We start from the raw sequence: 142,723 nt of genomic DNA, 5'->3' as shown, positions 1-142,723 counted from the left end.
AAGAATTTGTCCATTTCTTCCAGGTTGTCCAAATTTTTGGCATAGAGTTGCTTGTAGTAGTCTCTTAGGATGCTTTGTATTTCTGTGGTGTGTGTTGTAACTTCTCCTTTTTCATTTCTAATTTTATCGATTTGAGTCCTCTCCCTCTTTTTTGTGATGAGCCTGGCTAATGGTTTATCAATTTTTTGTTTATCTTCTCAAAGAACCAGCTTTTCGTTTTATTGATCTTTGCTACTGTTTTCTTTGTTTCTATTTCATTTATTTCTGCTCTGGTCTTTATGGTTTCTTTCCTTCTGCTAACTTTGGGTTTTGTTTGTTCTTCTTTCTCTACTTCCTTTAGGTGTAAGGTTAGATTGTTTATTTGAGATTTTTCTTGTTTCTTGAGGTAGGCTTGTATAGCTATAAACTTCCCTCTTAGAACTGCTTTTGCTGCATCTCACAGGGTTTGGATTGTCATGTTTTCATTGTCATTTGTCTCTAGGTATTTTTTGATTTCCTCTTTGATTTCTTTAGTGAGCTCTTGGTTATTTAGTAACGTATGCTTTAGCCTCCATGTGTGTGTGCTTTTTATGTTTTTTTCCCTGTAATTCATTTCTAATCTCATAGCGTTGTGATCAGACAAGATGCTTTATATGATTTCAATTTTATTAAATTTACTGAGGCTTGACTTGTGACCCAAGATGTGATCTATCGTGGAGAATGTTCCGTGCGCACTGGAGAAGAAAGTGTAATCTGCTGTTTTTGGATGGAATGTCCTATAAATATCAATTAAATCTATCTGGTCTATTGTGTCATTTAAGGCTTCTGTTTCCTTATTTATTTTCATTTTGGATGATCTGTCCATTGGTGTAAGTGAGGTGTTGACATCCCCCACTATTATTGTGTTACTGTCGATTTCCTCTTTTATAGCTGTTAGCAGTTGCCTTATGTATTGAGGTGCCCCTACATTGGGTGCATATATATTTATAATTGTTATATCTTCTTCTTGGATTGATCCCTTGATCATTAGGTAGTGTCCTTCCTTGTCTCTTGTAACATTCTTTATTTTAAAGTCTATTTTACCTGATATGTGTATTGCTATTCCAGCTTTCTTTTGATTTCCATTTCCATGGAATACCTTTTCCCATCCCCTCACCTTCAGTCTGTATGTGTTCCTAGATCTGAAGTGGGTCTCTTGTAGACAGCATATATATGGATCTTGTTTCTGTATCCATTCAGCAAGCCTGTGTCTTTTGGTTGGAGCATTTAATCCATTCATGTTTAAGGCAATTATCGATATGTATGTTCCTATGATCATTTTCTCAATTGTTTTGGGTTTGTTTTTGCAGGTCTTTTTCTTCTCTTGTGTTTCCCACTTAGAAACATTCCTTTAGCCTTTGTTGTAGAGCTGGTTTGGTGGTGCTGAATTCTCTTAGGTTTTGCTTGTCTGTTAAGCTTTTGATTTCTCCAACTACTCTGAATGAGATCCTTGCCAGGTAGAGTAATCTTGGTTGTAGGTTCTTCCCTTTCATCACTTTAAGTACATCATGCCACTCCCTTCTGGCTTGTAGAGTTTCTGCTGAGAAATCAGCTGTTAACCTTATGGGAGTTCCCTTGTATGTTATTTGTCATTTTTCCCTTGCTGCTTTCAATAAGTTTTCTTTGTCTTTAATTTTTGCCAATTTGATTACTATGTGTCTCAGCGTGTTTCTCCTTGGGTTTATCCTGTATGGGACTATCTGTGCTTCCTGAACTTGGGTGGCTATTTCCTTTCCCATGTTAGGGAAGTTTTCGACTATAATCTCTTCAAATATTTTCTCGGGTCCTTTCTCTCTCTCTCTTCTCCTCTGGGACCCCTATAATGCGAATGTTGTTGCCTTTAATGTTGTTCCAGATGTCTCTTAGGCTGTCTTCATTTCTCTTCATTCTTTTTTCTCCATTCTGTTCTGCAGCAGTGAATTCCACCATTCTGTCTTCCAGGTCACTTATCCGTTCTTCTGCCTCAGTTATTGTGCTATTGATTCCTTCTAGTGTAGTTTTCATTTCAGTTATTGTACTGTTCATCTCTGTTTGTTCGTTAATTCTTCTGGGTCTTTGTTAAACATTTCTTACATGTTCTCGATCTTTGCCTCCATTCTTTTTCCGAGGTCCTGGATCATATTCACTATCATTATTCTGAAATCTTTTTCTGGAAGGTTGCCTCTCTCCAGTTCGTTTAGTTGTTTCTCTGGGGTTTTATCTTGTTCCTTCATCTGATACATAGCCCTCTGCCTTTTCATCCTGTCTCTCTTTCTGTGAATGTGGTTTTTGTTCCACAGGCTGCAGGATTGTAGTTCTTCTTGCTTCTGCTGTCTGCCCTCTGGTGGATGAGGCTATCTAAGAGGCTGTGCAAATTTCCTGATGAGAGGGACTGGTGGTGGGTAGAGCTGACTGTTGCTCTGATGGGCAGAGCTCAGTAAAACTTTAATCTACTTGACTGCTGCTGGGTAGGCTGTGTTCCCTCCCAGGGTTGTTCCCTCCCAGGGTTGTTGGTTGTTTGGCCAGAGGCAACCCAACACTGGAGCCTATCTGGGCTCCTTGGTGGGACTAAGGGCAGACTCTGGGAAGCCTCATGCCAAGGTGTACTTCCCAGAACTTCTGCTGACAGTGTCCTTGTCCCCACAGTGAGCCACAGCCACCCCCTGCCTCTGCAGGAGACCCTCCAACACTAGAGGGTAGGTCTGGTTCAGTCTCCCCTGGGGTCACTGCTCCTTCCCCTGGGTCCCAGTGTGCACACTACTTTTTGTGTGCCCTCCAAGTGCAGAGTCTCTGTTTCCCCCTGTCCTGTCAAAGTCCTGCAATCAAATCCCACTAGTCTTCAAATTCTGATTATCTAGGAATTCCTCCTCCCATTGCCAGACCCCCCAGGTTGAGAAGCCTGACATGGGGCTCAGAACCTACACTCCAGTGGGTGGACCTCTGTGGTACAAGTGTTCTCCAGTTCTCCATAATTCACCCAGCAGTTATGGATTTGATTTTACTGTGATTGCACCTCTCCTACCATCTCATTATGGCTTCTCCTTTGTCTTTGGATGTGGGGTATCTTTTTTGATGAGTTCCAGTGTTTTCCTATTGATGATTGTCCAGCAGCTAGTTGTGATTCTGGTGTTCTTACAAGAGGGAGTGAGAGCACGTCCTTCTACTCCGCCATCTTGGTTCAGGGCCACCGCCATTTGTTTATTTTTGTTTGTGTTTCCATTACTCTACGAGAGAATTGGAAAAAGATATTCCTTCAATTTTTGTCAAAGAGTGTCTGCCTATGTTTTCCTCTAAGAATTTTATAGTAGCTTGTCTTACTTTTAGGTTTTTTTATGCATTGTATAGTCTTGCCTCCTTGTCATAGATTACCTGACCACAGATGAGTGGGTTTATTTCTGGCACTCTCTATCCAGTTCCATTGATCTATATTTCTGTTTCTGTGCTAGTACTATACTGTTTTGATGACTGTAGCTTTGTAGTATAGTCTGAAGTCAGGGAGTCTGATTCCTCCAGGTCTGTTTTTTTTTTTTTTTTTTTTTTTTGGCAGTATGTGGGCCTCTCAGTGTTGTGGCCTCTCCCGTTGTGGAGCACAGGCTCTGGACGCGCAGGCTCAGTGGCCATGGCTCACGGGCCCAGCTGCTCCGTGGCATGTGGGATCTTCCCAGACCAGGGCACGAACCCATGTCCCCTGCATTGGCAGGCGGACTCTCAACCACTGTGCCACCAGGGAAGCCCGAGCTCTGTTTTTCTTTCTCAAGATTGCTTTGGCTCTTTGGGGTCTTTTGTGTCTCCATACAAATTTTAAGATTTTTTTTTGTTCTAGTTCAGTGAAAAATGCCACTGGTAATTTGATAGGGATTGCATTGAATCTGTAGATTGCCTTTGGTAGTATAGTCATTTTGACAATATTGATTCTTCCAATCCAAGAACATGGTATATCTTTCCATCTGTTTGTGTCTTCTTCAATTTCTTTCACGAGCGTCTTATAGTTTTTGGAGTACAGGTCTTTTGTTTTCTTCGGTAGGTTTATTCCTAGGTATTTTATTCTTTTTGATGCAATGGTAAATGGGATTGTTTCTTTAATTTCTCTTCTGATGTTTTGTTGTTAGTGTATAGAAATATGACAGATTTCTGTGTATTAATTTTGTATCCTGCAACTTTACTGAATTCATTGATGAGCCCTAGTAGTTTTCTGATAGCATCTTCAGGATTTTCTTTGTATAGTATGTACTCTGCAAACAGTGACAGTTTTACTTCTTCTTTTCCAACTTGGATTCCTTTTATTTCTTTTTCTTCTCTGATTGCCATGGCTAGAACTTCCACAACTATGTTGAATAAAAGTGGTGAGAGTGGACAACCTTGTCTTGTTCCTTATCTTACAGGAAATGCTTTCAGCTTTTCACCATTGAGTATGATGTTAGCTGTAGGTTTGTCATATATGGCCTTTATTATTTTGAGGTAGGTTCCCTCTAAGCCCACCTTCTAGAGAGTTTTTATCATAAATATGTATTGAACTTTGTCAAAGGGTTTTTCTGCATCTATTGAGATGATCATATTGTTTTTATTCTTCAGTTTGTTGATATGGTGAATCACACTGATTGATTTGTGGATATTGAAGAATCCTTGCATCCATGGGATAAATCCCACTTGATCATGGTGTATGATCCTTTTAATGTATTGTTGAATTCTGTTTGCTAGTATTTTGTTGAGGATTTTTGCATCTATGTTCATCAGTGATATTGGTCTGTAATTTTCTTCTTTTGTAATGCCTTTGTCCGGTTTTGGTATCAGGGTGATGGTGGCCTCATAGAATGAGTTTGGGAGTATTCCTTCCTCTGCAATTTTTTGGAATAGTTTCAGAAGGATAGGTGTTAACTCCTCTCTAAATGTTTGATAGAATTCACCTGTGAAGACATCTGGTCCTGGACTTTTGTTTGTTGGGAGTTTTGAAATCACAGTTTCAATTTCAGTGCTTGTGATTGGTCTGTTCATGTTTTCTATTTCTTCTTGGTTCAATCTTGGGAGATTGTACCTTTCTAAGAATTTGTTGATTTCTTCCATGTTGTCCATTTTACTGGCATAGTGTTGCTTGTAGTAGTCTCTTATGATCCTTTGTATTTCTGTGGTGTCCATTGAAATGTCTCCTTTTACATTTGTAATTTTATTGATTTGAGCCCTTCTCCCTTTTTATCTTGATGAGTCTGGTTAAAGGTTTATCAATTTTGTTTATCTTTTCAAAGAAACAGCTTTCAGTTTCATTGATTTCTTTCTTTTTTTTTTTACACACTGTGCAGATTGTGGGATTTTAGTTCCCTGACCAGGGATTGAACCCAGGCCCTCGAAAGTGCAAGCTAACCACTGGACTTCCAGTAAATTCCCTGATCTTTTCTATTGTTTTCTTCATTTCTATTTCATTTATTTCTGTTTTGAACTTTATGATTTCTTTCCTTCTTCTAACTTTGGGTTTTGTTTTGTTCTTCTTTCTCTAGTTGCTTTAGGTGCAATGTTAGGTTGTTTATTTGTGATTTTTTTTGTTTGTTTCCTGAGTTAAGATTGTATTGCTATAAACTTCTCTCTTAGAACTGCTTTTGCTGTTTCCAATAGGTTTTGGATAGTTGTGCTTTTGTTTTCATTTGTCTCTAGATATTTTTTGATTTCCTCTTTGATTTCTTCAGTGATCCATTGGTTGTTTAGTAGCATATTGTTTAACCTCCACATGTTTGTGTTTTTTACAGTTTTTTCTTGTAGTTTATTTCTAATCTTAGAGTGTTGTGGTCAGAAAAGATGCTTGATATGATCTAAATTTTCTTAAATTTACTGAGGCTTGCTTTGTGGCTCAGCATGTGATCAATCCTGGAGAATGTTCCATGTGCACTTGAGAAGAATGTATATTCCACTGCTTTTGGATGGAATGCTCTATAAATATTAATTAAGTCCGTCTGGTCTAATGTGTCATTGAAGGCCTGTGTTTCCTTATTGATTTTCTGTCTGGATGATCTCTCCATTGATGAAAGTGTGGTGTTAAAGTCCCCCACTATTATTGTGCTACTGTCAGTTTCTCCTCTTATGGTTGTTAGCATTTGACTTATCTATTGAGGTACTCCTGTGTTTCGTGCATATATATTTACAATTGTTATATCTTCTTCTTGAATTGATTTCTGATCATTGTGTAGTGTCCTTCCTTGTCTCTTGTAATGGTCTTTATTTTAAAGTCTATTTTGTCTGATATGAGTATTGCTACTCCTTTTTTCTCTTGATTCCACTTGTATGGAATATTTTTTTCCACCCCCTCACTTTCAGTCTATATGTGTCCCTAGATCTGAAGTGGGTCTCTCATAAACAGCATATATACAGGTCTTGTTTTTGCATCCATTCAGCCAGTCTATATGTTTTGATTGGAGCATTTAATACATTTATGTACGTTCTTATTGCCATCTTGTTAATTGTTTTGTATTTGTTTTTGTAGGTCTTTTTTCTTCCCTTCCTCTTTTGTTCTCTTGGTGACTAACTTTAGTGTTGTGTTTGGATTCCTTTTTATTTTTTTGTGTTTATATCTATTGTAGATTTTAGGTTTGTGGTTACCATGAGGGTTTTTTTTTTTAAGGAATTTTGTTTTTTAAAAAAATATTTATTTGTTTATTTGGCTGCACTGGGTCTTAGTTGCAGCACATGAGATCTTCTTTGCCATGTGAGGGATCTTCATTGTGGCATGTGGGATTTTTTATTTGCGGCATGTGGGATCTTTTAGTTGTGGCATGCAGGCTCTTAGTTGTGGCATGTGGGATCTATTTCCCTGACCAGGGATTGAACCAAGGCCCCCTGCATTGGGACCATGGAGTCTTAACCACTGAACCACCAGGGAAGTCCTACCATGAGGCTTTGATATAGCAGTCTATATATTAAAAAGATTGTTTTAAGTTACTGGTCTTTTAATTTCAAATGCATTTCCAATATCCTGCATCTGTGCTCACCTCTTCTCACAATTGCTTGTTTTGATATCATATTTGTGTGTGAATGACTTCCTACCTTTACTGTATGTTTACCTTTACCAGTGAGCTTTTCCATTTGCAATTTTCTTGTTTCTAGCTGTGGACTTTTCTTTTCCACTTAGAGAAGTTCTTTTAGCATTGTTATGAAGCTGGTCTGGTTGTGCTGAATTCTCTTCGCTTTTGCTTGTCTGGAAATCTTTTGATTTCTCCATTGAATCTGAATGAGATCTTTGATGGGTAGAGTATTCTTGGTTGTAGGTTCTTTCCTTTCATCCCTTCTGGCCTGCAGAGTCTCTGCTGAGAAATCTGCTGATAACCTTATGGGAGTTCCCTTGCATATTATTTGTTGGGTTTCCCTTGTTGCTTTTAATATTTTTTCTTTGTCTTCTTTGTCATTTATTTTTGTCAGTTTGATTACTATGTGTCTTGGCATGTTCCTCCTTGGGTTTATCCTGCCTAGGACTCTGTGTGCTTCCTGGACTTTGATGATTGTTTCCTTTCCCATGTTAGGGAACTTTTCAGCTATTATCTCTTCAAATATTTTCCCAGGTGTTTTCTCTCTTTCTGCAACCCCTATAATGCAAATATTGATGTGTTTATGTTGTCCCAGATGTCTCTTAGACTCTTCATTTCTTTTCATTCTTTTTTCTTTGTTCTGTTCTGTGGCAGTGATTTCCACCATTCTGTCTTCCAGGTCACTTAACCATTCTTCTGCCTCTGTTATTCTGCTACTGATCCCTTCTAGTGTATTTTTCATTTCAGTTATTGAATTGTTCATCTCTGTTTGTTTCTTTAGTTCTTTGTTAAACATTTCTTGTATCTTCTTGATCTGTTCCTCCATTCTTTTTCCGACATCTTGGATCATCTTCACTATCATTATTCTAAATTCTTTTTCTGGTAGGTTGTCTATCTCCACTTCACTTAATTTTTCTTCTGGGGTTTTATCTTGCTCCTTCACCTCGGACATATTCCTCTGCTGTCTCATTTTGTCTAACTTTCTGTGTTTGTGGTTTCTGTTCTGCAGACTGCAAGATTGTAGTTCTTCTTGATTCTGCTATCTTCCCTCTGGTGGATGAGGCTGTCTAAGAGGCTTGTGCAGGCTTCCTGATAGGAGGAACTGGCTTCTGCCCACTGGTGGGTGGAGCTGGGTCTTGTCCCTCTGGCAGGCAAGGCCATGCTCAGGAAGACGTTAAGCAGTCTGTCTGCTGATGGGTGGGGTTTTGTCCCCCCTGCACTGTTGGTTGTTTGGCCTGAGACATCAGAGTCCTGGAGCCTACAGGCTGTTGGGTGGGGATAATGGCGGCCTCTAAGAGGGCTCACACCAATGAGTACTCCCCAGAACTGCTACTGCCAGTGTCCTTGTCCCCGCAGTTAGCCACAGCCATCCCCATGTCTGCAGGAGACCCTCCAATACTAGCAGGTAGATCTGAGGTCACTGCTTTTTTTCTCTGGGTCCTGGTGCACATGAGAGCTTGTGTGTGCCCTCCAAGAATGGAGTTTCTGTTTCCCCCAGTCCTGTGGAATTCTTGCAATCAAAGACCATTGGCCTTCAAAGTCAGATTTTCTGGAGGTTCTCCTCCCATTGCTGGACCCCTACACTGGGAAGCCTGACATTGGGCCCAGGACTTCCACTCCTGTGGGAGAACTTCTGCCGTATAATTATTTTCCAGTTTGTGGGTTGCCCACCCAGGGGTATGGGATTTGATTTTATTGCAGTTGCATCCCTCCTACCATCTCATTGTGGCTTCTTCTTTGTCTTTGGACATAGGGCATCTTTTTTCATAGGTTCCAACATTTTATCATCAATGATTGTTCAGCAGTTAGTTGTGATTTTGGTGTTTTCATGAGAAGGGATTAGCTTATGTCCTTCTACTCAGCCACCTTGAGCTAATCTCCATATCTTTAAAGCTTAATGTGCTCAGAGTATTTGTAGGTCAATTTATCTGCTGGCTACTTTTAGTGTGCTTGTACAGTGTATGATGAGGATTTCTTCTCTCTCTTTAGCATTAGGTAAAATCCTCAAAGGGAGCAGAACCTCAATTTTTTGATGTGTGATAATGGCTGGGTTATTACTTTTTTTTTTTCAAGTACTCATCAAAGGAAATTTAAGTGGGAAACAATGTGCTCTAAAATGTGGTACCAGCCAGGCAGTCCATTCCACATCATGGCTTCCTCATGGACCACTCGTGTCCTGCTCACTTGCTGGTTCCTCCTTGTATGTGTTGTCTTAATTTGCAATTACCTAAGGAAATAGGATGTGAACATCTTTGTATGTGCTTATTTGCCATGTATATGTCTTCTTTTGTAAAGTGTCTGTTCAGATCTTTTGCCCATTTTTAATTGGGTTGTTTGTTTTCTTACTGTTGAGTTTTAGGGTTCTGTGTATATTTTGGATACTAAACACATATCAAATATGCAAATCACATCAGATGTGCAAATATTTTCTCCCAGTCTGTGGCTTGTATTTTCATTCTGTTAACAGTGTCACAGAGAAGTTTTTGATTTTAATAGAGTCCAACTTAGCAATTTTTTTCTTTCATGCATTGTGCTTTTGGCATTTGTCTAAAAACTTGTCAGCAAACTCGAGGTCACCTAGATTTTCTCCTATGCTACTTTCTAAATCTTTTACAGTTTTGTGTTTTGCATTTAGATATATGATCCATATTTAGTTAATTTTATGAAAGGTGTTAGGTTTGTGTCTGGATTCATTTTATTTTATTCGTTTGCATATGGATGTCTCTTCAGCAAAGGTTTAACTCAGCAGCCTTGGGGTGTTCAAACCCTGCACATTCTAAAGAAAGGACTGGCTCCTGAACTGCTTCTTGGAAATAACCTTTAAGTTCATGAAATATCCTGCCTGTCTTTTCATACTTGGAGTCTTGGATCATGCCAGATAGTTTATTCTAACAATGTGATTTATTTTGGGGGTCTTATGTGATGCTATATTAATTTGACCTCTGGAGGGGCTGGAAAAGGAGCAACTAAGGTTAATCACCCTAATGTTCCATGCCTATGTGACTGACACCAAATCTCAGGTGAGCTCCCCTGGTTAGCAATACTTTGTACATGTTGTCACATATTGTTGCTGGGAGAATTAAGCACTGTCTGTACAGCTCTACTGAGAGAAAACAACTAGAAACTTGCTCCTGGTCTTTCCAGTGTGTGTTTTTCCTTTTCTGATTTTAATCTGTGTTCTTTCACGTAGTAGACCATAACCATGAGCATAACATGTTTTCAGGGTTCTTTGAGACCTAGTGAATCATTAAATCTGAGGGTGATTTGGGGAACACCAGACATGGTATCCAATTGCTTCAGTACCATTTGCTGGAAAAACTATTTTTCTCCATTGACCCCTTTGTCAAAGATCAGTTGACTCTATTTGGGTGGATTTATTTCTGTGCTCTCTATTCTGTTAAATTAATGTATTTACCTATTCTTTCACTAATACCAATGCTGTCTTGTTTACTGTAGCTTCACAGTAAGTGTTGAATTCATATAAAGTCAGCCTTCTGACTTGGTTCTTTTTCTTCAGTATTGGCCTTTTTTTTTCCACTTAAATCTTGGAATCAACTTGTCAATATTCACAAAATAACTTGCTGGGATTTTTATTGGGATTATGTGAATTGATAGTCAAGTTGGTAAGAATTGGCATCTTAACAATATTGAATCTTCCTATTTATTAACATGGACTATCTCTCCATTTATTTAGATCTTTTAAATTTTCTTTCGTTGGAGTTTTGTAGTTTTCCTCATGAGCACCCTGTACATATTTTGTTAGATTTAAAGCTAAGTATTTATCTGTGTGTGTGTGTGTGTGTGCGTGCACTAATGTAATATGGTATTGTGTTTGAAATTTCAGATTCCAATTGTTCATTGCTTGTGTATGTGAAAGGAATAGACTTTGCATATTAACATATCCTGATACCTTTCTACAATTCCTCATTAGTTCCAAGATAGCTTTTGTTGTTGTTGATTCTGTGAGATTTTCTACGTAGGCAATCATACCACCTGTGAACAAAGACAATTTTAGTTATTCCTTCTAAAGCTTTTTGCCTTTAATTTCCTTTTTTTCTTGTGTTAATGCATTAGCTAGGAAATCCAATACAATGTGGAAAAGGAGTAGTGAGAGGGGACATCCTTGCCTTGTTCCCAATTTATTTCCCTTTGTAACAGGAAAAACATCTAGTTTCTCACAACTAATAATGATGTTAGCTATAGGTTCTTTGTAGATGTTCTTTATAAAGTTGAAGAAGTTTCCCTCCATTCCTGGTTTGCTAAGATTATTTTGTCATAAATGAGTGATGGATTTTGTCAAATGCTTTTTCTACATCTATCTGATAATGTAATTTTTCTTCTTAAGCCTATTGATGTGATGAATAACATTAATTGATTTTCAAATGTTGAACCAGGCTTGCAGGCCTGGAATAAACATCATTTGGTCATGTTGTATAATTCTTTTTTTATAATTTTTTACATTGTTGGATTTGATTTGCTAATATTTTGTTGAGGATTTTTCCATCTATGTTCATGAGAGATATTGGCCTGTAGCTTTCCTGCTGTAATATCTTTATCTGGTTTCAGTATCAGGGTAACACTAACCTCATGGAATGAGTTAGGAAGTATTACTCTGCTTCTATTTTATGAAAGAGATTGTAGAGAATTGGTATCATTGCTTCCTTAAATGTTTAGTAGAATTCACTAGTGAACCCATCTGGGCCTGGTGCTTTCTTTTTTGGAAGGCTATTATTATTGATTCAATTTCTTTAATCATTTAAAGGCCTATTCAGATTATCTATTTTTCCTTATGTGAGTTTTGATAGTTTATGTCTCTCAAGGAACTGATCCACTTAGTCTAAGTCATCAAATTTGTGGGCATAACATTGTTCATAATATTCCTCTATTATCCTTTTTTTAAAAAAAATTTTTTGCTGCATCACACAGCATGTGGGATCTTAGTTCCCAGGCCAGGGATCGAACCTGCACCCCCTGTGTTGGAAGCATGCAGTGTTAACCACTGGACTGTCAACTAAGTCCCCCTCTATTATCCTTTTAATGTCCATGGGATTAGTAATGATGAGCCCCCTTTCACATATTTCTGATATTAGTAATTATTGTCTTCTCTTTTTCTTTTCTTGGTTGGCCTGGCTAAAGGTTTATCAATTTTATTGATCTTTTCAAAGAACCAGCTTTTGGTTTTTATTGACTTCCTTTATTGATTTCTTGTTTTCAGTTGTTTTGATTTCTGCCCTAATTTTTCAATTTATTTTCTTCTACTTGCTTTAGGTTTATATTACCATTATTTACCTAGTCTCCTAAGGTGAACACTTAAAGTAGTGATTTTAGAGTTTTCTTTTTTTCTAATAAATACATTCAATGTTATAAAATTTCCTCTTAATCACTGCTTTCATGGCATCACACAAATTTTGATGTATTTTCATTTTCATATAGGTCAAACTATTTTCTCATCTCTCTTGAGACTTCTTTGACCTATGTATTATTTATAAGTTTAATCTCCAAATGTTTTTTTTTATTTTCCAGCTATCTTTCTGTTATTGATTTCTAGTTTAAGTGCATTGTGGTCTAAGAGCATAGTTTGCATGATAAATATTCTTTCAAATATGTTAAGATGTGTTTTATGGCCTAGAATATGCTCTATCTTGGTGAATGTTCCATGTAAGCTTGAGGAGAACGTGGATTATATTGCTGTTGGATGAAGTAATCTATAAATGTCAATTAGATCCAGTTGGTTAGTGGTGCTGTTCAATTCAATTGTATTCTTACTGATTTTATGCCTGATTTTGACAGACTGGGTGTGCCAAATACTGATAGGGGTGTTGAATTCTCCAACTATAATAGTGGATTTGTCTATTTCTCCTTGATGTTCTCAGTTTTTGCCTCACTGTTTTGATGCTCTGTTGTTAGGTGTATACACATTAAGAATTGCTATGTATTCTTGGAGAATTGATTATTTTATCATTATGCAGTGCCCCTCTTTATCTCTGATAATTTTCCTTGGTCTGAAGTCTGCTTTGTCTGAAATTGATATGTCTACTCCAGCTTTCTTTGATTAGTATTGGCATGGTATATCTTTCTCCATCATTTTACTTTTAATATATTTGTGTCTTTATATTTAAAGTGGATTTCTTATAAACGAGTTGTGTTTTTTAATCAATTATGACAGTTTCTGTCTTTTCATTTGTATATTTAGACCATTCACATTTAAAATGATTATTGATACAGTTGGGTTAATTTCTACCATGTTTGTAAATGTGCTCTATTGGTCACACTTGTTCCTTTTTTATCTTCCCCTCTTTTTCTGCCTTCTCTAGTTATAACTGAACGTTTTACAGGATTGCCTTTTCCCTTTTCTTTTAGTATATCAGTTGTACTTCTTTTAAAATATTTTTAGTGGTTGTCTTAGAGTTTGCAACATACATTTACAACTAACATAAATCCAGATTCAAAGGACATTATACAATTTCATGAGTGGTACAGGTGCTTTATAACAGATTATTCCCAATTCCTCCCTTATGTCTCTTATAGCCTTGCTGTCATTTATTTCACTCATCCATATGCTATAATCACCCAATACATTGTTGCTATTATTATTTTGAACAGTTATCTATTAGATTCATTAAGAATAAGAAAAATAAAGGACTTTAATTAAAGATACTCTTCCTTTTGTTAGGTAGATCTGAGTTTTTGACCTATATCATTTTTCATCCCTCTAAAAAACTTCTTTAAATTTTCTTACAAGCAATAGATTTCCTCAATTTTTCTTTGTCTGAAAAAGTGTTTATTGTTGCTTTATTTTTGAAGGGTAATTTTTTGCTAGATCCAGAACTCTAAGTTGATTTTTTTCTTTTAACATATTAATATTTCACTCCATTCTCTTCTTCCTTATGTGGATTCTGATAATAAGCCTCATGTATTTCTTATCCTTGCTCTTTTAAAGGTAAGGCATATTTTCCTTCTGACTTCTTTCAAGATTTGCTCTTTGTCTTTGGTGTCCTGTAGTTTGAATATGACATGCCTAAGCATAGTTTTGTGGGTTTTTTTTTCATATTTCTACTGCTTGGTGTTCGCTGAGTTTGCTGGATCAGTGATTTTGATGTCTGCCATTAATTTTGGAATTTTTACAACATTTTATTTATTTTATTTTTGGCCTCAAGTATTTCTTCTGCTTCTTTCTTTCTTCTCATTCTTATATTCCCATTACATGTATGTTACATCTTTTGCAATTGTTCCACATTTCTTGGGTGTTCTTTTATTTTTAATTCTATTTTTCTTTTAAAATTTCAGTTTGGGTAGTTTCTTATTTTTTTAAATTTATTTATTTTATTTATTTATTTTTGGCTGTGTTGGGTCTTCATTGTTGCACGCGGGCATTCTCTCATGGCAAGCAGGGGCTACTCTTCGTTGCGGTGTGCGGGCTTCTCATTGCGGTGTCCTTTCTTGTTGCAAAGTGCAGGGTCTAGGCATGTGGGCTTCAGTAGTTGTGGTGCACAGGCTCATTAGTTGTGGCTCGCAGGCTTAGTTGCTCTGCAGCATGTGGGATCCTCCTGGACCAAGGCTTGAAGCTGTATCCCCTGCATTGGCAGGTGAATCTTCTTTTTAAAAAAATTAATTAATTAATTTATTTTTATTTTTGGCTGTGTTGGGTCTTCATTGCTGCACACGGGCTTTCTCTAGTTGCAGCCAGTGGGGGCTACTCTTCATTGCAGTACATGGGCTTCTCATTGCAGTGGCTTCTCTTGTTGCAGAGCACGGGCTCTAGATACATGGTCTTCAGTAGTTGTGGCACGCAGGCTCAGTAGTTGTGGCGTGCGGGCTCTAGAGCACAGGCTCAGTAGTTGTGGTGCATGGGCTTAGTTGCTCCACGGCATGTGGGATCTTCCCAGACTAGGACTTGAACCCGTGTCCCTTGCATTAGCAGGCAGATTCTTAACCACTGCACCACTAGGGAAGCCCTGGGTAGTTTCTATTGACATCTTCAAGACCACTGATTCTTTCCTTGGCTGATTCCAGTCTACTGATGAGACTACCAAAGACATTCTTCTTATCTTTTACAATGCTCTTGATTTCTGGCATTTTCTTTTGATTCTTTCTTAGAATTTCCACCTCTCTGCTTACATTACCTACCTGTTCTTGCATGTTGTCTACTCTTTAATTAGAGCCCTTAACATATTAATCATAGTAATTTTAACTTCCATATCTGCTCATTCAAAAATGTGTGTCTTATCTGAGTTTGGTTCTTTTCAAACTGTGTTTTTACTTGCCTTTTATCATGGCTTGTAATTTTTTGTTGAAAGCTGGACATGATGTATCAAGAAATAGAAACTGAAATAATTAAGCTTTTAATATGAGATTTTATATTAATGGGGCAAGGAATGGGACTGAGTTTCATGTTTAATGTAGCTGTAAGTGTCAGAGGCTTCAGTGTCCCCTACTTTCCTTGTTTGTTTGTTTGTTTCCTCTCTTGTTGTCCTTGGGTTTCCCTTAGAATTCCTTCTTAAATAGAGTCTGTGTCTTGCAGCTCTCTCATTTGTAATTCACTGTTATAGGTAATCCACTAGAACTTTGTTGATTTGCGGGCAAATTGTTGGGGAGGGGATGCATTCTATAATCTTATATAAATCTCAGCTTTTTAGTTGGACCCAGTCTCTGGGCTGTGCCCTTCAAAGAATATCTTAGCCTTTGTGTTTACTTCTTTTACATGAAACAGGAAGGCTAAAGGGGGCCAGAGTTGGCTAACTGATTTTCCGCAGCTCAGATAAAACTCTGGTAAAGTAGTTTCCCTTAGAGGACAAGTCTTTGTTATGGACAATGCTCCAGGCCTATTTCCAAATAATTGCTTTTCCTCTCCCTTTGCAAGGAACATGAGATTTTCCCCCAATCTTTAATGTGAGAACTGGGTGGAGCTTCTGGAGGTAAAACACACAAAGTGTACCCTAACTTAGACTGAGCCCTGAGGAGTTTTTAACTCTCAAGCTAGTTCATGCTGAGTCTCCAATAATCATCACAATCACTAAAGTGTTCCTACCATTTTATTAAGAAACATAGAATCAGTTAGGAAACATATGAGTTTATTTCCTTTAAAAAATGAGCTAGAGATAGCCTCATCCACCAGAGGGCAGACAGCAGAAGCAAGAAGAACTACAATCCTGCAGCCTGTGGAACAAAAGCCACATTCACAGAGAGACAGGAAGAAAAGGCAGAGGGCTATGTGCCAGATGAAGGAACAAGATAAAACCCCAGAGAAACAACTAAATGAAGTGGAGATAGGCAACCTTCCAGAAAAAGATTTCAGAATAATGATAGTGAATATGATCCAGGACCTCGGAAAAAGAATGGAGGCAAAGATCGAGAAGATGCAAGAAATGTTTAACAAAGACCCAGAAGAATTAACAAACAAACAGAGATGAACAGTACAATTACTGAAATGAAAACTACACTAGAAGGAATCAATAGCACAATAACTGAGGCAGAAGAACGGATAAGTGACCTGGAAGACAGAATGGTGGAATTCACTGCTGCAGAACAGAATGGAGAAAAAAGAATGAAGAGAAATGAAGACAGCCTAAGAGACATCTGGAACAACATTAAAGGCAACAACATTCGCATTATAGGGGTCCCAGAGGAGAAGAGAGAGAGAGAAAGGACCCGAGAAAATATTTGAAGAGATTATAGTCGAAAACTTCCCTAACATGGGAAAGGAAATAGCCACCCAAGTTCAGGAAGCACAGATAGTCCCATACAGGATAAACCCAAGGAGAAACACGCTGAGACACATAGTAATCAAATTGGCAAAAATTAAAGACAAAGAAAACTTATTGAAAGCAGCAAGGGAAAAATGACAAATAACATACAAGGGAACTCCCATAAGGTTAACAGCTGATTTCTCAGCAGAAACTCTACAAGCCAGAAGGGAGTGGCATGATGTACTTAAAGTGATGAAAGGGAAGAACCTACAACCAAGATTACTCTACCTGGCAAGGATCTCATTCAGAGTAGATGGAGAAATCAAAAGCTTAACAGACAAGCAAAACCTAAGAGAATTCAGCACCACCAAACCAGCTCTACAACAAAGGCTAAAGGAATGTTTCTAAGTGGGAAACACAAGAGAAGAAAAAGACCTGCAAAAACAAACCCAAAACAATTGAGAAAATGATCATAGGAACATACATATCGATAATTGCCTTAAACGTGAATGGATTAAATGCTCCAACCAAAAGACACAGGCTTGCTGAATGGATACAGAAACAAGACCCATATATATGCTGTCTACAAGAGAACCACTTCAGACCTAGTGACACATACAGACTGAAGGTGAGGGGATGGGAAAATGTATTCCATGCAAATGGAAATCAAAAGAAAGCTGGAATAGCAATACACATATCAGGTAAAATAGACTTAAATAAAGAATGTTACAAGAGACAAGGAAGGACACTACCTAATGATCAAGGGATCAATCCAAGAAGAAGATATAACAATTATAAATATATATGCACCCAATGTAGGGGCACCTCAATACATAAGGCAACTGCTAACAGCTATAAAAGAGGAAATCGACAGTAACACAATAATAGTGGGGGATGTTAACACCTCACTTACACCAATGGACAGATCATCCAAAATGAAAATAAATAAGGAAACACAAGCTTTAAATGACACAATAGACCAGATAGATTTAATTGATATTTATAGGACATTCCATCCAAAAACAGCAGATTACACTTTCTTCTCCAGTGCGCACGGAACATTCTCCAGGATAGATCACATCTTGGGTCACAAGTCAAGCCTCAGTAAATTTAATAAAATTGAAATCATATAAAGCATCTTGTCTGATCACAACGCTATGAGATTAGAAATGAATTACAGGGAAAAAACCATAAAAAGCACAAACAAATGGAGGCTAAACAATACGTCACTAAATAACCAAGAGCTCACTGAAGAAATCAAAGAGGAAATCAAAAAATACCTAGAGACAAATGACAATGAAAACACGACAATCCAAAATGTGTGGGATGCAGCAAAAGCAGTTCTAAAAGGGAAGTTTATAGCTATACAAGCCTACCTCAAGAAACAAGACAAATCTCAAATAAACCATCTAACCTTACACCTAAAGGGAATAGAGATAGAAGAACAAAACCCAAAGTTAGCAGAAGGAAAGAAACCATAAAGACCAGAGCAGAAATAAATGAAATAAAAACAAAGAAAACAGTAGCAAAGATCAATAAAACTAAAAGCTGGTTCTTTGGGCTTCCCTGGTGGCGCAGTGGTTGAGAGTCCGCCTGCCGATGCAGGGGACATGGGTGCATGCCCCGGTCCGGTAAGGTCCCACATGCCGCGGAGTGGCTGGGCCCGTGAGCCATGGCCGCTGAGCCTGCGCGTCCGGAGCCTGTGCTGCGCAACGGGAGAGGCCACAAGAGTGAGAGGCCCGCGTACCGCAAAAAAAAAAAAAAAAAAAAAAAAAAAAAAGCTGGTTCTTTGAGAAGATAAACAAAAAATTGATAAACCATTAGCCAGGCTCATCACAAAAAAGAGGGAGAGGACTCAAATCAATAAAATTAGAAATGTAAAAGGAGAAGTTACAACACACACCCCAGAAATACAAAGCATCCTAAGAGACTACTACAAGCAACTCTATGCCAATAAAATGGACAACATGGAAGAAATGGACAAATGCTTAGAAAGGTATAACCTGCCAAGACTGAACCAGGAAGAAATAGAAAATATGAACAGACCAATCACACATAATGAAATTGAAACTGTGATTAAAAATCCTCCAACAAACAAAAATCCAGGACCAGGTGGCTTCACAGGTGAATTCTATCAAACATTTAGAGAAGAACTAACACCCATCCTTCTCAAACTCTTCCAAAAAATTACAGAGGGAGGAAGACTCCCAAACTCATTCTATGAGGCCACCATCACCCTGATACCAAAACCGGACAAAGATACTACAAAAAAAGAAAATTACAGACCTTCACTGATGAATATAGATGCAAAATTACAGACCTTCACTGAGGAATATAGATGCAAAAATCCTCAACAAAATGCTAGCCAACAGAATCCAACAACACATTAAAAGGATCATACACCATGATCAAGCAGGATTTATCCCAGAGATGCAAGGATTCTTCAATATAAACAAATCAGTCAATGTGATACATCATACTAACAATCTGAAGAATAAAAACCATATGATCATCTCAATGGATGCAGAAAAAGGTTTTGACAAAATTCAACACCCATTTATGATAAAAACTCTCCAGAAAGTTGGCATGGAGGGAACCTACCACAACATAATAAAGGCCATATATGACATCATTCTCAATGGTGAAAAACTGAAAGCATTTCCTCTAAGATCAGGAACGAGATAAGGATGTCCACTCTCACCACTATTATTCAACACAGTTTTGGAAGCCCTAGCCATGGCAATCAGTGAAGAAAAAGAAATAAAAGGAATACAAATTGGCAGTGAAGAAGTAAAACTGTCACTGTTTGCAGATGACATGATACTATACATAGAGAATCCTAAAGATGCCAACAGAAAACTCCTAGAGCTAATCAATGAATTTGGTAAAGTTGCAGGATACATATTTAATGCACAGAAATCTCTTGCATTCCTATACACTAATGATAAAAAATCTGAAAGAGAAATTAAGGAAACACTCCCATTTACCATTGCAACAAAAAGAATAAAATACCTAGGAAGAAACCTACCTAGGGAGACAAAAGACCTTTATGCAGAAAACTATAAGACACTGATGAAAGAAATTAAAGATGATACCAACAGATGGAGAGATATACCATGTTCTTTGATTGGAAGAATCAATATTGTGAAAATGACTATACTACCCAAAGCAATCTACAGATTCAATGCAATCCCTATCAAATTACCAATGGCATTTTTTACGGAACTAGAACAAAAAATCTTAAAATTTGTATGGAGACACAAAAGACCCTGAATAGCCAAAGCAGTCTTGAGGGAAAAAATCGGAGCTGGAGGAATCAGACTCCCTGACTTCAGACTATACTACAAAGCTACAGTAATCAAGACAATATTGTACTGGCACAAAACAGAAACATAGATCAATGGAACAAGATAGAAAGCCCAGAGATCAACCCACGTACCTATGGTCAACTAATCTATGACAAAGAAGGCAAGGATATACAATGGAGAAAAGACAGTCTCTTCAATAAGTGGTGCTGGGAAAACTCGACAGCTACATGTGAAAGAAGGAAATTAGAACATTTCCTAACACCATACACAATAATAAACTCAAAATGGGTTCGAGACCTAAATGTAAGACCGGACACTATAAAACTCTTAGAGGAAAACATAGGAAGGACACTCTTTGACATCAATCACAGCAAGGTATTTTTTTTTTTTTTTTTTTTTGCGGTACACGGGCATCTCCCTGTTGTGGCCTCTCCCGTTGTGGAGCACAGGCTCTGGACACGCAGGCTCAGCAGCCATGGCTCACGGGCCTAGCCGCTCCGTAGCATGTGGGATCTTCCCTGACCGGGGCATGAACCCGTGTCCCCTGCATCGGCAGATGGACTCTCAACCACTGCGCCACCAGGGAAGCCCAGCAAGATCTTTTTTGATCCACCTCCTAGAGTAAAGGAAATAAAAACAAAAATAAACAAATGGGACCTAATGAAACAAAAACTTCCTTTGCACAGCAAAGGAAACCATAAACAAGATGAAAAGACAACCCTCTGAATGGCAGAAAATATTTGCAAATGAATCAATGGACAAAGGATTAATCTCCAAAATATATAAATAGCTCATGCAGCTCAATATTAAAAAAACAAACAACCCAGACCAAAAATGGGTAAAAGACCTAAAGAGACATTTCTCCAAAGAAGACATACAGATGGCCAAGAAGCACATGAATAGCTGCTCAACATCACTACTTATTAGAGAAATGCAAATCAAAACTACAATGAGGTATCACCTCACACCAGTTAGAATTGGCAGCATCAGAAAATCTACAAACGACAAATGCTGGAGAGCATGTGGAAAAAAGGGAACCCTCTTGCATTGTTGGTGGGAATGTAAATTGATACCGTCACTATGGAGAACAGTACGGAGGTTCCTTAAAAAACTAAAAATAGAATTACCATATGATCCAGCAATCACACTACTGGGCATATACCCAGAGAAAACCATAATTCAAAAAGACACACACACACCTGAATGTTCATTGCAGCACTATTTGCAATAGCCAGGTCATGGAAGCAACCTAAATGTCCATCGACAGACGAAGGGATAAAGAAGATGTGGTACATATATACAATGGAATATTACTCAGCCATAAAAAGGAACGAAATTGGGTCATTTGTTGAGACGTGGATGGATCTAGAGACTGTCATACAGAGTGAAGTAAGTCAGAAAGAGAAAAACAAATATTATATATTAACGCATATATGTGGAACCTAGGAAAATGGTACAGATGAACCGGTTTGCAGGTCAGAAATTGAGACACAGATGTAGAGAACAAACGTATGGACACCAAGAGGGGCCAGCGGCGGGGTGGGGTGGGCGGTGGTGTGATGAATTGGGCGTTTGGGATTGACATGTATACACTCATGTGTATAAAATTGATGACTAATAAGAACCTGCTGTATAAAAAAATAAATAAAATAAAATTCAAAAATTCAAAAAAATGAGCTATATACACAAAGCTTTGGCAATGCTAATTAAAAAAAAAGGAAAACTCAAATGCCTAGAAATGGGAGGGAGAATTATAGACAGGTATACATGGGTACAATGTACAATGAGTCCTGCCAGGCCAAGCCCAGCTCAGTTCGGAGCCTGTGATAGCACATCCCATGATGATATGGGGAGCTCGCGGGAGAGGAAGCTGATACTTATAGAGTTCCTCAGTCAGCAGGCAGTGAGTGGGTGGAAGCACTCGAAACAGAAGGCTGTGCACCCCCCTGATTGGGAGATGAGATTTCATATTAATGGGGCAATGGGCCAGAACCATGATGCTCCCACACGGAGCCTTTTTGGACCAGCCTTCCTTGCCAGAGGGAACCCATCACAGCGGGACCAGCAGACCTTGGCCCAAGGCCCCAAGCTAAAGTCCACTGCCCTTGCACAAAGCCTTGAGTAATGAGGAATCTCAGCTTCAACAAGTTTGGTGGAAGATAGAAAAGGCTCAGGGCCCATTGTGGGGATGGAAAATTCTCCCCACCCTCTCCAGCATTTATTATTTCCAGATTATGGAGGTTCCTTAAAAAACTACAAATAGAACTACCATATGACCCAGCAATCCCACTACTGGGCATATACCCTGAGAAAACCATAATTCAAAAAGAGTCATGTACCAAAATGTTCATTGCAGCTCTATTTACAATAGCCCGGAGATGGAAACAACCTAAGTGTCCATCATCAGATGAATGGATAAAGAAGATGTGACACATATATACAATGGAATATTACTCAGCCATAAAAAGAAATGAAATTGATCTATTTGTAATGAGGTGGATGGACCTAGAGTCTGTCATACAGAGTGAAGTCAGTCAGAAAGAGAAAGACAAATACCATATGCTAACACGTATATATGGAATTTAAGAAAAAAAATGTCATGAAGAACCTAGGCGTAAGACAGGAATAAAGACACAGACCTACTAGAGAATGGACTTGAGGATATGGGGAGGGGGAAGGGTAAGCTGTGACAAAGTGAGGGAGTGACATGGACATATATACACTACCAAACGCAAAATAGATAGCTAGTGGGAAGCAGCCACATAGCAAAGGGAGATCAGCTCGGGTGCTTTGTGACCACCTAGAGGGGTGGGATAGGGAGGGTGGGAGGGAGGGAAATGCAAGAGGGAAGAGATATGGGAACATATGTATATGTATAACTGATTCACTTTGTTATAAAGCAGAAACTAACACACCATTGTAAAGCAATTATACTCCAATAAAGATGTAAAAGAAAAAAAAAGATGTAAAAAAAAATAAAAAGAAAATTCTCCCTACCAGTGAGAAAAGGCTGAAGTGTGAGTGATTCTCAAGGGGATTTGCATTTTGAGAAATGACCCCAGTGAGAAGCAGTACTTAACCTTGTAGGCTGCAAGCTCCACAGGCACAGGGGCTGTGAATTCATCTCAGGGTCCCCAGTGCCTGGCACAGTGCTTGTTATCTAAAAGGTGTACAGCAAACAGGTAGATTAAATTTTTTAAAATAATAAAAGTAAAACAGTAAAAGTAATGTGTGCTCATCATTAAGAGTCAGAACATAATTGTTTGAGGTTAGAAAATCAGAAGCCCTCACTGCCACTCACTCTGATTTCTCCAAGTTCCTTTTTTTTTGTTTGTTTGATCTACCTTTCATGTAGGGACTCTTTCCTTAAATGTCTGGTGATCCTGCATTTCTTCCATATGCAATAGTGAGTCATCACTACTGGAAGCTCCAGGGGCTTGGTGGCTTTTTATCTAAGGGCCCCCACTTTGGGGTGTTGGGATAGGGGCATGGCTATTCCATTCAAGATGTCATTTGAGTTTTGGTAGTCTGAGTTTTGGTAACTTTTCTCTTAGGCTGGTTTGTTTTCCTGAGAGGAGTTAATGCTCTGCTTGGGGCTCTAGTGGAGGGAAGGGCTGGTTGGTCTGAGCAATCCAGAGACTTTCAGAGACCTTCATTTAATTCCCCTGTCATCAGTCTCAGTCTTCAGTCTGGTATCCCCCTTACCCCATTCCCCTCCACTCTCTGCTGGGCAACGTGTTCCCAAATGTACAGTCACTCTGGTTCATCTTGTATTTTATGGGGATGGAGAAGAAGATCTGGGGGTCTAAACAGTTCACTCATACCTACTGTTGTCAGCTTCACTCCACTTCACAATATTCTGCTAACTCCTGTGCCTTTCCAGGGTACCTTGGCATGAATCCCCTGCTTCCTGTGCATTCCCCACCTGGTGGCTGAGGTTTCAGCTTTTTCAGGTCTGCTGAGTGAGTTCCACTTGTTCATTCTGTTTCATCTTCCAAACAGCTGTTGATATCTCTCATCTATTTTGGTCCCCTCTTCTACTTACTTCATCCTAGTTGATTTATACCATTTTAATCCTTTAACTGTTATTTTGAGGGGGTTTCAGAAGAGAGTGGAGATAAACATCTGTGTTCAATCTGCCATGTGCAATGGGTACACTGTGCTTTTTCCTTTTAACAATATATTGAGAAAGTGTTTATTTCTTTGTAATTGGGTATAGAATTCCAGGCTCCAATAGGCAACACATAAATCTATTTTAAGTTTATGTTGCTTAATGCTGCGAAGTATACAATGAACATTATTTTACACTAATAATTATGTGTAGAAATAAAGGAGAGAAGAATAGAAGGAGAGAGAGAAAGAAAGTGAGAAAGAGAGAAGGAAGGAGGAAGAGGAAAGGGGTCTACATGGAACGTCAGGCTCTGAAGGAGGGAGTGGGGGAGAAGCTCAGGGAAATGAATGGGCTGAAGTTCTAGCCTTGGCCCATATACTACCTAGATCCAATCCTCGCCTCTCGTTTCTGGTAGCCACTGAATGCCAACTGCCTCATACTCAAACGTGTTGTTATTTGTGAGAAAAGCAGCTTCCACTGGGATGTGGTCTACCAGGATCAGGAAACAAGCTGACGTTTGGACAGGCAAGGCCACAACCTGCACGGCCAGAGAGGGCTCAGTGTGCCCTTTCTTGCCAGAGGGTGGGTGAGGGGGCTCCCAGATGTGCGTTTCAGCATGACTGAAGGCCACAGTGGCCAGCATCCACGAGGTCCACCCCTGCCTGGGGCTCAGGCCCATCAGAAGATGCCCAGATAGAAAAGGGAAGAGCCTGGGAACCTTCACTCCGGCTCTGGTTCCTCTTTTATCCAGCTTTGGGCAAGTTTGCAAGAAACAGAAGCTTTGGCTTCTGGTTCTTCAACTGCAATATGGGAGAATAGCTTCTGCTAATAGTTAAGAGGTTTCATGGGGAGGTTAGCATTTCTCACATCAACCAGATACTTTCTGAGCACTTGACATTGAATGGTGAGAGGACTGAGGAAACAGCATTCAATAATAAACTCAATATTTTCAGATATTTGTTGAGGACTATTCTTTGTGCTGGCCACTGGGGTTGTCAGTGCACAGTAGTGGACAAACAGACATGGTTCCCACTCTTGGGGCTTCCAGTCTAGTGAGAAAGACACACATTCAATTCATAAACTCACAAAGTAAGTACATAATTTCAAATTAGGATAAGGGCTAGGAAGGAAAAGAGCATTCTGCTTCAGGAGAGAGTAGCAGGAATGAGGTAGTCAGGGGGAAAGAACAGAAACAGCTACATAAACCAAGGTAGAGATGTTAATGGTGGGGCTACTGGGCACAGTGGAGACCCCAGATGATTGGGGGCAGGTCAGCACTTAGAGTGACTCAGAATCCTAGGCACCACAATGCAGGGTCCTTTTGGTGACATGAAGCCAAGTCAGGAAAGCTCAAAGCTGACAGGTCAGCTCTATGTACGGGAAAATGGGGCAAGATAAGGAGGCCACCTGTCTCTCTGGAGAAGCCTCTCAAAGTCTCCTGGCTTTCACTTTCCACCTTCTCCCTTCTCCTTCTGCCCACGTTCCAAGACCTGAGGCAGCTCTATAGACCTCAGGTGATTCTGAACAGGCTCCTTGGCAGGATCCCTAAGTGAAAGAGAAGGCAAGGACACAGGGACCGTCCATCTGGGCACAGAGCTCTGACCGCCTCAGAGACCTCACAGAGGTTACCAGAGCCCTGATCTCTGACACCAACAGAGACTGGGCAGAAGTGTCAGGGCTGGGCAGCCCCAGGAATAAGAGCAGGCAGTGCATTAATAACCATCCTCTGAGGACTTCTCCTTACAGATGAAGAAACTGGAGTTCAAAGAAATCAAGGAATGTGCTCGAGGTTACACAGATAGTAAATGACAGAGCTGGGATTCAAACCCAGGCAACTTGACTCCAGAGCCTGCTGCCACTGGACGTTCCCACTCAGCCATTCAGGCCACTCACATTAAGGCCTAGGACCAAAGAGCAGGTCCCCTAGAAGCTCAGAGTTTTGCCAGGACCTTGGAGTTCATGTACGCACTGGCCATTGTCTGCAGACAGAATAAGTAACATGTCCCAGTAGGTCCTGCAGTGGCTGAATGCTGCCCCCTCCCCCAATATCTCCACCCAGCACCTCAGAATGTGACCTTACTTGAATAAGGGTCTATGCAGATGTAACTAAGTTGGGAATCTCAAGATGAGATCACCCTGGGTGGTCCCTAAATCCAATGACAAGGGTCTTTACATGAGGCAGAAAAGAAGACGTGCAAAGACACAGAGGAAAAAGCCTTGTGAGAATGGAGACAGACATCGGAGTGATACTGCCACAAACCAAGGAACACCAGAAGCCATCAGAAGATGGACGAGGCAAGGAGACATTCTTCCCTAGAGATTCTGGAGGAAGCATGGCCCTGCCAATACCTCGATTTCAGACTTCCGGCCTCCTGAACTGGGAGGTAATAAATCCTGCTGCTTTAAGCCGCCTAGTTTGAGGTTATTTGTTACAGCAGCCACAGGGCACTGATAGATGTCCCTCTGATTCTTCATAAGAAACACAGGCATTTAAAAATATTACTAAGCTCATAGTTGCTATTTATCATTATGTATTTTTCTCAATGGATATAAAATATTACTATCACATGGATAGTAATAAAAATATTACTATTGTAAAATATAGATTATACGTGCAACACTATCATCTTACAGAGAGATTACCTAAATTCCAGAGAGGGCCCTGGTAAAGCAAGCAGGCAGGCTGGTCTGGAAGCCTGCTCCCCTCATTCATGAGGTGTTTCTCTTCCTCCCAAGCCTGGGGCTACTGGTGGTCCTCACCAGCCCACACAGAGAAAATCAGAATCAAGCTTGCCCAGCAGAACGTTTAGAAACACTTCCCTCTTCCCTTCCTTTGCCTCCTGGCTTGGCAATGATGAGAGCCCAGGTTACACCCTGTGATTGTTCCAGAAAACCAAGCATTGCTAAAGGGCATTATGTCAGGTGTCCCCAGTCCGTGCTACTTGGCACCCTAGACCTCCATACCACATCCCCTGCCCCTGTCTGACTTCAACACCCCTGGCTGTGGTGGGACAGGGAGGCCTGATAAAAGGAGGGCAGGACCTGGATAGCTGGTTGTGTGGGCTGGAGTCTGTCACTGAGCCAGCACCATGGTGTGGTCTGTAGCCTGGGCAGGTGAGTGGGTGCTGTCGGGGAGCATGGGCTGTGCCTTGGGAGCTGTGGGGAAGTGGGGATGTGTATGTGAAATGGCTCCTTGGTGCTGTGTGTAAGGAAGCAGAAGCTTCCAGGAGAACTTTGGAGGATCATTCCATTTCTCCCCCTGCTGCCAGGCTTGCAGTCCCTGTGGGCTCCCCCCTGAGGTCTTTCAGCCCAAGAGGCTTTGTGTTGCAAGGAAAAGCTTTTCTCAACAGGCTGAAAATGACTTTTCCTCCTGTTTTGGAAGCCTAGAGTCAGTGAACCCCTCGGCATTGGGTGGTTTTGTCTTTCCTGTGTTCTGAGGCCCCCTACTCTCCAGGGGTGCCCTGGAATTCACTGCCAAGGAATTCTTCCCCACCCTGATGCTGGTTGCCCTGCAAAAGGCAGCCTGGGAGCCATGACCCTGGGTGCCCTTACAAATTTTCATGCAGGTTTTATTAGGTTAATGGGAAGATCCAAGGTCTCCAGAGAGGTGAAATAAATACTTTTAAAGGAGTCCCACTGAGCCCTACGTCTCCAAGGATATTGGTAACTCAGCCAACCTCTTATGCAGTGTGGCAGGAAAGCAGCAAAAAGTAGTCAATTGTGGCTGTGAGCAGAGGTACAGAGACCTCACCTAGAGATGAGCTCTCTGGCCTAGCCCTTCCAAATTGGCTCTTTTCATCCTGAGGACAGGTTTTCTACTTATTTCAAAAGAGAAACCTTCTCTCTAAAAAGCTTAAAAGTCAGGCTTCCCTGGTGGCTCAGTGGTTGAGAGTCCACCTGCCGATGCAGGGGACACGGGTTCGTGCCCCGGTCTGGGAAGATCCCACATGACATGGAGCGGCTGCACCCGTGAGCCATGTGCTCTGCAATCGGAGAGGCCACAACAGTGACAGGCCCGCGTACCGCAAAAAAAAAAAAAGCTTGAAAGTCAGTGGTTTTCCTAGAATCTTCCTAAATCCACACTGCCCTCTACTAATGTTCTAGAGAGGGGGCAGTCTCAGCTCATGGAGACTTCCATCAGCTCTGGGACTAGCCCAGGCCAGGTAGGGCCCCCTGCTGTCTGGCCTGGGTGAAGGGATGGACACAGTGCCCTCCTGGGTCCCTTGTGGGCAGAGGAATCTGGATTTGTAGGAAACTGTCCTGAGCCCACCCCCATCCCGGACCACTTCTCGCTCCTGCGCTTCAATAGCCATAGAGGGCCTGGGAAAGTAAGAATGACATCTTAATCTCTGCCTTCTCTTTTGTGCTGTTCAGGTTTGATGGTTCTGCTGGCGATCCAGTGGGGTAAGTGGCGCCTTTCTTGAAGCTAGCCCTGGGTTCCCTCAGCCCCATTCCCTGGGCCCTGCTACCCTCTCCCATTCACTCCCCCAACACTTATGTCCACCCCAAGAGCTCTTGCCAGATTTCAGTGGGTTCTCGCCTCCAAAGCTCCGGCCCCTGCAAGTGTCCTTGTCCCCATAATGGCCTTGCCATTCCTTCTTCTGGGAAGGTTCTAGCCTCCTAACCCACTAGCCGAACTCCTGTGTGTCCGTAGGGACAGCTTAAATGTCAGCCTCTCTCTGGTGTTTCCTGAGGTCACTTGCTCCAACCTCTGTGCTCTCATCGTACTGGAACCCATTTTACAGTATATATCACAGTGTTTCTAATTACTGGCTTAGGCGTCTCCCCTACCACCAGTAGGGGAGCTCTGAGCTACTGGAAGTAAGAAACCTAAGTCTTCCCCAGCTCCACGTCCTAGCCCCTTGGCTCAGGCAAGGACAGCACACTCTTTCCATGTCTGTTGAACTGATTGCATGTGGAGCTTGGGAGAGCCAGGAGGGCTCCTTCTTGTGCAGGGGGGAGCTCTCTGGGTGATGTTTAGCAACTTGGACTCCTGGGTTCCCTTCCTATCCCACACCACTCCCTGTACTCAGACCCTCATCCTGAGCCTGGGCTGTGGCACATGACACACATTTCCCCTCTTCATCTCACAGGAGGGGACAGCCAGGTCCAGAGAAATAGCAAACATCGGGAAGAGAGAAAAGTTGAAGATTTCCTCAAAAGCTTTAATCCAAGCTACTTCTGGGCATATGGTGTGCTATGGTATGGGATGGTATATATTTCTAATAATAGAGTTTTGTGTGGGCTAAGGGTTAATGTATGCAAAGCACTTAGAACAGAGCTTACTTTCTGCCAGCACTGTTCTGAGTGTTTCACATACATTAACTCTTCATTCACACAGTAGTCCTTAAGATAGGAGCAATCATCATTCCCATTTTATGAAGGAGAAAGCTGAATTATCTGGCTAAAAAGTTGCAGAGTGGGGATTTCAACCCAGGCATGAAATTCCAAAGTCCCTGCTGTTAACCACCAGACTTTGTTGCCTCTATAGTACAAATATTCATGCACAATATTCAATATGCTATGGCAGGATATGATACAAAACAAAAAGAGCCTCCTGGGTCCTTTCTAGATGGTCCCAGGGATGTGTTCGCTGGGTTAATCCCCTGCTTCCTTCTTTTGCTTTGGGGAGTTCACCAATCCTCCTTCTATGTCACTCAGGCAACGCCCCAGTCCCATCGGCAAACTTCACTCCCGGGTGACCTCTAGTTAGGGCCAGTGACTACCCAGGAGCTTTGACTCCTCTCCTTCTGAGAGCCATCCATGGGCGCAGGGGTGTCTCAGCCAGCCCTTCATGCTCTGGGTTCCTACACACCCTCCTATAGCCACTTTGCACTGCTCTCCCTCCTCGTCCTCTCACTGGCCACATGGGGGCTGCAGGAGGGTGCAGAGAGACCCTGTCTGTGCAAAAGGAAGTCCTAGGGTCTAGACCGTGACCACAGACATACTCCAGTCCAAACTCATCATTCTGCCAAGTCCCTGGCATAAAATGCTGGCGTGTACAAACCACACGATCATAGTCTGCAAGGCTGGAAGAGCCCTCAGAGACCACACTGTCATTTTCAGATGGGGACCCCTAAGCCAAGGCTAAAGAGATCGGCCCAAAGTACACTTCTGGCAGCTGCAGGGATGAAGACGAGCATCTTTGCGTTCTGGTCAACTTTGCACAGTGCTGCCCTTGGTGGGAGCCATCACTGCTAGACAAGCCCCCATCTGGGAGGAGAGGCCCTACACACAAAGCCATTCTACAGGGTATGGGGATGACAGAAACAAGCTGCCTTTTCCTAGAGAAAATATTCTCTTTGTTAGAACCTTGTCAGTGATATTAAACCAATTCTCTACAAGGGATAATAGTACGTAAATGCAAACCTCTTTAAAGCAAGACTAAAGAAACATAAACCCAGGCCTGTAACTGGGGCCTCCTCTCTGCCACTTTATATGTTTGTATTGTAATTAACATTCTGAAGTATTCCAAGCCGTGATTTGAAAGTTCTGCCTCCCTGCCTCCAGCAGATGAAGGGCCATGTTTAACGTCTGCTGGCATGACATAAGTTCTGCCTCTGGGCAGAGGGTGCCAGTCCATAGCAGGCCCTTCTGATTGCCATTTCTTTGCTTTGCCCCAACTGGCCAGGCTCTGCGGCAAAACTGGTCTGCGACTTCACTAACTGGGCCCAGTACAGACAGGGGGCTGTTCGCTTCTTGCCCAAGGATGTGGACCCCAAGCTGTGCACCCACCTCATATATGCCTTTGCTGGCATGAACAGTCACCAGCTCAGCCCCATAGCGTGGAATGCTGAGACACTCTGCAAGGAATTCAACAGCTTGAGGAAGATGTGAGCTGCAGTGGAGGAGGTGGGGATGGGAGGTGGAGAAGACAGGCGCCTCCTCTCAAAGCCAGAAACCTTCTCCATTACTGCAGTCTGGCTGCAGACCCGCTGTGTGGCTTTGGGCAAGTCTCATCACTTCTCTGGGCTTTCCCGTGCTTATGTGGAAGAGGTGGGGGTAGATAGTGACTCCTTAAGTGCCCTTCCAGTTTAGGTCTAAGTGGAATCTGGACTGTGAAACTGTTTCCCTCCACTGGGAATGAGTGCCCTTCTATCTCCTAAAATCTATCTATCCTTCAGCTCAAGTGTTATCACTACCTTAATACAGCCTCTCTGAAGATCTGTCCCGATCTCTTGCTTTCTAAATTCCTTGAGTGTACGGCTCCCCAGCCAGATAAGAGGTCCTCAAAGGCAGGAATGTGTCTTTTCTTTCCCAATCTAGAGCTTCCCTGGTACAGAATATGACCATAGGGACTTATATATCCCCTACCTCATCCCACCAGCCCTGCCAGGCTCCTTGCTTCCTTGTTAGTGAGGTGAGCCCCAGGACCTGGCTGGATAAATTCTGGTGCTTCTCTTGTCTTTTCCAGGAATCCCAAGCTGAAGACGCTGCTGGCCACTGGGGGCTGGAACTTCGGCACTCAGAAGTGAGTTGTCTGTGGGCACCAATGTGGCAGGGCCCCTAGTGTGGAACTGGCTCACTGGCCAGAGAGATCCCCAGTCGGGGAATCAGCCAGGTAGAGGTGTAGCCAGGGTGAGGGAGAGTGGGAGAGAAGAGTGGACTCTGGGGGCTGACCTTCCTTCTGACTTCTTGGTACCTCCTCAGGAGGCAGTGGAGTGGGCTTAGCTCCAGGCCGTTATACATCCAGTCTTTTTTTTTTTTTTTTTTTTTTGCGGTACGCGGGCCTCTCACTGTTGTGGCCTCTCCCGTTGCGGAGCACAGGCTCCGGACGCGCAGGCTCAGCGGCCATGGCCCACGGGCCTAGCCGCTCCACGGCATGTGGGATCCTCCCGGACCGGGGCACGAACCCGTGTCCCCTGCATCGGCAGGCGGACTCCCAACCACTGCACCACCAGGGAAGCCCATCCAGTCTTGCTTTACATGAAGCACAGAGTCTGACCTCTTTCCAGGCCTCAGTCTCTTCCTCCATGAAATGTGTAAAGGGAGGGTCTCAACTAATCCCAGACAACATATAATGTCTATATTTTCTGAGCTCTGGAACAGTATGTCTGAGAATTTTTGTTCCCTTTCTGGGTGTCAAAAGCAGTCTGTGAGATTGAGCTTGGATGCCAGAATATTGACATTTCCAGGACATTTTTGATGATTTATGGAGATAATGGAATGGTATATTTGGAACCATACTTTTCCTAGAAAGTGCTAACTGTAAGGTCCCCAAAATTCTAAACCAGTCTTTCTAATACTTTTTTGGATCATGAGTCCTTTTGAGAACCTGATGAAATTTATGACTCCCCTTCCCCAAACACTGCTTATACACAGATTTTTCACTGAAATTCAGGATTCGCAGCCTGGGGTTCCCAGGCACACAAACCCCACTTAAGAACTGATGCTATTAGCTAATTTAAAAAAAATAAATTAAAATAGAAACGGTCTATAAAACTCAAGGCCCCCAAGAAGTCCAGGGACTTGTTGAGAAAGTAAGATGTGGGGAGGTTGTTCTTGGGGCACCTCAGGAATTGTAAAGAACTCTGGACTAGTAATGGTAATACCAATAACACGAAGCACTCTACAAACGTGAGTTAGAAGAATAGTAACCACGTTAACCTGCCAGGGAAGTAGAAGAGCAGCCCCCCAAGGTTACCCAGATCCTCACTGGCCTGCTGGGCTTCTCTTCCTCCTCATCTTAGAAACTGATTCCTCTTCTTTTTTCAATCTCCATGCTGGGTTGACAGCCAGCTCTGATTCAGGTTAGAGCAAATCCCTGGGCAGGGATGTGGCAGTAAGCTTCTGGAGGGAATTTTGGGAAGCAGAGCTCCTAGTGAGTCAGTGTGCCCCTGGTGATGTCAATGTTTGGGGGCACTTCTACATTGTCCCTTTCCCTTAGCCAGGCCCATAACCCACCTGCAAATATCCCGGCAGCCTCTGAAGCAGCCCTTCCGGTGCCCTTCTGGCCTAGACAGCCGAGCACCAATATCTTGAGTAGTTTCTCACTTGCCTCTGAGGGAGCATGACCCACTGTCCTGTGTAAGACAGGCCCACACTGCCCTTTATCAACCCACAGGTTCGTGGATATGGTGGCTATAGCCAATAACCGACAGACCTTTGTCAACTCAGCCATCAGGTTTCTGCGCAAATATGGCGTTGATGGTCTCGACCTTGACTGGGAGTACACAGGAAGCCGGGGGAGCCCTCCATCAGATAAGCAGTGCTTCAAAGCTCTGGTGCAGGTACAGCTGGGTGAGATAGGGAAGACCTAGTTGGCCAGGGGGCCACATAGGTGCTGCTCTGCCCCCAGGCTCAGCTGCTTCATGTGTCTGCATAGCACAGACCAGCCCTGTGGTCAGTTTTCAGGCTCCTGTGTGGGAACATCTGCTTGGGGCTCACAGGGCTACCTGTTCCCTGCCTGTGTGTTCACTCTGAGCTGCCCCTGCAGGACCTGGCCAATGCCTTTCAGCAGGAAGCCCAGGCCTCAGGGAAGGCACACCTCCTGCCAAGCACAGCTGTCCCAGCAGGACCACACTGCACAAAAGCTGGATACGAGGGGGACAACATTGCTCTGTGAGTCTCAGGCAGATGGCATGGACCCTGTGTTCTCTGCGAGGGAAAGAGACCAAGGGTAGACTGAGCTTCCCCCAGAATGGAGCAGGGGCTCGCCTGCACCACCAGCAGACCCAGGGAGGCTTTCCTTACCACATCTGCTACTCTATCACTCCGGGGTCCCTCTCCTGGGAGCCTGGCCCTCAGTCTTAAAGTGAAATATCCCTGGGGGAGGAAAGAGGGAAGCACTTAGCATCTCCAAGAGAATGAGTTCCCACGCCAGGCCTACTGAATAAGAGCCTGCACCTGAATGAGATTCCCAGGTGATTTATGTGCACAACTAAAGTCTGAGAAATGCTAAGCTAGATTTCCCTTCAAAATAGCAAAATAGCAAGAGGTGTCCTTGAGTGGACTCTGTCCTGAGGGTGCTGAGGGGACAGCTGGGAGGAGGATGCTGAAGACGTGAGCCGCCAAGAATGAGAATGGCCTGGACGATGGTGTGCGGTTGGGGGGGGGGGTGGTGCGACCGGAGGTGCTGCCTATGCTGCTGCGTCTCCCAGAGCCAGAAGCGAGCCTGCCCCCACCATGCAGGTCTCTCCCCAGGCCACACACTGCGTGAGAGGGGAGGGAGGAGCAAGGAAGGGGGAGGGCTCCACCCTGCACACTAGCCCCTCACTCTTTCTTCCCACGCCTCGTGCAGGAACCTGGAGTTCCTCAGCTTCATGGCCTATGACTTCCGTGGCTCTTGGGAGAAGAACACAAGGCATAACCGCTCCCCCGACGAAAGACAGGGAGAGAGTGGGGCCGTGGCCGAATTCAATGTGGTAAGTGGGAGGACGCCCCTGGCACAGGCCCTTGCCGGTGGCCCCTTTTGAGCCTCGAAGAACCAAATGGAAGGGAAAAGCAGGATACCAAGCAGGGCATGGAGAAGCCAGGATATTTTTGTTTCTTTTGTGTGTGTTTGTTTGTTTGTTTTATTTTCCTGTTCCATGCCACTGCTGAGGAGAAACCTCACTTCTGTATAGCATGTTGGCTGATACTAGACACAAATCTAGTTTGTGGCATGGAAACATCAACAACATCAACACATCAAACAAACCAGTGACTAACTGGGAGGCTGTCTTTGAGCTCAAGTTTCCAGCCAAAATGGCTTCTGCTCCCTTCATACACCCTCAGCCCCATTTCCTTCAAGATAATGGGTAGCTTTTGCTCCTTGGCACTGAATGTCCTTCTGGAAGGTGTTTTCTGGAAAGAGGTGAGAGCTTTCCCAAGTTGATAACATCTCAGGGCAGAACCACCCCTACGCCACCCCAGTCCCGGGAAAGGGAAGGCTTGGTTGTAGACTGGAGTGGGTGGAGGTTTCCTGCCCAGCTCTTCCTCATTCAGTAGGCTAGACATTGTTTTACAAGCCCATTCTAATTTTAAAAGTCAAGATTGACCGTATCATTTCTCCTTCTTAACAAACAACAATAACAAAAAGCCCTAAATTAAAATGTTTGTTAATTTTGGGAGCCCACATCTTTGTGTGTCAGCTGGGTGGAACATCTAGGACTTCCATGGCTCTTTCACAAATAAAGTGCACTTCTTCAGGCACTTGAGCTGAGCATCTAGACCTCACATTGCACCTGGCTCCTCCACCCTCATCTGGGAAACTGTGTGGGTCCCAGGAGAAGCCAGCCCAGTCAAGTGGGGAGACATACAAAGACATTCAGCTGAGAGGTGAGGGGGTTGAACTCCCACTGGCACAGTGCTCTCCAAGCTGTGCGCCCTGGATCCATGTGGGGGAAGGGAGGCCTTTATCCTCCTACAAAGAGGCCTTCTACTCTCCATACTATGTGCCCTGCATGTTGCTTCTGGCCAGAGGGGTGACTTTTCCAAATTTGCACAAAAATACCACAGAACTTAGCAGGGTGCTCTGCCCTCTGCCCTCAGAAAGCTCCATTCTGATCAAAGATAAATCATATGGACCAGCAAAACCAAATACACGTAAATCAATACAGTGAAAATACCTAAGTGCTAAGAGGTTGTAGGGTAACTAGAAAACCTGGACTCAAACAGGGTGGCTTCTTGGGGAAAGTGAGCCTACCGTCCTGGTTTGAGGGAAGAGTCTTCATTATTTGTTTAATCCACAGAGTTATGCTGGGTACCTCCTCATGTCACAGGCCTGGGGGTGTCATGTCAAGTAACACATGATGGGGGAAGGTCTTGTGCAGAGGCGGTGAAGAAGCCCTGTGCTCATTTGTTCTTTCTATTTGCGCATCTTAGTGCCAAGCATTGTTCTAGGCACTGGGGATACAGAGATAAATAAAATTCCCTGCTCTTGTACTGAGGGTGAAACAACAGTGATGGTAATGATCACAGTCATAGCTCCCCTTTATTGCACTATGTTAGACTTATACATGCATTATATCTTTTAATTCTCACAATGCCCTTAGTGACAAATATTTTTATCATTTCCATTTTATAGACAGGAAGCTCGAGGCTCAGCAAGATCAAATAAGCTGCTGAGTAAGGCAGAGATCGTTGTTTACTGAGGTATCCCAAGCATCTAGGACAGTGCCTGGTGCACAGCTGGCCTTCAGTAATTATTTACTGAGTCAATGACTGTTTGAATCCAGAGCCCATGCTCTTGGCTATAGGGCCATGCAGCTTCAATCACTGTGGTTCAGGGTCTAAGACGGGATCTAAAGAAGATGGGGAAGGGTTGGAACACTAGTAAATGCTCATGAAACTCCTCTGGAGCCCCCAGGCTTGGATGATCTGAACCAGTCTAAAGGCAAAGAAAATTAGCCCTGACATTCCTCCTTCACCACCAGGACTCTGCCATGCAATGGTGGCTGCAGAAAGGGACCCCTGCCAGCAAACTGATCCTTGGCATGCCCACCTATGGGTGATCCTTTACCCTGGCCTCTTTGTTGGACACCGGAGTGGGGGCCCAAGCCACGGGGCCTGGAACTCCTGGCCCCTTCACCAAAGACGGAGGACTCCTGGCTTACTATGAAGTAGGGAAACCCACAGCCACCCCGAGTATTGTGCAGAGCAGGGGCTTCTTCTCCCATAATTTCTGAATGAGGATGCTAGGCACAGTGAATTCTGGTTGGGTAAATTCCATCCCATGCCTGTCATCTTGGATTTATCCCTAACCCCAGGTGCCTCATTGAATCGACAGTTCTAGGTCACTCAGTCTAGAGCTTCCTAGATTCTCCAAGCTTCTCAGACGTGAATATTTCAGTCTCTAGTCTCCTCATGACAGGGAGAAGATGCTTGCAGTGCCTCCCACCTCCTTCCCAGCTCTGCCCTCTGCTCCTACAGGTCTGCTCTTGGAAGGGGGCTGATGAGCACAGAATCAAGGACCAGAAGGTGCCCTATGCCTTTCAGAGCAACGAGTGGGTCCATTTTGACGATGTGGAGAGCTTCAAAATCAAGGTGAGGCTTGGCCCTGCTGGGAAGGTGTGGTCCTGTGTGGGCCCAAGGCCTGTCAATAGCATTCAATGACAGCATTCAGAACCTCTTCAAGGAGAAATATCCCAGCGTTTCACAGATCTCCATGTGATAGCATTTGGTACCATTATCACCTATTGATTAAGAAAAGACACAATGGCAAAAAAATTGCTCTACATTGAGTATCTCTCTTGAAAGTATTTGTATTTTATTAAACACAAATTCTACAGATATATAAGAGGAGAAATACACACAGTAAGGCATATCATTTTATTCAGTCCATTGACAATATTTGGTGCATGTTCAAATTGTAGATCCTTTGATTTACTTATATGAAACCCCCTCCACCCCTGCCTCAAAACTTGAGTGCGTTTACCTGTTTCCATGTCTCTCTCTCCGGTGAGGTCATTGGCACCTGCAGAGGGACCTGCATTTGCTCATCTGCTTATCTCTTGTAAGTTATGCAGTGGCAGGTTTTCTGGTGGTGTAGACAAAGTGCTCTGGAGAATTGAGGAGGCAGCATGATCCTGGCTGGGGGAGATGAGAGAAGGCAACATGGTGGAAGGGATTTTGAGAAAGTCTTAAAGCAGAGAAGGTGGGCCTTCTGGGCAGGAAAGCGCAGGAGAAAGACTTGATGGAGAGGAAAGGGGAAGCTGGCCTCTGAGAGCAAGTTGTACCATAGCTGGAACCCTGAGTGGGGACTGGTGTAGAAAGGGAGGTAGCTGGGAGGGACATTGGGGCCATCAAGGGTTCCGACCACCCCTACCCTGTAACCCCAGCCTCACGCCAGAGGTGAGCCATGGCCCCCTGGCAGGGCTAGGGCCAGGGAAGCCCACTTGGAGGGGACACACAGCCATACCCTAAAGAAGCCTCAGGGAACTGGTGGAGGTGAGAAGGCCCTCAGCGTGGACAAAAAGACATGAAGACAGGGAATGGATTCAGATCTTTGGGGAAGTTCAGTCGTTCCCTATGGTAACTGAACTCATCACAATCAGCAGACAGTACCCCAAACACAACAGCTCAGCCCAGAAAATGCTGGGAAGTTAAGGCTGCCAACCTAAGGAAGGTCACACATCCATGTACTCCTCACACCTCCACCCTCATGTCCACCCCTGGCCATGTTTATGTCAGGGCAGGGAGATTCCAGAATGAATCATGCCCAGCAAGGATAAGGACTAATGGACCTGGGGGTGCTGGAGAAAGGAGGTCCCTGCCTGGATGAGGAAACTGGCTCTGGGGCTGCTGGCCGGGCTTCCCTGCTCTCCTCCACCCCCATCTTGCTCCTCACACAGGTCAGCTATCTGAAGCAGATGGGACCGGGTGGGGTCATGGTTTGGACACTGAACATGGACAACTTTGCTGGTTTCTTCTGCAACCAGAGCCGTTACCCTCTCATCAAGATGCTGCTGCTGGAGCTGAGTGAGTATGGGGTCAGGGCACCTCAGGAACTGGCTTCTTCTGAGGAAATGACTTTGCCCCAGTGCCGTGATTTCCCAAATTTCACCCCCAGGAGCTGAGGAAGCTGTAGAAATGATTCTCTTTTCACACTCTTCTTCCTCTTTCTGATTGTACCAATGCCTGCCCAGGGTGTCGGTAACCAGGGCTTCCCTCCAGAGGGCCCTCAGCCTCTCTTCTCAAGGCCTGTACTCAGCCTTCATTGTGAGAGCCCGCTGGCCCTCACCATTACTTGGTTGGGCTTTGCAGATGGTAGATAGCCATTGACTGCCTATGACACTTGTAGCTCCGGTGTTTTCTCTTGAGCTGTGCTCCAGCTGTAGGTGTGCTTGCTGTCTGGCTGTTCTCTGCCTTGGGTGTCTGACTATGCCCTGCCTGTAAGGTACGGGGTGTTGAGCTGCTGCCTATGTTGCTGCCTGTGTGCTTGGCCTATGGGTTTGGGATCTTTTGGAGGAGCCTTGGTTGAATCATCACTGTTTTCCCAGGTCGTCCATATATATCTTCAGGCCCCCCAGAGCCTGAAGCTCCTGCACCAGGCCAGCTCTCTGAACCTGAGTATGGCTCCAGCCTCGGACAAGACACCTTCTGCCAGGGCAAAGCTGACGGGCTCTACCCCAACCGTCTGGACTGGTCCAGCTACTACAAGTTGTACAGGGGGGCGGTTGTTCCAGCAAAGCTGCCCGAGGAGCCTGGTGTTCAGCTCCTCTTACAAATGCTGCACCTGGAGTCGAGTCTCCAAGGCCCCTTCGGCCCCAGCACCTGGGCAAGGGCCCAGGACCACTCCATAGCCCACCTCCCCAGCTCTCCCTGGCAGTTGCAATCTAGCTTCTTGTGTCTTTCCATATCCAAGCTTTCTGTTCTCAGCCTTGGTTTCCTCTTGTTCTGCTCTTCCTGGACTGCCTATTTTACTTGAAAAAGAAATCTTTGGTTTGCACCCCACTGCCCCCAGACGTGGTGACTTACAGAGGCTCTCTAAGCACTCTGTTATTTCAAACTCTACCCTGAGGAAGGTAGGGAGACAAGAGGGGAGGGTGACATAAGGCATGACTAGGTCAGAGCCAGGTGAGAAGGCGGTCCATTCAGGGTGTCATGCTCTGCACGAGGTCTCACCTTGAAGACTCCACTTTCCAGTGGGCAGCTTCCAGGGCACAGATGATCACATCTGGGGCATGGCCCTGGATCTGATGCATTCTTCATTGGCTCAGAACCCCTTGGAGAGAGAACTCTTCCTGGGGACCTCCATTCAGGTGTTATTCCCAAGATGCTCACTAGATGGCAGCAGAGAAGAGTTGTTCCCTGCCTTAAGGGCTCAGCACACGGCCACTCTGCATTAAAATGAGAATCCAGACCCCCTGCTACTAAGCGCTCATTTGACAGATGAGGCAGGGATACTCATTACCCTCCTTTAACAGGTATTTAAACTGAAGACCTATTCTAACCCAGTTCTGAGACCAAAACCAAGGCCTAAATGGGCCAATATGGGCCAGAAGGGCATGCACATACAGTACCCTGGACAAATAGAGTAATCCAAATAGTCCTTGAAGCTTTGAGTTGATTCTTGGTCAATTTGAAGAAAATCTGCACATAATCTAATGGTCCAGCTTGCCATGCACTCACCCAAAGCTGGTGTTTTGGGTGGGACTCGGGCAGCTGGGAATGGGGACAAGTGGGGAGAGAGATGAGCTGGCCCTTCGCATGAATACAAGCAGCACCAGATCCCTCTAGCGGTGACTTCCCCTCTACACCCTGCCTGTCCTCAAGCCTTTTGAAATCTGCTCTTCCTCAGTCCAGAGCACAGGTCTGCTTTTGCCCATGTTCCTTCCTCTGAGGTCTCAGCTGAGACCTGTCTCTGCTCAGAATGGAGTCTAGGATGGAAATCTCCTTATGGCGGGGGCTGCGGGAGGCTTAGCACCAGACAGCTGCAGAACTGACTTCCGGCTCCACCACCTACCAGCTGTGTGACTTTAGGCAAAGAAATGGAGCCTCAGTGCCCTCATCCGGCAGCTGGGGACAGCTTCCTCCTGTCAGGGTGGGTGAGGATTAGGGGAAGTAAGTGCGTGTTAGCTGGGTCCAACGTGATCAGCACCACCTCTCACTAGCCTTCTCACTGGGCTCTCTGCTTCCTGTACCTCTCTCATCCAGTGCAACCTCCACACTGTGACCAGCTTGATCTCTCTAAATGAGGACTCTAACCCTGTCATTTCCCATGCCTAAGAACTACCAACAGCTTCCTCCCGCCTGAAGAATAAAGTCTCTCATCAGCACAGTGTCAAGACACTTTATCAAGGCCCAGTCTCTTCTGCTCTCATTCCTATCGTCCAACCCCAGTTCAGTTGCCAGGTACCCCAGCTGTTGTTACTAAACTCAGCCATGCCAGCTTCTCATGTGAGACCCCCAGATGTCCACCGTCACTCTTATGAGTTTTGAGCCCCTGTCCCAAAGCAAATACTATTGTGTACTTTATTTTTTATTTTTTTGCTGTACGCGGGCCTCTCACTGTTGTGGCCTCTCCCGTTGTGGAGCACAGTCTCCAGACGCACAGGTTCAGCGGCCATGGCTCACGGGCCCAGCCGCTCCATGGCATGTGGGATCTTCCCGGACCGGGGCACGAACCCGTGTCCCCTGCATCGGCAGGCGGACTCTCAACCACTGCGCCACCAGGGAAGCCCCCTATTGTGTACTTTAAACAAGACTGTCTCCCTTTACCCACCTGTCTGCCCTACCCACCCACCCCCAACTTTATAACCTAGGTGACGTACCCTTGTATGGAGTAGGCCTTTGAAGTCAAGTGCAAATATTGCCTGGATTGTTAGGTTTGCTTCGCGTTGAGCAATATAGTTTGTAAAGGAATTTTGGGTCACTTACGCTTTAGTGGCTTAGTCCATGAATGTCTGGCCACTGTCTAACAGCAATGACCACTTTCAGCCCCATAGAGGAGAAGTTCCTCTGGTCTTCTCTCTGAGCAGACTCAGAGCATTCACCACAATGTCAAATATACCTGCTGGAACACCAGGCAAATCTTCAACCCCCACCCCACCCCAGGACCCAGCTCTCCTGGTGGGCCCACAGTCCCCTGCTCTGACATCATCCACTTCTTAATGTACCACACCTTACCTGGAGCCATGGGAACTGAAGCACTATTGTCTTTATTTTGTTTCAATTATGAAATCTACCACATGGGCAAAAGAATGTTTAAAAAAATACATATGTTCAGTATCTCCCAGGAATCCAACACGGGAGTAAGGAAACAACACTACCAACAACTTTGAAGTTACTCATGTGCCCCTCCCTAGTCCCACACCCTTCTAGCTAGACTTTGGTTAGTCATTTCCTCTTTTTTCTTATAGTCTTACCAACCGTGTGTATGTTCCTAAACAAGATATTATTTAGTCTAGTCTGTTTTGAAACTTAAAAAAATAGAAACATACTGTGTGGTACCTTCTGTGGCCCACTTCTTATGCTCCACAGAGCAGTAACCCACTCACCTTCACTGCTGTACAGTATTCCGTCACATGAGTATACCACAGTTTATACATTCTGCTATTAATAGGCATTTGGGTTGCTACCAGCTTTTGGCTAATGTGGACAATATTGCTACACTCTTGAGCATGACTGTTGGTAAGTATGTGTAGAATTTGTCCAAGAGTGGACTTGATAGGATGTGGGGCATATGCAAATTCAGTTTTACTAGGTGCAGGCAAATATTTTTCCAAAGTGGTCGTACAGGTTTACCCTCCCGTTGCAAAGTTCACACTGCATTCCATCCCCACCTTTACTACACTATACTTTATACCAATCCAAGAGGTGCAAAATGGTATCTCATTATGGTTTAAACTTGCATTTCCGTAATTACTCATTATTTTAGCATCTTTTCCTGTGTCATAAGCTATTTGTGTTCTTTTGTGAATAGAATGAGTGTGCCTTGCCCATTTTTCTGTTGGGTTGTTTGTCTCTTTCTTATTGAAATGTAGGAGTTCTTTACATATTCTGAACACAAATCCTTTGATAGTTACAAGTTTGGCTATATTTTCTCCTAGTTTGAGGTTTGGCTTTTCATTCTTTTTAGGTGTTGTTTAATGTAATCTTATACTCTTTATTGTTTGTGCTTCCTGTGTCTTGTTTAAGAAATCTTTCTTTAGTCTGAGGTCAGAAAGATATTTTCCTAGATTGTCATTTAAAATTTTTATAGTTTGTTTCTTTACGTCTTTAATCCTTCTGAAACTGACATTTGAGTATGCTGTGAGGTAGGATCCAAAATAATTTTGTTTCCATTTGGATAACCAGTTGTCCCAGAACCATTTATTGCATAATCCATCATTTTCATTTTGATACTAATAAATCAGGTTTCTATCTATGCGTGGGTATCTTTCTCTGCCTTGATCTATTTTTTTACCCCTGCCGCAGTAACTCACAGACTTAATTACTAAAGCTTTACAATACATCTTGGTATATGGGAGGGTAAATCCTTCTATTATGCTTTCTGTTTCAGGAATGTCTTGGCTATTCTTAGCTCTTACTTTTCCATGTACATGTTAGAATCCTTTCGCCAAGTTCCATTAAAAATTCTGTTTAGGTTTTGACAAGAACTGCATTGAATATATAGGTCAATTTGGGGAGAACTGACATTTTTATGATATTGAGTCTCCCATTCTAAAAACATGGTATATCTCTTTATGTAGTTATTTCTTCTAAAACATATCTTAATAAAATTTTGTAATTTTCTTCTTAAAGATGTCATACATCTCTTATGATACTTATTCCTAGATTTTAAATTTTTGATAAATTTTATCCTTTTTAAAAATTAAGTTTTTTCACTAATTATTGCTAGTGTATAATAATGTCATTGATGTTTGGATGTCAGTGTTGTACCCAGAAACTTTCCCAACCCTTTTATTAGTTTCAGTGATTATTTTGCAGAAAGTTCTATGTAGACAATCATATCATCTCCATTTTTGTTTCTTACATTCCAAACCTTATGACTTTTTTTTCTCGTCGACTGTCCAGTACAGTGGTGAATAAAAACAGTGGCAGTGGGCATCTTTATCTTGTTTCTGGCCAGAAAGGAGATGTTTGCAACATTCACCCTTAAGTATGCTATTTATTGTAGGGTTCTCATAGATGCCTTTTATAAGACAAAGGGAGTTTCCTTCTATTCCTAGTTTGCTGAGAGTTTTCAAGAGAAGGTCTGTGATGCAAAATAAATGAGTCACCAGCATGAAATGTACAGCATCAATAACTATGTAGTATCTTTGTATGGTGAAATATCATAACTAGACTTACCATGGTGATCATTTTGAAATGTATGGAAATATCGAATCACTATGTCATATAACAGGAACTAACTTAGCGTTGTAAGTCAATTATACTTCAAAAACACAAACAAACTCATAGAAAAAGGGATCCGATTTGTAGTTATCAGAGGCAGGGATGGGGGAAGAGGGAATTGGATGAAGACGGTCAAAAGGTATAATCTTCCACTTATAAGATAAATAAGCACTGGGGATGTAATGAACAACATAATACATATAATTAACACTACTGAATGTTATATATGAAAGTTAAGAAACTAAATCCTGAGTTCTTATCACAAGGAAAATATTTTTTTCTATTTCTTTAATTTTATATCTAGATGAGATGATGGATATTCACTAAACTTACTATGATAATCACTTCATGATGTAAGTCAAATCATTATGCTGTACACCTTAAACTTATATGGTGCTGTATATCAATTATATCTCGTAAAACTGGAAGAAAAAAAGCTAAGGAATAAAGCTGAAACATTGTAAAGCTCTAGAAAATAAAAGAAGGGCTGTGAATTTTGTCAAATGGTTTCTATTTATAGTAACTTTTTGTTTTTATTCTGTTAACAAAGTAAATTACAGTCATCAATTTCCCCCTGTGAAATTCATCTTGCATTCCTAGGGTAAATCCAACTGAGTCATGATAGATTACTGCTTTTGTACATTGCTGGATCTGGTTAATATTGTGTCTCATGTTTTTGCACTTATATATTAATGAGTAAGATGGGCCTGCATGTTTTCTTTCTTACATTCTAGGATGTCCTTGCCATCCCTTGCTGCCTTCCAGGCTTATAATAAACTGATTTGAGGTACTGAGGTTTTGCTAACCTCATAAAATGAGTTGGGGAGGTTCCCTCTTTCTACTCTCTGAAAGAGTTGTATGGAAGGACTTATCTGTTTGTTTGTCTTTTGTTTTTCAATTAATTAATTTATTTTTGGCTGTGTTGGGTCTTCGTTGCTGCACACAGGCTTTTCTCTAGTTGCGGCGAGTGGGGGGCTACTCTTCATTGCGGTGCACAAGTTTCTCATTGCGGTGACTTCTCTTTGCAAAGCACAGGCTCTAGGCGCATGGGCTTCAGTAGTTGTGGCTCACGGGCTCTAGAGCGGAGGCTCCATAGTTGTAGTCCAGGGGCTTAGCTGCTCCACGGCATGTGGGATCTTCCCAGACCAGGGCTCGAACCCGTGTGCCCTGCATTGGCAGGCGGATTCTTAACCACTGCACCACCAGGGAAGTCCCTTATCTGTTTCTTGAATGTTTGGGAGCAGTTCCTACGAATGCTGCCTTGGCCCCATGCTTTTGTTGAGGACGATTTGTAACTGCTGATTCAATGTCTCTTTGTGGTTACAGGACCATTGCATTTTCTAATTTTCCTTGAGTAGATTGAGGGCTAAAGCTTTTTATTCCTCCCTGGGCCAAAGATTCTCCCCTTCCTCCCCAATGGGTATAAGGGTTATAGCTGGTGGCACTAGAGCTTGCTTTTGTTTTACTCAGAACTTAGTATCCTTGTGCTCCTGGGTAGAGCCCTTATTTGAGATAAAGTCAGGGAAGTTGCTGGTTCTCTCTTCTTCCCATCTGTCCCTCCCAAGTGGCCTGGAGAGGGTTGGGTCAGGCTGTAAACCCACAATTTTCTCAGAGGTCACTGGAGTGGACTCAGATTTTTGAAGGTCTCATGGACAGTTATGAACCTCCTGAAAATGTTGTTCATCTAGAGGCCCCATCCTTATATCCTCCCACTAAGGGAGTTCTCAGTTACCCCCAGGGATGTCCAGGGAGTTCAGGCTCAATGAACCAGCCTCCTCCATGCCTCTCTGCCTCCTTCCTCTGCCCTGATCCCCACCCCCATCCCACAAGGCAAAAGCCTCAGAATGCCACTCTCCCTGCATTGTAAGGCTCTCACCTGGGAGACACATGCATTTCCCTTGACTCTAGGTCCTGCTATCCCTGAGTTTGGGGGAAACTGGAGAGGATCATGGCTGAGGGGCCAGTGCCAAAATGGAGAAGGATGGCAAAGCATTTTAGATGGAGCTGCCTCTGAGAGGGTGGTGGAGGGTATATCGGGAGTGGGGAGCTGCTAAGGGATCCCTGGGCACCACCTGCCGTGTCATGCTGTCCGGGCAGCTACTTTTTCTAAGCATCTTCTCCAGATGCCACCACCCAGTTCAGTGTGGAATCACTGCTAACAAGTACTCTTGGAGCTCATTCCACCGTCCTCTGCTGTAAGTAAAACCCATTTCTTCGTGCTCAGAGCTTGGTGCCAAGAGGAAATACCCAGTCATATATTAATTAATTAATCCAATAATTAATTCTGTCATTCAGCAAACTATGTTTTTTAAATACATCTCAAGTAGAAAAGCATAGCTTCCGAAAGCTCACTGTCCAATTTCTCTTGGGCCTTACCTCATTTTGTTCAGCATGGGAGTGGGGACAAGAGAACACGCAGACATTCCTGGCATTCCCCCTCTCCTCGTTGGCCTCCACCATATGGCATGTGAGATCTTGGGAGTTTAGGATGGCCCCAGCATCACACGTTCCCTCCTTCAGAGTGTCCTTGCTATTCCCAGCTGTCGCCCACGCCAATAGGAAACTGACAATGCCAGGCAGCCAGGATCCCAGGCTTAGCTGAGGATAACCTCTCCCACCCACTCAGCCCCTTCATTTCTTGGCGACCACACTCCAAGAAAGGACACTGAAAGGGCAACCTGAGAAGGGGAGGCATCTGGAGGAAAAGGGCAGAAGGACTCAGTGCCCATAACTTCCATCATCACTACACCTTGCCCTTGGCCTTCCTCTGAAGCAGAACAGCTGGGGTACTGAGGAGGCAGACCAGTCTAAACCAGCCCAGAGCATAGGCCCTTGGTCTTGTTTTTCCTAAGCTCCTTCCTAGCATTAAATTTGAGAGTGTTGTGCTGTAGCAATAGATCACATGACCTTATTTGGACCCCTGTAAGGATGGAAACCTCCACCCTATTCATTTTTAAAGTTAGCTCTCAATTTGCCAGATATGGCTTTTCTGTGTCCATGGTTAAGTCTTGGGCTGCCTTCCAGTGTACAACCCAATGCTCCTTCACTCAGCCCTGCCCCATAGAAAGGCAGACTTCGAATATGAGGGGCTCAGACCCTGTAACACGAGCCAGGGCAGGACTTGAAGTTAGACATCTGGGACCCATAAAGTCAAAGTACAGAGAGGTTGTCACCCTATCCTATTCCTACCACCATCACCCAGACTCAAAAGTGACCTGATAAGGAAGAAAGTATACTAGGCTTTTACCTCTGCCTCCCTGTGTGGCCTTGGGCAAGTTGCTTCTTATCCTGAGTCCTCAGCTTCCTGCCGTACGGTGGGTGGGTTGGATTTACTGGCCACAGCCAGCCACAACCAACCACTGAACACCTCTTCCCAAGAAATAGGAAAGCGAGGGGGGGCCGGAGCCTCCCTTTGGCCTAAGTATTACCCCTTTACCCTGCTCTCCCAAGTGAAAGGCCCCTTTTAATATAAGTCTTGAGCTGAATGTTGGGGGCTCGCTCTGCGGCTCTCTCCTCCACACACACACACACACACACACACACACACACACACACACACACGCACGCACAGGGAACTTGTGCTTTCTTAGCTAAGCAAAGGGACTTGCAACACTGGGATGGAGAATCTTACATTACCCTTCATGCCAGAGTGTGTCTTTACACATTTCTCGGGGCCTCCATCTCCACTAGCAGACCTCAGCCAGGCCTCCCATGCCCTCTCATCTGCCCACATCTGCAGGAGCAGCCACAGAGCGAGAGCCAGCCGGCAGCTGAACGTGATGTTCTGGCTGTGTGCCAGAGCATCCTTGGAGTGATTCAGAGGTCACTGGCCTTTGGAGGGCATCCAGACCTCCACTCCCCAGGGGTGGAGAGATCTCTTAGCACACCAGTCCTCAAATGCCTTGAAACAATCTCTTTCCAATCCTTTAATCCAGTAGGTTGGAGCCATTTTCTAATAAGAGACAGTGACCTCAGTGGAAAAACACAACAACCAAGGGTCATATAATCATATAAACTTACTTAATTGAGGTGTGGATGCTGCTGCTGTGTTTTAACTTAGAGGAGGTGCATGAGCATCAAACACACCTGATTGTAAAAGGAAGACAAAACTATACAGAATAAGCAATATTTGAAAATATGTCTTTAATCCAAATTTTGGGCAGTTGCGATATGACTTGAAATAATGTGAAGGAGAGCAAAAGTAAGAAATTTGTGATGGGAGAAAAGAAAGAAAGATAAAAAGATAAGAAAAAAGGTGAAGGAGAGAGAAAAGTCAGGGAGAAAGAAAGAGATGAAATTAGGAGAGAGCGAGGAAGGCTCATTAGGACAACTGCTAACTTGTCACTCTCTGGGCTTCATGCTCCTGGTCATCCCTAACCTTGTAATGCTTGTTTTTGAGTTATTATGTGGATTATAGGTTACCACTTATACAGAGTCAACATGATAGGTGCTTATTTCTATTATATCATTTAATCCTCGCAAGAGCTCTAAAAATGAGATATTTTACAAATGAAGAAACTAAGACCCAGAAAAGATGCCCAAGTTCACACACCACTAATAATTAGAATCAGAGCTCAGATTCGTACCTTGTTCCAAACCTCTACATGCCACGCCATCTCTTATTGGCTATCTCACCATTGCCCCCCTACTGAACACTTGTTCCCCATGACCCAGTCACTCTTTCCTTCCTTCCATTCCTTGCGCCCATTAAACTCATTCTATCTCTCTCCCCAACCTCAAAGCTTTGTGTTTCCCCCTTCACAGACTCCTCATACCCAGAACTTTCCATGGCCACCTGTGCTCACCCTTCAGGTCTTTCCTTAAGTGTCACCTCTTCTGAGAGCCCTTTCACTCACTCCCCAGTCACACTATCACGTCACTCTGACTTATTTTTTCTTTTATCATGGCACTTACCACTACTTGATGTTTTCCTTGCTTATCATCTGTCTTTCTGGGCTAGAACAGAATCTCCACATGAGCAAGAACTTATCAGTTTTCTTACTATATCTCCAGCATCTAACACTATTTCTGGCACATAGTAGATGCTTAATAACTGTTTGCTGAATGAATGTATGGTTGAATTAATGGATGGATGGATGAACAAACTGCTCTCTATCCCTTTATGGACTCTGTTCTTAGCATAGAGGTGCATTTTTCCCAGAGAACCAATAAAATCAAGTCCTAGGTTGCATTTTCCACATCAGTTTAGGTTCCCCCCTACACTTTAATCAAAACTCATCCATTCCACAAGCCTGTCCAAGCTCTTTGCTGAGACTGTGGATGGAGATAAATGAGATTTGGACCCCAGACTCAAAGCTTGATCTCCTGGAGTTTACAGAGTCTAGAAGGGGCAATAAGCATGCCCATGAAGCATGTCTCAGAGGCAGAGCATTACCCAGGCAAGGACTGAGTGCCAGGATCCCCAGGGCACGTCCAGACTGACTGATCAAGGCACACAGGAAGGAGGCAGCATGAGACAAGGACGGAAGGAGAGGTTGGGGCCAGATTGTGCAGGTTCATGGACTGAACCATAGCCATGGGAGAATTAGCCATGGGGGCACCTTGACCCAGGCAGCAAAGTGAACGAGTGCAGCCCAGCCCCCTGCACTCAGCAGCAGATGGGAGGAGGGAGGGTGGTCAGTGGAGGGTCCTCACCTGCAGTCATGAGGGGGCTGACCTGGCTTCTCTCTGAGAAGCTCAGTGAGACAGATTCCTCTCGTTTCTTCAAACAGTATGAAAAACAAGCTGGTCAACACACATGCTTTCTCAACAGCAGGAAATTAAGCAACAGTTTTTGAGACAACATCCTGCCTTGTTAGAGGGCAAGGTTCCAGGCTGTGGTCATTTTGCTCTGAAGTTAATCCTGTTTTTGAAAATAGTTCTCCTCCTAAGGGTGCTAGCCTGTCTGGGAAGGGGTGGAGACCTGGGGGACTGGAGACGGGGATGGAAACAAAGAACGAGCAGGGCTCTGTGGTGTTGGCATGGACAGTGGGCATTCTGGTAGAGGAAAACCAGGGCGTGGAGGGTGGAAGAGAGGTGAAGCTGGGTTCAAGGAGACTCAAGGAGTCTCAAGGGAGATCTACCAGATCTGGAATAATTCCAAGCCTCTGCACCCTTTGTCTTCATCTTCTGGGGGCCCATGGCCCCTCCCATAGACTCGGCCATACCCCCAGGTTCAGAGACCTGAGACCAACAGCCCCTTCTCCTGGGTTCATCTCTAAACTACTTTACCATGTTGTACTGGAGCTACCAGCTCATACACTTGCTCCTACGCACTGCGAGCTCCTTGAGGACAAGGGCCTTGTCCTACTGCCCTGGTGTCCCCAGCATCTGTGGCATATGCAGCCAAGACTGTAGGCTTGATAAATGTTTGGTTGAATGAAATAGTTGCAGCTGCACCTTCTTGGTTTCCTCCACCTCCACCTGATCTCTAAATGTCAGTATCCCTCAGGGTTTGAACAGGGGCCTTCTGCCCTTCTATCCCTAGATGATCTCATCCATTCCCATGGCTTTAAATAGCGTCTTTATGCTAATGACTCCCATACTTATACTGGGGAGCTCCAGTCCCAGGGTCCCCTCTGAGCTCCAGACACATATATCCACAAGCCTTCTTGCTATCTCCACTCAGATGAAGTGTAAACAGTTCATCTTTACTATGCCTGAAATAGAACCCCTTACTCTAAAGCCTATCCTTACCCCAAGTGTTCCTCTCTTTAAAAAATTACCACAATCCTCTCTAAGTTGCCAAAAGTAGAAGCCCAGTGTGGTTCCTGATTCTTCCTTTTCCCTCATCCCTTTACAGCAGTAAGTTTGTTACTTTTCCTCCAATAAATGTCTAGAATTTGCCCACTTATCTCCATCTCCATCCTCACCAGCCTGGTCCAGGCCACTGTATCTCTTGCCTGGACCTCTTTAATAGCTATTTATGTTCTCACCTCTTCCCGCCTCCATATCTATTCTCTACAGAGCAGCAAGAGTGACTTTCTAAAACAAAAATCCTATCATGTACCTCCTTGCTTAAACATTCAGTGGCATCTGATTGCACATAGAGCAAAACCCCTCCATGGTTTACAAGGGCCCCCTGACCCAGACCTTCTTCTCTCTCCACCGGGCCCCCTGCCTCTCTCCCCCTAGGTTCAGTATACTCTAGCCACACTGGCCTTCTCTTACTTTTTTTTTTTTTTTTTTTTTTTAATGCCCAAAGCTGTTTCTCACCTCTGGGACTTTGCATATGGTGTTCTCTGCCTAGATCACTTTCCCACCTCTTGGCATTTCAGATTTCAGCTTAAGCTCACCTCCCCAGAGAGGCTTCCCTGGCCATCCAAACTAAAGTAAGTCCCTCCACCCACTCATCACTGCCCCCACCCCCAGCTTAGCCCAGGATTTGGTCCCTAGCAGGGACTCAGCAGATACTTCCTGAAAGGACGGATAGCTGCAGCCCTGGGTCCCAGCTCCTGTGAGTTCTTTTCTTCCTCCTTCCACACCACCGGGGACTCAGCACCCTCCCCTCATTTTTACACTTTCTCAAAACTGCCCACACAAGCACCATACTGTGGGGTTTCTTTCTTCTCCAAATTTAGCTGCACAATTGGACAAAGATTCCTTTGCTACCTGCTTCCTTGCTGTCACCTTCAGTTTCAGGTTTAAAAGCTAGTCACTGCAGGGGAAGAGTGGAGAGAATGGAAGATCACCAACAGGGAGAAGTGGCAGAGTCCAGGGCCTGACGCAGCTCCTGTGGACATGGTGGTGCTATATAATTAGCTCCTGACTGCCCTTCTTGGCAAGATCTTTCCAGTTTCTAGGACAGTCCCGATTCCCACCATTCTGTTCTAGTGTCTGACTACATACCATGAGTTTTCTTACCATATGGTTGCTCTACCCTTCTCTTCCTGCCCTTCTCCCATGACAACAACCTTTCTTAAATTACCCCCACACTCAGTAGTTCAAAGGTCATGGTCTAGTTCAAGCCCTTGAGCTCTGCCACATAAAATCTGTGTGACTTTGGGCAAATTACTTATCCTCTTCAAGCCTCAGTTTGCTCATCTGTAAAATAGGATAAGAACAATACCTCCATTCCAGGAACTGCCAAAGAGGTGACTGGCATAATACACGTCAAGCATTTGGAACCCATAAAAAATGCCCTCTTCCCCCTCAGGTGGATAAATGGTGTAACAGACTCTTAGGCTCTAGTGAACAATTTAGTGTTTTAACCAAATAGTGTACACATGAAACTGATATGGTATTGGATGACTGGTACATTGGATGGTACATTGGTTGACTGGTACATTCTTGTGGCCTGAATGGTGAGCCAGGTGATGTCTGTAGGGCAGGAGCTTGGTCTCTGTGAGGAGGGAAGGGAAGAGGAGTTGGCTTGGGACTAAGGGCTGCACTTAAGTGGGGAAAGGGCAAATCTTTATTGGAAATCAGAGCTCATAAGACTGATCTTAGGCAGACAGGAGAGGGTCACCCATCTCTTGGGCCTGGTTCTCTTGGTCCCAGCTTGGGAGCAGGGGTGCATCCCTGAAAATGGGTTGTGAGATGGCCCCCTTCCTGTGGGATCAGGGCGAAAGCATAGCTGGGAGGTCTGCTCCTCTGGTATCCATCTCTCAGTGTGCACTTCCCTTTGATACCCTGGAACCTTCCCTAAAGTCTTATTTGAATGCCGTGGCTCAGAGTCAGCTCTGCAGAGGAAAGGTGTGCCACCTCCTGGGCTAGAGTATTTATTAAGGGACAACCAGTGTCCCCAAAGCCACATTGGTGATAGCCTCTCAAGGGGAAGGTGCATCTTGGTGAATCCTGGGGACGGAGTCGGGATCACGTGGTCCAATTGCCCCTCCCATGTAGGAATTCTTCTTCCAGTGCCAACTCGGGCAGTCCTGCCTGAAGTTTTTTTTTTAATTAAGGGAGCCGAAATGTCCCTTTCAACATTCCGGAGGTATTCATTTCACACCGTGGAGGTTTCACCTCCCCAAGGCCACCACTTTGCAGGAGAACTTTCACTTTCAGGAATGGCCTCACAGTCCCTGAGCTCAGGTCTGCTGTAAGCTATGCCTGGTGAAACAAAACTGAAGTCTGGGCCCTAGGGCAGGCTCTGCCACAGCAGCTGAATGAGCTGGAAAGGTCATGTACTCTCAGCTTCCTTATTGCCAGATGGAGAAAACAACCTCTGTGTTAGTCTCCTACTGCTTCTGTAACAAATTACCATGAACTTTAGTGGTTTAAGACAACACATATTTATTGTTGTTCTTACAGTTCTGGAGGTAAGAAATCCAAAATAAGTTTTATGGGGCTAAAATCAAGGTGTCAGCAGGGTTGCATTTCTTCTAGAGACTCCAGGGTGGAATCCATTTTCTTGCCTTTTACACCTTCAAGAAGCCACCTGCATTCCTTGGCCCGTGGCCCCTTCCTCCATGTTCAAAGCTGATCACTCCAACCTCTGCTTCCATCATCACATCCCCTTTTCTGTGTCTGAAGAACTCTTGTGATTATATCAGACCCACCCAGATAATCCAGAGAAATCTCCCCATCTCAAGATTCTTGACTTAGACACATCTTCAAAGCCATTTTTTTCATGTAAGGTACTGTATCCTCAGGTTTAAGAATCAGGATGTGGGTAACTTTGGGAAACCAGTATTCTGTCTACTGTAATCTTCTTACTATATAAGCTGTTTTTTTCAAACCTCATCCATTTCCCAGGCTCCAGAATCTTCTTATCTCATCTCAGTTCAAAAGGCCTGACTTAAGATTCCCTAAGAATGGAGGATCTGTAGATTCTTCTAGTTGCCTGTTTTAGTGTTGAAAGCCCTTAAAGGAATCATCTCTGGCTATGGTATAAGAGATCCATGTAGCTCTGACCAAGTGCTCCACAAATTCAGTACTTAGTGGCAGAGCCACAGAAACATTTCAACTGATGATGGAAATTCTATGGAAGAGCCAGAAATTAAGGTGGGGAGTGGAGAAGGAAGGTAACTAGCAGCTGCTGAGCATCTGCTATGCACCCAGCCCTTACATACAAACCTCTCATTTAATCCTGGGGAGAAATTGAGCCTCAAATGTAAGGAGGTGGCAGAGCTGAATGAGAGCGAAAGGGTTCTTTCTGAGTCTTCCTCAGCACACCGTGGGGTTGGGGGGGTCACTAGAGCCCTGGTTTTATATTTTACCAGCATTTCTTTTCTCTTGGCATTATAAGCAATCCCAATGAGGGGACCATTGGTTATGGTGAAAATGCCTATATTTAGACAGGTTAGAGCTACACATTTGTAAATGAGAATTAGAGCTTACAGAGGAGAGAGAGGAAAATTAATTCCTACTTACCTCTGGATATTCAAATGGAGAGGAAATGGGGGAGAATGCCCTACTGGATGGGAGATTAAGATTGTCACCTGGACAGGAAGGGAGGCCCAGCAAAGAATCACTAAAACCACCTCTGTATTCACTTTGTTGATGAGTGCAAAATATCCCTCAAAGCAGTGGCTTGAAATCACCACCATTATTATCCAAAGACTTTTGTCAGAGACTTTGGTCCTCGAGCTAAAGAGGTCTGTTGAGAGTCATAACCCTGCCTAGATACGGCGGTGAAGTCCGGCAGATATTGATGTAATCTCTGCCCTCAGATATGAGATGGAAAGGAGGAGAGAGCCCTACCTTCAGGGAGAGCCATGTGTGGCATTTGGGAAAGAGACAGCCTCTTCCCTCAGAGAGTTCCCAGTCTGAGAGGAATGCTATAACCCATAGGCACTAAACACACCACTACAGGGGCAAATGTTCCCAAACCCACATGGTTCAATGGTTGTAAAGCCAGAGACAGAGGAAAGAGCCATTCAATGTGAGCTTGGTTAAAAAGGGAAGGTTCTAGGAGGACATGAGTCTGGAATCAGGGAGAGGAAAAGTGAAGTAGGGGGTTGGCACCAGAGTGCTGAAGTTGGGAGAGAAGCTTACCATCTGAGAGGCCTGTAAAGGCAAGAGAGGTGAGAGCTAGCCAGCTGAGGCCTTGGATGGGGAATCGCCTGGATCAACTGGATCTCTTCCCAGGCCACTTCTCAGAGAACACAGACCCACAGGGAGCCACTGCTTCCTTACAGAGGACCCCCTCACACCCCCGGCATGGCCATCCCATCTCTCCAGGGAGAAATGGTGCCTGGGTCACTTCCCATCCAGTCTACTTACCCGGAAACTGATTTAAGGTCAGCCAAGGAGACCTAGTACAACCACCTGTCCATTATCTTCACGTGGCTTCTCCAGAGAGACCATGGTTTTCCTGATCCTATGAGGGACCATCAACAGCAAACAAATGTGTTGAGCACTGAAGAAACAAAAGTTGACACTTCCCTGTTTCCAAAATGACTAAACACTCACATGCCAGGAAAAGGGGAAAAACAAACCAACAGCGTTGGCCTAACAGGTTCAGGTCCCCCAAATATTGAATATTCCTCAGAAACTTGGACTCCCTAACAAAAACAATTTGATCCCTGAGTTTTGCTATGCTGAAATGTGAGGATATGATGTGAATATGATGATTATGTAAGAAAGTTGCTGTTTTCCACCATGAATAGACTAATATAAACATGGTCATCCTGGCCATTAAAAATGTTTTCCTTTAAACACTTGTGCTTTGTATTTGGCCAGCCAGTTGTCTGAAGGCGAATTCATTCACAGACTTCACAAGTGAGTGTTTTCTTCCATTTTCTAAATGCTTTGGTCTCTGGTCCTCCTTTGACAACTTATTCCTAGAGGTTCCACCAATGATGCCAACAGACACATGGAACCTACAGAGTCCCTCTGAGGGGACTCTGTAGTCACCCTCCCCTGACACCTCTGGGGACTCTCATTTGAGGTGATGGAGCTAAAGCTGATTCTTAGCCAGTTTTGCTTCTGGCTCTGATGGAGCACAGCAAGTTGTGCCCACACTAGTGGCAGCAGGAATGGTACATGATCTGGCCATTAAGTGATTTCTGTCAGGGAGCAATAGATGGTGTTTCTGGAATCTGATTCCCTGGTAGTCTTTTGGGGGAAAATATGTTTTTCTGAGGATTCTAATATTTCCTGGCATTTGAGAATACAGAATTGAAAAAAGGATTTTTTTTGGTTTTGGTGGTTCTATGACTATTGATAGAATTGTCTGTGTTGATGTGTTTCATGTTGGTGCCAATGGGGATTCTGTTAACTCAGAGCCTCCTTTCTCATCCCAAAGTTCTGGCTTTTAAAGTGTATAACTCATTATGGTCCCAATAGCTACTATAGCTACAAAGGTGAAATTCCTATACCTAAGTTGAAAGGAAACAAATCAGCTTTCTTTAATTTCTCTAAAAAATTAAATGATTCAAAAATTAGATTCAAATGATTCAAAAATAACAAGGTTAAAAAAGGGATGTGGACATTAGAAGAGAGAAAGCTTAGCCTGCTGAATTCAGAAGGAAATCCCCCAATTACTCAGGTTTTCAACAGTGATACTTCCCCCCATAAAAGAACTAATGGTGCTTAATTATATGTTTTAATGGATCACCTTTTAGTTTTTTCTTAGGTGATCCTTTTAGTTCTTCCAACTTGTATAAGAGTTGATAAAATTATCTACTTTATAAATATGAAAAAATTTTGAGCAAACAAATTGATATAGTTAAACTTCTGGAGGGAGTTAATAAATCAGATTATAAGGTTTTATTTATTTTTAAGTTATTTATTTATTTATTGGCTGTGTTGTGTCTTCATTGCTGCACGCAGGCTTTCTCTAGTTGTGGCGAGTGGGAGCTACTCTTCCTTGTGATGTGCAGATTTCTCATTGCGGTGGCTTCTCTTGCTGTGGAGCACTGGCTCTAGGGGTACAGGCTTCAGTAGCTGCAGCACGCAGCCTCAGTAGTTGCGGCACACGGGCTCAGTAATTGTGGCGCATGGGCTTAGATGCTCCACAGCATGTGGGATCTTCCCGGACCAGGGATACAATCCATGTCCCCTGCATTGGCAGGCGGATTCCTAACTACTGCGCCACGAGGGAAGTCCCATTTACAAGGTTTTAAAATCTAGTGGAGCAAACTCATGTTCCAAACGTCTTTTTTCTAAAAACAATACTATCATATCAAACACGCAAATGTAAAGAATCCAAAGATTTCTAAAATATTTTCTACTTACATGCTTTAAATCTGTTGACTGTTTCAGATTTTTTTTTCCCCCTAAAACTGTAATTCAGGGGAAAAAGAAAAAAAAAGAGTTTTGACTCTGGGTTTAATTAATGACCTTTGTTTCTAGGTTACAAAATAAGAAGCAAAAGTATTACTGTTAAATAAGGTGGACGTTTTAACATCTAATATATAATTGTATAAGAAGAAAAATCTGTATAGTATTCTCGTCAAGATGATTCTTTGGAAAAATTAAACTGGTTTAACAATTTTGGCTTAAAACACCTCTATGCCTTCTCCCTGATTTTACCACCATTTAAAAACAATGCAGGCACAGTATTCTAGTTTGTAACTCTTAGGATTATTTTCTCTTGAAAAATCCAGTTATTTTGGATTGCCTAAATTTCCCCTACTGTATTTTCTGGTCATATAAACTAACATCAATTTATTTAAGATTATAAAATTGCAAATTAAAGAGTTCAGCTAAATAGATGATAATAAGTAATATCTTTGTAAAAGGAGATTATTTTATGTAATGCTAAAAGATCACATAGACTTGATGTGCCAACTTAAATTGTAATTTCCAGACCCTTAGCTAACTTTATGACCTTAAACTAATACAGTATTAATTTGAATTAGTAATAATCTTTGGATACTCAAACAACAAATTTAAAATTCTCCCACTGTTATTTAATGCATCCTAACATAGCCAACAGTAACAGGTTGGAAGCTTATGTAAATGCCTTTGGGTTATGTTAATGTACACATTGAGTTTTTAAGAAAAGTACAAAATGTCTGGGCCAGTAGGGAAATGTGTATGCAAGATAATGGATGTGTTTTTGCTTATCAAGGGGAAAAAAAGGAATAACTTTATCTTAAACTGAAAATGTTCTTGCTGTGTCAAAACATAAAAGAGACAAATCTGAGGTTGTGTCATAAGCTTAGATGGTCTGAGGGGAAGTAAACTTTATTTTCTTGTGTTTAAAATAGCTACAAATAATGAGTTTGAAAAGCATAATTATATATGTTAAATTTTTAAATGCAGTTAGACCAATGTTAATTAATTTACTCATTAGTATTGTGTTCCCTTACTGAGATTTTTCTGTCCATTTATATAATCAATTTAACCTATTCCAAAACAACAGAAATCTCTTTTTATCATTAATATATTCTGTTAATATTAATTCTCTGTTCTTTTGGCATGTTTTTACATTTTAACAAAGATACTTCTTTTTGAAAAAGTTAATATTTCTAATAATTATTACTACCTATATCTGAGTGTTTTAAAAAAACATTGTTTATTTCTTGCCTTTAGATACTTTGATGTAAGTTCATATCTTGTATCCTCTGACAACTCTTTCGAATTTTATCTTGCCCAAATTCAGGCCCCTTATTCAGAATAGTAAAACTGTTAGGATGTCTTTTTTTACCAGACTATTTATGGGTTTTTTTAGATGGCCATGGGTAGCACGTGAATTTATTTTTTACCTTATAAAAGGTGAGATATGAAAAATAATTAGTTATATTTGACATTCTCCAGATGATTGATTAGCTCAACACAGTTGTTAGAGCCATCCTTTTCATTCCTGCTTATCAAAAAGAAACATTCAGCTTTTTAGGGTTAAGTATTTATAAGTAAAATGTATTCATTTAACCATTTCAGTGATTCCATTGAAAACAATCATAGTCACATTTCACTTTGAAAAGAAACATTCTGATGTTCATGTACAAAAACTGACACAATAATTGCCAACACATCTATTTATTTTAGGTTTTGTCCCTAGGTTTAAATATCCTTGTCAACTGGTGACATTCTTACTTTATGGCATAAAATAAAGGCCCTGGAGATTTGCTAGTATCCTCACTCTCTCACACAAATTGATTGCATATTATACTTGAATTAAAAAGGCTCTACATTCCTACAATCTGTTGATTAACCAGAACCATTTAATCTTCTTATTACAGATGATAGTTAATTAATCATAATTACAGATTACTTTTCCTTGCATCTACTAAAGGCCCCTGCTACAAGCTAAAGATCAGGAATTCAGTCTTCTGAAAGAAATAACAAAGGAACATCAATTAAAAAAAACTGAACCTGGTACTCTTTTTTTAAAAAAATTAATTATTTATTTTATTTATTTTTGGCTGCGTCGGGTCTTAATTGCGCCATGCAGGATCTTCATTGAGGCATGCGAGACCTTGCGGCACGCAGGCTCTTCATTGCGGTGCGTGGTCTTCACTCTAGCTGTGGCATACAGGCCCCAGGGCAAGTGGGCTCTGTAGTTGTGGCGCGTGGGTTCCAGGGCCCGTGGGCTCTCTAGTTGAGGTTCTGAGCTCAGCAGTTTTGGCGCACGGGCTTAGCTGCTGCGCAGCCTGTGGAAACTTAGTTCCCTGACCAGGGATCAAACCTGCGTCCCCTGCATTGTAAGGCGGTTTCTTTACCACTGGACCACCAGGGAAGTCCCTGAACCCGGTACTCTTGACTTGGATATGATAGGATACACTCATGGGTACAGACCTCCCTAAATAAGTGGACATCATTACCATGGATCTGTTAGACTGAACCAAGTGACTGAGTCAGAATTCCTAGAGTGGTTTTGGTCTAGATTTGAACAGGGGTCAGCAAACTATGGCCCTCGGGACAAATCCAACTAGCTGTCTGATTTTGTAAATAACGTTTTATTGGAACACAGCCATGCTCATTGAGTCACTATTATCTATGGCTGCTTTCCTACTACGACAGCAGGATTGAGTGGTTGCAAACAGAGTATGCAACTGATCTAAAAGCATACAACTTTGTAGAAGTAGATTACCTAACCCCAGATCAATAAAATAAAAATGAATTACCTACAACTAAGTGGACTAAATGAACCGATTTCATATGATTAACATTTATATTAATTGACATAAGAAAAAAAAACCCTTTCTCTTTTAATATATTTCTTATCCTCTACTTAGAATATAGCTAAAAATTTTAAAATAATATATTTTATTTTACCCAATATATCCATAATATCAACATTTCAACATGTAATCAATGTAAAAAATATTAGAGATATTTTACATTTTAAATTCTCTATCTTCAATTTTATTTTAAATGCAGTGTTTATTTTTATACTTACAGCCCATTGAATCCCTTTTTTTTAACATTTAAAAAAATTAATTAATTTATTTTTGGCTGCGTTGGGTCTTCATTGCTGCGCGCGGGCTTTTCTCTAGTTGTGGAGAGTAGGGGCTACTCTTTGTTGAGGTGTGCGGGATTCTCATTGCAGTGGCTTCTCTTGTTGCGGAGCATGGGCTCTAGGAGCACGGGCTTCAGTAGTTGTGGCACATAGGCTCAGTAGTTATGGCTTGCGGGCTCTAGAGCGCAGGCTCAGTACCTGGGTGCACAGGCTTAGTTGCTCCACGGCATGTGGGATCTTCCTAGACCAGGACTCGAACCTGTGTGTCCTGCATTGGCAGGCGGATTCTCAGCCACTGTGCCACCAGGGAAGCCCTGAATCACATTTTGAATGTCATTTTGTCCCAATTGAACTTTTAAATTTCAAGAGGAAAAAAAATATTCCATGAGTGATCCTAATATAGATTATAAGCTAATGTATCATTAGGACAATTTTTTTTTTTTTTTTTTTTTTGTGGTATGCGGGCCTCTCACTGTTGTGGCCTCTCCCGTTGCGGAGCACAGGCTCCGGACGCACAGGCTCAGCGTCCATGGCTCACGGGCCCAGCCGCTCTGCAGCATGTGGGATCTTCCTGGACCGGGGCACGAACCCAGGTCCCCTGCATCGGCAGGCGGACTCTCAACCACTGTGCCACCAGGGAAGCCCCCTCATTAGGACAATTTTAAAAGAACAATTTTGTAAATTGTAATGACATGTATTGATTGGACTTGTCTACAGAACAATAATAACACAGGTTAAATAATATGGAAAGTGCCTTTACTAAGTTCCTATACTTTTTTTTCCCCTTTACTTGTGATGTCTTTTTTTTTTTTTAACATCTTTATTGGAGTATAATTCCTTTACAATGTTGTGTTAGTTTCTGCTGTATAACAAAGTGAATCAGCTATATGTATACATATATCCCCATATTCCCTCCCCCTTGCTTCTCCCTCCCACCCTCCCTATCCCACCCCTCTAGGTGGTCACAGAGAACCAAGGTGATCTCCCTGTGCTATGCAGCTCTTTCGAACTACCTATTTTACATTTGGTAGTGTATATATGTCAATTCTATTCTTTCACTTCGTCCCAGCTTACCCTTCCCCCTGCCTGTGTCCTCAATCCATTCTCTACGTCTGCATCTTTATTCTTGTCCTGCCTCTAGGTTCATCAGAACCATTTTTTTCTTTTTTTAGACTCCATATATATGTGCTAGCATACGATATTTGTTTTTCTCTTTCTGACTTACTTCAGACTGTATGACAGTCTTTAGATCCAACCACCTCTCAACAAATGACCCAATTTTGTTCCTTTTTATGGCTGAGTAATATTCCATTGTATATATGTGCCACAGCTTCTTTATCCATTCATCTGTCAATGGACACTTAGGTTGCTTCCATGTCCTGGCTATTGTAAATAGTGCTGCATTGAACATTGTGGTACATGACTCTTTTTGAATTATGGTTTTCTCTGGGTATATGCCCAGTAGTGGGATTGCTGGGTCATATGGTAGTTCTATTTTCAGTTTTTTAAGGAACCTCCATACTGTTCTCCATAGTGGCTGTATCAATTTACATTTCCACTAAGAGTGCAAGAGAGGTCCCTTTTCTCCACAACCTCTCCAGCATTTATTGTTTCTAGATTTTTTTGATGATGGCCATTCTGACTCGTGTGAGGTGATAACTCATTGTAGTTTTGATTTGCGTTTCTCTAATGATTAGTGACATTAAGCATCCATTCATGTGTTTGTTGGCAATCTGTATATCTTCTTTGGAGAAATGTCTATTTAAACCTTATGCCATTTTTGGATTGGGTGGTGTGCTTTTTTGATATTGAGCTGCATGAGCTGCTTGTATATTTTGAGGATTAATTCTTTGTCTGTTGCTGCATTTGCAAATATTTTCTCCCATTCTGAGGGTTATCTTTTTGTGTTGTTTATGGTAACCTTTGCTGTGCAAAAGCTTTTAAGTTTCATTAGGTCCCATTTGTTTATTTTTGTTTTAATTTCCATTTCTCTAGGAGGTGGATCAGAAAGGATCTTGCTGTGATTTATGTCAAAGAGTGTTCTTCCCATGTTTTCCTCTAAGGGTTTTATAGCGTCTGGCCTTACATTTAGATTTTTAATCCATTTTGAGTTTATTTTTGTGTATGGTGTTAGGAAGTGTTCTAATTTCATTCTTTTACATGTAGCTGTCCAGTTTCCCAGCGCCACTTATTGAAGAGGCTGTCTTTTCTCCATTGTATATTCTTGCCTCCTTTATCAAAGATAAGGTGACCATATGTGCATGGGTTTACCTCTGGGCTTTCTATCCTGTTCCATTGATCTATACTTCTGTTTTTGTGCCAGTGCCATGCTGTCTTGATTACTGCAACTTTGTAGTATAGGCTGAAGTCAAGGAGCCTCATTCCTCCAGCTCTGTTTTTCTTTCTCAAGACTGCTTTTGCTATTTGGGGTCTTTTGTGTTTCCATACAAATTGTGAAATTTTTTGTTCTAGTTCTGTGAAAAATGCCATTGGTAGTTTGATAGGGATTGCATTGAGTCTGTAGATTGCTTTGGGTAGTATAGCCATTTTCACAATGTTGATTCTTCCAACCCAAGAACCTGGTATATCTCTCCATCTGTTTGTATCATCTTTAATTTCTTTCATCAGTGTCTTATAGTTTTCTGCATACAGGTCTTTTGTCCCTTTAGGTAGGTTTATTCCAAGGTATTTTATTCTTTTTGTGCAATGGTAAGTGGGAATGTTTCCTTAATTTCTCTTTCAGATTTTTTTATCATTAGTGTATAAAAATGCAAGAGATTTCTGAGCATTAATTTTGTATCCTACTACTTTACCAAATTGATTGATTAACTCTAGTAGTTTTCTGGTAGCATCTTTAAGTTTCTCTAGGTAGAGTATCATGTCATCTGCAAACAGTGACAGTTTTACTGCCTCTTTTCCAATTTGCATTCCTTTTATTTCTTTTTCTTCTTTGATTGCTGTGGCTAAAACTTCCAAAACTATGTTGAATAATAGTAGTGAGAGTTGGCAACCTTGTCTTGATCTTAGAGGAAATGATTTCAGTTTATCACCATTGAGAATGATGTTGGCTGTGGGTTTGTCATATATGGCCTTTATTATGTTGAGGTAGGTTCCCTCTATGCCTACTTTCTGGTGAGTTTTTATCATAAATTTGTGTTGAATTTTGTTGAAAGGTTTTTCTGCATCTATTGAGATGATCATATGGTTTTTCTCCTTCAATTTGTTAATATGGTGTATCACATCGATTGATTTGCATATATTGAAGAATTCTTGCATTCCTGGTATAAACCCCACTTGATCATGGTGTGTGATCCTTTTAATATGCTGTTGGTATTCTGTTTGCTAGTATTTTGTTGAGGATTTTTGCATCTATGTTCATCAGTGATATTGGCCTGTAGTTTTCTTTTTGGTGACATCTTTGTCTAGTGTTTGTATCAGGGTTATGGTGGCTTTGTAGAATGGGTTTGGGAATATTCCTCCCTCTGCCATATTCTGAAAGACTTTGAGAATGATAGGTGTTAGCTCTTCTCTAAATGTTTGATAGAATTCGCCTGTGAAGCCATCTGGCCCTGGACTTTTGTTTGTTGGAAGATTTTTAATCACAGTTTCAATTTCAGTGCTTGTGATTTGTCTGCTTATATTTTCTATTTCTTCCTGTTTCAGTCTCAGAAGATTGTGCTTTTCTAAGAATTTGTCAATTTCTTCTAGCGTGTCTATTTCATTGGCATATACTTGCTTGTAGTAATCTCTCATGATCCTTTGTATTTCTGCAGTGTCAGTTGTTACTTCCTTTTCATTTCTAATTCTGTTAATCTGAGTCTTCTCCCTTTTTTTCTTGATGAGTCTGGCTAGTGGTTTATCCATTTTGTTTATCTTCTTAAAGAACCAGCTATTAGTTTTATTGATCTTTGCTATTGTTTCCTTCATTTCTTTTTCATTTATTTCTGATCTGATCTTTATGATTTCTTTCTTTCTGCTAACTTTGGTTTTTTGGGGTTTTTTTGTTCTTCTTTCTCTAATTGCTTTAGGTGTAAGGTTAGGTTTTTATTTGAGATTTTTTTTTTGTTTCTTGAGGTAGGATTGTATTGCTATAAACTTCCCTCTTAGAACTGCTTTTGCTGCATCCCATAGGTTTTGGATCATTGTGTTTTCATTGTCATTTGTTTCTAGGTATTTTTTGATTTCCTCTTTGATTTCCTCAGTGATCTCTTGGTTATTTAGTAGCGTATTGTTTAGCCACCATGTGTTTGTATTTTTTCCAGATTTTTTTCCCCTGTAATTGATATCTAGTCTCATAGCATTGTCATCAGGAAATATACTTGATATGATTTCAAATTTCTTAACTTTACCAAGGTTTGATTTGCAACCCAAGATATGATCTATCCTGGAGAATGTTCCATGAGCACTTGAGAAGAAAGTGTATTCTGTTGTTTTTGGATGAAATGTCCTATAAATATCAATTAAGTCCATCTTGTTTAATGTATCATTTAAAGCTTGTGTTTCCTTATTTATTTTCATTTTGGATGATCTGTCCATTGGTGAAAGTGGGGTGTTAAATTCCCCTACTATGATTGTGTTACTGTCAATTTCCCCTTTCATGGCTGTTAACATTTGCTTTATGTATTGAGGTGCTCCTATGTTGGGTGCATAAATATTTACAATTGTTATATCTTCTTCTTGGATTGATTCCTTGATCATTATGTAGTGTCCTTCCTTGCCTCTTGTAATAGTCTTTATTTTAAAGTCTATTTTGTCTGATATGAGAATTGCTACTCCAGCTTTCTTTTGATTTCAATTTGCATGGAATATCTTTTTCCATCCCCTCTCTTTCAGTCTTAATGTGTCCCTAGGTCTGAAGTGGATGTCTTGTAGACAGCATATATATGGGTCTTGTTTTTGTATTCATTCAACCAGTCTGTGTCTTTTGGTTGGAGCATTTAATCCATTTACATTTAAGGTATTTATTGATATGTATGTTCCTATTACCATTTTCTTAATTGTTTGGGGTTTGTTTTTATAGGTCTTTTCCTTCTCTTGTGTTTCATGCCTAGAGAAGTTCCTTTAGCATTTGTTGTAAAGCTGGTTTGGTGGTGCTGAATTCTCTTAGCTTTTGCTTGTCTGTAAAGGTTTTAATTTCTGCATCGAATCAGAATGAGATCCTTGCTGGGTAGAGTAATCTTGGTTGTAGGTTTTTCCCTTTCATCACTTTAAATATGTCCTGCAACTGCCTTCTGCCTTGCAGAGTTTCTGCTGAAAGGTCAGCTGTTAACCTAGGGGGATTCCCTTGTATGTTATCTGTTGCTTTTCCCTTGCTGCTTTTAATTTTTTTCTTTGCATTCAATTTTTGATATTTTGATTAATATGTGTCTTGGCATGTTTCTCCTTGGATTTATCCTGTATGGGACTCTCTGCACTTCCTGGGCTTGACTGACTATTTCTTTTCCCATGTTAGGGAAGTTTTCAACTCTAATCTCTTCAAATATTTTCTCTGTCCCTTTCTTTTTCTCTTCTTCTTCTGGGACCCCTATAATTCGAATGTTGGTGCATTTAATGTTGTCCCAGAGGTCTCTGAGACTGTCCTCAATTCTTTTCATTCTTTTTTCTTTATTCTGCTCTGCAGTAGTTATTTCCACTATTTTATCTTCCAGGTCACTTACCCGTTCTTCTGCCTCAGTTACTCTGCTATTGATTCCTTCTAGAGAATTTTTAATTTCATTTATTGTGTTGTTCATTATTGTTTGTTTGCTCTTTAGTTCTTGTAGGTCCTTGTTAAACGTTTCTTATATTTTCTCCATTCTATTTCCAAGATTTTGGATCATCTTTACTATCATTACTCTGTATTCTTTTTCAGGTAGACTGCCTGTTTCCTCTTCATTTGTTTGGTCTGGTGGGTTTTTACCTTGCTCCTTCATCTACTTCATATTTCTCTGTCTTCTCATTTTGTTTAACTTACTGTGTTTGGGGTCTCCTTTTCACAGGCTGCAGGTTCGTAGTTCCTGCTGTTTTTGATGTCTTGCCCCAGTGGGTGAGGTTGAACTAGTGGCTTGTGCAAGCTTCCTGGTGGGAGGGACTGGTGCCTGTGTTCTGTTGGGTGGGGCTGGATCTTGTGTTTCTGGTGGGCAGGGCCATGTCCGGTGCTGTGTTTTGGGGTGTTTGTGAACTTAGTATGATTTTAGGCAGCCTCTCTGGTAACAGGTGAGGTTGTGTTCCTGTCTTACTAGTTTTTGGCATGGGGTGTCCAGCAGTGGAGCTTGCTGGCCGTTGGGTGGACCTGGGTCTTAGCATTGAGATGGGGATCTCTGGGAGATCTCTCACTGATTGATAGTACATGGGGTTGGGAGGTCGCTGGTGGTCCAATGTCCTGAACTCAGCTCTCCCACCTCAGAGGCCCAGGGCTGACACCAGGCCAGAGCACCAAGACCCTGTCAGCCACATGGCTCAGAAGAAAAGGGAGAAAAGAGAAAAGAAAATTTTTTAAAAATTTAAAAAACTAAAATTTAATAAATTATTAACATAAAAAATAATAATTTTTTAAAAAAGAGAGACCAACCGAACCAATAAACAAATCCACAAGTGATAAAAAGCGCTAAAAACTAAACTAAGATAAACATAAAAATCAGAAACAAATCAGTTGCAGACAGCAAACTTCAAGTCTACAGTCGCTCCCAAAGTCCACTGCCTCAATTTTGGGAACATTTGTTGTCTATTCAGGTATTCCACAGATGCAGGGTACATCAAGTTGATTGTGGGGATTTAATCCGCTGCTCCTGAGGCTGCTGGGAGAAATTTCCCTTTCTTTTCTTTGTCCGCTCAGCTCCTGGGGTTCAGCTTTGGTTTTGGCCCCGCCTATGGTGTAGGTCTCCTGAGGGCATCTGTTCCCCACCCAGACAGGAGGGGGTTAAAGCAGCAGCTGATTAGGGGGCTCTTGCTCACTCAGGCCAGGGGGAGGGAGGGGTACAGTAGTCATAATTGGAATGTGGGGCGAGCCTGTGGTGGCATAGGCCGGTGTGACATTGCACCAGCCTGAGGCATGGCGTGTGATCTCCCAGGAAAATTGTCCCTGGATCACAGGACCCTGGCAGTGGTGTGCTGCACAGGCTCCTGGGGTGGTGTGGATAGTGACCTGTGCTTGCACACAAGATTCTTGGTGGCAGCGGTAGCAGCCTTAGCATTTCATGCCCATCTCTGGGGTCTGAGTTGACAGCCGTGGCTGGTGCCTGTCTCTGGAGGTCATTTAGGTGGTGCTCTGCCTTCTGTGGGCAGACGGGGAAGGAATCCCCTCTCCTCGCGCACCCCAAAACAATTGTCTCTTGCCTCTTCGGCAGTTCCAGACTTTTTCCCGGACTCCATCCCGGCTAGCTGTGGTGCACTAGCCCCTTTTAGGCTGTGTTCATGCAGCCAACCCCAGTCCTCCCCTTGGGATATGAACTCCAAAGCCTGAGCCTTAGCTCCCAGCCCCCACCCGCCCCGGCGGGTGAGCAGACAAGCCTCTTGGGCTGGTGAGTGCTGGTCAGCACAGATCCTCTGTGCAGGAATCTCTCCGCTTTGCCCTCTGCACCCCTGTTGCTGTGCTCTCCTCCGTGGCTCCGAAGCTTCTCCCCCGCCCACCTCCCGTCCCCACCAGTGAAGGGGCTTCCTAGTGTGTGGCAACTTTCCTCCTTCACAGCTCCCTCCAAAGGTGCAAGTCCCGTCCCTATTCTTTTGCCTCTGCTTTTTCTTTGTTGTTTTGCCCTTACCCAGGTACATGGGGATTTTCTTGCCTTTTGGGAAGTCTGAGGTCTTCTGCCAGCATTCAGTAGGTGTTCTGTAGGAGTTGTTCCACTTGTAGATGTATTTTTGATGTATTTGTGGGGAGGAAGGTGATTTCCACATCTTCCTCCTCCACCATCTTGAAGGTCCCCCCCAGTTCCTATACTTTTTATGGCCTAATTCCCTATTTTATAAGTTTGAGGCAATGGAACCAAATTGATGTACCTTATTTACCTCTAGAGTGATTTCGGTACTTATGGTCATGTAGATTATTTATATAGGTTCAATAAGAATCTGTCCTTTTTCTTACCAGAATATAATTAAATATTCACTATGCCAAAAATTCCACTTAATTAGGTGTGATAAGCCCTTTATTAAGGAACAAAGACTACATTTTACATGTGAGAATGACATCTATGAAGTCCTCCCAGGAAAACTTCTCTGGGATGGCTTTATGACTTATGAAATTCCAGCCTTACTGGTAGTAAAAATTTCATTTCCTGGCAGGCATATTAACAAATATGGGAATCTTAGAGAAAATAGTGCTAATAAGGATGGTAAAATTTCTTCTGACACAAAAGTTATTCCCAGCCCTAGGAGTTTTACAAGCCTCCAGACAGAAGTTCACTGTCAAGCCTCAATGTCATGTGGCTCTAATTCTGTTAGCCACTCAAAAAGGAAGTGTTTATATGTTACATCAACTCCTCTTGTTATGCCTGTGGAAATAAATTTTAGTCAAATAAAACAAAATATCAATTTAATAACACTGAGTCAGAAAACTGTTAATCGGCTTAGGTTTTCTCAAAGGCAAGAACTTGCCCACAGGAAAAGAAGAACTGCAGAAGCAAAACCTGACACTTTGCTCTGCTTCATTCATGACTGAGTACCACTGCGGGGTGGGGGTGGGGACATTCTACATCTGGAGATAATCCAAAAACAACAGGCTATCGTGACTGGCTCAGGACTCCAAAATAATAAACTCTGATTATTTCTCATAAAGATGGACTCTGGCAAAAACAATTTTTTTCTCCTTGATTTTTACTATGCTAACAAGTGAAGATAAACTGTGAATATGATGGACATGTGAGAAAGCTGCTAATTTCTACCATGAATATTGTAGCCTTGGTCATCTTCTTTTCCCTTTAAATACTTGTTGTGATTTGTATTTGACAAACCAATCTTTCTTTCTGAACTTGGACTCCCTTTTTGCTTTTGCAGTAAATTGTTTATTTGTCCAAATGTTTCTGTCTCTGAGTCTTTGATGGCATTTACTATGTGCTGACACTAACACCATATGCTGGAGCTGAGGACTTGGAAATGAACTTGGAGGAAGACACCTGCCTGTAAATAAAGAACTTCCCCTCAGATATTTGGCGGGATGTTAACACCACCTTCATTTGCTCTGACACTCCATGCAAAAGGAACGGATCCTCAAAACAGTTATGCCCAAGAGGCCACCCCTCTCGTCTGTGCCTCTCTTGCCCTACCTCATGCTTCAACCACTCTTGAATCCTCCCAGGTCTTGGAACATGGCAGCCTCTTCCCACCCCAGGCTTCTTCTGTTTCTCCTGCCTCATATGTTTTTGCCAAGCTAGTACCTGTTCCTTCACAATTCAGCTGAAACATCATTTCCCAAGGAAGAGTTCCCTGACCACCTGTAGCCTTTTATAAACTCTCCTAACCCTCAGAATTGCCTTGTTGAACTTTTCACAGTTGTAATAATTTATGTGATCCTTTGTTTAATGTCCATATTCTTTGCCAGACCATGTACTTCATGAGGACAGGCACTGATTCTCTGTTTTCGCTCACCTTTCTGCCCTCACCACCTCCCACGGTGCAAGGCAACTGTGCGTGCTCAGTAAGCATTGGTTGAATGAGTAAACAAATGATAAGAGCAGCGTGGGGGCTTAGAACAATTGGACCAGGGAAAAATTGTCAGGATGTTTGTTTTGCGATTTCATCGTACCTCCTGTGTTGGTTATTCACAAGGTGACAAGAACTATTGAAAGAGATGAAATTTCTAGAATTTCAGGTTCCAAACAAAATAGAAGAGTTTGGAGTTATGTACCATCTTGAGATCATTCATGTTTTCGGTCGTTCAATAAATACTTTACTAAGCATCTACTAGGTGTCAAGTACTAGGGACGGACACAAAGGTGAATAAAACAGACACAGTCCTTGCCTTTACTGAGTTTACAGTCTAGTGAGGGAGGCAGACATTAATGACATCCACACTGACACACGAGATGTAAAATTATAACCGAGTCACGTGCTAGGAGGAGAGGTAAAAAGTACACTGACAGACCCAATAGGGGTTATCCCTCACTAGGGAGTCTGCCTTTTCCACAGGTGCCTGCTGAGCTGCAATCTGAAGGATGAGTAGGAGTGTTTAATTAAGCATATGCAGAGTATGACCTGCTGAATAAGGATGCACAAACCGTACACACAGAGTGGGCAGGTAACTCCCTCACTGTCTGAGCTTCCGCTTTGGGGAAATGAAAACCCCAGGGCAGTTTTGATTGAAGGCACAGTTTCAATACACTCACACAAAGAAAGTAAAGTGCCAAGATTTATTACTTACAGATTCCAGAAACAGAGGAGGGAGGTGTGCATTGAGCTGGGGGCGGGGGCAGTCCTCTGTCCTGGGTCACAAGCCAGCAGGAGACAGAGAGTAAGCGCCTTTTACTTATAAGGTGGTTGGGGAGCACCACTAACTTTTCCAGGGCTCAACTTTAAGTGCTTATTTTAAAAGGTGTCCTGGGAAATGCAAAGCAGGACCTTGTGGCTGGAATCCTAAACTCAGGTCCTTATCTAAATGTCCAGACTCTGGGTGTGAGCGGAGTTATACTGTAAAATGCCTAGGCAGCAACTCAAAATAGCTGCCTCTTCACAGGAAGTGATGCAAACATGAAGTTCATGCTGCTTGACGTGCCATGAATAAGTCCTTTGTCTCTGACCTCGGGTTCTTGTGTCTTCTGCCAGAATCCATGAGATTCTGTCTATCTCATTAACTTGCAAGTAGTATAAAATCTCAGGCCCTTCATAGTTATTGACAGGCTAGTAGATGACATATACAAGGGCACTATGGTGGGAGAGAGTAGAGCAAATATAAGAAAGAAGGCATGAATGGATGAGTTATAGGGAGTGAAGGGGGCATGGCGTGAGATGAAGCTGAGAGGTGGTGTGCCATGGGACCCTTGGCCAATCCTGCTGGGGCAGGCCCAGGGGATGTCTTGGCTGTTATGACAATGCCACCTTCATGCAGGACATGTGGAACTAATAAACTGGCTTTGGGGGAGCACAGGACAAGGCTTGGGCTAATCTGTGCCTATGAAGTAATTTTTAACAAAGGAAGAGAGTGAACTTGGGTGTTTTCTTAACATCCTGCACCCTGTTATGAACATTTTTACGTGCCTACTACTTTGTAATACTTTCTATTAGAGATTAAAGGAAGTCCACTTCCCAGTGCCCTAAACAAACAAGGGAAAGTTGTCATGGACTATCATTGCTGTCAATCATCTAGGGTACAAAAGAAGGCTAGTTGCCTTAAGAGGGTGAAGCCATGACCCTTTAGTGTTCGTGAGTATGACTCTGGACAAACTGCTTTCTGACCATTTCTCTTAATAAAGAGATGTTTCAGTTTCTAGGGAGAGGAAGGAAGAGAAGGGGGACAGAGGGAGAGACCTCACCAAGAGAGGACTGTGAAATCAGTGTGGCTAACATTGGATTATTACCTAATATGATTGTAAAAATAAAGGTATCTGTTCAGAAGCCCTCTGTCCCATTCTGGCAATTGGAGTTCTGAACTTTTCACTCCCGGCCTATTAATTAATTTATAGCCTGCAAAGAATGGAGTTGTCCAGGATCTTTGGCCCAAAAAAAGTACCCACAAACAGGGAACAAATCATGCAGAGCCTTGTTAAGAAGTTTTGTTCTTATCTGAAGCGTGATAAGAAACCACTGAGGGATCTAGAAAGGGGTGGCATCATTACACTCAGGTGTCAACAGAGAGGAGCTGAGAGTGTGGAGATTATGCATCTCCTGAGATTGTCTGCTCCTGGGGGAAATCAAGAGTTCCCTGAATTTTTACTCCTTGGTACTTCACTGCAGCCCCAGGCTTGCCAGATTCATACTCATTTTAACGGGCCTTTCAAAAAGGAAGCAAAGCGGCACCAGGTCTCAGAGCATTCTCAGCAATTTCCCACTCCTCTCCAGCCTTTCTTTAAAATAATCAGCACAGGCCAGCTGTGGGAAACAGCTTGGCGAGGGGGAGTGGGTCAGGCAGGGTGCTGCTGGGCTCAGGGAGAGAATAAATAACAGCCTTTTGGGGGGGTTACTGCTGGTTACAGAACTCAATTGTGCCCAGTTTCAACCTGGCCAAGGGCCCGGACAGAGGGCTGGAGAGGCAAAAGTAGAGGCTGCCAGAAAAGCCCGGAAACTGCTGGCTTTTGGAGGAAGGTGAGTGGGAGGCTGAGTTACTGGCCACAGGAGCCCCCAGATCATCCCCCTGATGGCTTTTCTGCCAGCAGGTGCCTCAGGAAGACCTGGCCCACGTTTTCAGAACTCCCCAGGGTTTCTCAATCCACCTCAGGCGGCCCGCAGTGCTCGGCCCCGCCACTTTCCAGCCTGCTAGTTCCTTCACTGACACACAGCTCAGTTCTGTACATGGCATGGTTTGGGGTGCGGGGGAGTGGAGTGGGACAGGTGTAAGAGGAAGTTGGACGCCCAGGGAAGCGTCCTGTCTAGGCAGCTGGGCACCAGGAGCCTGAGGGCAAAGGAAGAGGCCATGCCGTGCCCCCCTCTGCTGCAGCCAGGATGGGTCTGAGGGTGGCTCAGACAGGTCTCTGGTTGGCCACAGAGCCGCTCTGCAGAGGGGCTGGCCTCCTACCTGCTGTGGGAGGGGTAGCAGAGTTGTTGGGGGGAGAGATGAGGAGGCGGGTGTGAGGAGGCGGGTGTGAGGAGGCCCTTGATTCCTTTATGGTGGGGGGTGCAGGGAGCAGGGGGAAGGGCAGGAGGTACTTGCAGGGGGTCTCCCTTCAGGTTTTGTGGTCCTGGTGCTGCCCCAGAGTTGTAAGTAACCCCTTTTAAGTCACGGGAAGTGGGGGTGTGGTGAGGGCTGTGTGGAAGGGACCTTGCCACTGAGGTAGTGCTTTTCCAGTTTCTTCTGTGATTCAAATGGTTCAGAAATATTAGCATTTGTTAAACCAAGGTGATGAGTATATAGGTGTTGATTATACTATTCTCTACTTTTCTGTATATTTAAAATTTTTGAAAATTAAAAACTTTCAAAGGCTCAGGTTCAATGAAGGCTTCAACTAATCGCTTACTGGGAACCACTAACAGGAGACCAGTAGCAGCATGGATGAGTGATGCCCAGTTATTCCTCCACAGTCAAGAGGGCAGAAAAGGCCTACTTTGCAGCAGGAAAAATTAGAATGAGCGGGGAGGAGGAACTTCCGGGTCCATTGGGATATTGTGCCCCAGCTCGGGGGATGGACTGAAGGGGCCTGGGGGCTGCCATTCTGGGTGGGTTACAAGTTTAGGGGCACTCCCACAGGAAGGCAGAGAAGAGATGGGCCAGAGCCTCTCAGATCAAGGACTCCACTGAAGGTCCTGCAAGACTCTCGCCTGAAGGCCAGGGTCTTCTGATATGGCTGTCGGGTCCCTCTTCTCCTTCAAAGTCACTGCCTCCAGGAAGCCTTCTTTACTTGTACCAAGTCCCATTTCATCTTTATTCATTGGCACCCCCTCACCCCATACAGTGTTCTGTTCTTAGTCTGCAGTATGTTTATCTACTATATTTGATCTTTTCTAAGCATTTTCAAAATAGACCTTATTTTCATCAGACAGAGGACTCCCCTGAGCCAGCCCTTTGCATTTAGAATTCTAACTTTGCTCACAATTCTGCCCATCAACCCCGCCCCCCAAAAACCCCATTAGTGCTCAGCTCAGGGCTCAGCCAGAGGGTCCCTGGCTCAATCTTGGCCTTCTCCTCAGGTGCTGCATACAAGCTGATCTGCTACTACACCAGCTGGTCCCAGTACCGGGGGCGGGGGGCGGGGGTGATGGGAGCTGCTTCCCAGACGCCATCGACCCCTTCCTCTGTACCCACATCATCTACAGCTTTGCCAACATAAGCAACAATGCGATTGACACCTGGGAGTGGAATGATGTGACGCTCTATGACACACTGAACACACTCAAGAACAGGTTGGGCCACTGGCTGGCCAGGGAAGGAGGAAGATGGAGGGTTAGCAGGGCTGGTCTCAGGGCAGCGTACTCCTGCTCAAGAGGGTGGGCGAGGTCCCCAGTACTCACCTCTGGGTGGAGAACTGGAGGGCCTTGGCTTAAGTGGGAAGAAGTGATGAGAGCAGGTGTCAGGGTGTAGAAGAAGACCGTAGAAGAAGGTACAGCTGAGCTCCCCTGGGAAAAGGACCCCTCTCCGTCCTCTGAGGGTGCCTCTCCACGGAGAAAGTCCTCATGACTCTATTTTGCCATATCCTGGCTTCCCCGCTGGAGGGAACAAATATGGGCAACATATCTCAGAGTAACTGCCACAAATGCTTAGAAAGTCTTAGAATACTGAATCTCAGGGTTGGAAGGACCTCAGAGGCCTGATTCAGCCTCCCACCCAAAGCTAGAAGCCTGATACAGCCTCCTAATTGTGGGGCCACCCCATGTCACAGCAACTTCACTCAACCCCTGCCCTCCTGCCTCCCTGTGCCCCACAGGAATCCCAACCTGAAGACCCTTCTATCTGTTGGAGGATGGAACTTTGGTTCTCAAAGGTAGGATGACTCATCCCCCAGAGGTTGATGGAATAGGAGGAGGCATAGCTTTCTCCTCATCCACTGGATGGGGGTCACAGGGACCCCAGACTGGTCAGGCACAGGGGTCTGAATGGTTGTCAGGAGCCTGCCTCATGTACAACCACGAAATCAGAGCGCAGAGAGGGAAAGGAACTTGTCAAGAGTCACACAGCAAGGTGGCAGCCAATGCCCTTTTTACTACTTCTCAGACATGAAAACAAAGAAATTTGGGGCGGCGAGGGATACTGTCCTAAGGAGAAGGAGAGAGATGGAATGAATGGGAAATTTGGGAGTGGAGACCCTGTGAGGACATCCTGGAGTGGGTAGAATTGGAGCAGGCTTTAAAAAGGGGGCAAAGATGGCCATAGCAGCTCTCATTTACTATGTGTCAGGCATCCTATCCAACCATTATCACATGTAATCCTCATAATAGCACTGTGAGATGTTACATTTATGCCCATTTTACAGATGAGAAAACTGAGGCTCAGGTTATAACCTGCTCAAAGTGGCTTGGCTAGTAGGTGATAGAGCCAGGGATATCTGGCTCCAAAGCACATGGTCTTTCTAAGATAATTGGAGGTGGGTCCTGTCCCAACCATGCCCTCCTAGAGCTGTGTGGGTTCAGACTCCCAGCTCCACATGCCCAGAGACCCTTCCAGAGGGCTAAGACACCCAGCGTATTGGTACTGAGCCCTCTACTGGGCTGATTTCGGTTCTAGATTTTCCAAAATAGCCTCCAACACCTGGAGTTGCAGAACTTTCATCAAGCTGGTGCCACCAATTCTGCGGACCCATGGCTTTGATGGACTGGACCGAGCCTGGCTCTACCCCGGGCGGAGGGACGAGCAGCATCTCACCTCTCTGGTCAAGATGCTGGTTGGGTCAGGGAAAAGGGCAGGGAGGTAGGGAGCATCAGGGAGTGGGGAGGGCAGAAGCTGTCTTCAGAGATACTCTCCTGAGGCAGGCAAAGGGGGACTGAGGCCTCTTTGCTGCAGGGTCCTGAGATCTGGACCAGGGATAAGACAAACAAGCCTGTGTCCTGAGATCTCACACAGCAAGGAAGACATCTTTTGACAACAGTGGGAGGTAGGGTGGGGTTCTAAGAGGCAGAGGTCACTAAGCGGAGAACCCATTCCTCACTGCCTGTATTCATTCCCAAACCAACACTGCCCACTCCCCAGCATGCACTGCATCAGAGGTACTCAGTTACCCCAGGGACAGAGTGATCATTTAAACAAACTGTTCATGGTACAATATAAATCACTTTAATTTTGTGTTCTCCTTTATAAGCTTGAACAAAGCACAGACGAACAGGTAAATATCTTCCAGCATCATCTGAGGACCAAGTGGGATCACTCTCTATCCTCATGGTCCCTCCAGGACAGAGAATAATTGAGTGTTGATGAGTATGCACGGGGTGTAGGGACGAGATTGGTCCAAACAGTTTTTTAGGAAAAAGATGGGTGAGTCTGAGGATGAGACCACTTTATCGTTCCCACTGAGCTCCAGTCAGGTTGGAGATTACAGCAGACAGCGAAGGCCAATGACATGCTCAGAGATCTTTCGCCTCAAGGCTTGCTGTCACTCACCTGCCTCTCTCCCAACAGGAAATGGAGGCTGAGTTTGCAAGGGAAGCCCAGGCAGGAGCAGAGCAACTCCTGCTCAGCGCGGCAGTGTCTGCTGGGAAGATTGCCATTGACAGAGGCTATGACATCGCCCAGATATCCCGGTGAATCTCCTTCCTGATGCACTCTGCCCTAGCACTCCATGTACAATCAGAAGACTGGGCTTCTAGTCCCAGTTTCTCCAAAGATGTGTGACCTTGAGCAAGTCACTTCCCCTCTGTGTGCCTCAGCCTCCCCATCTGTCAAACGGGGCAAAACGATCCCTATTCTTCCTTTTCATTTGGGGTATTGCGCTGCTCAGATGAGAAAGTCGTTATGAATGTATGTATTTGTGGAAAAGGAAGCAGGGAAAGTTATACAAACCAGCCAATCACTAGTCTCTGGAGGGGCAAGGCAGCAGTAATGATACCTTTCATTTCTAGGCTGCTGGGGAGTCCACACAGTGCTGTCACATGCAGGTGGCCCCCTCCCTTTCCTGTTCACCCCGCCCCTCCTCCTCGCCCTGCCTCCTCATGCGTGAGAATGAGCAGTCCCCAGCCAAGCAGGCTGACCTCTCGGTGGAACAACGGCATGGGTCTTAGGAAACCCAAGAGTGAGAGACAAAGGCTCTTCGCTCTGACTTTAGAATCTTCTTTAGGGTCTTAGGGAGTGTAGACTTGGTGCTTTAATTGATCACTTAGAGGGTGGGAATGAGGTGGCTCTCAACCATTTGCCCCAAACACCTGAAGCTCATGTTCATGCAATCCACCTGCAGACCCTCCACCTTTGTGTGTGGAAACCTTACTTCCCACCAGGAGGAATCATAGGTTCAGGCCATCCTTTGATCCTGCTCTCTCCCGACAAGGCTAGCTGTTGATGCCACTTGTAATCTGCTTTCTCAAAGATGAATGTGGCTGGAGTGGAGGGGGTGACGTGTGTTGGAGGCCAGCTCTCAACTGTGTGCTGGGGGTGGATTGGAAGGACCCCATTCTTGCCTTGAATGCTCCTGTGGGACCCTGAGCCCACGTCCCAGTGTGGCACAAGGGAGGTGGTCCAGCAGCCTAGACAGCAAATCACTGGGTTCTGCTGGGTTTGGGGTTAATGGCTTTTCTCTTGGCTGCCTGTTTCTCCAGCTCACATCCTGCTAGGGTGGCGCGCTTTTTCAATTTTTCGCCTTGCCCTGCATCCACCCTTCCACAGACACCTGCACTTCATCAGCCTTCTGACCTACGACTTTCATGGAGCGTGGCGCCAGACCATAGCACATCACAGCCCCCTATTCCGGGGCCGGGAAGATACAAGTTCTGACAGATTCAGCAATGCTGTGAGTGTCCCAAAGGAGGGAGGGCTGAGAGGGGACCACAGACATGCCACTTGCCAGAGCTCAGACACCAACCTCTCCACTCCTCAGTAATCCTGCAAGGGAGGGGTTATAGGGCCCACCTCACAGATGAGGAAACTGAGGCCCAAAGTTTATGCATTCTCCACAGCTCTGGGAACTGGGGAGGTGATTCTTCCATAAAGAGTCAGGACATCTCCTGACGGGCCTGTAGGGTGGACCTAGTGAAGGCAGAGGGCAGACTGAAGAGAGCACAGAGAAGGCTGGGGGCTGAGAGGGCAAGAGTCTAGTCTAGACCTGCCATTGTTTGCTGTGTAACCTGGGCCAATGGCCAGAGTTCTGCAACTATCGAACAGTAATAATCCCTTCCTATACCTAAGAGGATTTTTTTCAAGACTGAAATTACACAATGCTTTTTAGACTGACGTAATAGGTTCCCAGAAGGAAGGAAATTCCAGACGCGTCTAGACCTGGAACTCCACCTTTCAAGGCAGCAGTGGGAACTGCACAACCTTTCCCCTCCTAGACCACCAGCATCTAACTGCTCAAACTGTCCTGCCCTACCCACCCACAGGACTACGCTGTGAGCTGTGTGTTGAGGCTGGGGGCCCAGGCCAATAAGCTGGTGATGGGTATCTCCACTTTTGGGAGGAGCTTCACCCTGGCCTCTTCCAAGACAGATGTGGGAGCCCCGACCTCAGGGCCAGGAATACCAGGTCGGTTCACCAAGGAGAAAGGGACCCTCACCTACTATGAGGTATGAGCTGGGGAGAAGGTAAGATTTCCCGGGGCACCCGCAGCCCCGGGGAAGCTGAGCCTCCCACCCCACCCACACCGTACTCCTTTGGAAATTAAAAAAAATGTTCCAGCAGACCTAGCACTCTGGAGAAGAGGGAGGAGGAGGCCAGGCACATCCTGTCTGCACCCCCTCTGGCCACTAAGTTGGGGCCTTCCTTCTAGCCCAGGAAAAAGCAATGGCCAAGAGGTAGGTTCTTTTGTTTCGGCCCATCCTCTGCTGCTCTGTGCTGCCTTGGGCCGGTCCTCAGTGTCAAAGCACTATTTCCCACATCCCTGTTTAAGATGCAGGAAGCTAATCAGAGCCCCCATAATGCCCTCAGGTTACAGCAGCTACAGAATCCTGGGATCTTTGCATCTGTTTTAAGTAAAGTTGTGCGAAGCCTGCAGTCTCTAGGGGAAGATGTAGCCTGCAGGAAGAAGCAAGGGGCTGAGAGATGTGGGCTGTGGTGTCCCCCTGGTGACCCGCAAAGTCTCAGCACAGCTCCCCACACCACGCCTGCCCTGTTCTCTGTTCAGATCTGTGACTTTCTCCGCGGAGCCACGGTCCATAGACTCCTTGGTCAGCAGGTCCGCTATGCCACTAAGGGCAACCAGTGGGTGGGGTATGACGACCAGGAGAGCATCAAAAACAAGGTATGTACCTAAGGCCACACCCCAAGTTGAAGAGGGGGAGGGAAGCCCCCTGCACCGAGGGTGGGGCTTGGCTACAGAGGTGTTTGGGGTCTCAGGTGTCTGCTTTTCTCTCCCATGGGGAGGTGTCCAGATAGCACGCCCTCCATAAGCACCCTGGCCCAGGGAACCCAGCCCTGCCTGCTCTGGGTCTCCAGAGCAGGTGCGGTACCTGAGGAACAGGGAGCTGGCTGGCGCCATGGTGTGGGCCCTGGACTTGGATGACTTTCAGGGCACCTTCTGCGGACAGAATCTGCACTTCCCTCTCACCAGTTCTATCGAGGATGCACTGCTGAGGTGTAGCCTTCGGTTCTTGGGCACACAGTGGGGCAGAGATCACTTGGCCCTGACTGGCTAGGAGCCTGATCACCTGCCCTGCTGGGTCCCCTGTTGAGCTTCAGTCTCCCTTCCTTGGGCCCATGCGGAGGGCCACAGCTCTGCCATCTGAGCTCAGCTCTGGTGGACAGGCAGGTAGGAGTGGGGCTGTGGGACCAGCACAGTGTAAGACACGGGGTCAGCACATAGCTGCTGATTAAGGAGCATGCTCAACTCCTCCAGGCCCCACACAAGGAGATTTCTTCCACTCCCTTACCCCCAGGCCTCTATGCCTAAGGACACCCTTTTGGCAAGCTGTACCACTGCAGAGTGAAATATCTTACAAGAAGCAGCGACCACGCTAATTATATCCTCTGCAAAGCCCAGCTTGAAACCTTTACTCAGGGCCATAATCAGGTCCCCACTCCACTTCCCTTTCCTGATTCTGCAGCTGCTCAATAAAGCACTGGGGCCCGCCAGTTACTAGCGCTTGCTTCAGTCTATCTTTGTGGTCCCACTGGACCCACGGGGCTCACCTCCCCCATCTCTTCTGGATTCCTCTCTCTCAGGCTGGGTAGTCCTGAGCTGCGGAAAATGAGACCACCCTGTCCTCTGCCGGGCCCCAAGAAGTCCCCCAAAGAGGTAAGCATCGCCAGACCCATCAGTCATGGACTTAACCCAAGAGGGCTGATGGGCTTCTGGATCTTAAAGTCATTGTCGTCCAGACTTCTCGATACAGTTCCTTGTTGAAAGAAGCCTTTTCTGTTTCCAGGGGCTAGCAAGCACTAGGAAGGAAACCCTTTAACACCAACCCTTCATCTCCTCTCACCTCGGGGAGATGTAGGAGCCAACACAGGGTCAGGTTAGAGAGAGCCCTGACCCTGGACTCTCAGGGCTAGAAGGAGACACCTATGTTATCTCACATACTCTCCCTCCGTCCCAGGCCTAGAGTCTCTACAGGGCTTGAGAGCTAGCCTTCCAACCTCCCCCCACACTCTCAGTGACCAGTTGCTCATTACCTTAGAGGAACCCTTTCCATTGCTGGACTGAAATCAGTCAGATGTCCTAGGGCTGTAACCCAGCCCTCTGTCTCTCCCCTCTTGGGACATAGCCCTCAGCCCATGCAGAGACCAAGACTCCTCAGCTGAGCCTGGGACATGAGGTGGGGGCCAGATGGGACGGGATGAGTCAAACGGGATGAGCGCAGACAAGCCAGCCTTCCAGGCTTTATGAAGTAGAGATGTTCTCAGCAGTTTCTGTGAACTCCCAGAGCCCCAAACATGCCTTGTATCCCAAGAGAGTTCAGCTGCATGCTCCAAAACCAAAGAGAATTTATCTGTGGATTCCCTAGTGTTTGGATTATCTGTGACTTGGCCTAGTGATTTGTGACACTGGTTTGAGGTGTGGGGAAGAAAATACCTATCGGCCTCCCTGAAATCTGAACCAGCTGGAGCAGGGCAGATGCAACTGATCCCAAGGTCACTGCCAAGCTAAAGGAAAAGAGAGTGAGAACTTGGCCAGAGCTTCAGGGGTACCTGGCATTTCACTGCTGGCCAATGGGCCAAGCATTCCCTCATCCCTGCCCACTGCCTACTCTACCACACAGGGGTCTTTGAAAAGCCAGGGGCTGTGAGTCCTCCAGGGAAGTCAACCCCCACCCTACCTCCCCTGGCCACCCTTCCCCCATCCTGAGACAGTCTCTGGAGGGCTGACTCAGGGTCCTGCAGAGTTAGTCACATTCACTTATAGCTGCAGAGTCAGAGGCCAGGGATAGAGATCGGGTCTCCAGTCCTGGAGGACTGCCCAGCAGGACACTGAGTCACCCGGCAGAGGGCACGGGCACCCAAGCAGGGCAGGATCTGGAGGCTCCCCTGGCCCTCCACTGCCTCTCCCCAACAAGGACAGCCACTGGTGAGAGGTGGCCACACTCCTGTGCCCCTAAGCCCCGGGGCAGGGGGAGAGCATGCATACCACTGAGGGACCTAAATAAATTACATGTGTATTGATTTTTAAATTATGGGATGTATCATACAAGCTAAAGAGTGAGTAAAATGTATTTGTTTAATTTAAAGAATTACTATACAGTGAAAGCCTGTGTAACCACCACCCAGGACAGGAAATGAGACCTCATTAGTGCCCCTGAAACTCCACAGTCACATACCTCCCTGTCCCTCTGCCCAGAGGCAGGCACTGTCCTGACCTTCCCTGCCTTCTTTTGTGGTCTCGCCCGCTAGAGACACCCCTTGAAGAAGAGAGCTGGTGCTCCCCGTGCTTGAATTGAACATGAAAGGTGTCTCATCGCTCTCTGTGCCTGGCTCCTTTGCTCCCCGTTACGTCTGTTAGATCAACCATGTAGCTGAAGTTTGCTCATTTTATATTCCATTTTTGGTTTAGAGGAGCACACACATGTCACAGTTATTTAGGCATTCCCCTGCTGAGGGAGAGCTGTGTTCTCCAGATTTGGTGTTACAAACAATGCTGCTGTGAATGTTTGCATGCATGTCTCCTGGGGCACAGGTGTGAGACTTTCTGGGGGTGTAACTGCTGGGTCATAGAATTTGCACATTTTCAATCTGACTAGATACTGTCTCACTTTTTCCAAAGAGATTGCTCCCATCTACACTCCCACCAGCAATGAGAGTTCTTGTTACTTCCCCTCCTCCCTGACACATGTTATTTTCAGGCTTATTAAATCATTCCCAATCTTACTGTTTTCTTGGATGAATGACTCAATGACTAGGAATTTGGGTGTACCTGCCTCATTTCCCCGTGGCATGCAGATGTCCTGCTTCGAAGAATACAAGTCTCAGAGTGCTGTCCTCCAAGGTCTCTTCCAGACCTGTCTTATGAATTGATTTTACCCCCAAGGGCTAGGGGACTGTCATAGTGTTCTCTGTAACAGATGGGGAAACTGAGGTCCAGAGCAGGGATTGGAGAGGCTGGGTAACCAGGGGCCTTAGACTCCCTTCCTGGGGTCCCATTGCTAGAAGACCTTCCTCCAATCAGGCCCACCTTGGGCATCCCAATTCCCTCCCTCTCTAGGCCCTCAACCTCAGGGAATGTGAGGACCAGGGGAGTGTGGGACCCTAGGGACAAAGCTGGGAGTGCTCCCAAGAGAAGGCTGTTTCCAGGCTGTCTGGAACCCCAGCACCCAAGCTGAGAAGCCCTGGGCACAAGTGGTCCCCCAGAGGCCAAACACACAGAGCCTGATCTGGGTTCGTTCTCCAGATGGAAGCTCTCGTTCCCATTGCCCTGACCCCTGGCGCAGGCTCCTGGCAATGTCCCATCTCACCGATCTGTACCCTCCTCCCATCTGGGCACCAGAACCCTGCCTGCTGAGATCCAGTCGGGGTGATGGACGAGGTTGTGCACTCCTCAAGGGACCCTTGCAGTCCTCCGCCAGAGCTATTCCTGGCTTCAGCGCCTCCCCACGCACCCCCCCAGTCCCCCTGCCTGACCTGACCCCACAGCTGGGAATCATTTGCCTGGGGGTGGGGCAGCCCCCTGACTATATAAGCCTGGACCTGGGTGTCCCAGGCACCCTGGAAGCACAGACCCTCCAGTGCTACTACCTGCGCCCTCCAGCCCGACCCTCCAGCAATCCTTGCAATGAGAGGAAAAGCCACCCGGGAAGCCCTTGCCTGTGGTCCGGAGGAGACTGCCTCTGAGTCTGCAAATGTGCCCACCACAGAGCCCTCTGGAGAAATGGCGGCACCGAAGTCTACCGGGGAAGAGCAGGCTCCCAAACCACAGGAGCCTGCCCCTCAGGCACCTGCCCCCGCAGCCTCTAAACCCGCACCTCCAAGTGAAGGTGACAAGAGGCGGGGCAGGTGGAGGAGGGAGGCAGCCTTGGCAGAGAGTGGTGCGGGGAGAGCTTTTGGCTACGAACCTCTTTATCTCCCCCTGCTTCTCCCTCAGATGTCCCCAGTGCCCCGCTGCTGCTGGCTGTGGAGGACGTGAGTGACAGCTCGGTGACTGTGAGCTGGGAACCCCCGGAGAGGCTAGGGAAGCTGGGGCTCCAGGGCTATGTTCTGGAACTCCGCCGAGAGGGAGGTGAGCTATGGGCTAAGCCCTGCATACACCCAGGGGAGGTGGGCTTAGAGGGCAGCAGGGACAAGCCCCCAGACTCTGCAGTTGGGTCAGTCCAAGGGGAGATACAGAAAGAGGGAGAGGAAGCAGTCCGCTCAGGCCACTCACACACAGCTTCTTGCTCCACCAACGCACCTCTGAAAGCAGGAGGATGTCCAAACGGCCTTAGGAGGCCCCCTGTCCTCCAGCTCCAGGAAGCCTCTGAGTAACAGAGATAAAAGGGTAGGTGACAGTGGGGCACTCCTCTGTGAGAATGAAGGAGGTGCTAAGTCTCAGAGGACCCTGCTTGGGGAGGGCAAGCAGGAGGTGGAGAGCAAAAGAAGCTGAGGGGGAGGGTAAGTTGTAAGAGAGAGTGAGGAGAAATAGGGGACGGGCGGCTCTGGCCAAATTCCTCATGCCAGCATCCTGTTATCCACCTCCATGGCAGTCAAGTTCTTCATACGTGTGGCTGCCTTTGCCCCTACCTTGCTGTGTGATTTGGCAAATGTGCCCAACCCTCTCTGGGCTCTGGGCAAACCCATTTCTGGCCACCACTCAAGGGTTCTAACGTCAGGTGTCTTTGATGCCATTTGACAACAAGAAGTCAAGGAAGCAAAGGGAAAATAAGTCCCAGAAAGGGAGGTCAGCTTCCTCAGATCATCAGCGAGAAGGGAAGCCCCACTGAGAAGGGTGCCCACAGCCATGGAGCCAGGGCCTTGCACTCTCTTCATTTCTCTCAGCCTTGGAGTGGGTGCCTGTGAATTCCCGGCCCATGATGGTGACCCAGCAGACCGTGCGGAACCTGGCTCTAGGTGACAAGTTCTTCATACGTGTGGCTGCAGTGAGCTCTGCAGGGGCTGGCCCACCAGCTGTGCTGGACCAGCCTGTCCACATCCAAGAGATCATTGGTAAATCCTGCTCCCCAGCCCTTCCCAGGCACCTTATCTAATGGATGGAGAAACTGAGGCCAATGGGTAGAGCGAACAGGGCAGTCATTTCCCCCCATCCCACACTCACGTGCACAAGCCACCTGCTATCGCCATTCTGCCTTAAGAAAGTCCCAGGTTCCTCAGCAGCAAGGGGCCTCTAGAGGTCAAAGAGGCCATTTCCCTGAATGGCCCAGCCCCCAAGCTTCCTGACCTCCAGAAGTGAGAGCTCAAGCTCCCCAGGTCACCTGCCTCAGAGTCCCAATGCTTAGAGTCATTTCATTCTTCCTACCTAATCTTAATTCCTTCAGCGGCAATGGAAGCTCATTTTCTGCTCATTTCATATGGCCTGGGTTCCAGATAGGAGTCTTTGCTTGCCTCTTGCTGCACCACGTCCCTAGTGGGAAGAAGATTAACGCCCTACAATAGGCCGGTGAAGGTTTCTCCATCCCCAGAGGCCAGTGCTGCCCTGGGAACCTGGGAGGCCAGCTGCTGTCCCCTTGCTAAGATTTCTATTTGTAGGGTGCATTAGCCTCAAGCCCTCCCAGGACCGATCAGGTTTCAGTCTGTTAATGGCAGTGAGTCACTTGGTCTGATCCAAGGTTTCTGGGGACAGCCCAGAGCCCCAGGGTGACAAGAGACATAGCCAGCAGGTGGCCTGAGGCATTTTCCACCTTTCTCCTTGTTCCCCCCTCCTCATCTTGACCCCATAATTCTGGGCAAGGCCTCCAGACAGAGGGGGTTTCATGGCCACAGAAGGAGGTCAAGTTTGGATTCAAGGAAATACTTTTCAACTCTAAGGCCTGAGAGATGTGGGCACCAGGGGGTTGGGAGTGTAGAACTGTAGACTGGCACGGCTTGTCCATCCAAGCCAAGCAGGTCCAAAGGCACCCAGGACTCCCTTGAGGTCACCTAGCCTATTAGTGGCAGTCCCAGAACCTGACTCCCACACAGGCCAGTTCATGTCTTACCAGGCAGCAGGGACTCTTTTTCTGGTGGTTTTCAAAACCAGAGGCCTTTCCCCTCCTTTGAGTCTTGGTGAGACATGGTGCCACCTGGCAGCTTAATATGGACTCACCGATTCTAACCTGGGAGTGCCAGGAAGCCCTCCTTGTTGGGGAGTGGGGTTGGTGGGCATCCTGGACCTTTTCTGAGGGCCCAGGGATCTCAGACTCTGAGAGCCTGCAGGGGCCAGGGTCCTCTACTTCAAGGCCGAACACTGGAGGAGTCCGCTAGACTCAGCGCCCTCTACTCCATTAAAATTCCTCTGGCAGGAGAGAAGGGGATTTCCTGGAGAGAAGAGGGGAGAAGGCTGTGAATAAACAGGGAGCAGCCAGCCAGGCCCCCGTCATGGGCAGGGCAGGGTGGGGACCCTGTCCAGAGTCCTCAGCTGCTCAGCTGTCCCTCCTCAGCCACCTGGAGCTGCCAAGCATTCCTGGCCCCCTGCAGCTGCCCCTGGAACATTCCACGCCTGATGCTCCCAGGGCCAAGTGCCTGCACAGCTAATCCTCAGAGACACCGTGTTCCTTCTGTCTCCTCCCTCTCTGCCCTGCATGCCACTGACCAACTGCTGCCACCTGTTTGCCACCGAGGAGCCTCAGCTACCACCACCCCTGCTCCCGCGCAGGGGGAGAGTGGCAGGGGCTGTTGCAGCTTCCCTTGGAATGCCCGACAGTTTCAGCAGTTGCACCTGATTAGGTGATAGGAAGGTGGTTCTCTACCGTAGCATGGGGCTGAAGTAAAGTGTCTGGAAGGACTCCCCCACCGCAGACTGAAAGGTAGTGGCAGGAGTAAGAGAGAAGGAAGGGGGTAGGTCTGCTCTGGCTTCATTTAAAAAGGGAAAGATCCCAGTCCTCCCATATGGCTTGGAGACAGAGCAGTGGGCAAATGGGTCTCACAGGGGCTTCTCTGAAGGCCTGAGCTGTTCACAGCAGAAGGGCAGAGGGACTGGGAAGACAGTGTCGCCACCCTTCCAGGGAATGCAGGCCCACAGGCGCAGCACACGCTGCCCACCAGGGGGAGCCAGGGAGCCAGCTGGGGCCCATCTGGAGCCCAGGAATACCAGAGCTGCAGGGCAAATCCCAGCCTGGCAGGGTCAGGGCACCTAGGGAGTGCCCCGGATGCCTACCAGTTCACACCGTGGAGGCCCTGCCCTCCTGGAACCTCCTGGCTCGCAAGTCCCCAAGGGCCTCAGAGGATTTGGGTCCCTGGATCTGGGGAGTGAGCTTTGCCCTGTCCACAGGGAGGCAGCCTCAGAGCACACTCAGACCTCCTGCCCAGCCAGCAGCCTTCTCCAGTTGTCCCCTGCCCCTGCCACAGAAGCCTCCGATCAGCAGCCCCGTGCTGTGCTAAGCCTCGCCTCTCGCTTTAATGCAGAGGCCCCCAAGATCCGCGTTCCCCGCTACCTTCGTCAGACCTATGTCCGTCAGGTGGGAGAGATGATTAACCTGCAAATCCCCTTCCAGGTGAGTATGCCTCCTGCCCAGGATAAGAGCTTGGGTGAAATAAGGGCCCCCGCGTGAGGTGTATTAGAGGAGCCCAGGAAATGTCAGGATCCCCGTGGAGGTCTGCCTGAAACCCACCCACCAAGATGGCCTCATCCTCCCTCTGTTGTATACGTGACTCAGTTGTGATTGTCCAGCCGGTGAACAGGACAGGTGGCCCAGGGGCTGGCGGGACATCCAGAGAATGAGGCTCTAGGCAGCACCTGTGGCTCTAGCCTCTGCTGCCCCTGCTCAGAAGGGCCAATGGGGCCAGCTCCCCTGGCACAGGGAGCCCTGGAGCTGAGTGGGTGTGGGGTGCTGGCGCCTTCTGCGCTCACCTTGAGGGCTCCTCCCTCCCAGGGGAATCCCAAGCCTCAGGCCTCGTGGACCCACAACGGTCACGCCCTGGACAGCCAGCGGGTGAATGTGCGCACCGGGGACCAGGACTCCATCCTCTTCATCCGCTCAGCCCAGCGCTCCGACTCAGGCTGCTATGAGCTCACGGTACAGCTGGAAGGCCTGGAGGCCAAGGCAGCCATCGACATCCTGGTGATCGGTATGGGGCCAGGGGAGGCAGGGCTGACTTGCTGGGGACCCAGAGACCTCACCTCCTGCCCCAGAACTGATGGCCAATGGGGTCAGGCCAAGAGAGAGTGATAAGAGCCAGATCTTGGGTGGGGGGATTTTGTAGCAAACCCAGCCCTCCCCGTCACTCTCTCTCACACTCTGGTCCTACAGATAAACCTGGATGCCCCAGCAGCATCAGGCTACTGGATGTCTGGGGCTGCAACGCTGCCCTCGAGTGGACACCACCCCAGGACACAGGCAACACAGAGATCCTGGGCTACACAGTGCAGAAGGCAGACAAAAAGACAGGGGTGAGGCCCGCTGGAGCAGAGTAAGGGGAGGAGGAAGGTCTGACTGGGGCTGGGTTTGTGGGGGAAGAAGTGGCCTAGGTGTCTGGGAAGGCCTGTCCACTAAGAGTCCACGGACTGAAGAGCTCTGGTCTGCCTACCACTAACCTGACTCCCTGTGTGGCTCTTGGCAAATCTCTTTCATCTCTGGGTTTCAGTTTCCTCCTGAAGACTGCAAGGGTGGCTCTCGGAGGCCCTTCAAGCTCTAGAGCAGTGCTTCAGGAAATGTAATGTGCATATGAATCACCTGGGAATCTTGCTAAAATGCAGATCTTAAGTCAGTGGGTCTGGGGTGGGGACTGAGATCCTGAACTTCTATGAAGTTCTCAGGTGATTCTTACTTTGCAGGACCTCGGGCCACACTTTGACCAGTAAAGTTCTAGAATTCTCTGAAGACCCCAGCAAGGTCACATTCTCCCAGGGGTTCCTTCTCCCAATTTAAAGTCCCTCAGACCCAAAGCTGGATGTTTCAGCCTCCCAGGGCTGGGGCGTGGAACAAGCCCCTCTGAGGCAGAGGCCACAGGGGGAGCAGGGAGGGGTAGGGCAGGGGGGAGGTGAGGATGACAGGCCCAGGGTCCTTGCAGCAATGGTTCACAGTGCTGGAGCGCTACCACCCGACCACCTGCACTATCTCAGACCTCATCGTGGGTAACTCTTACTCCTTCCGAGTCTTCTCGGAAAACCGGTGTGGACTCAGTGCCTCGGCGGCCATCACCAAGGAGCTCGCCCACATCCAGAAGACAGGTGGGTCTGGGTCCAAGCCCGGAAACCAAGCTAGGCCTTGCCATGCTGACCCTTCTCCCTGTCTCTGACGTTTCCTTGGTGTGTCAGCACCCCTCCCTGTGTGCTTCTCATGGGTGCCCACTTGCCAGAGCTTTTGCTGCCCTCTCCACACCCACTCCACAGCTACCCCCACACACACATTCACACCGTGTGACTGTAAAGAAATGGACATGGTTGATTGATTGTAACAAACACATCAGAGCAAACCCATGCAAATGAGGAGCACCCCTTGGGAGGCTGTGCACTTATTCTAAAGATGCTGTATGGCTGCCAACATCACAGCAGTCATTGGGTCGCCTGTGCAGTGTCCCAAGGGAGCTACTGTGAAGGGCAATGTGTGTGGATAGGTAGACTCGTGAGTTTGCTAAAAGCAAACTCCCGACCCTAATATAACACCACATAGATGGACAAGAGAGATATGGGTATTTACTGTCTCTATACAGGCACATGGCCCTCTTGCGTCAAATGTGAAATTCCAAGCCCTTTCTCCCTGTCCCGCTGTGTGCTCCAAGGCCCTCCCCCGTACAGTCTGTGCGGGCTGCAGAAAGCACACATTAGCCTGGACTGCACAGAATTAGGAAGAAATTTTCATTTAAAAGAAGAAAGCCAGTCAAGTCTCCAAAGACAAACAGAAATGAAATGTAGAATCCCTGGGTTTTTAGTCTCCACCCTCAGCCAGGATCATCTCATCTGTTTGGTTTTGCTGCCCACTCCCCTCTCTCCTCCCCTCTGTGACTCACCCAGCTGTCGTTCCGGCTTTCCTCTGCCTCTTTGAGACGTTCTGCCTCTAAGCTCCGGCATGTTGGCTGTGCCTGGCTTCCCAAAGACCCCAGGAGCCTAGGGTCCTGCCATGGGGCTCCAGATGAGGAGGCAGGGGTGAAATGGATTGTCTCCCGCCCTTAATTTTCCTCCAGACCACCAGCTCTCTGCTCAGAGAGCCATAGTCATCATGTGACCTTCCATCGCGTAAGCCGCAAACTCACTACGTGATATTGGGCAAGTCCCTCATCTATGGAGGGTCTTAGTTTTCCATCTGTCAACTGGGGATGACAAATTTATCCTTGCAAAGGAATGCTGTGTAGATTAAATGGCATACCGAAGTGTAAGCTGTAGTGATTTTAAGAAAATGGATGAAGTCAGTCTTAAGAGGTCTCCTCCTGTAACCTCAAATTCACCCTACTTTCTCCCTCCAAACCAGATATTGTTGCCAAACCTAAAAGTTTTGTTGAGCGAGACTTCTCAGAAGCCCCCTCGTTCACCCAGCCCCTGGCTGACCACACCTCCACCCCTGGCTACAGCACGCAGCTCTTCTGCAGTGTCCGAGCGTCACCCAAGGTGAGGGGCAGGGCCCTGCTGTGCCTTGGGCAGGGGCACCGGGGTTGAAGAATCTTCCCAGGCATCTTTCCCTAAGTGGAGGATGGCCTTCGAGAGCCTCGTCCTGGCCCACAAACTTCCCAGCTCTCCTCTGACCTTGCTTCCCCAGCCCAGGATCATCTGGATGAAAAACAAGATGGACATCCAGGGTGATCCCAAATACCGCGCCCTCTCTGAGCAAGGTGTCTGCACCCTGGAGATCCGGAAACCCAGCCCCTTCGATTCCGGGGTCTACACCTGCAAGGCCATCAATGTGCTGGGGGAGGCATCTGTGGACTGCCGGCTGGAGGTCAAAGGTGAGGACTTGAGAGGGGTCACTCCTTAGGAACCCTCCAATGGATGGGAGACCAGGAGAAGCCACCTCTTCTCCTGCTGGACTAGACGAGGCTGAGCGCTGAAAATCAAGGCAAGACAGGGGTAGTGAAAATCGAGGTCAGGCTGTCAGAAGGACTTTCTAAGAGGGAGGATGGCTTAATGTGGGTAAAGGAGGTGGTAGAGTCTGCCTCGTAGACAGATGGATCACTGGGGTGAGGGCATGAGACTCACTCACCCCCCCTCACCCCCCACTCGGGTCCCCAGCAGACACCCACCCCCTCCCTGAGCTCTAACCTTCAGATCTCTCCCAGCCTCAGCCACACACTGAAGAGCCACTGGTGGAGGCTGTGATGAGCAGGAAGGTAAGTGGCTGCATGCACTCCCTCCGCTGCCTCTGGGGGTGGAGGCCAGGAGCAGGGGTGGGAGTGAGAAGGGAAGGGGGCATCCAGCTCTGAGTACAAATCTGCAGTCACAGGCAACGAACACGCACAGTCCTGGGGGTGCTCCACAGACGCTGCAGGGCAGGGTGCTGCTGGCGAGGCCTGGAAGGGATGGGCATTCAGTGGAAGGGATTCAGTGGATGGTCAGAGGACAGGATCTAGTCCTGGCTCTGAAAGACCTTAGGCCAGGGCCTTCCCTTGGACCTGTTTCCTCAGTCAGAGAAGTAGGGGCAACATCCTTGCCCTGACTGCCCTCCCCAGGTGGTTCTGAGGCCCTGGACTAGTGAGGATGTATCCTGGAGCTGCAGTGGGCAGAGCTGAGACCTGGGCTTTGGGCCCAAGGGCCTAAGGGGAAGGAGGCCTGGGAAAGGAAGAGGGGTACTGCTTCGCCCTCCCCATATCACCCCTTCAGCAGGGCACGTATAGCCCAGCTCTGCCTAACAGCAGGGGCTCATAAAACATGTTCTCTGCTAGGTGCTGCAGGCCTGAGGGTTCAGGGCAGCCAGGCCCAGAATCAAGCTCCACGGAGGCCAGAGGTCCCCATCTCCATAGTGATGACTGATGGCTTTGCTCCTTGGTACCTGCCTAGCAGGCCCCAGGCCAGGCTTCCTGGATACAAGGGGCCCTGGAAAGTGCAGAGACTGGAGCGCTCCTGCAGGGAGCTGTACACTGGGCGAGAAGCACTTGAATAAAGGTGTGTGGTGATACAGTGCAGGGGCCTCTGTGACAATGAGCATCATCACGATGGGGGCGGCACTGCGTCACCACGAGGGGGCTGTTGAATGTGTCACCATGAGGGGGTCTCCACCTCTGACACCATGAGGAAGGTGCCCGTGGGAGGGGGCTCGCGGTGTCATGGGGCTTTTCCAGATATGAGATTTTTTAGGATCTCATTTCACATGCAGCGTTTGCTACCCTAAGAGGATAACTATAGGAACAGACACACCCTTCTTTGGAACCCTCCTTGCTCCAAATGCCTCCCAGTGCCCCCTCTCTTCACCTCTCCCTATCCCCCACCATTGCTTTTTCTCTGTTGAGGTTGTTTGTTGCCCTCAGACGGTGGTGGGGTACGTTCTCCATGAGGGTTCACAGTCTTTTATTAGTCAAGTGGCCCGCCCTGGGAGCCAGGGGATATCCCACCTCTGAGAGAGGGGAGGGCCTGGAATCATGTCTGGAGTTGCTATTCACACTTAGAACCTGGCCCCTCATTCTTCTGTATAAGGAGCTTTGGGCTTGGCCAGGAGTAGACCCTTCCCCAAGGGTTTAGGCTAAAGGCCTAGACTCTGCAACAGAGCCTCAAAGCCCATGAACACTGTGCTAAGTGTCAGGGGTACTGAGGGTACCTAAATTCTGGTAAGACCTTCCTGCCCATACACCCAGGAGGGTAGTCTCCTCTGGCCTGACCACCCTGTCACACTTCATCCCAGCATGACCACAGCAGCCCACTTTCCCTTCTTCATCCGCTCCCCAGGCAGGCAGAATGCTCCCAAGAGCTGGCATGTCTGGGGTTCTCCTCTCCATCTGGCTCAGAAGCAACAGAGATGGGTGTCACCTAGGAGGGCACATGCCCATCACCGAGAGCTGGTGGCCCAGAGGACAGGCAGTTACACTCCAAGTCTCCTACTTGGGAGGCTCAAGGCAAGAATGAGGGCTCAACACTGTCTCCCAGTGGCTGTTTGAGGCCCACACCTACCATTCCACATTAGCTCCAGAGAGCTCGGAGCCCCCACTCAGGTCCAAGGGCTAGTGGAGAATAAAGCAAATACTGGAAATTATTTCTGGACTCGTTCTTTCGGCCTCTCCCAAGTATAACCCTGGGATCCCCAGGGCAAAGAGAGCAGGCACCCTGGCATGCAGCATGGCCAGGAACACAGGGTTCTGGGAGGTGGGGACTGAGGCTCCTTGCTTCCTGCCTGTCAGTGGCTCTGGCCACCTTCTGCTACAGAACAGGAGAGAAAACAAGGCCAGGACATCTAGTTTCTCCCCTTCCCTCCATCTTGGCGGGGATATTCTCCTCTCCTTACACTTGGTCCCAGGGCTGCACCACTACCACCTAAGACAAGCAGACTCCCCTCCCTTCCCGCCACGGGAGCTGAGCTTGCCCTCCTGGCCCACATGGCCCCATGGCAGTCTCAGTGTCCCCAAGCCCCACTCAGCCTGATGTGCTGGGCTGCCTGTGGGTTGGTCAGGCAGGTGGGGAGGGTTAGGGTTAGGGTTAGGGTGCTGCCCCCACTTTCCTCGTCCCCTCAGGTTACCTCGTTCTTTCCCCATGGACTGCCCTCCCAAAACTCCTCCAGGACCTCGAGGTGCAGGGCACTCACAGCCCAAAGGCCAGTAGGGAAGAGTCAGGGAGACAAGGGAGACGAGCAGGACAGCAGGGAGGTGAGTACTGGGCTGAGATGCCCCAGATGTGCGCAGCTGGGGGCAGGAGGTGGAGTCTAGTCATCGGGCCTCTCTTCTGGAGGATCCTCATCGATGGGGGGTGCAGGTTGGCAGCGGAAGTGGTCGTTCCAAATCTTAAGGAAGGTAACCCGAAACTTCTGGATGCGGAAGGCATAGACGATGGGATTCATGGCCGAGTTACCATGTGTGAGGAAGATGGCGATGTACATGAGGAGCCTCGGCTTATGGCAGGAAGGGCAGAAGAGGGTGATGCAGTTAAGGATGTGTAGGGGCAGCCAGCTGAGAGCAAAGAGGAAGAGGATGAGGGCCAGCGACTTGGCGATCTTCAGCTCCTTCCCATAGTACTTCTGCGGGTCGCCGGAGGATGCCGACACCTTCCTGTTGAGCTGCTTGCGGATCAGGTAGAAGACCTCCAGGTAGATGAAGACCATGAGCAGCAGTGGGGGCAGCACCCAGACAAAGAAGTTGAAGTAGACCATGTACTCCATGCTGATCACCTTCTCAAACTGACACTTGATCACGGGCTCACCTACACTGCCATTGGCCACCCAGGCCCGCTCCACCGCACTCAGGTTGTTCCAGCCGAACATAGGTGTCAAGCCCACCACAAAGGAGAGAATCCAGCAGCCAACGATGGCCACCACAGCCCTTCGGGGAGTCACCACTGTCTTGTACCTGGGGGAGAGGAGGGCAGAGTGTGAGGCCCCCTCCTCAGTTCACCCGGCCCCGGGGGTCTCTATAACTGATTCAGGGCCCAGCCAGGGCCCAGTGAGTGGGGAGGTGCATGTCTTTGGCTAGAGGGTCAAGTCTTTGGGATCTAAAATTTAGGCCAGAACTTGCGATGCACTGGTTCATGTCTACTGCTGAGGGTGGGAAAAAACAGAGAAGAAAATAACAAATGAATTCCTTTAGGAGTTTCACTAAAATTACCAAAGTAAAAATTGCTCACATGTGCTTGGCACACCCCCACTGGTGACCTTATCATTGCTTCATGACAGTTCCCATGGGGTAGAAAAGCACCAGCAGAATGAATGCCCATTTGACAGCTGAGAAAACTGAGGTTCAGAGTAGCCACGTGTTCTGCCCGAGACAACATGGAGGGTGGCAGCGCTGTCCTGTGCTTCCTAACTGACCACAACGACAAGGTGATTGACAAACCACCCCTCCCCTTGGGCCAGCTGACACACTATCATAAAAAGCCTTCCCACACCCCCTCCTTTCGGCTGCGTCCCATCTCTGCCAGTGCCCCCATCTCCCACCTCCATCCTTACCTCGCCTCCCCTTTCAGTCATGTACAGTACTTATCTCCTGAAGGGCTGATCTCAAGAACCAGCTCTCCACCCCCAAGCTAATTGGGAATTATTCTCAGGAAAGAAAACTGATGTTCACTGAGGACTGCACGCAAGGGACTCCCACTTATGCATGCATGCATGGGTGTCTTCATTCATTTTTGCGTGATTTCTGTGCCATTGGTCTCTGTGCTAGGAGTAAGATAAAGAATCCCTACCTCTATGCAGCTCACATTTTGGGTGAAGAAATAGATAACACAAAAGTAAGGAAATAAATAAACAAGACAGCTAGAGGTTGTGATATGTCCTTTGAAGGAAATAAGCAGGACGATGTCAAGGGGCAGAGCTACCAAGCTTTTTCATGCCATGACATACACAGATGATGAAAACATTTGGATGACACAGAAAATGGATGAGGCTGCCCATGGGCCGTGACTCTTCCCCCACCCCTGCCCCCAGGGTTGAGGGGATGCCCCTCCGAGGGGGGGCTCCCCACTTCCCTTTAAACCAATCCAGCCAGCAGCCAGCATGTCCTCTGCCCACGCACTGGCCTTGGAGCTAGCGCCAAGGGCTGGGGCCCGCCCAGCTCTGTGCTGAGGAGCTGGCTCAGCCCGGCAGCTTGCCCAGTTGTTATTTTCCAATGTAGCTTCTGGGATGGAGGGAGTCCCCTCTTGAGCATGTGAACAGCTACTGAGACCCACAGGTGTGGAGGTGGAGGCCTCCCTCTGACTCCGTTTTCTTCTGTCCCGTGCCTGTGGAATCTGCGGCATTCTCCTTCACAGCAATGATTCTTCAGGTCCCTCTCACCCTGGACCAAAGCCCACTGCTCCTTGAAGGCTTTACAGGAGTGGGAAGGGGAACGATGTGAGGGATGGGAGAAATTGGACCCCACCCCCACTCCATGTAGAAAGCAAGCACTAGATAAGCAACCTCATTTCTAATCTCATCATTCCAGTGGGGAGACTGAGGCCCCTAGATGACTCCAACACCTTCAGTGTGGTGCCCCATCCCCTACTCTGTAATCATAGGGTCCTTGTGTCCCCAAAGCTCCAAGGGGCCTTGAAATCTGGCCAGTTTGCTTCTGCCTTCCTGAAGTTTTCTTAGGTCTAATCCTTGCTCTCTTGCTGTAACTAAAGCCTATTTCCACCTCTTGAATCCCCAGCAGGAAAGCCAGCCTGGTGCATACTTTGGAGTCAGAGAGATCCATATCTGGGCCCCAGGTCTGCAACTTACTAGGTCAGTTCTTCCCCTGTAAAGTGAGACTGTGGGACCCACTTCAGATGAGCTAACATATGGGAAATGCCCTGTAAGCACGCCACCAACATTCCTGTGCCTGAGCTCCTAACCCTCCAAGCCCCTGAAAACACACGCACCGGAGAAACCCTGCTATCTCTAGATGCTCAGCAAACACAGCATAATGGCTCTGTAAACATCTGGCTCAAGGTTTGTTTCTGATGAGCTTAAAGTGCTTCCCACATGTCCTATAGTGAAAGAAGCTCTGGGCAAGTCCATGGGGTGAGACGAAAGGAGCGCAGGTCATTCTATCAAAAGATATGGGGAGGGGGAAGGGTAAGCTGTGACAAAGCGAGAGAGTGGCATGGACATATAGACACTACCAAACGTAAGGTAGATGGCTAGTGGGAAGCAGCCGCATAGCACAGGGAGATCAGCTCGGTGCTTTGAGACCAGCTAGAGGGGTGGGATAGGGAGGGTGGGAGGGAGGGAGACGCAAGAGGGAAGAGATATGGGAACATATGTATATGTATAATTGATTCACTTTGTTATAAAGCAGAAACTAACACACCATTGTAAAGCAATTATAGTCCAATAAAGATGTAAAAACAAAAATAAAAATAAATAAATAAAAATTAAAAAAAAAAAGGCTAAGGTACTCTGCCACAGCTGTCACAGGCAGGGTGCAGGTCCCTGTGGTGAGCCGCCGCAGAGCCCAATGGAGCGGCAGCTGCGGAAGGAAGGATGTAGGCCAAGTACCCCCTATCACAGCCCATCACAGCTATGATTTACGTCATATTGATCATTTACAAAGTCCTTTTACGTTCATGTCCCAGGTAATCCCCGTAACCACCCTGTGAGGTGAGTACAGCGCAAAATGGAATCCCCATTTTACAGATTAGGAACTCGAGGTCCAGAAATGGGCAACGACTTGCCCACATCTCCTGACTCCAAGACCAGCTCTCCTCAGGGCACCAGGCTGACTGTGGGTTGTTTAGATGTGGATGACTGGCAGATTGGGAACATCCCTTTCCTACAAGCTTTAAAATGGGAATGTCTAGACCCTATTCAAAGGTGGTACCACCCAGAGAAAGGGGGGTAGACAAAGTGACCTCTGGTATTGCCGTCCAGCCTGAGGACTAGGGGAGGGGGTATCTCGCCCAGGACCCACATTTGGGCAGTGATGACCCACCAAGAGAGGAGGTGAATTCTGACAGTGTCCCAGGTGACAGAGGAGGAGGTAACTTTTGGCTAGAGAGGTACCACCTTTTCTCTTCCCCTCACCCTTCCCAACTGCCTGGAGCCCCGGGGGTTAAAGCTTTCCTAGGGCTCCTCCGGGCCAGGTCCCAGCAGACCCTGCAGCTTAGGGTATCAGTTCTCATCTGTTTTTCTTGCTATTTTCTCCATGGTGGGAAAGGGCTGGACCCAGGACCTTGGCTGAGGTAGGGCTGGCTCTCACAGGAAGGGCTGCCTCTCAGAGCTGGGAGAAAAACTTACCTCTCCCTACACGTGGGAAAGAGAAGCAGAGGCTGCAAGTCCTAGAGTGCACATGGGGTGGGGCGTGCTGAATGTGCCACAAACACTTGTCCCACCAAGTCATGGTCCAAGGCCTCATAACCCCCAACTTTATAGACAGCCCTGTGAGAGCTAGCCAGAGAGATGGCTGTCCTCAGGAGTGTGCAGTCTCAGACAGACAAAGGGGAAACAACAGAATGGAGGCACTGGAACACCAAGTGGAGCCCTGTCCACAGGCAAGCAGGGCAGGCAGCTCCTTAAAGACGTTGTTGAAGAAACCAGGGAGAGCCCTGCCCGCTCCTGTAGCTCCCACACAGTGCCTAAAATTCCCCCATTGGTGAGATGTTCCTTTGGGTTAAGAATCGCCCTCTCTGTGTGTTATTTTTAAAGCCAAGATAACGCTGACTCTGTAGTATGAATTACTTTATTTGTCAGTATCTTCTTATTGATGATGAGAAAAATGAAAAAACTGGGTACCTAGAGTAGTTGGGGTGGCAGAGACTCCAAGAGGAAAAGGGAGAGCTTAAGGAAAGAGGTCGACGAGTCTCCTGTTGCCAAGAGCTGGCCTAGCTGAACAGACAAGTTTTTCATAATATAGCTGCTGCAAGAATAAGTAAGTGTGGTTTAGAGGTCAAAGTTAGGGAAGGAGGGCTACAAATCCTGTACCCAAATAGGGCAAGGCAGAGGAAGCCTTTGCTACTTCCCTGGACACCTTGGCAGGGCTGCCAAAGGAGGGGAGGAGGTCCTGGAGGCTAAGGGAGGGGGGATGCTCAAAAATAATAGTTAACTGATTGACAGCAATAATAACAATGCTGATAGAAGCTAACATTTATTGGTGCTTTCCATGTGCTGGCACCAACTTTATAGACAGCCCTGTGACTTAGGCATTATTATGATTATTATTCTCATTTTCTAATCGCAGTAACTGAGATTCAGATTATGAAACATGTCCAAGGTCACTCAGTGAGTAAGAGGTAGAGATGGAATTTCTAAGACTGAGATTTGTCCTAGTCCAAAGCCCATGAAGGACGCCAGCTCTGCCACTTTGGGAAGATGGAGGACAAGGGGGCTCAGAGGGTGGAGGTCCAGTACAGAAGAAGGGAGTCATGGTGGACCTCCCCTGCTTCAGGTAACCGCCTGGACTGGGCAGCTCTGAAGATGGCAGCAGGCCTGCCTGGGAGCCTCCCTCCTCCCTCCAAGTCCAACCTCTTTGTAGCCCTCAGACTGGTCTGTTCATGATCTGCTCAGCTGTTTAGTCGTCAGTGCTGGGGCAAGTAGGCAGCTGAGGCACCCTCCCTTTTCATTCATTAAACAGATATTCACGGAGGGCTCTTAGGTGCCCGGTTACAAGTGCCGGGTTCAGGAATATCGAAGAGAACAGGCTTTCAGGAAAGTAACATTCTAGAGGCAGGGGATAAACCAATAAACAGATTGTTTGAGACCTACCAAGTGAAATAAATAGGACACCCTGAGAGCGAGTGGCTGGGCATGGAGTGCCACTGGCTTAGGTTGTGTACGTGCTCAGGACAGCCTCTCTGGGGAGGAGACACTGAGCAGAGAGGGACATGATCACCTAGGACAGCCAGGCATGAGGTACCAGCAGGCAAAGTCCTGAGGCCCGAGTGGCTCAGGGAGCAGAGCAGCTAGTCGGGGCTTCCGGAGAGTGAAGGCAAGGGCCAGGGCGGGGCCACCTGGGCTGGGCAGGTCACACGAAAGGTTCCAAGGTTTTATTCTTGTGCAGGGAAAGCCATTGTAAGCAAAGGAGTAATCTCCAATTTCTGTTTTTAAAAGATACTTCGGGCTGCTGTGTGGAGAGTGTGTTGTGTGCAGCAGGGGAAGCAAGAACACCGTGGGGAGAGCGTATTTCAGCCATCCAGGTAAGAGGCGAGGTGGTGAGCTCTCGTGGGTGGCAGTGGGGAGTGGGGAGGAGTGCCTGGCTGTCAGATGTGTTTGGGAACAGAGCCAACAGGACCTGTTGCTGAGTTTGGATGTCCAGGTGAGAGAATGCACCATCAGGATGACTCTCATGTTTTGATCCCGACCACTGAAGGGAGAGTGGGGCCATTCCCTGACCCTGACCCCTCCCTGGCCAGGGGCCCTTCCCCTACTCCCAGTCCTGTTGCACTCACTCAGGAAGTCCAGACCACACTGCCGGACACTTCTTTGTGTGCACCTCCCACCTGGGGCCTTTGCACTTCCTGCTCACCTCCCTGAGAGGGCTGGGGAGGCTCCTTCCCCCACATCCAGATCTCAGCTTAGATGTCACCTCCTCAGAGGAGATTCCCTGGCCACCCTGCAAAAGGAGCCCTTCACTCCATAGCCTTCTGCTGTTTTTAATTCTCTTGATAGAGCTTATCACTTCTTGACTCTCTGAATCCATTCATCTACCCCCCCCCACAACTGCTTCCTCTCTCGTTTAGATATAGATATAAATATATAGGTGTTTAGGAATTTATTATCTGTTTCTCTCCAGTGGAATGTAACCCCATTAGGACAGAGATTCATTTTGCAAGTTCACCAACTGTGTTCCCAGTACCTAGAAAAGTACTCAATAATTATTTGTTGAATGAATGAGTAAATAGACGTAAAAATGGATACATGAGTCCATATATCCATTTATTCAATCATTTATGATTTATTCAATGACAAATACATTTTATTCAATGATAAATAAATAAATGATAAAGAAAATTATTCGATCATTCATGATTAATTGAGGACCTACCATGTGAGTACGTCAGGGAACCACAGATAAGGATTAAATGGTAGGTGCTCAATTAGAGACAGTCAGATTAGAAAGGCATAGCTGAAGTCTCAGAAGCAATTACAGTGCCCTGGATGAAAAAAATCTTTCCCCTGTTCATTACCCACTGGGCTAGAAGCTGTGGGGATCTGCTGCTAAGTCAGATAACTACTGGTCCCCTGCTTAAGTCCTGTGACATAAGGTTGCTCTGATGAGGGCCCCTTATGAGAGGTATGAGTGAGTGCCACCAGGCCACCAGCCAGCCTCCAGCACATCTATGGCAGCCCTGAGCCCCAGCTCTGTACCTGCATATGGTGAGACCAGCAGAGGCTACCCCGGGCCAGAACTAGCCTCCCCAGAGTCTTCCAGAGGAGCAGCATTTCCAACTCAAGCTAAGCCCCAGCAGGAGCCATGAGCCTGCCTGAGCTCCCCATTGGTCCTTTGCTTCATGAAGAGGCCCCTTTCATAGGTGGGATCAAATCCAGTCGGAGGCCTGACTGCACAGAGGGGTGTCCTCTGTCTGCCTACAGCCTCACAGGAGGGCTCTTCCTGGACACCACTGGGGACTGACTTTTAAGCTGACTCTGAGAACGTGAACAATAAGCCTCCTCAGAACAGGAAAAGCTCAGAATGCCATCAGGTGGTGAACACACCAGGGGACCTAGGCAGGAAAGATGCATTTGACAGAGAAAAGAGAAGGGGGGCAGGCGGCACAGAGATCCGCAAAAACTCTCCTTGGTGGACCAAGAACTGACCAACGGGGGAAGGTGCTCAGAGAAGCTGCTCCGTCACTGTACAAACAAGACTGGAGTGGCTGGTCCTGAAGCTGTATGTCCTCAGCTTCCCCTCCTTTTCCTGCCCTGCTCTGAGTCACGGCGGAGGGCAGCTGACCCCTGCAGGCTGCATTTCCCAAGCTCCTGGGTCGCTGGGTTCATGGAAGGCATTGGAGTGCTGGAGGAAGGAGGTGGAAGGATATTTCCACCGCCCTCTCTCTGTCACAGATGGGTCTCAGGCAGCGGTTATATCTCTTCCTTGGCTCTACCTCCCACCAGCCAAGCCCCCTATGGTTTCAGCTTCCACTAGCCCCCTGTAGCCCCTGGGCTCCAGGACCACCTCCTTCCTTTGCCCTTCAGCCTAGGGGTAGCTTCCTGTTGTTGCTAATGTCTGAGTTACCTCACTGTCCCCTATTTGACTTCTTAGATGCTTCATCACCTGTGTGACCAATTCCTGGCATTAAAAGCCCTCAGCTGTAAACGCCTAAGCGATTTCCATGTTCCTGGTTAGATCCTAATGGTTCAGGAGTGAAGCTGGAGCAGGAAAAATTGAATGTAGTTATCACAAAGAACTCCGTCCTCGAGGGATGAGAGAACTGACCGGACGCTTAATAAATATGTGTTGACTCAAAAGAAGAGAGAGAGAATCCACAGGATGGGTTTGGAAAAGGCTAAACATGGCTCTGTTTGAAGGCTCTGTTTGAAGTGTCCTGTGAACTGCTGAGACCAGGGCAGGGTCCTCAGGCCTGGCTGTCCCTGTTTATTGTCACCAAGGCACTGGGCATGCGGCTGGGTAGGGGACCGGATCATGTCTGCATCTTTCTGCAATGGGCAGTTTGGATAGTCTGGGACTGAACCCTCCATCTTCCCTTCCCACTTTCTTGCCTTGTAAGAAGGAGCGATATTCCACAGCTCTGGTGACCTCCTTCCTTGCCTCCCTCCTTATCATTGATCTCAGCTAGTTGTAACTGGAAACTTGGATCTCAAGACCAGGGAAGTAAGGCTTTAGGACTATAAACCACTTCCTTCAGAGAAATTCTCCCTCTCAAAGGAAACAGGAAACCGGATACAATCAAAGGCACTGGGCACACTCCAGGGACCAAATATTTAACGGTAACATCCCCCGGGGGAGTCTGGATCAGGGACCCTGGGGAGGGACTTGGATGTCTGGGTCCTAATAATCCTGCCTTGAATCTTGCTTGCTTCGGGACCTGTGGCATCACCCACCAACTCTAAATATCAGTGTCACCAATCCCCAAAAGGGGGATCCATTGGACACCCTCAAGGCTAGTTTGCAGAACTATAGAGAGCGGGCCCAGACACTGAACTCCTTGAAAGAAGAGAGCTGGATAAATTAGTTAGGCTAGTAGTGTAATGGGCCTTGGAAATAACTCCTGGTCACGTTCTGAGGACAGACAACTCAACAGCCTGGTGGGAAAAACAATTATGTCTATGTATGTGACCCAGTAGCGTCCTCTATTCTGAACGTCCTCTATTCTCCCTGCTTCAGATTCAGAGCCCCTTCCTTGAATCTGGGAGTGAGCAGAAAAAACATAACCCCTGACCTAAAGGAGTTCCCCATCTGATGGGGAAGGTATAGCCCCTGAGCGGAGGGAATGCCCAGTCTAATGGGAGAGCAGCCCAGGCTAAATAAAACATATGAGGCCAAAGTTCCTGGCGTCAACCCCAGACTGAAAGGTGGCACAGGTAACTGACATTGCAAGTTCTACCTCAGGCCTGTGTGCCTGTGACAAAGCCCCTCTCCTCTCTGGTTGCATCCTCTCATCCTTACAAAGAGGCATTGGAATTTGTCCAGTGCACCTGATCTAGAGGAGGCTGCAGGGGGTAGTGTAGGGAGGGAGGTTCTCAGGTTTGGGGAAGGCATATTTTCAAAGTATACTTGCCTACAATCCCCAACCCTTTCCCGCAGTCCGGGGCGTATCAGAATGTCCCCACACAGGCGATGGGAGGCCCAGGGACTGCACTTTGACACAATCCCCCAGGTAATTTTGAGATGCAGCCACCTCCTCCCCAGCCCCAGTCCTCTAACTCCTGAGACCAGTGCAGCCCCACATACCAGTGACAGGGTGGTCTTCAGGGAGGAGGGTGTCTGACCTGAACTGTAAACTCAGGACAACTGGACCCAGACCTCAGCATTCCTGGCCATTTCCTGCTCTGAGATTTGATTCTCTCCAGCTCTTGGGGTAAGGCCAGGATGGTGAAAATACCAACGGCAAATTACCCCACCTGCTGTGGGAGACTTTCTGACTCATTCGGCAGTATGGAAAAAAATTTTCCTGTCTGCATATGGATTTAATGACCTACGAGTGGCTGGCGCAGTGAGGCCTTACTGGGATGACCACTGTAGTAAAGGGGGCCAAATTTCTTTTCCAACCAAGTGGAAAGACCTGACATTATAGGAAAAGGGAGCTGATTGAATCATTCCCCAGCAGCCTCTCTGGTCTTTGCAGACAGTGGTCACTTTTAAGAGGTGGCAGGGAATCCCACAGCCTGGCTGGCACATCAAGAGGGTGAGGGCAGGAGGGAGCTGGAAATGGGCAGAGCTCGCCAGGCTTGAGAGAGCAGGGGGCCCACGCTGCCCATCAAGGTGCCTGCAAGGACAGCAATGACATGAGGACCCCCAGAGCAGGGCAGTCCTCCCTTGGAGCACCTCACTGTGGTGGGAACCAGCAGACCTCGGTTCTGGTCCAGGCTTTGTTGGGAGGGAATGAGTTGGCCTTGGGTGAAACTCCTCTCCTTTGGGGGCATCTCTATCCTCATCTGGATAATGTAGGACTGAATGAGATGTTTCCCAAGCTCTGGCAGGTCAAGTTCCCCTCTTCTGAAATGTGTCAGATCATCTTATACGAAGAGGTGAGCTTGGCACTAGTGGAGGGAGGGAACACCAAAAACCAGTTTGGGGATGGGGATCCCAGGGGCAGTAGTTGAGAGGCACATACAACTCCCCAGAAGGGAGTCCCCCCCTAAGGATTTCATGCTCCAGCTATGTGCCCCATGGAGAGGAAGATGGGGAGCAACATGGAATGGAAAGAGAAATAAATATTTGTTGTGAGTGAAGGAATGAAGAGTGCTGCTGAGCCAGATCTGAGTTCAAGCTGTGGCTCTACCAGTTAACAGCTTGTGGCCTTGACCAAGTAAAAATTCCTTGAGCCTTGCTTTTGTCCTCAGCATAATGGCACAAGAAGACTTGCTTGGCAGGCTCACTGGGACCATGAGGCCCCTCTGTGAATAGTGGCAACTGGTGCCTAGTGTTATCACCACCCCTCTCCCAAGGATGTCCCCGACTCCCCCAGAAAATACAGTCAGCTCCTGAAGAGATACAGAACAGGTTGCAGTGACACAGACAAACAACAAGTTATTTGTTTCACTTTGGAAAGACTGGTCACATGGCTTTAGTATCCATTTTGCACTCAGCTCTCCTACCTAACTCAAGACTGGTACAGAATTAGTCTGTGTTCCCTGATCTGTCTGCCTAGCATCTGAGTCTTGGGTGGGGAGCAGATAGGGATGTGGGAGCTTGCTGAGCCCAGCACAAACCCCACACAGGGCCCTGGAGAAGCCACACTTCCTGGTTAAGCGCAGTAAAGCTCTCTTGAGTAAGTGGCCAGTGTAGAGACTGGAGACAGGCGAGGCAGACTCAGGGGGAGCTCACGATGCCCCTTCTCCCACCTCCCTTCTGCATATCTCCTGGCCTGTCTGGAACCACAGAGTACTCAACATCTGCCTGAAGGCCTGTTTCCCTCTAGGGACCATGATCCAACTCTGGCCAGAGAGACTATATAGATTCCAGAGCAGCCCAAAGGCAGTGGTCCACTGAGAGCCGGACAGCAGACCCAGTGCCCTAGTGCCCAGAGCCTGGAGTCACAGGGGCTAGCTTGGGGGACAGGGATGCTCGCCCTGAGGAGGCAACTGCTCTCATAGGGCTTGGGGTCTTTCTCTGCTTTAGCTGCCTGGGCCTTCAGGGCTCCCTAAAGTTCATAGCATCTAGCCCTCTATTCTAGAAAAGATGCAACAGATGGCAGGATGTGGGAGGAGGACAGAGAAGACAGGGAGACTTTTGTCCTCTTTCTAAAGAAAGGTCCCACCTTCACCCTCAGGCCTCCCTCCATTCCATCGCTTGTACTTTTACATCAGAAAGTCCTACCCAGGGGCTTCCCTGGTGGCGCAGTGGTTAGGAGTCCGCCTGCCAATGCAGGGGACACGGGTTCGTGCCCTGGTCCGGGAAGATCCCACATGCCGCGGAGCGGCTGGGCCCGTGAGCCATGGCCGCTGAGCCTGCGCATCCGGAGCCTGTGCTCCACAACGGGAGAGGCCACAACAGTGAGAGGCCTGCGTACCGGAAAAAAAAAAAAAAAAAAAGAAAGTCCTACCCAGGATCTAACTTCAGTCCCTCTTGCTGCACCACAACCCAAGGCAGTCCTGCTCTTGGGACCTGGAAGAAGTTGCAGTCATATTCTCCCAGGTTCTGGACTTTCTCCCCACTTCACATCCAGGTTGGTGGAGTTTGGAGCCCAGATAACAGTGGTAAGAACCCCAGCACCCAGCAGTTTCCCATCATCCCTCCTTGGTGCCTCTTGTTGCTTTCTGTGTCTTACGTCCCAACACGTGCCTATTCACTGAGCCCCACAGTGTGCGGGACCATTTACATGAAGCTGCAGGCCAGGCGCAATCCAGGAACCAGTGCAGCCACTCAGGTAGCATCACGCAGAAGAGTTTAGCAACAGCTATCAGCCCTGAGCCCTGCCCCACCCTGCCCCTCCAACGCCCTGCATTTGCTGCAGGTTTTCCTCCTCTTTTCTGCCCCAGCCCCAGAGATGAGCTGGGGATAGGGGGATCCTGATGCAGTGGAAGGTGGGGAAGCACCCAGTCTTGCCCAGGTAGATACAGGCTGGGCATAGAGTCCCCTGCCCAGGACAGCATGCAGCAGGATCCCCTGGATCAAGGTGGGAGCTGATGCCCTCCTCTTCCCCATGTGGGGCAATCAGTAAAATTATTTGTTTCCTCCCTGAGCATATAACTGCCAAACCCCAAGAGCAGGAGTCAGGTCTGGTTCAATGTTGTATTCCTAGCACCCACTGTGGTATCTGGTACACAGTAAGGCACACAATAATATTTTTAGAAAGGAAAATAGATTCATATAAAATGCTCAGTTAGAACCAGAGAAGGCGGAAAAGAGAAGGTAGGGGAGAAACAAACAACAAACCCAATGAATAGAAAAGGTACCAACACGGTAAACATTAATCCAATGATATCAATAACCACTTTAAATGTGAGTAAAGTAGGAAGGAGGGTAAGAGGAAGCCACTTTGAAGCTTTTTGCTTCTCTCCACAACATCCCTCCTGGCAGGTAGAAGACCCTGCACCCAGCCCACCCAGATGAGGGACCTTCCATAGAATCCTTGAGATTTCCATTCCCAGTTTCTGTCCCAGTCACCCAGTCACTTTCCATTATAAGTCATCCAGCTTAATACATTAAGCCACTTAATTAGGTGGTTCTAACTACAAGACCAGCCCTTCCCCTCACAGCTGTCCCTGGGTGGAAGTAGGGAACAGTCTGTTCTCAGGGAGCTGCCCTACACCCCTGTGATTTGTGCCAGGATAACGGAGCAGCATGGAGCCGCTGGCAGCATCCCAGAGCAGGGGTCTGGAGAGGCAGCTTCTCTGAGCATTGATCAATGACCATATTTTCAGTCACTTCTGCCACTCTGCAAAGCCCAATAAATCACTCACATCTGCCACGACCCTCGATGCGGGAATCTCACATTATGATGTACGTGGGAGAGGAGGAAGCTTATTATATCGAAGCCTTTTTTTCCCATCCACCATTCACAAAAACTTCAAAGTGCTGTGCTCAGAGCCACAAAAAAGAAAATGCAGATTGCTGACAACAATGGGTCTTGGGGACTCAACCAGGCAAGAATCAGGTAGGACAGGCACTGCAGGCACAAGGTGGGGACACCAGAGTGGCCTCCCTCACCCAGCTGATATTAATACCAACAATATGGGCCATTTGGAAGGTCCAACTCTAGGGTCCCCAACTTTCAAATCCCACAAAGGCCTGACCACCCAAAACTCTCCCTCTCTGACCTCCATAGCTGGTATCCACTATCTCCAACAGAGTTACACCAGTTGGCCAAGGAAGCAAAAGGCTCCAGATAACACAACACTGGCAGGCGTGTGACAGGCATTAGAGGGCCTGGGCTCTAATCAGACTCAAACTTGCTGTGTTAGCAGATTACATCACCTTTCAGAATCTTAGCTTCCTTATCCAAAATGGAGCTGATATCTGCCTAGCCCACCTCCCAGTGTTCCTATAGTAACCACTTGGCATTGAGCTTTACATACAGTCTCTCCTTTCCTCTTCCCACAATCATCTTAGGAGGGAGGCAGCATCTCCACAGATGAGAAGACTGGGTAACTCCCTCAAGGTCACAGAGCTGGTGGTCAGAATTGGAACTGCAACTCAGGTCAGCTGCGTCCCAAACCAGGGTTTTGTGTTTCACACAATAATATCCCCATGAGGCTGTGAGGACTTTGAGAATAGGGATTATGGTCTTATGTTCCCCAGTACCCCTTATTGTCCAAGCTTCTCAGACTGCAATGTGTGTGAGAAGCAAGGCCCAATGGCATTCAGCCTAACGCTGGCCCAGAAGTAACCCTCCCCACCCTTGTTTGGGGAGAAGCCTGTCTGAGGAGCCCAGAAAAAGGAAAGGCATTGTCTTGGACCCTGCAGGAAATAGGAACTCAAATCCCTGCCAGGTCCCTTGCAAACCACCTGTGTGACTTGTTTCTGTTAGTGGACAGCCACCTCCACCATATGGAGAGAGGAAAGGCAGGGAGCCAGGGTGGGAGAAGGGAAGGCAAGAGGCTCCCCACCTCAGCGAAATGATAGTGGGGCGCACAGCTCTCCTCACAAAGCATTTCAGCTTGCCTGATAGACAGGGCAGATTTTGTTGTTGCCATTTTTTTTTTTTTTTTTTTTTGCGGTACGCGGGCCTCTCACTGCTGTGGCCTCTCCCGTTGCGGAGCACAGGCTCCGGACACGCAGGTTCAGCGGCCATGGCTCACGGGCCCAGCCACTCCGCGGCATGTGGGATCCTCCCGGACTGGGGCACGAACCCGTGTCCCCCGCATCGGCAGGCGGACTCTCAACCACTGCGCCACCAGGGAAGCCCCTGTTGTTGCCATTTTACAGAGGCCCAAGAAGGTTCAGTGAGTGCCCAAGGCTATAGCTTGGCTGATTAGTGTTTGAGCTGAGACTGAACCCAGGTTCCTCTGAACCTGGCCCAGTGCTCTTTGTGGCATGCATGCTACCTGTGGGTGGCAGAGAAGGTCTCCTGGAATCCCTCACAACACTCAGCCCTAGGACCCAGCCCAGGGTCGGCTGGGCTGCCTCTCTAGCCCACCTCCTCCATTCTCACTTCCACGGACCTCATGGGATTATTTCTGCTGCCATGATGTTAGCAACACCTCCTGATTTAGCTTCCCTGCACTTGTGATCGAGGTAGCTGTGCAAATGAGCACATGCAGGCCCTAGAACCTGAGAGAAAGCAGGCAGGGCCTAAAGGAAACCAGATGGCAGGTCAGGCCAGGCCTATGCCCACTAGCAGCCTCTGTCCCAGAAATCTCAGCCCTCTTAGCTCGGCCTGTGCCAATTTCTCTTAACTGCAAAATCTTGTGTTCTGCCTCCATCTTAGCCTAGAAGCTCTCTGAGGACAGAGGCTGTGGTTCCCCACAGTCTGGAAATCCCTGAGGAGAGTGGCTGGGTTAGTGGGTATATCACAAGCAGCATTCACTTTGGTATCTGGTAAGCTGGTACAAATCCCAGTTTTGCTAATTACTAGCTGGATAACTATTTTCCAGTTCCTTTACCTCCCTGGTTCTCTTATTTCTTTATTTGTAAAAATGGTGTTGATGCCAGCCTTGCAAGGCTAAATAAAATTAAATATGCTACCAAAGAAGGCGCTCATCACTGTTCCTGACATGGAGGGGACACTCAGCATGCAGGTACTCCCTCTACCCCAAGACCACATGTCTCCTTCCTCAGGATCCTCTCCTGTCAGGCAGCCCCTGGGCTCATGGAGGAGCTTGAAGCAGAGGGGGACTATACCCAGAACAGTGACAGAGCACACCTCACCTGTGTATACGGCACTATGCACCTCCGAGCCGTGCCACGGCCACTTCCCCAGGTGGAGCTCACCAACGTTAGGCCATGGCATGCATGTAAAGGAACCTCTCAAGCCACAGTTGAGGGTGGCTGTATTAACTGTCTGCCCCAACCGTGACAGAGACAGAGAGACACACGTGTGCATGCGCTACCCATCCATCGTCTTCCCTCCCATGAAACGGCAGGAAAGGGGAAGAACAAGCCCCTGTGATACTGGAGAGAGATGGTGGGTTTACATTATTTTCACGTGTAATCCCCTCAACAATCCAATGAGGAAGATGTCATTATTTCCATTTTACACGTGTAAAACTGAGGCTCAGAGAGTTTGGGCAAGATCATAGAACAAGTAAGTAGCAGAGTCAGGACTGAGAGACCAACATTGCCAGCCTGACGCCTAAGGCACTCAGAGCTCTGTGACTCTCAGCATCCCTTCTTTCCTCAGACTCAGCACACACACTGCATGCTGGATCTTTGCAGCAACCCTGAGAAGTCAGGCAGGGACTGTGAGTCCCCTTTGCTGAGGAAGCTGCAGCGCCGGGGAAGTGAGGTGGCTTGTCCAGATGGGTACAGCGGCAGACTGAGCTCCAGCCTCTGAGTTCCGGCTCCGGGTCTCTCTCTGTACTGAGTGAATTGGGGGATCAGGTCTCCCTGGTTTGGGAGGGGGTTCCCCTTTTCTTGATTCTCCTCCCAAGTTTTTTTTCTTTAAACCTTGACAGTAGACCGAGCTCAGACTCAGGCCATGTTCTGACAGGAAGACTGCAGCCTAGAGAATGGCCCCTCCTTGCCTGCGTGGACTTCAGCGGTGGGAGGTGACAACCGCTCCTGTGCAGACCCCTTGAGGCCCTGGAGCTGCCCATCATGGAGGAGTTAAAGCCCAGCAGTAGCCCGCACATCCAGTCACTGTGAGTTCCCTCCCCACCAGGCCCAAGGCGCCCGCCCACCTCGTGTGGTCAGGGACCTGTTGGTGTGGGGCCTCCACTCCACTGAGTGCTGGAGATGCAGCACCGTCTCCCAGCAGCCAGGAGAGCTGTCTACAGCTCCAGCAGGTGGTAGACAGTGTGGCACGACACCCGAGGGGGAAGAGGGAAGAGGTTTTCTCTTTAAACGGCAGCTCCAAAGACAAACTCAGCCCCTCTGCCAGGCGTGCGGCAGCACCCACTTCCTGATCCTTCTTACTTCCCGGTGACAGTTGTGTCTGTCTCTCGGGTCTCTGCTCCACTCATGTACCCATAGCCCGGCAGCCAACATTAGCTCCTTCTGCCACCTCAGTGCCAGGCAGTCAGGCCAGCTCTTGGGCGGTACTCTGCAGGCCAGGGGACAGCTTGGGGTGGGGGTTTGGGAGCCTCCACACACACACCCAGAACCAACTCATCCCTGAACAATGCAGCCATTTTCCTTTTCTGAGAGCACTCCTTTATAGACAACTCTCTGCAGTAGGCATAACGAATTGTGCCCATTCTATAGGTGTGGAAACTGAGACCCAAAGAAGTAAGTGATTTACCCAAAATCACCCAGCAGTAAGGTTGGAGTCAAGGCTCAAATGCAGGTCTTTTCATTCATCCATTCAATTGTTCATTCAACAATTCCAGTTACACTTAGATGTTGTGTGACTAATAATAAGTTGTTTAACCTCTCTGAGCCTCAGCTTCCTCAGAAAATGTGGAAAATAGGAATATATTATTACTATTAGAAAACACTATTAGTGCCTCTTCATAAAATTGTGCAAGGATTTAAATAAGAGAATCCACATAAAGTATTTCGCAAAGGCCTAGCAAACGTTAGGTGTTCGAGAGTCACTTGCTACTATTACCATTCACTTACTGGTCAGGCATTAGATACCAAAAATGGGCAGAAACCATGCTGGACACTGTGAAGGAGAGTTGAATAGGCTTGGACCCCACCCTCAAGTTGCTCACAGGCCAGTGAAGGAGGTTACCTTGGTGCAATCTGACAAGGGCTGTGTTACAGGGGAGCATGGGGAGCTGTAAACATACCAAAACAAGGAAGGTTTCTGGGAGGAAGTGTCATCTGAGTTGACTATTAACGAATGAGTAGGAATTAGGAAAGAAAAGGGAACAGATTTCTGAGGGGGGTGTGTGTGTGTGTGTGTGTGTGTGTGTGTGTGTGTGTGTGTGTGTGTGTGTGTTTTAGACATGGTCTTAGATATTAAACATCCTTCTTTCATCTTTCTCCTCAACTCCAAGGCCTGGACAGGTTAAGATATAACTGGCTAGGAGGCAGGGAAGGTGACTTTTGAGCACAGGTAAAAGGTGGGGTGGGGTTGAGCATCCTAGGCTGGGGGAGTAACCTTGGCCCTGTGTGCTTGTGTGTGTGCCAGGCTTGCTCAGGCCTCCTGCTGCGTGGCAGCTGGTAAATTGTCAGTCTTGCCCAAGAGACTGTAAGTCTGTGCCATTGAGGGCAGGACTTGTGTTGTCAGAAAACATTTCTTAACTTGAACATATAAACTGTGTTCCTACGTCAAGGAAGATTAATGGTGGGGGTAGGGCATGAGGATTGGGTGGGGCACAAACAGGAAAGAGATTAGCCTTGTTGGGACTCTTCCCAACAAGGCCTTGAATGAGGGACTGGGATGGGCGGGGGCAGGGGTGAGCAAGCAGAATTGAATGAAAGGTCTGAAAACCCAGGATATAATTTTTTGACCTTTAAAAAAAGCTATAGCTCCCTACACACACACACAGACACACACACACACACACACACACACACACACACACACACCCCCCACTAAGAGCCTGAAGCCACCGTGGCCTCCTGTCATGATTACAGGTGATGACGGCAGAGGGAAGGTGTCATGCCTTCACACCCCTCTCTGGCTTGCTGGCTGCTCCCAGACTGTCAGCCCCTGAGCCTGACAGAGCCGCTGAGTGGTTTCTGCGTCTCTCCCCAGCCCTTGCTGGGCCATCTGAGAATGGCAGCCCCAGGAGCCCATAATGTGGGGTAAGGGGTGTTGTATTTACTCTGCAGAGGATCGGCCACCATGGCAGGTGTGTCTGCTGAGCACAGCAAGTCCCCAAACACACTGAATGTCTTCCTCCCCAGAGAGGATTTACGGAGCTGCCAGCCCCCAGCGGAGCCCTTGCTTCGGCTCCCTCAGAGGCCAACCGTCCAGGAAGGGCTGGACAAGGCCTTGGGAAGACAAGCAGAGCTCAGGAGGGACTATTCACACCCTTTCCTCATAGAAACAGGAGCACGGGGACCAACAGGAGCTGAGCTGGGGGTCAGGAGGCCAGAATACTCCCCCCTAACTTGCCAGGTAAGCTTGAGCGAGACCCTTTACTCCTCTCATCTCCTGGGGACGTTTTAATGAAATAACCCTTCACTCTCCAGTACCTGCGTTTGCCCTCTGTGGGTGAATGTAAAATAACCAACTAACTTCTTCTCTACCTGGCTACTCAGTCTGCCCCACTAAGGCTTCCTTCCCCCCACAGACACTGATTCAGCCACCTACTGAGTGCCAGCCAGGCATGTGTTGTTAGGTACTGAAATACAATGAGCGAGGCAGATGGAGAGAACCACACCCTGCTCTCACAGAGTAGCAACTCATCTCGATGAGGACTTGTCCCAGTGGAACTACAGTGGCCACACAGCAAGTGGTATGTGAGAACCAAGTTTGGATTATTTGACGATAGTAATAGTCCCCATTTACTGAGTGCCTACTATGTGCCAGGCTCTTAATGTATCTCATCCCTAAGCCTCATTACAACCTTTAGAGGAAGTATTAAGAAGCCTGTTTTGCAGAAGAGTTTTGCTCAGAAAGGTTAGGTAACTACTCCAAGATGACACAGTTCCAAGTACCTGAACTTTCTGTCTGGGGAGACCACTCTTACCCTTCATTCGACTCACGTACCTCCATAAAGCAGGGGGAGAGAGATGTGTCTCTGAAAAGGTGATCGTTAAAAATATCTGGGGTAAAATAAGTCATGGGAATGTAATATACAGCATAGGGAATATAGTCAATAATAGTGTAATAACTTTGTATGGTGACAGACAATAACTAGACTTATCCTGGTGATTATTTTGTAATGTATAAAAATATGAAATCACTATGTTGTACAACTGAAACTAATATTGTAAGTCAATTATACTTCAATAAAAAAATGAAACAAAAAATCTGGGGTAGAGGGGCTTTTTTTCAACAGACCTTTCCCTCTGGTGCCCCCAAGAGAATCACTGCCTGGGACACTGCATTCTAGCTGCGTGGGTGTGCATCAGAGCTCTTGGTTCCGGGCTAGAAAAAAAGGGCTAAGAAGTAGCTCTTGCTCTGCTGTAGTCTCGGCCCCTGCTCTCCCAGGGGTGGGAAGCAGAGAATTGGAAGCCTGTGGACTCTGAGAGCAGGCTGCATGGTGAGAGCTGCAAGGTCTGACCCTCAGGTCCTGCACCAACCTCACCAACTGCACTGCAAAGCTTTCTCTGCTACACAAGGCAAAAGATAGTTTCTGCACAGAAGAGCTGACAGTGCTCCACCAAGCAGTCTAGAGCGACAGAGACCCTGTCCCCGTGTGCCCTATGCTAGCCTTGGGGCTCCCCCAGCCCTCCTGCTTTGCCCATCAGGGCTAGGCTGGAGCCGATACTTGATAACTGCCTGCTTATTGACTGACCATCTTCTCTGCTGCATTAGCTGAAACTGGGCCACCCAGTGCCCAATATAGCAGCTGTGAGAGGACCCTGCTGAGGAACTGGGGAGGAACGACCACTGTGCAGGGGATTAACACAATCCCCAGTGCCAGGCCACTAGTGGGTTCCAGCGATGAGGGTGGGAAATGAGTCTGTGGAGGCACAGAGCATCCAGGGAGAGTGACCACTTGACTGAGGATGAGTAGAGAATTGGGGGGCCTTAGCTATCACAGAAGCTACTGTGTCTCATTCTGAATAAAGCCTGGCAAGAAGGATGAACCCCCAACTCTGCTGTCTCCTTCTGGAAGCTTTAGGGAGCCCAAAGCCACATGTCCTTATTGCTGTGGTTTCAGCCTAAGAAAGCCAAAAGTCTGCTGAGAAGTGAGGTGGGAACAGTAGATTGGGGCAGCTGGAGGCACCCAGGAAACTTGCTGGATATTTGAAGGACTCCTTCTTTGGTGCTGCATGAGGCAAAAGGGGGCCCATCTGTTGGACCACATGAAGGGACAGAAGCTGGGGAACGAGCAAGAGAGAGACCACTAGTGGACCCGCCATTATATCACTACCACTTGAGTACCTACTAGGATCTGAATCTTCTCCCCATCCCTCCCTTCCCCACCCTTCCCTATCTCCAGAATTGGCACCCCATCCACCCTGTGGCGTCAGCCTTAATCCTGGGGAGTCATACTTGATCCTTCTCCCACTCTGTACATCCAGTCCATCACCAGTTGGTTCTAACTCTAACATGGAATAAAACCTATTTGGTTGTGATATATTATCCTTTTTATGTGTCACTGGATTTGATTTGCTAATATTTGGTTAAGGACTTGACATTTTAAAAATGTAATCTGGATAATGTCATTCCCTGCTTAAAGCACTCAAAGGCTTCAATGTGTACCTAGAATCCTATCCAAACTCTTGACCATGAACCACATGGCCTATAAGGCCCTACCTTAGTCCTTGAGCCCTGTGAGGGCTGGACTGACACAGGGTTTAGAGAAGCCAACAAGGGCCAGGCACAGTCAATTCCAGGATGGCTTCCTTCCTCAAATACTTCTCAAGTTGTAATTGTAGCTACCTCCTTGTTGATCGGTGTCTTGGCTCTCTCCCAGCTAGTCTCTAAATTTCATGAGGGCAGGGACCAGGACCGACTTCTTGGCCATGATAAGATACCTAATGTCTGGCATGGAGTCTGGTGCTTCTGAATTAGTGAAGGAGTGAATTTGCTGCCTCCTCCATGCCTGGGCCTGTGCATCTGAACACTCAAATTTATCACCACGAACTTCAGGTGGGCCCTTAACGCTGCCTCCAACTATACTAGACTTTCTGAGTCTAGCCTTTCTCCTACTTCCTAAAGAATTATTTCACACTTGCTACTCTCTCCATCACCTCCTCCCTCTCAGCTGATGACCTTGCTTCCCACTTCACTAAGAAAACTGAAACACTCCGAAAGGAACGTCACCTACCAGCACCCACATACCCTGCCTTTCTGCCTCTTGGATGATCTCCAGGCTCCTCTAAAGCCAATCCCTCTGTGTTTGCCCTAAGTCCCAGCCCTGCTTGCCTAAACAAGGACATCAATCCAGAAATTCTATCCTTTGCCCTATCATTAGTTTTGCACTCTCTACTAGATGGTCTTAGTCAGTACACAGACATACTAATGTCCCTTCTTCGCAAACAACAAAGCAAAATGCCTTGTTTCCACTTCTCCTGACAGCTCTTGCCCCATGCCTTTACGCTCTGCAACAAAATACCTCAAAAAAGTAATCTACACCAGCTGTTTTCAATTCCATTCCTCTTCTCTCCTGAGCCCTCTCCCACTAGACTTTCTGCTCCTACCACTATTAACATTGCTCTTGCTAAATCCAATGGTAATTCTCAGTCCTCATCTCACTTGACCCATTGGCAGCCCTTGACAGCCAATCTCTTGCTCCTCCTTCATATACTCTCTACTTGGCTTCTAGGACACCATACCTGGGGCTCTGGGTTTCTTCCTATATCTGTAGCTCTCCTTAAGTCCCTTTTGCTGGTGCTTCATCATCTCCCCAAACTCTCAATGCTCAGTCCTTGGTCCTCTCCTCTGCTTTCTTAAACTTTTAAAAAAAAATTTATAAAATTTTGAAAGGTTACTTTCCATTTACAGTTCTTACAAAATATTGGCTATATTCCCCATGTTGTACAATACACCTTTAAGCCTATGTTACACCCACTCCCCCACTCCTATATTGCCCCCAGCCCTCCCACCCCCCGCACTGGTAACCACTGGTTTGTTCTCTATATCTGTGAGTCTGCTTCTTTTTTGTTACATTCACTGGTTTGCTGTGTTTTTAGATCCCACATATAAGTGAGGTCATACAGTGTTGGTCTTTCTCTGACTTATTTCACTCAGCATAACGCCCTCCAAATCCATCTATGTTGCTGCAAATGGCAGAATTTTGTTTTTTTTATGGCTGAGGAGTATTCCATTGTATATATACACCACATCTTCTTTATTCATTCATCTGTTGATGGACACTTAGGTTGTTTCCATATCTTGGCAATTGTAAATAATGCTGCTATGAACATTGGGGCGCATGTATCTTTTCGAATTAGTGTGTTCATTTTCTTCAGATATATACTCAACAGTGGAATTGCAGGATCATATGGTAGTTCTATTTTTAGTTTTTTGAGAAACCTCCACACTGTTTTCCATGGTGGCTACATCAATTTACCTTCCCACCAACAGTGTAGGAGGGTTCCCTTTTCTTCACATCCTTTCTAACATTTGTTATGTGTGTTCTTTCTGTTGACAGCCATTCTGACAGGGTGAATTGATATCTCATTGTGGTTTTGATTTGTATTTCCCTGATGATTATCTTTTTATGTGTCTTTTGGCCATCTGCATTTCCTCTTTGGAAAAATGTCTATTCAGTTATTCTGCCCACTTTCTAATCAGGGTTTTTTTTTTTATGTTGACTTGTGTGAGCTGTTTACATACGTTGGCTCTTAATCTCTTATTGGTCATATCATTTGCAAATATTTTCTTCCATTCAGTAGGTTGTCTTTTTGTTTTGTTGATGGTTTCCTTTGCTATGCAAAAGATTTTAAGTTTAATTAGGTCCCACTGGTTTATTTTTGTTTTCATTTCCATTACTCTAGGAGATGGATCCAAAAAAGTATTGCTGCAATTTATGTCAAAGAGTGTTCTGCCTATGTTTTTCTTCTAGGAGTTTTATAATATCCGGTCTTACATTTACATTTTTAATCCATTTTGACTTTATTTTTGTATATGGTGTTAGAGAATGTTGTAATTTCATTCTTTTACGTGTAGCTGTCCAGTTTTCCCAGCACCACTTATTGAAGAGACTGTCTTTTCTCCATTGTATATTCTTGCCTACTTTGTCATAGATTAATTGACCATAAGTGCATGGGTTTATTTCTGGGCTCTCTATCCTGTTCCATTGATCTATGTGACTGTTTTTGTGCCAGTACCATACTCTTTTGATTACTGTAGCTTTGTAGTGCAGACTGAAGTCAAGGAGTGTGATTCCTCCAGCTCTGTTCTTCTTTCTCAAGATTGTTTTGGCTATTCTGGGTCTTTTGTGTTTCCATACAAATTTTAAAATTATTTGGGGGCTTCCCTGGTGGCACAGTGGTTGAGAGTCCGCCTGCTGATGCAGGGAACACGGGTTCGTGCCCCGGTCCAGGAAGATCCCACATGCCATGGAGCGGCTGGGCCCATGAGCCATGGCCGCTAAGTCTGCGTGTCCGGAGCCTGGCTCCGCAATGGGAGAGGCCACAACAGTGAGAGGCCCGCGTACCGCAAAAAAAAAAAAAAAAAAATTATTTGACCTAGTTCTGTGAAAAGTGCCATCATTATTTTGACAGGGATTGCACTGAATCTGCAGATTGCCTTGGGTAGTATGGTCATTTAAACAATATTGATTCTTCCAATCCAAGAACATGGTATATCCTTCCATCTGCGTGTGTCACCTTCAATTTCTTTCATCAGTGTCTTACAGTTTTCAGAGTACAGATCTTTTGCCTTTTAGGTAGGTTTATCCCCAGGTATTGTATTCTTTTGGATGCAATGGTAAATGGGATTGTTTCCTTAATTTCTCTTTCTGATACTTCACTGTTAGTGTATAGAAATGCAACAGATTTCTGTATATTACTTTTATATCTTGTAACTTTACCAAATTCATTGATGAGCTCTAGTAGTTTTCTGGTGGTGTCTTCAGGATTTTCTATGTATAGTATCATATCATCTTCATCCTCTTCTTTATTTCTACTTTCTCTCCTGGGGATCTCATCCAGCCTCACGTATTTAAACACCATCTACATGCCAATGGCTGTCACATTTACATCCCCAGCCCAGACCTTCCTCCTGAACTCCATCGTATATCCATCCAACTGCCTGCTCAACATTCCACCGAGGCATTTAATAGATACACCAAACTCAACGTGTCTAAATCTGAACTCCTTTTATTGCTCCCAAAACTTGTATCACCTGCAGCCTTTCCCACCTCAGATAATGCACACTCTATATTTCCAGTTGCTTAGAACTAAAAGTTTGGTCATATTTGACTCTTCTTTCTCTCACACCCCATATCCAATCCATAAGAAAAATTTTTTTTCTTCCAAATACATCCAGAATTTAAAAATCGTGCCACATTCATTCAATGGAGTTCTAACAGCAATGAGAAAAAACAAAACAAACCAAAAAAAAACAAGCAAAACCTACTATTTTGCTCAATAGTATGGATGAATCTCAGACATAATTTTAAGTTTCAGAAGCCAGACAGAAAAGAGTATATACTACTCAATTACCTTTATAAAAGTTCAAGAACAGGCAAAATCAATCTATAGGTAGCCTGGGCAGCTGGTAGCCTCCTTGGGGCTTGAGTTAAGAAGGAGGTTGAGGCTGAAGGGGTGATTCATGCAGCTCAAAGAGCCAGGTATCCTCCTTCCTCTCTGTTCTGTGACCATCCTGCCAAATGAGGCCAACCAGGAAGTACCATACTCCAAGCCCTCTACTCTAGGGACTGCTCTCCTCACTAAGACACAAAGAAACAGGATGCCCAGGCCTAAGAGGAATAGAGACTAGGTAATATGGACTAGACTTGGGGCCCAGACAGTCCTGCCCTACCTAGCCCAGAAGGGCAAATGGGCAGAGAAATGCCAGGTGCACCTCTGGGGTTTTGCAATTTTGGTGAAACTGGGCAGGAGGAGCAGGGAGAGTTGGAGGAAAGGGAGTTGGGAAATATTTAACCTTATAAGAAAATCCTTACAGACAGAGGCTGTGCTATCTACTAGGAGGCAAAACCCAAAGTTCTAGGCTTGGCTCTGATCCTACAAACAATGTGAATTGTGGGTATCACTGTAGTGTTATTTGTAAAAATTAAAAATCAGTAACAATCTAGTCAAAATTATAAAAATGAGTCATACAAAATATAAAAGTCATATAAAATATGATAATCATTTATTCAAAAAAACGTATATAGCATGCCTACTCTGTGCCAGGCATGGGGGTTACACAGGTATGTGAGCAGATGTGGTCCTGGCCCTTTTGGTGCTTACCAAGCCCAGAAAAACTACCTGGGCCAGGAGAGATGGGGAAGGAAAAATAGATCCACCTGGAGTAACTAACAGAGGAAATGAAACTGGTCTAGTGGGGGAGGGGGTCAGAGAGGCCTCCCTAAGAAGGGGCTGTTTTAGCTAAGACCTAAAAGATGAATAAAAAGACAATCCAATATTATACCATTATAAAAATCCTTAGAAAATATTCTTTATTGACATGGGGGAAATGCTTATAATGTAACATTAAGTGTATAAAATAGGATATAAAAACCATAGATGCACCCAACTATGCAAAAATAATTATCTAACATCTATCTATCTGTCTATCTATCTATCTATCTATCATCTATCATCTATATATGTTGGAAAATTTTCTGGAACACCAGAAATTTAACAGTAGTGATCTGCAGGTGGCAGAATTACTGGTTATTTTGTCATCTTTATTCTTTTCTATATTTCTCAAATTTTTAACAATAAACATGGATTGATTTTATGCTTGGAAATAAATATCAAACACAACACAGCCTCCAAGGCTCTGCCCCATGACCTCTGGGTAGAGGGGTTCTTCAGAAAGTATCCTGGCCATTCCCTTGCTTCCAAGCAGCACTCCTAAAGGACTCATTCCAATGTCAGCTGGGAGAAGCTTTCACCACTGATACTAATCTGGATTGCCCAGAGCACTCTTTAGCATAATCCACCTGAAGGCTATCCCTAGTTCAAACAAAGAAATTACCTTTTTAATCACAAAGTTGACATCCTTCCATCACTTTCCCCCACTAAGCCCACCACTAATTTGCTGACTTAACCTGTGGAGGCTGAAATTTCTCTGTTCTGTTCCTTGCAGGTAAGCCTTTACATCAAAGGCTGGGGAGCCAGAGTCAGAATTAGGAGGAGAAAAGAGCCTGTGGCTGAGTGACCTTGAACATGCTGGAACTCTAGGCCTCTGTTTCCTCTTGTCCAAATGTGAGGGAGTTGGGCATCAGGGCTTGCTATCACTCCTCTTCTATCTCAGCCACTCTAGGCCAATGACTAATCCATCCGTACAGGAGCTAGAGATGGCCTACCTCTGCTGAAAGCAGGTGGTACCACCAGAGAGCAACTGTTCTGGGACCCTGAGACCTGCTGCGGTGCAAGCACAGGAGGCACTTTAGTTGTCCAGAAAAGCCCAGGCTAGCTGGGGGGTCGGGGGAGAGGGCTAAACTGATGCCTAAAAGCAAACATATGTTAATCTACCAGATCTCTTTCCCAGAGCTCTGGTCCAGCAGTCTGGCCTCCCCCACACTCTGCTGTACTTCAGCAGCCCAGTTGGGAAGGCCTCCAGCTGTGGACAGAGGCAGGGCTGCCAGGGGCTCAACTGCCCACTGGAGTGAAGGTGAGGAGGGAGGGAGAGGCACCAAGCATGGGCTGGAACAGAGTGCAGAGGCCATGGCAAAAATCAGAGGGGAAAAATCACCCCCGCTGACAGCCGTGAGGAAACTGCTCCATAAATCCTATAGCTTCTCGAGGCTGATTCAAAACACATATGGGCTCACCGGTTAAAGGCATCTCTGGTAGACAGACCTGGATTCAAATCCTGTCTTGGCTCCTGATAAGATGTTTGGGAAAATTACTGAACCTTCCTGAGCTTTAGACCTCAGTGTATCTATAGACGTGTCTAGAATGGGGATAACAATAACCTTTACAAGCAAGAAACTATGAGCATTAAATGAGATAAAACTATAAAAATATAGCACTGTGGGCTTCCCTGGTGGTGCAGTGGTTGAGAGTCCACCTGCCAATGCAGGGGACACGGATTCGTGCCCCGATCCGGGAGGATCCCACATGCCGCTGAGCGGCTGGGCCCGTGAGCCATGGCCGCTGAGCCTGCGCATCCGGAGCCTGTGCTCCGCAACGGGAGAGGCCACAGCAGTGAGAGGCCCGTGTACCGCAAGAAAAAAAAAAAAAAAAAATATATATATATAGCACTGTCCCTAGCTCATAAGCACTAGGAGCTAAAAAACACAACACAATCTTCCTAGGATTTCAACACAGTATTGGCAGGAGTCATGGTCAGGAAGAACTATAGAAAGTTAGAACTGAAAGGAACCTCAGAGACCTCGAATCCAGAATCCATTCCCTTCATTTAACAGACGGTGGCAGGGGGTGTGGTGGCAAAGAGGAGGCTCAGGGATTGAATAACCTAACCAAGAAGGTTGCACAGCTAGTTTGTAACAGCAAGGTTCAAACTCAGGTATTTCTGACTCCCAAATACCCATCACCCCTTCACCCCACACCAACCCATCTGGTCACAGACAGACCTTGCTCAGGTCTCCTTCCCACACAGAGGGCTGTGGTGGTCAGGGAGTGGCACTCCTCCCCATAACAAGCCCCCTGGAGTAGGTATCAAGTTGGCACAGAGTGCCCCCAAGAAATCCCAGGGATTCCCTAGAAGTAGGAGCTGAGGGGAATGGGGTATCCATTACCAAGCATGTGGAGGTGGCAGGCAAATAACCTGTAAAATACATGTAAATAACCACAGGTTATTGATGCGTCAACAATTTAAGCTATTTTTTTTTGTAACTGGATCACACTATACCAAGTGAACCTTTTTTCCTCTTGGCTTTCTGCCAAGTGGAAGGAAATAAAATTTGTGGTTGACTGACCAAACCATGCCTTGCTTGGTGAGGGCCCCAGCTGACTCCTGTCACTGAATGCCCCACACATGCCTCACCAATGCTTGAGCAGTATTGCTCCCTGGTTCCCAGGCCACATCTACCTCTGACTGGCTTGTCAGGGCAGGGAGCCAGGCACCTGGGGACCTCCAGCAGAAAGGTGTTCTCCCAGACCCAGCAGCCTGCTGACTCCAGCTGCCCAGAGGGCAGCAGCACATGCTGTTCCTCCTGCAGGGGCACCTGGAGTGACCCGTCACCTCAGCCCAGCCTCCAGGATCCCAGCTTTGGAAGCTAGGCCCAGCAGCCTTTCTCTAACTCAGGAGAAAGACTCCTCTCTCAGGCACTGCTGGAGTGTGGCTCTGAAGGAGCCACCTGAGCTGATAAGGGCAGTTGTGGTCAGGGCCCTGAGGTAGAATGCTGGGAAGATACAGGCCACAGCACGATGGTTAGAGGTTAGGCCCCTGGAAGGCCTGCCTGAGGCACAACCATGTGAGCTCTGAAAACTCATCCAATTCAATCAACATTTACTGAGCGTCTGCTATGCGCCAGACACTATGCTAGGCATTCTGGAGAATTTGTACAAACGAACAAAATGTGGCCACTGTCCAGGTCGCTGCACTTGAGGCATGACAGTCTAGCAAGGGAGAAAAACATGTATAAATATAACTTAACAGTACTTTGACACCTCCCTGGAAATGTGGTATGTCTTGTGTGCCCATGTGTGCGTGCATGTGTATAAGGGCATATGTGTTGTTATGTAAAAGCATCAGTGTGGGGGGGTGAGGGCGCAGGGCTTGCCTATTCAGACCCACTTTGAGCCATATGATAACAATGATAATAAAACTACAAAATAAACGTACCACTTATGGCTTGCATATACTGCCAGGTGCATTATACAGTACCACGTGCTTTATATGTAGGAGTTTATTATATTCTTCCAATCACCCTAGGAAGAAGGTACTATCATTAATGTCTCCTTTTATTGACATGGAAGTTAAAATTGAAGGTTAATAAGTGACTTTCTCAAGGTCATACAGCTAGGAATTCACAGCAAGGATTTGAACCCAGGCCTGCATTCTTAGCCTCTATGCATACCTCTGCCTTGGCCCTCCAACGATAGCTCCTAAAGACCCCCAGTTCTTCAAGGCTAGAGCAAGGAGCAACAGAAGCTGTCTTCCGGAAGAATGAGCCTGCAATTCTGCCAGCACAGCCATCCCCATCCCCACAGGACAAGGAGGGCACATTCTGTGGGCCCGTGACCTCTGTTACATCACGACCAGGCCTTTGGTTTGCCTTGGCACCCACTCAGTAGACCAGATTTCTTAAGCAGCCTTCCTATATTCACGTATCTGCATGACTTTCCTAATGTGGCAACACTTCGTTATAATCACCAGGCTTAGAGGCCCAGCCCACGCTAATGGGTTGAAATCAGGTTCATTGGTATATAGCTCAGCCACAACCTGGGGCTAATGGCAGCATGAAGGCCCCTCAGCGGCTGAGCTTACAGGGTTTCTGGGCTGCCTTCCCTGTCTCCCCTTCTCTCCTGAGCAGCAGTCTTCACCTCACCTTCCCTGGGAAACTTGGAGGTTGTGAAGGAGGTAAACAGGGCAGGAACACTGCCATCAGGGGGCTGGGACACTGGGGGAATCAGGAAGGAAGGGGAGTAGTGGAATCAAGGCTCTGCTCCCAATCAGCTTCAGGAGGTTCTCTGGATCTGTTTCCCCTTTACCAGCTCCTACTTCACCTCCCTTATAGGATCACGATGAAAAGAGGAAAACCATGGTGCATTATAAAATCTTTGAAAACTTATATGTGTACAAATGTAATGCAAACAGGAGAAACATGGGTGCCTAGGCCTGCCTGGGCAAGTTGTCAGGTGAAGCCAGAGGCTCCATGTCCCAGGTATGGAAGCTACTGCAGGGACAGCAGGTGCTGAAGACGTCTAGAACTCCGTAGTAGAAAGGGAATCTGCTGGTGAGAAGATTTAACGAGGGGGCAAGCACGCCTCACAAGAATGTCCCAGTGAGGCCAGCACTGGCAGTGTGCCCAGGCATTTGCTGGCACTTGGTGGCCCAGGCACTGCCTGGTGACAAGATTATGGCCTGGCAGGCCAAGGGAAAGAGCCCCAATGTGGACTGGACACTTGCATGACAGGACTGCCACTATTAGGTCACCCACCCTGGTGCTGCCTGGACATAGCATAAGCACCTCTGCTGTGACCGGAAAGACAACATGGTTTTGCAACACAACAGGAACATTAAGAGCCTGCCTCCTCCTGCCTGCAACAGAGATCCCATAAGTGGGAGTTGGGCAGAGGTAGTCAGACTGTCTGGGTTCAACAGGATAGCCCTGGGGCAGGGAGCTGGCTAGCACAAGCGTATCTGCAGAACAAGAAAGAGTATCCTCAGGAAGCTTTCCCAGTTCTGGTTAGAGAAGCAGCACTCCTGTCCGTGGTGTGCCACCCTAAGCCCACCCTAGCAATCTGCTCTGCCCCTTCCACTTCCCTCGAACTGGTGGAGATCAGCTCATTCCCAACCAGGGCTCACTGTCTACCCCGCACCCCCCGCCCCCGCCCCACCCCAGGCCAGGCTGAACAGGCAGCCTCAGGTTCCCTGGCCGGGTCAGGAGAACAGCAGAGCTTCAGCTCTGGGGTCCTGAGCACTGCCAGGTTCACATTCCTCCAGCCAGCCAGCCCCCTCCTGCTTCAACCTGAGTTCAGCCTGATACTGCAGGGCAGAGGAGAGGAAGGCAGAGTGAGGGCTGGGGCACAACGGCCCAGAGAATATCCAGCTTACTTGGGGTCTTATGCTCTACCTTTTATCCTCTCTAGATGGCCCTCAAGCCACCCAGCATGGGGCACAGCAGGTACCCTCAGCTGCTCTGGACTCACCTGAGCGGGATCTTGACACGGAGGTAGCGGTCGACAGCGATTGCCAGCAGGGCCAAGATGGAGCTCTGAGTGAGGATGAGGACAGGGCAGGCGACCATGAGGCAGGTGTGGAAGTAGGTCTGTGGCCCAATGTTGATGAGGATGGCAAGTGGGATGACCAGAGCGCCCACTGCCACATCAGCCACTGCCAGTGACACGATGAAGCAGAAGGTGGCATCCCGCAGTGCCTGGTTCACCTTCACTGCCCAGATCACCAGCACGTTCCCAGGCACGGAGACCAGGGCGATGAGCACCTCGATGCCAATATATGCGGCCTGGAAGGCCGAGATGGAGGGCGGCATGGTGGGCACAGGCTGGGCACATCAGCAGACAGGCACCAAGGGGCAGGAGGCAAGCACCTGTGGTCACGGAAGCCTGGGGTGGGAAGGCCTGCCTGGGAAGGGGAGGGGAACCCAGGCAGCTCTGGAAGTCCAGCTGCCCTTTGGAGATGTGCCCCACTTGGCACATCTAGTGCCTGCCCAAGCTGGTGGGGTACCCTAACCCTTTCTCTGCCGGATCTTTGTCCCCTCCCCTTATCAGTCCCAGCTGATCCATTCGACAACATAAAAGAGCAGCACTCCTCCACCGGCTATTTTATCAGGTGTGAGGCAGTTCCCAGCACACACTCACCCCACAGGGGTCCCCAGTGCCTGGCTCTGCCTACCCGTGCCCACAGAACAGGATGCAGGGAGCTCACCATCCTGTCTGCTGGTGGCCAGGGAGTCCCAGAGGCTGTGCCCAAAGTTCCGGACACCTGGTGCCCCTCAGGGCTTGAGGCCGCGCCAGGCAGGGCTGGGCTCTCAGCACCGCGCGTAGCAGTTCACGGTCCTCCAGGCTCCCGCCGCAGAGCTCCTAGCCGGGCCTTTCAGGCAATCACATGGTGCGGCAGAGGCTCAGCCCGGACGCTTTTAAAGAGGTAGCGCCCCTATTTCGCACCTGGGACTGGTCTGGCAGACGTGGGTCTGGAGGACTGAGCCCAGCAACAAGCCAGGGTGCGCGGTCCCCTCTCCCCAGCTTGCAGTGCACACATGCCCTGCGCCCACCCACCAGAGGCACTGCTGGCTCCTGCTTCCTAGAAGTCCCCGGTCCCGGTCTGGCTCTGCCAGGGACCCTCGCACACACCCTGCCCCAAGGGGGCATTCTAGTCGCCTCTTTCAACCCTTTCCTGCATCCCCACTGGGGATGACCCGGAGGCGAACTGAGGTACAGACTTACCCAAGGTGACCAAAGCTGGCAGAGCTCCTAGCCACCTGAACGGTTCCGTCCAAGCGCCCTCCCAGCTCCACGCCTTGGGCAGCCTCTTGCTCCAGGGATGCCTGAAGAATCCAGGGCCAGCCTGTCAGGTCCAGAGGGATGGCAGCTATCTGGGACTCCACTCGGGCACCCGGCGCCTCCGTCGCCCACGGCGCCAGAGCTGAGTGGCAGTCGGGCTCCGCACAACCGGAGGGGGTGGGGGCGGCGGCGGCACCGCGGGGCCCCTCCCTCCTGGCCCTCTGTCTCCTCCCCCATACCCTCCTCTAAACAAAGGCAGTGATTCTGGGCGAGAAAAGCTGGGAAATGTGAGCTTGTCGTAGGGTTTGATGTGTGAATCCTGTCTCAAGAGTGGACAGCGGAGCAGCCTCCCTGTGTTCACTCTCCCTCTCTTCTCACATGTGGGGTGTCAGCGATCCCTCCACCCGTCACAGCAAGGCATCTCACCTGCAAGACTCCAGGATGCCCCCCTTCTCCATTTCCCCCAACAGTCAGTTGGAAGTCCTGGCACACTCCCGGACCCCTCAGTCCTGAAACCCTGCTTTCCCATGAAATCAGGCCCTGCATAGTCCAGCACGCATTGCTTTGCAGGCTCTATCCTGAGTAATTATGTTCCTTTCTCCTCTATCTAGTAATTTCCTTTTTACAGAAGAGGGCACTGAGGCTCAGAGAAGTTACCTAACTTCACAAGGTCATCTACATCAGTGTCACCTCCTCGTGTGCCCCTTTTCTTTCCTCCTTCTCCCTCTTCATAGCACAGTACCTAAGCCATAGGTATCCAGTCCAATATCCACATGTTATTGATGAAAAAGCAGACCCAGGGATGGAAGGGACTTTCATAAGTTCCCACAGCAAATCCTAACAGAACTAGAGTAAGAAACCGTGCTCCTGACTCCCAGCACAGGGCTCTCCACCACTGTGCGCCATCCTGATCCCACTCTTGGCTGTCTCCTGCCACAGTTTCAGTTTAGGTGGGCCACTGGTATTGCCTAAGGACCACCCCACGGCAGATGCTCACTCAGACCAGGTGCCTTACAAAGATCCCGACTTGAGAAATCCTTGTTCATGGATATTGGGAAAGAGCTCTATGAGGGTGAAGAGAGTCAGGCTGGGAGACCCCAATGCCACCTGGCCACACCCCAGTCACTGAGGTCACTGCATTCTTGTTGGGTTTCAGGATGTCAAGAGAGGAGTTCTGCTGAGAGGAGGGTGCCAACTAAAACTGCCACTTGTCATCTGCCTGTACAAGGGTTAGGTCACTAGCCACTGCAGTCACTGATCTTCAGCACAGGAGCTCAGGGCAGAGATCAGGAATGAGGCAATCTAATGAGTTTTAGATTGTAATACTTGAATCATGACTAAGTGTTAAAATGAGATCTCTGGTTGTATCTGTCTATATGTCTATGTTGGCATATGTGTCTTTACCTTTGATGGTATTAGCTCTACTTAATTGGCTTAGAGTAAATTAAGTGCTTATATAAATTTCTCAGAAAGGAAACTTGCCAGAATGAATTTTGTGTTCATGTGAACTGGGAAATATTCAGTATTAAAATAATACCTGGTATTAAAGTTAAAGTTTGTAGATTTAATTAATATAGATATGTCTTTAGAGTCATCAACATTAAGTGTAATATTTTTATTGTATCAATATCTAGATTTCATAGACGTCAAATAAGATCTTATTACATCCGTTGCAAACTTGTCAGCAAGAAAAATAAATTGGTATGATGAAATTTTTATCAGTACTTTTATAAGTAAATTAAGTGTAAGTGAGATAAGAGCTTTTGGGTGAACTCTTTAGGAGTAATTATATTTTAAGAATGTCTACTTAAAAATAATCTCTCCAGGGCTTCCCTGGTGGTGCAGTGGTTGAGAGTCCGCCTGCCGATGCAGGGGATGTGGGTTCGTGCCCCGGTCCAGGAAGATCCCACATGCTGCAGAGCAGCTGGGCCCGTGAGCCATGGCCGCTGAGCCTGCGTGTCCAGAGCCTGTGCTCCGCAACGGGAGAGGCCACAGCAGTGAGATGCCCGTGTACCGCCAAAAAAAAAAACTCTCCAGATATTTGGTAACTTAAAAGTTTAGAGTTGTGCTAAGTTAAGTTAAATGATAGAAGTTTATTGAATAGCTAAGTCATTCCCAAATAAAATAGGATGCTGAAACATTAATTACTGAACATTGGCTTCCTTTTACAGAGAAACTAAAGGTATTGAGGATTATTAATAAACGTATTTGGTGCCACACTGAGACATTTTCTATTAAAAAGCACATTTGTTTTTAGAAGTTATTATTGGTATTTATGTTTTTCAATCTACAGAATGCTAATGTAGAAGACAGTTCCCAATTGCTTACTTTTTCATTCTCACTAGAAATTAAGGTGTTTAAGAGTTGAGGATTCTAATTTAAATATGTCATTAAAGCTACTTGAAATAATAAAGGAAACATTTCAGTATGTAGCAAGAAAGTAGGGTGTGTATTTTCATTAAAGGAAGGTATGAGGAATGGAATTGCATTTCACTAAGGGAAAAGTAATTCTGTCTTAGAGCTGGTTGTTTCTAGATGGGGAAAATAAGGGACAAACTAATATGGGTACAGACAGTGATGGAAGGTTTGTGGGAAAGGAACCTTGAGAAGAGTTTTGTGCATGGTCAGGATTGGCTAAATTTAGAATAACTTTAATTGAGTAAATAAATTTTAAAAGTAAGTTGGTACAAAACTTGAATTTGGTTTTTCTCTCTGTAAAGAGTACAAAGTTTTCTTAAAATGTCGATCTACATTTGATAACAGATTTTAAGTTTCTTTACCTTTTCAGTGATTTGTTCTGTAGTTGTCTTTGAAATCTTTTATTGTCACTTTGGTTAAGTGAATAAGTATTATTTCACAATGACCTATGATCCTATTTGACCAAGTGTTTTAAAACCTTTTTGTTATTTTTTGACAAACTTCCCAAATCAAATTCTAATGAAGTTTCTTTGACCTCTAGCTAACTTTGGGATGCTTTAAGGGGCCCTAAAACATCCCAAAGAAAGATATTAAACTAATTAGGTTTGTTTGGTATGTTAATTACATGGGAAGCATTGTCAAATGGGTAATAAATCTTCTTAGGTTATATTGTATGGGTAAATGTTTTTAATCTAGATATTCTAGAAATTATATGGAATTTCTAAAACTATGGTATGTCCTGGTAAAATGTTATCAGTCATAATTCTAGTTATTATCTTAAAATGTTGTATGTCACAGCAGTAACCAAGTTTCTTTGTCAATGACATCATATCAGGTGTTTGTGCCTTCTTAAGTCTTTGTCATTCATAGACAGTTATTGTTTTACACTTACGCCTGCAAAAATGCTTCCTCTTCAAGAAGACTCATAGTAAGAACTTTCTGACAAGTTACAGCAAAGTCAAATGTTAAAAAAGCCTGTATGACCAATTATATGAGTCATTAGACCAAGTTTATTGAAACCAGACTTATTTTGCAAACAAATTAGTCAACTTGGCTGTATTTGGTAGAAATGAAGGTAATTTTAGAGAGAAAAAGATTATATTTCAGTGGATTTTAAATTCTAAATTTGTTAATTGAGGTCTGTATTCACTGCCTAAGACTGACTTCACACATAGCTCTTTGCTGTTATGTTATATTATTGTAAAGTTTAATTGAATTATTAAAAAACACTCTAAGTTTGTTTCTGAAGCTTATCTCAGTAATCTATCTTTGGATGAAGATCAGATGCCCCATGACCTGAAACCAGGGGAGTATACATACTGGAAAAGACATAATTTAAAAGACTATCTCCAACCTAGATGGAAGGACCTTTATCAAGTACTCTTAAGTAGCTTGTGCACAGCAAAACTGAAGAGAATTGACTCTTGGATTAGTATATCCTCTTAGAAAGGGCTCCTGCACTGAACCAGCCTATAGAGAGGACTTCAGACCTTAAAATCACCTTAAGACAATGCTCAAGCAGAGAAGAAACTACCAGACTAGGATAAGAGGAAGACAACATCTGAAGTAGAGAGCTGATCCAAGATGCTGGACCAGGCCTCTATACCAATTACTTTGATAATTGCTCACACCTTTGCTTATGAACCAACTATATATCACAATCTTATGCAGAGTTAAAGTTCATCCAATTGTTAGGTTTATGGTCAATTACCTATATCCAGTATTTCTGGGTTACATTGGTGGATTTCTCCACTCCAAGGCTCTAATTGGAAGGACCTTAGAGAATTATTCTAGAAGAAAGAAATTATAGCTCTGTTCAGGTCATTACTGATCTGGTGTTACTAGGTGGGATCCTCTCACCTGGCCACTTAATAATACCTACTCTGACTCTGACCATAAATATGAATTTTCTTCTAAAATTACTCAAGCTCAGTCAGAGCAACAATTAAAATTTCAGCCAAGGAATATAAACTCCCTCAGTTGTGGGATGGATTTATATGGCTAACACCAGGCTATAATCGTTTAAGTTTAAGGTCCCCCTTAAGTTGGGAACCATATTAAGGATAACCAGCATAATAACACTAGGAAACTGGGTTGGGTGCCTTATGAATACAACCAATATATAATTTCCCTTAAAGATAAGGATAGGTACAGAATTGACTGAGATGACTGGGGATATACTGGGGCGCACCTAATGGAAGTTCTTGGCATTTGTATTTTGCCTGATTTACAAAATTGTTGTTCTTGCATTACCAAATGTATGACTGAGCCTCTGATAAAATGATGACTAGGCAACTTGAAGCAGTTGACCAATCACATAGTTCTATATGAATGATTGTAATAGTGTAACTCTAAATATGGAAAAAACAACAATAATGAATCATTTCCTGGACTGTAACAGACTAGTAAGACAGGCAGTCCAGAGATGTTTGGCTACCATTAACAAGGTCTAGTCCAGTAATAGCACATTGAAAGCAGCAGGATAAAAAATTAATGCACAGAAATCTCTTGCATTCCTATACACTAATGATGAAAAATCTGAAAGAGAAATTAAGGAAACACTCCCATTTAACATTGCAACAAAAAGAAAAAAGTACCTAGGAATAAACCTACCTAAGGAGACAAAAGACCTGTATGCAGAAAACTATAAAACACTGATGAAAGAAATTAAAGATGATATAAACAGATGAGGACATATACCATGTTCTTGGATTGGAAGAATCAACATTGTGAAAATGACTCTACTATCCAAAGCAATCTACAGATTCAATGCAATCCCTATCAAACTACCACTGGCATTTCTCACAGAACTAGAACAAAAAATTTCACAATTTGTATGGAAACACAAAAGATCCCAAACAGCCAAAGCAATCTTGAGAATGAAAAATGGAGCTGGAGGAATCAGGCTCCCTGACAGACTTCAGACTATACTACAAAGCTACAGTAATCAAGACAGTATGGTACTGGCCAAAAACAGAAATATAGATCAATGGAACAGGATAGAGAGCTCAGAGATAAACCCAAGCACATGTGGTCACCTTACTTTTGATAAAGGAGGCAAGAATATACAATGGAGAAAAGACAGCCTCTTCAATAAGTGGCACTGGGAAACTGGACAGCTACTTGTAAAAGAATGAAATTAGAACACTCCCTAACAGCATACACAAAAATAAACTCAAAATGGATTAAAGACCTAAATGTAAGATCAGACACTATAAAACTCTTAGAGAAAAACATAGGCAGAACACTCTATGACATAAATCACAGCAAGATCCTTTTTGACCCACCTCCTAGAGAAATGGAAATGAAAACAAAAATAAACAAATAGGACCTAATGAAACTTAAAAGCTTTTGCACAGCAAAGGAAACCATAAACAAGACCAAAAGACAACCCTCAGAATGGGAGAAAATATTTGCAAATGAAGCAAATGACAAAGTATTAACCTCCAAAATTTACAAGCAGCTCATGCAGCTCAATATCAAAAAAACAAACAACCCAATCCAAAAATGGGCAGAAGACCTAAATAGACAATACTCCATAGAAGACATACAGATTGCCAACAAACACATGAAAAGTTGCTCAATATCATTAATCAGTAGAAAAATGCAAATCAAAACTACAATGAGGGCTTCCCTGGTGGCGCAGTGGTTGAGAGTCTGCCTGCCAGTGCAGGGGACATGGGTTCGAGCCCTGGTCTGGGAAGATCCCACATGCCGTGGAGCAACTAGGCCTGTGAGCCACAACTACTGAGCCTGCACGTCTGGAGCTTGTGCTCCGCAACAAGAGAGGCCGCGACAGTGAGAGGCCCGCGCACCGCGATGAAGAGTGGCCCCTGCTCGCCGCAACTAGAGAAAGTCCTCGCACAGAAACGGAGACATGACACAGCCAAAATAAATAAATAAAATTTAAAAAAAAACAAAACTACAATGAGATATCACCTCACACCAGTCAGAATGGCCATCATCAAAAAATCCACAAACAATAAACACTGGAGAGGTGTGGAGAAAAGGGAACCCTCTTGCACTGTTGGTGGGAATGTAAATTGATACAGCTACTATGGAGAACAGTATGGAGGTTCCTTAAAAATCTAAAAATAGAACTACCATAGGACCCAGCAATCCCACTACTGGGTATATACCCTGAGAAAACCATAATCCAAAAAGAGTCATGTACCACAATGTTCATTGCAGCTCTATTTACAATACCCTGGAGATGGAAACAACCTAAGTGTCCATCATCGGATGAATGGATAAAGAAGATGTGGCACATATATACAATGGAATATTGGCCATAAAAAGAAACGAAATTGAGTTATTTGTAGTGAGGTGGATGGACCTAGAGTCTGTCATACAGAGTGAAGTAAGTCAGAAAGAGAAAAACAAATACAGTATGCGAACACATATATATGGAATCTAAAAAAAAAAAAATAATGGTCATGAAGAACCTAGGGGCAGGATGGGAATAAAGACACAGACCTACTAGAGAATGGACTTGAGGACATGGGGAGGGGGAAGGGTAAGCTGTGACAAAGTGAGAGAGTGGCATGGACATATATACACTCCCAAATGTAAAACCGATAGCTAGTGGGAAGCAGCCGCATAGCACAGGGAGAGCAGCTCGGTGCTTTGTGACCACCTAAAGGGGTGGGATAGGGAAAGTGGGAGGGAGGGAGACTCAAGAGGGAAGAGATATGGGGATATATGTTTATGTATAGCTGATTCACTTAGTTATAAAGCAGAAACTAACACACCATTGTAAAGCAATTATACTCCAATAAAGATGTAAAGAAAAAAAAATAGCACATTGAGTGGCCTATCAACGAAATCCTCACCTGACCTAGGAATGAGCATTCCTAGCACCATGGAACAAAATGGTCATAAAATGCCTCCCAAACTATGGTCGAATTTAGGACCATGAGGGGTTCCTGCTAGCTAAAAATTGTCATTTGCCATCTGCCTCTACAAAAATTAGGTCACTGGCCACTGCAGTCTCTGACCTTCACCCAGGAGTTCAGGGCAGAGATCAGGAATGAGGAACTCTGTGTTCTGGGAAAAACTGGAAGAATAGGCCTTCAGATAGTTATTTTCAGGAGAAGATTGTATGAGCCCAATTTCTTATTTTTTCTCATATCTAGAAAAGCACTAAAATCATTAATGGAGACATTTGCTCCTTGTGACCAGCAGCAGCCCTCTGCCAAGATGTGTGCTTGACTGCACGTATCCCCCTTTACCCAAATCACATATATACTGACCTCTCCCGCACTTCTTTGGGGCAGTTCCTCAGAGCTATCTGAGAAGCTGTCTCCAGGCTATGGTCCTCCTTTTGCCCCAAATAAAACTTAACGCACAACTCTCATGTTGTGCATTTTTTTCAGTCAACAAGGGTGAACACACAACTTCTGCTGGGAGTCTGTGCTGAGTCACAGTGAGGCCTAGGGTGGGGCTTGAACCTGAGTAGCTGGAGGAAAAGGGTAAGGTGGGTTGAATCTTCCTGGGGGAGGAGGAAGCCCAGCCTGGGGAAAGCTAACTTCCATTTCTACCTTCAGGGGGAGAAAAGAATCTATGCCTCAAATATCAAAATTGCAACCTTTCCCTAGAGCCTAGCTGGAGAAACTGGGACATGTCAACTCTCCTCCCCCCTTTCCCCTCTACTTCCCCTACAGATTTCCTCCACACTCCCGATGGCATCCTGAAGGTCTGCTTATTCCCCATGTCATGTGAACATACAAGGCTTTTGTCCCATGCCCCTGCCTCTCAGCCCTTTACTTGGCCCAAATTCTTTTTGGTTCAAGGCTTTCTCTTAATTTTCACTTAACTTCCTAATTTTCACTCATCTAGCTGTCATAAAAACCTGCAAAGACCCAGGCAGGCCTGGCTTGGGGCAAGGGGTGTATGATTGGGTCACCCTATCTAAACTTCAGCAGCAACTTCAGCTCTGGAGACAACAGAGATCCCCTGCCACACACACACACACACACACACACAATTCTTCTCACCTCACTATGGATTGTTGACATGTAGTAGATACATTTGCATAATACCTGTAGGCAATGTGTTTGTTCCTCAGTTCTGGGTAAAATAAACAAAAACAGTTTTCCCTTCTCTCCTCCCTCCCTCCTTCCCTCCCTCCCTCCTTCCCTCCCTCCCTCCTTCCCTCCCTCCCTCCTTTCCTCCCTCCCTCCTTCCCTCCCTCCCTCCTTCCCTCCCTCCCTCCACCCCCTGCCTGTTTCCAGGGTCAGGTCTTCTGGGGGATTGGACTGGCCTCTTTGAGAACAGAGCTGATTCAGTCAGAGTCTGTCCTGGAGAGCTGCTCTGGGAAAAGCACACCATCTCCTCAGAGTCTGCTGGGCGGGAGAGGGTGGGGGTGTTAGTGGTAAACACAGTGCTCTTGGGCATCAGGTCCCTTTGGTGCAGTGAAAAGACCACTTGATTGAGAGTCAGAAGAGCTAGAAGCTGGCTTCTGGACCATACTCTGCCACTCACTGGCTACATGGCCCCAGACAAGTTAATTTTCCTCTCCTGGCTTCAGTTTATCCATCAGTCATCTCAGACAATTGACATCTATCATCCTGTCCTGCTCTGACAGCCGGTAAGTCTTTTCCAAGGTGGAAAAAGTGCCAAGATGGAGCCCTTGGGCACTTGACTTTTCCATCTAGAAACTTCTAAGTCCAGGCCACCGCATCTAGGACAGATTCCAGGGCTGAGAGGAGGGGCGGTTTGTGGTGGGGGAAGTAGAGAAGGGGGTCAGAGGTCTATAGTGGGCAAGAGGATGATGTGGAGAGGTGTAGGCAGAACAGGTGGAACAAAGGTGTCTGGAATTTACACTGAGCCAAAAACTCTGGCTTTCACAGTATGTCCAGGACACCCTGACTAGATGACCCTCTCCATGGCCAGGGTCCACTTATGCTCGGGAGACATGTCACCTCCATGCTTTCACCTACCTTGAGCAGCACAGCCTTGGTTTCCTCATCCATAAAATTGACGTAGGAAAACCAACCCATAGCATGGTTATGAGGGCTTAATGAGCTGACTTATGGAGTGTCTAGCACAGATATTTTATCAATAAGGCAAGTAGGCAGCACCAAGCAGGTGGAGTCCTGGGGGTGGAAAGAGTAGAAGAGTGAAAAATTCTGGAATCTGCTCTGTGCAGCCAGTCATGCTAAAGTCCCACAGGTACCAGGTTTGGGTGTCCTTAAAGGTACCCAGTGAAAAGCTCCTATTTGGCATGTGGTTCTGGGAGCAAGATAACATCACAGAGGGTCTAAAGACCCCCAGGGCCTGGCCCTCACCCCCTCTACCCCCTTACCTCTTTGTCCTGCTTCTGTCCTCCCAAGGCCCCTGTCCCGGGTTTCTCCACTGACCCTTCACACCTACAGTCTCTGCACTGGGGGAAAGGGTGGATAGGGGAGAGGGAGGGCTGATGTGGAAGCAACTCCTGAGGGGCAGCCCTGCATGTCTTCCTTCCTTGAGTTCTCCAAACTGGGCTAGACACCCCAAGTCAGGAAGGGGCCTGCCCATGGAGGCTGAAGCTCTCCCAGTCACCCCTCAGGACACCAGCAGGGAAGGGGGGTGTCAAGGCTCGGCTCAGCTCCAGGTGGGTAAATGAGGTTTTAGGATTCTCCCCTTCCCAACAGCAGGAGGTTATTTTGGTCCTTGCCTTATTTTTCAGCATTGTTCTGGGCAGCATGTGTACGAGGAGAAGGAGGAAGAGGAGCAGGGCTGGGAAACGACAGGCAGTTTGGAAGGAAAAGATTTCTGGATGGCAGGGAAGCCCCTGGCCTTTCCCCAGCGGGGCCCACCCCAAGCCAAGTCTGCCTCTGCAGCGGCTTCCCTGAAGTTCCCTTCCTCTCCTTTTTTCCTCTACCCTTCCCGCTTCAGATTTGGAATCTAAGTCTCTCTGCCTCCTTCTCCCTCCCTCGTCCTCTCTCCCTTCTCCAGGATCAGAGTCTCCTATGGGGGGAGATGCTGGGTCCGTAGGAAGTAGTGTCGACTCAGGCTGAGTATTCCCTGTGGATCGGTGTGTTTGTGAGGTCAGGGGGCCATGGGATAAGTCAGGGCCAGTTAGTCCGAGTCCCTCCAGACAGCACGGAACTGTTCCTAAGTCCTGAGGATGTCACCTTCATTTCTTCTTAAACCCATTGTTCATTCATTCGTTAATCCATTCACCTATTCTATTCAACAGACATTTATTGAATGCCTTTTGTTGTATCAGACAGTGAGATGAGCACTGGGGATATAGAGATAAGAAAACCTCCCAGTCAGGTGGGGAACAGAAGGCATAAACGACACCAAAACACAGTCCCTCCTGTGAGGATTGGAGAAGATGTTTTCTACTTCGAACCTCAGTCTTTCTACCCCCACTGATGAGTACTTCCTCCTGTTGAATTTCAGCAGGCATGGAAAAGAGCTCACGCCAGTGCTAGAAGGATCTCTATGGTACGGTAAACAGAGAATCCCCTCAGGGCTTGGCAAAGGAGCCTCCAAAGGCTGGGAAGGAGGGTCAGGTTTTAGGGGTTCATAGAGCTGCTCCTGTTTTGGCTGTTTTGACTTATATGACATATGGGTTGCTGGTATAAGATTTTATTAGCCATGTAACTTAAAAAAATTTGAAAATCTGAGCTTCAACTCAAACTGTCCATTGTATAGATAAGAGAACTGAGACCCAGAAAGGCAACAAACTTGTCCCAACCCATCCATGAGTTGGGAGGCAGAGCCTGGTGCCTGGGGAGATGTCTGGAGGTGAGCCATGCTCAGAGAATCCCTCAAGCACCAGCGCTTCAAACTCAGAACTTGGTTGAGTGAGGGTTTTGGCTTTCACACCCTCCCCATCTCACATGGGAGGGAGGCAGGCTGTGAACATACACAGGTGGACACACATTTCTACAATAATTAATCCCCCTCACAGTTGCACAGCACCTTAGTGTTCACACAAACACACATTATGCCTCACATAACAGCATCTCATTTAATGCTCACCACACACCTGGGAAATAGCAAAGGGTATGTTATTAGACCCCAATCATAGATGAGGAAACCAAGGCTGAGGGTAGTTAAAGGAGAGCCTTGCAGCAGAGATGAGACTGACCCAGATGTGATGTGCTTTACTCAGGGAGGTGTGTGTGAGGGTCAGGGGGTGATTAGAACCACTGAATCAATTGGTCTGAGAGGGTTTTCTGGAGGAGGAGAAACTCCAGCAGCCCCATCCATTCATTTACTTGCTCAGCTGGTTTTTATTACGGACCTCCTATGAAGATGACACTATTCTAAGGGGCCATCCAAGAGCTCAAAGCTCGGGGACTGGAGTGTCAAGTCTGCTCCGGGGTGTGTTCTGAGTGCCATAGACAAAAGAGAGAGCACATGGGGCCAGCAAGGGCTAGTAGCGACCTTGGAAGATGGGGAAGACGCTCTGTTTTTATGCAGAGGGGCTGGTGGCATGGAGGAGAGTAATCTGGGCAGACAGCAAGAGCAAACAGCCTGAGCAAGAGAGTTATGTCTTGGGCAAGGCCAGGGGCTTGGCGAGAGCACTGGTCTCCAGCTGAGCTGATGGGTGATAGTGAGGGGTTATGTTTCTGAAAGCTTCCCAGGGGAGGCTGAGAAGACTGCAGTGGGCAGTGCACCCACGTAAAGCTGGAAGGCCTCGGTGCCTGTCCCCGCTCCACACTTCAGCCCTGAGGGAACCCCCGCAATTCACCACATCTCTCTGAGCCTCAGTTCTCTTACACATAAAGGAGGGACAATCACACTACCTATTTTGTTTATTTGAAAGCGTTTTTCAGGTTGTAAATCACTAGGCAGATATCATGGTCTATTCTATTGGTGATGGAAAGACTTTGTAGATTTTTGAGCAGGAGACTGAAGGATCTGAAAGAGGCTCTGGAAAGATCATTCTGTGACTCTGCAGAGTGAGATGGAAGAGGGAGAGGGTAAAAGCAGGGAGACCTGTCAGAGGTAACAGCAGTCTTGGTCAAAGAAGATTAAAAGGCAAACATAAGAGGAAGCAGTGGGAACAGAGGAGATGAACAAGAGAGATGTCGCACAGGATTCCCGGGCTCCTTGGCCAGTCGAGCAGAACAGCCAGGCAAAGATCACCCTTGGATTTCAAGCTTGAACTCCTGGGCAAATGCTGAGGCCTGTAAGGGAGATAGGGAGCAGCAGAAGCTGGTTGTGGGGCCTGGAGAAGGATGGGAAGTCCACTCCTGGACAGGTTGGTGGGATGTGCCTATGGCGACATCCAGGCACAGGGTCCAGCAGGCTTGTGGAAATGGCCAAGGGGACAACTGGAACTCCCCTTGATGTCTGGGTCATCTCAAGTGTGTTCTGGGAGAGATGAGATCACTCAGGGAGAGGATGTAGAAGAGAAGTTGGAAAGAAGCAGGGCTGTGCCCATAGCACCAGGGAGGGAGAGCAGCCAAAGTGGGGAGCAGGCTAGCAGGTATTTCAGGAAGAAGGGTCCTGGGGGGGTTCAGGGCTGGAGAGCAGCTGTGAGTGATACGAGGGGGAAGTGGTAAGATTTTGTGACAAGAAGGGGGAAGAGTGGGGTAGAAGTACCATCTCACAGGTTAACACTGGAGCAGGCAGGAAAAGGTGGGGGTGTGGGTGTAGATGAGGCTTTGAAAGGGTTTGGCAGGGAAGAGAATAAAAGATGGACTGTTAGCTGCAAGAGAGTGGGGTCAAAAAGAGGTTGGTTTTAGATGGGGAGAACTGAGCATGCTCACAGCCTGAGGGAGAGATGCAGTGGCAAGGAAGAGATGAATCAGAGAGAAGAGAGACTGAGAAGAGACCCTACTTGTCAAGGTCCTAGGTGGTTAATGACGGCTGTTGGGCACAGAGTTTTGGATGCTCAGAAACTTGGAAGTACTAGTGCTCCAAGCCCCTGCCCCCACTGAACCTTGAGGGGAGGCTCCCAGGTCTCCTGCCCCAGCCTAGTCTCTCCGAAAAGCCCCTCCACTCCCCTGCCCCCACCCCCACCCGACCCGAAGCCAGCAGTCTGCCCTGCCACGTTGCACATCAGTTAAAGAACCAGCCTTCTCTCGGCATCGGTTCCTCTTCATCTGGGCCCCTGGCCCAGCCCCCACTCCTGACCCCAGCCCACAGGGTACTTGCTATGGATTTCTTGGCTTCTCTGGCCCTTGACGGCAGCCAAAAGGGCGCCTCTGGGCAATCCATCTGCCACCCCACCACAGGCTGGAAGACCTGGAGTTGACTACCATGAGAGCTCACACCTCCCGGCACAGCCCACCCCATCCTGGCCAGAATATTCGTGCCCAATTTCCTGGACCCCTCAAATATCACCTCTAAGGGTGCAAGGCAACGACTCTCTGCCTCCCCTTCCCTCAGTGGGCAGAAGGAAAAATCAAGGCTGGGGCCAGGGGTCAGGAGCCAGGAGCCAAAGCACTAGGCACTCACCCCATCACGCTGAGGAGGCAATATTCCTGGGAAACAGCTCTGGGAAAAGAACGGACAGGAGACTTTTATTCTGGCTTCAGCTCATTCTCTCAGCTCCAGTCTTGTCCTGGCCCTAATTCCCTGATCTTAAGCAGAGCTCTTAATATTCCATTCACATCTGCCTTGCCCCTCTGCCCTGAGCCTAAGACCCTTTCACCAAAGAGCACTGGGAGTGTGAAAAGACTCTGCGCTAAGTATATTTTCCTGAAGTCAGGATGGATGGAGAGGTAGGCTGTGCCCTGGGCTCCCGGGCCCCTCTGTGAGCCCACCCCAAAGTGCCAAATTCCAGGCCATGAGAACAAACAGGAGCTTGCCAGAGGTGTCCATCTATACCTAAGAGCCATCCACTCCATCCAGCTGATCAGAAGAGCTCTCCAGGTGCTGGACTTTTCTATTTCAACCACTGTCCCTGGCCCAAGGGTTGGAGGGATTCCATCTAAGGCTTAAAATCACTCCTGGTACACAGTAGAGCTCAAGAAGCATTTATTGAATGCTGAATTTTCAGAATAATATAGTACAAGACTACAACAACAAGAAGTCTAGCAATGCTTTCTTGTTTATTTAGAACTCATTTAACTCACAGCATTGCTGGTGAAGTAAGTATAATTATTTTCCCTTTTCCAGAGCAGGAAACTGTGGTGCAGGGAGGTGTGTGGATATGCTCTGAGAAGGGATCCAGAGCCAGAAGAAGCCACCCAGCTCAGGACTGTTGCCTGGGGCTCAGGGTCCCCCTGCTGGCTGCCGGAAGCCTGGGTATGGGGTGAGGATCTTGGAAGGGCCGGCTTCCACTCCAGCAGCAGAGGCTCCCTCCCTGGGCCGGCTCTGGGCTGGGTTCCTGAGGCTGGGAGGAGGCTCAAGCCTAGGGGGACCATCAGATGCACTGTGAAAGGCTTCAGGTGGGATGCTCCCGGGTAGAATGGACAAGACCTGTGGGAGACAGACAGATCATGCCCCCTAACCTTTCTAGGCTTTGCCCATCTCCTCTGGAGAGCCCACCCAGAGGGAATGCATAGACTGAGCTCTCCTGACGCCCAATCCAAAGTACTTTGGTCCCCTTTTTCTAGGCAAAGCCTTCTAAACCAGCCCAAAGCAATGGGATGGCTCCTATCCAGAGAAATCTCTAGAGAAAAGGATTTTCCAACTTCCTTTACTTTTCGCCACACCTCATCTAGCAGCTCTCAGTTCTGACGGTGAGAAAGGCTAGCTTAGACCCATCCACCTCTTGTTCCTTCTGGAGATGTGGGTCTGCTGGCTTTCCGCTGGATTTTTGTTAATTCAATCCTCCTCAAGGATTATGAGTTTAGTCTGTAGTGTCAAACAAATTTGGCATCAAATCTCACTTCTGTCCCTTCTTAGTGTCTGACTTTGAGCACATAACCAAGAAACCTCATTTTTCTCACTTATAAAATGGGCTTAACTTTCATAATGGGTTGTTGGGAATATTCAGTGATATATCATAAAATCAATAGCACTCTGCATATAGCGTGTTCAGTAAATGTTATTAATAATTACTATTATTTTCGTAGTTCTTTTACCTTTCTTACTCTATCACTTAACTAAAGAGGAGTGGGATGAGGGGTACAGTAGTCAGGTAGGAGTTCTGGACAGAAAAGTGTGGCGCATCCTGTCATGTGCTTGAAATGTCCCCAACCTGGTCACCTCCTTTTGCTCCTACCCTTGTCTGCAAAGGGAGGGGTGACAGCTGCTCCCCCCACACCTGCCCAGGCCCTGACCCAGCCAAAGGACTGGCACAGCTGCTGGAACGGCTCAAATGCCTTGGATTTAGGGCTAGGTAGAGGACAGCTGAGGATGGGGGAAGAGGGTGAAGGGCCAGATAAGGAACACTCTTCTCTCTCATTATGTCCACTTACCCTGCAGCTTCCTAAGCCTTTCAGGTCAGCCTGGGACCTCTGACCTCATGCCTGCTCCACCCTGGGGGTTGGACAGGAGGTGCTCCCCCTCTTTCCCTCCCTTGTCCTCTGCCCTCTCATGCCTCCTCCCGCATGGCTGAACTCGCCCACCCCACCCCCATGCCCCTGCTCCCTCCCCCACCCATGTGCTGCCCAGCTGTCACTGGCCCTGAGCTGGGCACTCTGCCTGCCTGTACCACTCATGAATTGCCACTATTCACACTCTGGCTCCAGGGTCTCCACCTGTTCCCCTTGGTTTGCACAGCAGGACAGTGTGGCCTCATCTGTTGTCCTCCATCCAGGACCCAGTGCAAGAGACTAAACTTAAAAATTCCCAACTTCCACCTGCCAGGACTGGGGTAGGGAGGACTGGCTGAGAGGCAGAGTTTGAGTAGGGGCACCCTCATCTCCTGGAAGACCAGGCCTGGTTCTTGCCTGTCCCCGACCCACCAGCACTGTCTGAAACAACCTGCAGTGCAGTGTGAAGAAAAAGCAAGAAGCCCACTTTTCCCAAAAGGACATTTGCATATTTCATAACATTCTCTTATTACGTTTCATTTATTCGTGGCCAGGGCCTGAATCAGGGGCTGGTCAGTGTACAATGTGAACAGAAAGAGACACAGTGGCAACATTTTAAAAATTAATTTCTTATTATACAAGCAATATGTGAATACACTTTCCTTGATTGGGAGAATGAAACCATTGCAGTTCAGGCTCACATTCCCTTTGATCAATCCTCTAAATCCAGACCATTTCCCCTAAACACAGAGGTGACCACTGTTACCAGCTTGTCTATGTATTTGCATAATATATCCATAGAAAATATATAATTCTATCATGTGGGTTTGGGTTTTGCTGTTATTTTTTACATAAATTGTAAACTACAAATAGTTTGCAACTAAATTCACTAAAAAAGGTCTTATCTGGGCTTCCCTGGTGGCGCAGTGGTTGAGAGTCCGCCTGCCAAGGCAGGGGATACGGGTTGGTGCCCTGGTCTGGGAAGATCCCACATG

At 46.6% G+C, this 142,723-nt stretch overlaps 4 protein-coding genes across 9 annotated transcripts; 3 read left to right on the top strand and 1 right to left on the bottom strand.

Moving 5' to 3' along the window:
- Nucleotides 1-27,195: 27,195 nt before the first annotated feature.
- CHIT1 (chitinase 1) lies at nucleotides 27,196-39,330 on the top strand. The gene is given in 12 exon segments (XM_004282506.1): nucleotides 27,196-27,220; nucleotides 28,481-28,510; nucleotides 30,738-30,939; nucleotides 31,521-31,577; nucleotides 33,171-33,336; nucleotides 33,543-33,667; nucleotides 34,347-34,470; nucleotides 36,463-36,648; nucleotides 36,959-37,072; nucleotides 38,380-38,506; nucleotides 39,028-39,185; nucleotides 39,187-39,330. Coding segments are annotated over 12 exon segments (1,458 nt in total).
- Nucleotides 39,331-69,675: 30,345 nt separating this feature from the next.
- CHI3L1 (chitinase 3 like 1) lies at nucleotides 69,676-79,505 on the top strand. Its single transcript, XM_049706529.1, is given in 10 exon segments — nucleotides 69,676-69,768; nucleotides 73,793-73,966; nucleotides 73,969-74,120; nucleotides 74,642-74,698; nucleotides 75,439-75,595; nucleotides 76,327-76,448; nucleotides 77,524-77,647; nucleotides 78,237-78,419; nucleotides 78,977-79,093; nucleotides 79,293-79,505. Coding segments are annotated over 10 exon segments (1,374 nt in total). The 3' UTR covers nucleotides 79,488-79,505.
- A 3,548-nt stretch (nucleotides 79,506-83,053) lies between these two features.
- On the top strand, nucleotides 83,054-91,459 carry MYBPH (myosin binding protein H). The gene is made up of 11 exons (XM_004282489.3): nucleotides 83,054-83,255; nucleotides 83,363-83,497; nucleotides 84,253-84,420; nucleotides 86,815-86,903; nucleotides 87,282-87,477; nucleotides 87,660-87,799; nucleotides 88,420-88,579; nucleotides 89,817-89,953; nucleotides 90,102-90,288; nucleotides 90,619-90,669; nucleotides 91,222-91,459. The coding sequence occupies exons 1-10, from the start codon at nucleotides 83,054-83,056 to the stop codon at nucleotides 90,633-90,635; spliced, it is 1,431 nt and encodes a 476-aa protein (XP_004282537.1). The 3' UTR covers nucleotides 90,636-90,669; nucleotides 91,222-91,459.
- Nucleotides 89,184-126,018, bottom strand: ADORA1 (adenosine A1 receptor). Of its 6 annotated transcripts, XM_049709599.1 has the most exons (5): nucleotides 125,881-126,016; nucleotides 124,627-124,691; nucleotides 122,597-122,682; nucleotides 90,602-93,825; nucleotides 89,184-90,386 (listed from the first exon to the last, which is right to left on the bottom strand). In XM_049709599.1, the coding sequence occupies exons 3-4, from the start codon at nucleotides 122,626-122,628 to the stop codon at nucleotides 93,186-93,188; spliced, it is 672 nt and encodes a 223-aa protein (XP_049565556.1). In that variant the 5' UTR covers nucleotides 122,629-122,682; nucleotides 124,627-124,691; nucleotides 125,881-126,016; the 3' UTR covers nucleotides 89,184-90,386; nucleotides 90,602-93,185. The 6 variants fall into 6 exon arrangements, with proteins under 6 accessions (XP_049565556.1, XP_004282539.1, XP_004282538.1 ...); XM_004282491.3 differs by lacking the exon at nucleotides 122,597-122,682 and having other exon boundaries at nucleotides 124,627-125,024; nucleotides 125,881-126,018; XM_004282490.3 differs by lacking the exon at nucleotides 122,597-122,682 and having other exon boundaries at nucleotides 124,627-125,527; nucleotides 125,881-126,017.
- Between the last annotated feature and the right edge of the window lie 16,705 nt (nucleotides 126,019-142,723).

The sequence above is a fragment of the Orcinus orca genome, chromosome 1 (genome assembly GCF_937001465.1).
Source record: "Orcinus orca chromosome 1, mOrcOrc1.1, whole genome shotgun sequence".
Taxonomy (NCBI): Eukaryota; Metazoa; Chordata; class Mammalia; order Artiodactyla; family Delphinidae; genus Orcinus; species Orcinus orca.
This window is presented reverse-complemented; position numbering and strand designations above follow the sequence as displayed.

What these genes read in the sequence shown, in the direction of transcription:
- MYBPH (XM_004282489.3), top strand. Translation starts at nt 83,054, where the DNA reads ATGAGAGGAAAAGCCACCCGGGAAGCCCTTGCCTGTGGTCCGGAGGAG. An exon ending in CCACATCCAAGAGATCATTG is followed by an intron (nt 84,421 to 86,814) that starts GTAAATCCTGCT and finishes GCTTTAATGCAG; the next exon opens with AGGCCCCCAAGATCCGCGTT. An exon ending in AGGCAGACAAAAAGACAGGG is followed by an intron (nt 87,800 to 88,419) that starts GTGAGGCCCGCT and finishes GGGTCCTTGCAG; the next exon opens with CAATGGTTCACAGTGCTGGA.
- ADORA1 (XM_004282491.3), bottom strand. Translation starts at nt 124,967, where the DNA reads ATGCCGCCCTCCATCTCGGCCTTCCAGGCCGCATATATTGGCATCGAG. An exon ending in CGTGTCAAGATCCCGCTCAG is followed by an intron (nt 93,826 to 124,626) that starts GTGAGTCCAGAG and finishes CCTCTCCCCCAG; the next exon opens with GTACAAGACAGTGGTGACTC.